General features: G+C 42.2%; 2 protein-coding genes across 9 annotated transcripts; both read right to left on the bottom strand.

Annotated features, from left to right (window-relative positions):
- Positions 1-24831: 24831 nt before the first annotated feature.
- Positions 24832-60179, bottom strand: AGBL2 (AGBL carboxypeptidase 2). Of its 7 annotated transcripts, none has more exons than XM_087422939.1 (18): positions 60127-60179; positions 59369-59501; positions 59050-59113; positions 57633-57767; positions 54911-54964; positions 53706-53891; positions 50478-50585; positions 44810-44960; positions 42781-43563; positions 40619-40775; positions 38002-38128; positions 37304-37404; positions 35846-35976; positions 32142-32208; positions 31058-31180; positions 30457-30564; positions 27188-27277; positions 24832-25545 (listed from the first exon to the last, which is right to left on the bottom strand). In XM_087422939.1, exons 2-18 carry the CDS (start codon positions 59399-59401, stop codon positions 25372-25374), a joined length of 2592 nt encoding a protein of 863 aa, XP_087279065.1. In that variant the 5' UTR covers positions 59402-59501; positions 60127-60179; the 3' UTR covers positions 24832-25371. The 7 variants fall into 7 exon arrangements, with proteins under 7 accessions (XP_087279065.1, XP_087279064.1, XP_087279069.1 ...); XM_087422938.1 differs by lacking the exon at positions 60127-60179 and adding an exon at positions 59673-60120; XM_087422943.1 differs by lacking the exons at positions 40619-40775; positions 60127-60179 and adding an exon at positions 59673-60120 and having other exon boundaries at positions 38002-38114.
- Positions 60180-61542: 1363 nt separating this feature from the next.
- On the bottom strand, positions 61543-96867 carry FNBP4 (formin binding protein 4). Of its 2 annotated transcripts, XM_004436963.3 has the most exons (17): positions 96581-96867; positions 95529-95621; positions 90437-90573; positions 89913-90099; positions 89028-89175; positions 88801-88921; positions 86920-87261; positions 85792-86002; positions 82220-82344; positions 81282-81386; positions 80144-80277; positions 78968-79155; positions 73036-73346; positions 72765-72909; positions 72012-72355; positions 65080-65237; positions 61543-62612 (listed from the first exon to the last, which is right to left on the bottom strand). In XM_004436963.3, exons 1-17 carry the CDS (start codon positions 96798-96800, stop codon positions 62522-62524), a joined length of 3060 nt encoding a protein of 1019 aa, XP_004437020.1. In that variant the 5' UTR covers positions 96801-96867; the 3' UTR covers positions 61543-62521. The 2 variants fall into 2 exon arrangements, 1 of the variants encoding a protein (XP_004437020.1); XR_015549733.1 differs by lacking the exons at positions 61543-62612; positions 65080-65237; positions 72012-72355; positions 72765-72909; positions 73036-73346 and adding an exon at positions 79719-79821 and having other exon boundaries at positions 79008-79155; positions 96581-96866.
- Positions 96868-104568: the final 7701 nt, after the last annotated feature.

Raw genomic sequence — 104568 nt, 5'->3', positions numbered from 1 at the left:
GAGAATGGGCGTGACAATGGGGGGGTGTGACCGTGACCGCAAAGGCAAGGTCAGAGGAAGAAAAAGAATTGAAAAAGGTTCTTCGTTACGCTTTGCCTCTGCACTTGCCCTTTGGGCATCAGCAATAAAAGGTGCAAAGGGTATTCAGCGTCAGAACCATAAGCAATCTAATGGCTAATAAAAACTAGGGAAGTCTGATATCAAATAGTGCATCAGCGGCTTACTATTCATGCATTCATTCATTGAATTAATGTTACCTTCTCAGAAATGCCTTCTCTGACCTCTGTCTAAATTTACCTCCCCCTATTTCCTACCACGTCGTCCTGTAACACTTAGTGTTGTCTGAAATTTATTTATCTTTTTATCTCCTCCGCTAGAATGTGATCCCCGTGAGTTCAGGAACCAGGACAGCCTTTGTTCGCTGTATATTCAGTGCCTGGCACATACTAGATGCTCAATAATATTTATTGCATGAATGAACAATTACAGCAGTGCCCACCACGCTGCAGGCTATTAGAGGCAAAAAGACAAAGGCATCGTCCTTGCCCCTCAGCCCCCAGCTTACATGTTCTATATCAAACAACACTTAGTGTGGCAGAATGTGGCGCAGAGACTGAAGTACAGAGAGAAGACTTGCATTTGGATCGTGGCTCTCCAAATGATTCAGAAGTCATTTTATTTTCTATTTTCAGCTTTTGTGTCTAAATCTAAGTGTAACACTACTACCTACCTCTCAGGGTTATTATTGTGCATAGAATAAGATTTTTTTTTAACTGTATATTGAAATACAAATGTTCATTTTAATTAATATTGTCCTGCACTCAGTGCTAGGTGATATTGGGAGGCAGTTTACAGAGCTGGAAGGAGTGTGGACTTTGAAGTCCAGTGGACCTGGTCCAAATTCCAGCTCTATCAGTTATTAACTGGGTGACTTTGGGCTGATCCCAGGACTGCTTTGAACCTTAGACAAATGAGTATAGTCGTGTCTACTTCACACGGTTGTTGTGAAGATTGAATGAAATGGGCCGGCCCCGTGGCTTAGCGGTTAAGTGCGTGCGCTTCGCTGCTGGCGGCCTGGGTTCAGATCCCGGGCGCGCACCGACGCACCGCTTGTCTGGCCATGCTGAGGCCGCATCCCACATACAGCATCTAGAAGGATGTGCAGCTATGACATACAGCTATCTACTGGGGCTTTGGGGGGAAAAAAAAAAAAGATTGAATGAAATAATATGCCTACCCAGCTTGGCACACAAAAATATAATATCGAATTGTAGCTTTTAGAGTTGTAAGAAACTTACAAGTTGATTCTGTTTTTTTTGGTGAGGAGGATCGGCCCTGAGCTAACATCTGCCAATCCTCCTCTTTTTGCTGAGGAAGACCGGCCCTGGGCTAACATCCATGCCCATCTTCCTCCACTTTATATGGGACGCCGCCACAGCATGGCTTGCCAAGCAGTGCGTCGGTGCGCGCCTGGGATCCGAACCAGCGAACCCTGGGACGTTGCAGCGGAGCGCGCGCACTTAAAGGCTTGTGCCACCAGGCCAGCCCCTACAAGTTGATTCTAACTAAAGCCAGAAATATTTTAGACATCAATACAATTGAAGTCTAACAGCAGTGTCTAACCAGACAATGTCTGGTGTCTAACCATAGAGACCATTTAGCAAGAGGACTCTTTACTCATGGATTTGTGCATTGGTGGTGCCAACAATATCCACTGCCTCTGCCCCACTGATGCCTATGGGCGCTGAGAGGTACAGAGCCTCTTGCAGGGGTGGGTGGTTGGGGGATGAGGGTTGCTCCACTGTATCCTCCAATGGTGCAGGGTAAAAGCTGCTCATGAAGTTTTGGAGAATAATCCACAGAGAGGGAACTGAAGTCAGTAGCAGAGATAAGAGAAGTGCAAAAGGTCTAGGGCTGCTATATACAGCTGCCCAAGGTGTATACTGCACAACTCCAAAGGGTGCCGTTTACAAAGACTATGATCTGAATGAATGGTGTTCCCTGATATACTTTAATGTGGTGACCATAAGATGGGTTGTATTTGGTGACCCATATTCAAGTGGTGAGAGGAATAAGAAATATCAAAAGGGGCAGAACTAATTGGGAAGGGAAACAACTAGAACAGCACAGTGTCGCTGAAGTCAAGAGAAAGGTTTGGAAAAGGAAGGATAGTAATGTCAAAAGCTGCCAAGAGGCCAATAATAATAATGAAGCCCAGAGGAAGATGAGTGGATTTGCCAGTTACAAGACTCCTGGGCTGGGAGGCAGTCTGACCCGTGAGAGAGATCAAAGGTCCTGTAACTTTTTTCCCATTTTCCAATTCTAATTCTACCACTTGCTAGTTGACAATGACCTTGGGCAAATCGTTTAACCTCTTTGTGCTGAAGTTGGGGTGAATAAACCTTCCTTCACTGGCTCATTTTGATAAATTTCAAAAGCCACGTGGCATTCCCTCTCCCCCCTCCTCACTTTGTTTTTCTCCCTAGCCTTTATCGCCTTCCAAAGTATCATACAATTAATTTTTTTAAATTTCTCTCCACTCCCCCAACATACTAGAATGTGAGGTCCAAGACGACAGAGACTTTGTGTCTTTTTGTTCACTGCTGTATTCTCAGTGCCTAGAACGGTGCCAGGCACATAGTAGGTACTCAATAAGTATTTTTTGAAATAATGATTCCAGTGGAAACCTGGAATTTACTAGGGAGTGGATGAGTGTCACTTTTCCTTCCAGGTCTAGGCTGCTCATTGTTCCTCTGAGTTCCTTCATATTCCTCAGTTAACTATAGATGAGATTATATCTCTCACAGTACTCCCTCATATATGTTCTTTTTTAAACTGCCTTGGTCTCAACTGAAATACTCATCTGTTGTCTTAATTAGGACTTTCTGTGTGCAAGTGACATAAAATCCCACCCAAACTGGTTTGGGGTGGGGGTTAGGGGAGGAAGGGAATTTATTGACTCATGTAAGTGGATGGGCTTCAGGCATGGCTGCATCCAGGATTTTAAAGGACATTACTTAGACTGGGCCTCTCTTTGTCTCTCAGTTCTGCTTTCTTCTTTATTGATTTTATTCTCAGATACGATCACTCCTCAGGGATGACTCCTGCACCTCCCACCTTATATTGTCACAGTCCCAAGACCAGACAAAGGAGCTACTCTCAACCCAAAAGGCCCAACAAACATCCTGGGGTCTGGATTGGTTTGCATACATGCTCCTGAACTACTCACTGTGATTAGAGTGATGGGATATGCAGCTTGGCTGAGGCAGAGGCCACATGCCCTCCCTTGGAGCTCGATGGAGCTTAGTGGGGGGCCCACCAAAGTACATGATTGAAAGTGGCACAATTTCCCCCAAAGGAAAGTTGGGGTGCTGATATCAAAAGAAAGGCAAATGACCACTGGGCAGGCAAAAATAGTATTGTATTTCTTACTACGATGGTGCTATGAGAGTTAACTTAGGCCTGGACATTGGTAGGTTTTCAACAAATGTTGCTCTTTGCTCCTGTAATCAGTCAACACAGTTATTGAACCTACTTTAATACCACCACGTCATATCTTTAGAACAGGTTATGAGCCAACCCTGATGGCCTATGAGTTAAAGTTCTGTGTGCTCTGCTTCAGTGGCCTGGGTTCAGTTCCTGGTCGCGGAACCACACCATCTGTCTGTCAGTAGCCATGCCGTGGTGGTGGCTCACACTGAAGAACTAGAAGGACTTACAACTAGGATATACAACCATGTACTGGGGCTTTGGGGAGAAAAAAGAAAAAGAAAAAGAGGAAGATTGGCAACAGATGTTAGCTCAGGGCGAATCCTTCCCTGCAAAAAAAAAAACAAAGAACAAGTTACAATTTCCAGTGCTGCTTCACATACGTGATTATCTCATTTGATTGTCTTCACAACCTTTTGAAGAGAGCTGGCAAGGGATCATCTCTGTTTTCAAAGATGGGAAGACAACTTCAGAGAGGTTAGCCACTCTACCAAGTCACACGGCTAGTAGGTTGTGGTCTTACAACTAGAAATACAACTCCCAACACAGTGTTGGGAACTGAATTTCATATCACATGAGTCCTGAAGAAGGTACAATCCAGTTAGAGACAGAGAGCTAAGATCGATGAAACTGTTGAGGACTGACTTTATCATAAATGCATAAGGAAAGCAAAGAACGGAGAAATCTGTGAGAGCAGATTTAGATCTGAGCAGGCTTCTTAAAGGAAATAGAAACTGAACTAAGGTTTGAAGCAGAGCAAATTCATTCATTCATTCCTTCACTCTCTCATTAAACGAATAGTTTTTGAGAGCCTTCATCTGTTGCTGAATCCTGGCTGGGGAAAACGGGAGGGGCAGTGCTTGAGGAGGCCAGGAGCATGATTTCAAGGGAAGGAAATCTGTGTAGCAGGGAGGGTTGGAATCGAGGTAGGATAGGTGAGGGAGGAAGGTCCTGGAAATTTTGATTGTGAGGCCATAGGAAGCCCTATAGCTTTTTATTTTTTTTATTTTTATTATTTTTTTTGTGTGTGAGGAAGATCGGCCCTGAGCTAACATCTGCCAATCCTCCTCTTTTTGCTGAGGAAGACCGGCCCTGGGCTAACATCTATGCCCATCCTCCTCCACTTTATATGGGACGCCGCCACTGCATGGTTTGACAAGCAGTGCGTCGGTGCACGCCCGGGATCCGAACCAGCGAACCCGGGGCCGCCACAGCGGAGCGCGCGCACTTAACCACTTGCACCACCAGGCCGGCCCCCCTATAGCTTTTTAAACAGGGAACAGACAGTAGAAATGGGAAGGCCACTTGGCTGTGAGTCAGAAACCCAGAAGTGCTGCTCTTATTTGCTTTATGACCTTGGGTTCATGCCCCTCTCCAGGTTTGAGTTTCCCCATCTGATAGACGAGGGAGGCTAAGGAGCTCAAGTGTGCCATGCAGGTGAAGATCCCTGTGTCTCCGTGGCTTCAGCAGAAGACAAGTCCTGGGCTTGTGACAGGGATGAACTGGACAGCCAAGATGCCATCTTGCTTCCTTCCTGCCACCACCCTCATCTACGTGCCTGCTTTCCAGCCCTCCTCCTCCCTCCCCAGACAGGAGCCATCCTCTACCTCAGCTTTGATCTTGCGCTCTCTCCTTCTCTCTGTCCCTTACTCTCTTTTCTTTGGGCTTCAGGACTCTCCAGGCCTTGACATTGTACTTTCTGCCTCAGGTAACACAAATCCTGATTCGGACTGGCCTAAGTAATACAGCACATCTTTATTTTGCATTACAGGAAGACCTGAGTTCATACAGTCTTCTGAATTGGATGAATCTGTAACTCAAGGGTGTTATCAAAGACTTGGATTTTCCCATCTCTCTGCCCTTCATCTTTAGGCTGGTAACAAGATGGCTGTTGCAGCTCTGGGCTTCACATCCAACAATAACACAGTCAGAGAAAGAAGAGAGAGGGGCTCTTTTTCTATCGCTCTCTTTTTGGAGAAAGAAAACTTTTCCCAGATGCCTCCCCCAGCAGACTTCTCATGAATCATTGGATGGAAGTGGGCCACCTGCCACCCCTTGACCCAATGGTTGGCCTAGACCTGTGGTTCTCAACAGGGGATGATTTTGCCCCCCGGGGGACATTTGGCATAGCAGGGAGACATTTGGCCCCCTGGAGACATTCATAGTGCAGCTGATGAGAAATCCTGGCCTAGTCTAAGGTGTGTTATTCTTTTAAATTCTCTTAGATTTGATTTGATAATATTTTATTTGGGATTTTTGAATTGATACTCGCAAGTGAAACTGGTCTATAATTTTCTTTTCACGTGCTGGCCCTGTCATTTGGTATCAATGTTATACAATATTGATTTTTTTTAAAAAAAGAAGCTATTATTCCTTTTTTAATCCTCTAGAACAACTTGAATAGCATTGCAATGATCTCTCAAAGTTTTGGTAGAATAACTCTGTGAAACTGTCTGGGTTTGGTGCTCTTTTGGCTTTTTTGACACTATTCCCTATTTCTTTTAAAGCAATTTGTTTCAATTGTCCATCTCTTTTGATCACTTATGTCGTCTAGAAAATTATTTATTTCATCCAGATTTTCAAATTCAATTACACAGAGCTAAGCAAACTAGCCTCTTATGATTCTTTTCTATTTATGCTGAATCTGTGGTTATTTGCCATTAATCATAGCTTATTTCGTGCATTTGTTTCTTCTTTTTTCCCCTTGATTAGATCAGCCAACATTTTAATTCTTTCATTGCTTTTTTTTTTCCAAATGATCAGTATACTGTTGGACAATTTCAGTGAGAGCAAATGAAAGCTCTTGAAGTTGGCAGATAACAAAAGTTTTAATGTGAAAGATACAAAAACTAGAAAGAAGAGAGTTAGGCAGATCAACCTGACAAGATGGGAGCCCATACTCCCAGCTCAGAAAGACAGAGACCACATAGCAGCAGAGAGTAAGTGGCACTTAGAAATCCTCTCGCAGCAAAGAGAGAAAATGCTTCTGCAGCCCATCTACTACTTGGGCTTATTATACTTTAGAGATTACAAAGGTGGCCAAGCTTGCCTGTTATATAAAAGATTTTCTTTTCTTTTTTTTTTTTGTGAGGAAGACCAGCTCTGAGCTAACATCTATTGCCAATCCTCCTCCTTTTTTTTTCCCCCAAAACCCCAGTAGATAGTTGTATGTCATAGGTGCACATCCTTCTAGTTGCTGTATGTAGGACGCAGCCTCAGCATGGCCGGAGAAGTGGTGTGTTGGTGCGCGCCCGGGATCCGAACCCGGGCCGCCAGTAGCGGAGTGTGCGCACTTAACCACTAAGCCACAGGGCTGGCCCCAGATATTCTTGTTTAAGAATATGCATTTTGTAGAGGAAGATGGAACACTTCCTAAATCATTCTACGAGGCCAACATCACTCTGATACCAAAGCCAGACAAAGACAATACAAAGACAGAAAATGACAGGCCAATGTCGCTGATGAACATAGATGCAAAAATCCTCAACAAAATATTGGCAAACCGAATATAGCAATACATTAAAAAGATCATACACCATGATCAAGTGGGATTTATACCAGGGACGCAGGGATGGTTCAACATCCGCAAATCAATCAACGTGATACATCACATCAACAAAACAAAGAATAAAAACCACATGGTCATCTCAATAGACACAGAGAAGGCATTTGACAAGATACAACATCCATTTATGATAAAAATTCTCAACAAAATGGGAATAGAAGGAAAGTACCTCAACATAATAAGGGCTATTTATGACAAACCCACAGCCAACATCATACTCAATGCAGAAAGACTGAAAGCCATTCCTCTGAGAACAGGAATGAGACAGGGCTGCCCACTCTCACCACTCTTGTTCAACATAGTACTGGAGGTTTTGGCCAGAGCAATTAGGCAAGAAAAAGGAATAAAAGGAATCCAAATAGGTAACGAAGAAGTGAAACTCTCACTATTTGCAGATGACATGATTGTATATATAGAAAACCCTAAAGAATCTGTTGGAAAACTATTAGAAATAATCAACAACTACAGCAAAGTTGCAGGGTACAAAATCAATCTACAATAATTAGTTGCATTTCTGTATGCTAATAATGAACTAACAGAAAGAGAGCTCAAAAAGATAATACCATTTACAATTGCATCAAAAAGAATAAAATACCTAGGAATAAATCTTACCAAGGAGGTGAATGACCTATACAGTGAGAACTACGAGACATTATTGAAAGAAATCGATGATGACATAAAGAAATGGAAAGATATCCAATGCACGTGGATTGGAAGAATAAACATAGTTAAAATGTCTATATTACCTAAAGCAATCTACAGATTCAATGCAATCTCAATCAGAATCCCAATGACATTCTTCACAGAAATAGAAAAAAGAATACTAAAATTCATATGGGGCAACAAAAGACCCTGAATAGCTAAAGCAATCCTGAAAAAAAAGAACAAAGCAGGAGGCATCACAATCCCTGACTTCAAAACATACTACAAAGCAATAGTAATCAAAACAGCATGGTACTGGTATAAAAACAGACACACAGATCAATGGAACAGAATTGAAAGCCCAGAAATAAAACCACACGCATATGGACAGCTAATTTTCAACAAAGGTGCTAAGAACATACAATGGAGAAAGGAAAGTCTCTTCAATAAATGGTGTTGGGAAAACTGGACAGCCACATGCAAAAGAATGAAAGTGGACCATCTGCTATCGCCATTCACAAAAATTAACTCAAAATGGATCAAAGACCTGAAGGTGAGACCTGAAACTATAAAACTCATAGAAGAAATATAGGCGACACACTATTTGACATTGGTCATAAAGGAATCTTTTCGGATGACATGCCTACCCAGACTAGGGAAACTAAAGAAAAAATAAACAAGTGGGACTTTATCAGATTAAAGAGCTTTTATAAGACAAATGAAACCAGAATCAAGATGAACAGACAACCCACCAGCTGGGAGAGAATATTTGCAAAACATACATCTGACAAGGGGTTGATCTCCATAATATATAAAGAACTCACACAACTGAACAACAAAAAAACAAACAACCCGATCAAAAAATGGGCAGAGGAAATGAACAGACACTTCTCCAAAGAAGATATACAGATGGCCAATAGACACATGAAAAGATGTTCAACATCACTAATCATCAGGGAAATGCAAATCAAAACAACACCAAGATATCACCTCACGCCTGTTAGAATGGCTATAATCACCAAGACAAAAAACAACAAGTGTTGGAGAGGATGTGGAGAAACAGGAACCCTCATACACAGCTGGTGGGAATGCAAACTGGTGCAGCATCTATGGAAAACCATATGGAGATTCCTCAAAAAATTAAAAATAGAGATACCCTATGACCCAGCCATCCCACTACTGGGAATCTATCCAACGAACCAGAAATCAACAATCCAAAGAGGCTTATGCACCCCTATGTTCATTGCAGCATTATTCACCATAGCCAAGAAGTGGAAGCAACCTAAGTGTCCCTCGACTGATGATTGGATTAAGAAAATGTGGTGTATATATATACAATGGAGTACTACTCAGCCATAAAAAAAGACAAAATCGTCCCATTTGCAACAACGTGGATGGGCCTGGAGTATATTATGTTAAGTGAAATAAGCCAGAAAGAAAAAGACAAACACTGTATGATCTCACTCATATGTGGAATATAAACCAACACATGGACAGAGAAAACTGTATTGTGGTTACCAGGGGCAATGGGGGTGGGTGGTGGGCACAAGGGGTGAAGGGAGACATATATATGGTGATGGACAAACAAAAATGTACAACCCAAAATTTCACAATGTTAAAAACTATTAAAACATCAATAAAAAAAAAAAGAATATGGATTTTGGGGCCAGCCTGGTGGCATATTGGTTAAGTGTGCACGCTCTGCTGCGGCGGCCCGGGGTTTGCAGGTTCAGATCCCGGGTGTGCACTGAGGTACCAGTTGTCAAGCCATGCTGTGGTGGCGTCCCATATAAAGTAGAGGAAGATGGGCACAATGTTAGCCCAGGGCCAATCTTCCTCAGCAAAAAGAGGAGGATTGGTGACAGATGGTACCTCAGGGCTAATCTTCCTCACACACACAAAAATATATGCGTTTTGTCCTTTACTCCCTTGCCCATCCTTGGCCACTGGCCCAGTAGAGGCTCATGAAATTGAAGAAATGCCTTGGACTCCCTGCCAGGTTATGAAGAACTCATTACAGTTCAACTAGCTCTCAGATGTATTGACTCCTTTCTGTTTCTCTCCTACTTAATCATTTTCTATTTCTATCTCTATTTCTAACTCCGTCTGCTTTCCTTGACCTTATTTGGTTGTGTTGTTTCTAACTTCTTAAGTTAGATGCTATATTCATTTTCTGTTGCTGCCCTAACAAATCGCCATGAACCTAGTGGCTTTAAACAACACAAACTTATTATCTCACAGTTCTGCAGGTCAGAAGTCCAGTAGGCTTGGGGCTGGTCTGGTGGCGCGAGTGGTTAAGTGCACGCGCTCTGCTGCGGCGGCCCGGGGTTCACAGGTCCCGATCCCGGGCGCACACTGACGCACTGCTTGTCGAGCCATGCTGTGGCGGCGTCCCATATAAAGTGGAGGAAGATCAGCACAGATAGTAGCCCAGGGCCAGTCTTCTTCAGAAAAAAGAGGAGGATTGGCATCAGATATTAGCTCAGGGCTGATCTTCCTCACAAAAAAAAAAAAAAAAAGTCCAGTAGGCTTGGCTGATTTCTCAGCTCTGGGTTCCACAAGGCTGACATCAAGGTGTTGGCCCACTGGGGTTCTTATCTGGAGGCTCTGGGGGAGAGTCTGCTTCCAGCCTCATTGAGGTTGTTGGCAGAATTCAGGTTCAGCCCCATATGGTTATAGGACTGAGGTTCCTGTTTCCTTGCTGGCGGTTGGCCAGGGGTTCTCAGCTTCTAGAGGCTGCTAACATTCCCTGACTCAGGGCCCCTTCCTCCATCTTCAAAGCCAGCAATGATGGGTCAAGTCTTTCTCACGCTTCAAATATCTCTTCCTCCTCTTCTCCTAATCTCTTTTGCTTCTTCTTCTATCTCATCTCTCTGATGAACTCACCTTCCTCTTCTGCTTTTAAGATTTTATGTGATGACACCGGGCCTACCTGGATAATCCAGAATAATCTGCCTACTTTAAAGTCAGCTGAATGGGCCAGCCCTGTGGCTTGGTGGTTAAGTGCGCGCGCTGCGATGCTGGCGGCCCGGGTTCGGATCCCGGGTGCGCATCGAGGCACCACTTCTCCGTTCATCCTGAGGCCGAGTCCCACATACAGCAACTAGAAGGATGTGCAGCTACGACACACAACTATCCACTGGGGCTTTGGGGGGAAAAAATAAAATAAATAAAATCTTTAAAAAAAAAATAAATAAAGTCAGCTGATTAGTAACCTTAATTCCATCTGCAAAATCCTCTCATAGCAGTACCTAGATTAGTGTTTGATTGAATAACTAGAAGACAGAAGACGGGAATTTTGGGGAGACCTTTAGAATTCTGCCTACTACAGATGCTTACTTCATCCATTGTTACCCGTTCTTGTTCATTACTCTAAGTATTTAAGTAGGAATTTCCATCTGAGCACTGCTTTAACTCATAGATTCTCATGTGTTCTTCAATAGTTAGCAATTTGGGTTTTGATTTCCTCTTTGACCAAAGATATGTTTGAGAGAGTTTTTTGATTTCTCAGTGGCAGTTTTCATTTTTACTTCCCAGATAATATTATTCCTTACTAGTTTTATGTTCAGAGAAGGTTGTCTTTTCTCTTTTGACTTTTTTGGAATTTTACTTATAAATTTATTTACTTGCTTTGTGGCTTAATATATGAGTGATTTTTGTGAGTGTTCCATGATCATTTGCAAAGGACGTGCATTTTCTATTTCAGGTTTTAGTGGTGTGTGTGTGTGTGTGTGTGTTTTTTTTTTTAAGATTTTATTTATTCATTTTTTTCCCCCCAAAGCCCCAGCAGATAGTTGTATGTCATAGGTTCACATCCTTCTAGTTGCTGTACGTGGGACTCGGCCTCGCGCTGGACGGAGAAGTGGTGCCTTGGGGCGCGCCCGGGATCCGAACCCGGGCCGCCAGCATCAGAGCGCGCGCACTTAACCGCTAAGCCACAGAGCCGGTCCTGTGTGTGTGTTTTAAGTTAGCTTTTATTCACTTGATCAAAGAAAGGTGAAATAAAATCGTCAATGTTAGTGTATATCTGTCTAATTCTCCTTGTATTTCTAGTAATTTCCTCTTTATGACTGTTGATACAATGTTACTTGGTTTACAGACTTTGTAACTATTAGAGCTTCATTGTATATTACACCCTTTCAGATAGTTTGTCTTGCTAAATGCTTTTGGCTTGAATTCTCTCTTATCTGATACTTAGATTATGGCCCCTCATTTCTCTCTGTTTGCATTTGCTTGGTGCTCCGCTGCCCTTTCTTTCATTTTAAGTCTTTCTTAGTTACTTTGTTTTAGATGTGTCTCTTGTTTATGCCATATAAGCGGTATGTTTTGTTTTGTGATTCCATCTGAAACTCTATTTTCTTTTAATAGATGAATTTAGCCAATTTATATTTCTTTCTTTTTTTTTTTTTTTTCTGTGAGGAAGATCAGCCCTGAGCTAACATCCATGCCAATCCTCCTCTTTTTGCTGAGGAAGACCAGCCCTGAGCTAACATCTATTGCCAATCTTCATCCTTTTTTTTTTTTTCCCTTTTTCTCCCCAAAGTCCTGGTAGATAGTTGTATGTCATAGTTGCACATCCTTCTAGTTGCTGTATGTGGGATGCCACCTCAGCACAGCCCGACAAGCGGTGAGTCGGTTCGCTCCGGGGATCCGAACCCAGGTCACCAGTAACGGAGCACGTGCACTTAACCACTAAGCCATGGGGCTGGCCCCCTATATTTCTTGATATGAAAAATATGTTTGGTCATGGTTCTGTTACTATACTTTACAAAATTTTTTAATAATATTTTTAAGTGCTTAAAATTTTTAAAATAACTTTTTGTTGATAGCTTAAAAACAAAATTTTACTATATGATCTATTTGCTTTGTGAGTGTGTGTGGGTAGATTTGAAAGGTTTCTATTTTATTTTATTTATTTATTTATTTTTATAATTTTATTTATTTATTTATTTATTTATTTTTTATCCCCCAAAGCCCCAGTAGATAGTTGTATGTCATAGCTGCACATCCTTCTAGTTGCTGTATGTGGGACGTGGCCTCAGCATGGCTGGAGAAGCGGTGCGTCGGTGCGTGCCCGGGATCCGAATCCGGGCCGCCAGCAGCGGAGCGCATGCACTTAACTGCTAAGCCACGGGCTGGCCCGAAATGTTTCTATTTTAAATACAGTGGTTCTTTTTGTAAACACAACTTTATATACTATACCTTCTTCTGTCTTTATTAGACATTATCTATTGATTCTCTACTCTGAGCAGTGTTGAAATAAATTTACATTCACTTCTTTTTTTTTTTTTTTTAATAATTTTATTTATTTATTTATTTTCCCCCCGAAGCCCCGGTAGATAGTTGTATGTCATAGCTGCACATCCTTCTAGTTGCTGTATGTGGGACACGGCCTCAGCATGGCTGGAGAAGCGGTGTGTCGGTACGCGCCGGGGATCCGAACCCGGGCCGCCAGCAGCGGAGCGCACGCACTTAACCGCTAAGCCACGGGGCCGGCCCTACATTCACTTCTTTCCCGCTCCCATCTCCATTATCTTCCCACCTTCCAGGTTTGACATAATTGTATTATTGTATTCCATAGTGTTTACACGTAGTGTCCGTAGTGTTGTATTCCATAGTTTTACATTTATATCTTTAAATATATTTATACTTCTATTACTTGATTTATCAACTTTTCATTTCTTTTTATGAAATCAGCATGGTCATACTGCTTTTCACTTTTACTCCTTCTCTCTCAACTATTATAATAAGTATAATTTATGTGTTGCTAGGTTTATAATATTTTCCTTCCATTATACAATAATAAGTAAAATAAAATAATAAACTTTAAAAAGTCCCAGGCCTTGAATAAAATAAAATGGCTTTAATACTCTCTATGAGTCCTTTCAGTGTGGTTGTCTCTATTCATCTCTTGGTTGACTAAAGCTCATCTTCTAGTAGCTTTTTCAAAAAGGATCATGGAAAATATATTCCTTCAATGTATGCATATTAAAATTTTTTATCTTTTTGCTAGAAGACTTAATTTAGCCTTGAATTTCAATAACTTTACTAAGGCATGACTTAGTGCAGTTTTAGTTTTGTTTTTGTTGTTAACTTTTCTGAGACAAGGTGTGATCTTTCAATATGCAAATGTAAGAATATTTTTCTTTTTTTTTTAAAGATTTTATTTATTTATTTTCCCCCCAAAGCCCCAGTAGATAGTTGTATGTCATAACTGCACAACCTTCTAGTTGCTGTATGTGGGACTCGGCCTCAGCATGGCCAGAGAAGCAGTGCCTCCGTGCACGCCCAGGATCCGAACCCGGGCCGCCAGCAGCAGAGCTCACCCACTTAACTGCTAAGCCACGGGGCCGGCCCAAGATTATTTTTCTTATGTCGGGAAGATTGATTGAGTTATCTCTTCTCTTTAAAATTTAATATTACATTTTTAATAGATATTATATTTACATAATTCAAAAATAAAAACAAACACGAAAGATGAAGACCGAAAGATGAAGAAAGCAGGTTATAAAACAGTATATACATTATGATCTCATTTTAGCAAAAAAAATATTTTTTTAAAGAGAAAAAGATCTGGAAAGATTAAAAACTGAAATGTTAACTATGATCGTCTCTGCGTGATGCGAATATTGTGTTTTTATTTCTTTATTTTTGCTTAACTAGTTCTCTAATTGTCTGTAATAGACCTATATTGTTTTTACAATAATAAAAGCTAAAAAATATCAAACGATTTTATTAGTTTCTTATTTATTCTCTCAGTGTTTCTTTGCATAAACACAAGCAAATGCAAACATATTCATATTCCATTCTTTCTTACACAAAATGTAGCATTTTATCATATGCACTGTTTTTCATCTTAATTTTTTATTTGAAAACATATTCTGTAGAATATGCTAGGCCATAAAATGAGTCTCAATAAATTTAAAAGGATTGAAATCATACAATGTGTAGTTTCCAAAATGGAATTAAATTAAAAATAAGAAACAAGAAGATATTTAGAAAATACCCAAATATTTGGAAATTAAATAATACACTTCTAAATAACCCATGGGTCAAAGAAGAAATGACAAAGGAAATTAGAAAATACCTTCAGCTGAATGAAAACAAAAACACAGTATATCAAAATTTATGGGATGCAGCTAATGCAGTATGTAAAGGGAAATTTATAGCTTCAAATATTTATATTAGAGAGGAAGAAAGAATTAAAATCAATAAGCTTTCGCCTCAGGAATCTAGAAAAAGAAGAGTAAATCAAATCCAAAGAAAGTAGGAGGAAGGAAATAAAGATCAGAGTGAAAACTGATCAAACAGTAAACGGAAACAAGAGAGAAAAATCAATGGAAACAAAAGTTGGTTCTTTGAAAAAGACCAACACAAATCTTTAGCTATCCAGACCATCAAAAAAAGAAAGAAGGGACAAATTACCAAAATTAGGAACGTAATAGGAGACATTAGCACAGACCCTGCAGAAATAAAAAAAGGTTATGAGGGAATATTATGAACAATTTTATGCCAACAAGTTAGATAATTTAGATGAAATGGACAGATTCCTATAAAGACACACATTATCAAAACTGATTCCAGTAGAAATAGAAAAACTGATTAGATGATAACAAGTAAGTAAACTGAATTAGTAATTAAAAATCTTTCCACAAAGAAAAACCCTGGCCCAAATAGTTTTACTTACAAGTTCTATCAAATATTTAGGAAAAAAATAATACCTATCCTTCAAAATTCTTTCCGAAATTAGTGGAAAGGAATACTTCTTAACTCGTTCTATGAAGCTTATATTACCTTGATATCAAAGCCAATGGATTCTGGCCAATGAGGCATGAGGGGAACTCCTCTCCAGGGCATGTGGGAAGGCTTTCCTGGCGTTGAAACAGACACGGAATCACCAGTGACGTCATGTGGACAGCAAGCACTCCTGGTATAATGTGATGAGAAGGGCACTTCACCTCTGTGTATTCTTTCCAAACACCTATAACCCCAGTCAAACCATGAGGAAAAACATCAGACAAACTCAATTTGAGGAACTACCTAATCGGTACTCCTCAAAACTGTCAAGGTCATGAAAAATAATGAAAGACTGAGAAACGGTCACAGACCAGAGGAAACTAAAGGGACATGACAAGGAAATGCACGTTCTGGATTGGATCCTGGGAGAGAAAAAGGACATTAAAGGAAAAACTGGTGAAATCCAAATGAAGTCTGGAGTTGAGTTCATAGCAATGTAGCAATATTTTCTTAGTTTTGACGAATGTACCACATATCATGTAAGAAGATAACGTTACGGGGAAACGGAAACTTGAGTGAGGGATATGAGGGAACTCTATCTTTGCAACTTTTCTGTAAATCAAAAATTATTCAAAATATTTAAAATATACTATTCAAAACCAAAATTAAAAGATTATTTAAAAAAAGAGAGAGAGAGACACAGGGACAGCTGTTCTCTTTCACCGGGCATTGTCAGATCTGGTGGTTTGCCTGGATCGGCTACAGCCATGCAGCCAAGTTGGACCAAGTTGGCACCGAAGGTGGCAGAGCCAGAGGACAGCGAGGCCTGGATCTCGGATGCTGCCAATGAGCTGCTGAATAAATTAACCAGACCTGGAGCTGTTCTTCCTCTGGACTTCCTGTTTATGTCAAGCAATAATTGCATTTTGTTTGAGTTTCTTTTTTCCCTCCTGTAGATTGTAGTTGAAATCATTCTAGTTAGGAAAGGCAGACAAGTAAAGGGATTGGGGCACTCAAGTGTGTCAAGTGCTGAGGTAGAAAGCTGTAGGAGGCGAAGGAAGGATGGGGGAGTTCTGCCTGGGAAACAGCATCAAGACCAGTTTGCCTAATAGGCTACTATTTGAGCTGAGTCTTTTTTTTCAATTGAGATATAATTGACGCATAACTGAGCTGAGTCTTGAAAGATGGCAGGTGTTTGCAAAGCAATGGGAGGGGCACGGAGGGAGCAGGGAGAGGCAGTTAATGTTCCAGATTCATAGGGAACAGGGGGAATTCAGAGTTGGAGGCTCAGGAGGCAGCAGGGCCATATCAGAGATGGGCTGTCCTGCAGAAGAGAGGCGCCCTGCAAGAGGACCAGCATGAGCAGATTTGCCTTGTAATGAGCTCACCTCGGCCGCTCTATCAAAGAAAGATCAGGATCCACAAGACTGGAGGCTGGGAGACCAGATTTAACAGTTTAGGAGAACAACAATAACCTGAATTAAGGGGGTGGAGAGTAGTTTGTGGATTTACTTAAGAGGCAAAGTCAATAGGATGTGTGCTCTGGATGTGGAGGTGCAGGGCAGGGGGACTCTAGCGATGCTGGGGTTATAAGCATGGTAGTGATGATGGAGGTACTGTTTATTGAGAGAGAGACTACAGAGAGAGGCTTTGGTTTAAGGAAAAGATAACAGAATAATTCCATTTGGGCACGTTGCCTTTGAGGAACAGAAGGGAACTGAGTGGAGATGGAGGGGAGACAGTTGGATCCATAGTCTGGGATGTAGGAGAGGCCTGACGCAGTGTCATCATGGCGTACAGGCGCCAAGGGTGGGCACAGCTCATGCAGGTAGGGTGCGTAGCGGGAGAAGCTCCAGATCCCGGGGACACATTCAGGGAGCTAAGTGGTGTCTCAGAAGACGAGAGGCCACATTGCATTGTGAGATGAATATTCTAGAACAGTGCTGTCCAATAGAAATATAATGCCAGGGCCGGCCCCGTGGCTTAGCGGTTAAGTGTACGCGCTCTGCTACTGGCAGCCTGGGTTCGGATCCCGGGCGCGCACCGACGCACCGCTTGTCCGGCCATGCTGAGGCCGCGTCCCACTTACAGCAACTAGAAGGATGTGCAGCTATGACATACAACTATCTACTGGGGCTTTGGGAAGGAAGAAAAAAAAGAAATATAATGCCAGCCACGTATATAATTTCAAAATTTTTAGTAGCTATATTAAAAGGTAAAAAGAAACAGGCAAAATTAATAAAATATTTTATTTCACCTGAAACATCCAAAATACTATTTCAACATATAATCAATGTAAAAATATTAATGAGATCTTTTACAGTCTTTTTTTGTACTGTCTTTGAAAGCTGGCGTGTATCTACACCTATAGCACATCTCAATTTGGACCAACTCCATTTCAAGTGCTCCATGGGCACCTGTGGTTTGTGGCTGCTGAATTGGAATGTTCTAGATTGAGGCAGACCGAAATTCAAATCCTCTCAGAGCCCCAGTTTTCTCATCTGTGAAATAGGGGCATAATAGCTATCTCCCATGTAAGGTAAAGCTCTTGACACATAGTGGGGCTACAGTAAATGGTGGCTATTATTAAGGGAGGGGAGAACTTATAGAAGGGAGCAAATGGAGACAGTAAAGAATGGAAGCTTTACGGGGACATGGACGAAGGTTCTGTGTTTTCTTGAAAGATGGGAGAGGCTTGGCCTGTTTTTAAGCTACAGAGAAGTTGCTGGTAGAGAGGGAGAATTACAGAAGAGGGAATAAAACAACGCAGAAAGTTTGAGAAGAAGTGGGGAGATGGAATTGAAGCATAGGTGAAGAGATCAGCCTTAAACTCAAAGCTGGGCATTTTTTTCTCTAAGAACGAAGGAAAGGAAGTCAGAGTGGGCAAGAGTCACGCCCACTGACCATTCCTGAGTGCTTTCTGTGTGTAGGCCACTCGACCAGGTGCCTTATGTGTGTTCTCTCATCCAATCCTCCCAACAACCCTGAAAGGTGGGTCCTGCTAGTGTTCCCATTTTACAGATGAGGAAACTAAGTCTTTGGGAGGGTAACTTGCCTAAGGTCACAAAACTAGTAGAACCAGCATTCAAACCCATTCTGTTGCCAGAGTCTAGGTTCTTCTTTTCGGTAGAATGTTCCTTATTTGGGCTTTGTCTGACGTTTCTTCGTGATTAGATTCAGGGTATGCATTTCCAACCAGAATCCCACATAAGCGGTGTGTCCTCAGGCAGCACATCAGAAGGCACATGATGTCTTTCTGCCCCTACTGGTCACTCAGTCAAGGTGTTGCCCAATTTCTCCATCATCTAGTTTCTATTTTTTCCCTTTCAACTAATAAGCAATCTGAGTGGACACACTTTAAAACCATGCAAATATCCTGCTCCTCATCGTATTTCCTCCTAAATTTAGCCTCATTGTTGATTCTTGCCTGATCCATTTTACTATGACGGTCACAAAATAATGACCCCCACTCCAGCGCTCCCTCCACATTCACCATCTGATTCTCATTCTACTTCAGCAAAAGCCCTCCTTTCTCTCCTCTCTTTCTCATCAAAACAAACTCACTGATTCCTAACTTTTCAATGGGTTATAATTTATTAATGTCCTGAATCATTTTGGTGCCTAATATCCCAGATTTGGCTGGTGGCAGCCCCTTCAAGCTGGCTCCTTTGTCCTGTGACATGCCTCCTACTTTTGTGTGTGTGTGTGTGAGGAAGATCAGCCCTGAGCTAACATCTGCCAATCCTCCTCTTTTTTGCTGAGGAAGACTGGCCCTGAGCTAACATCCGTGCCCATCTTCCTCCACTTTATATGGGACGCCGCCACAGCATGGCTTGACTAGTCGTATTTCAGTGCGTGCCCGGGATCTGAACCTGTGAACCCAGGGCCGCAGCAGAGCGCGAGCACTTAACCGCTGTGCCACCGGGCTGGCCCCACCCTGATTACATTTGATGGAGAATAGTATTAGAAAACAAGATCTCAGTGTAAAATGTGCTTATTGCTAATGGCGTGTATTTGATTTTAGGCCCTTTTAGTAGATAGAGCTGAATATACATACATATTTTTATATACACATATGAATATACACACTTACACATATTTTAGAAGTCATGAGTTCATACTAATATTTCTAATTCCAATCCATTTCCATAGGGTTTTTCCCTATTTCTCTCCATTAAATATTTGTATGCTTCTTCTTCCAGAGTGAGAACCCTGGCTCTTAACATCAACACATTTATTCATTTGCCCGATCATATAATACATTTCAAATAGTTTCAGAATCACTTTGCCAATATCGGTACATAAACAAACCTACCAAAGAGAGCCCAGAATTCATCTGCAGTTTCCTCCCTACTCCCACCCCACCAGAGCCTACTTCTTAACCATGACCTCCTACCAAAGTTGTTTGCTGGGAGGAAGATGATAGCAGGGAGGGAGCAGGGGACTTGAGGAAATGGAGAAGGTGTGAATAGCCACAGAGGGGGAAAGGTGAGGGAATTCGGTTTCAGAAGCAGAGGATAAGTGTCCCAGACTGGAGGAGATACACGAGCAGCGGCCCCGGTCCACTTAATGGCATGTTTTCCTGTAGCCATCTTGGTAGCGTGGGTGTAGGAGGAGAGAAGACAGATGGTTAGGGTGGCTGGACGGATCCAAAGTCGGGGAACTACCAGGTGGATGTGGCAGAAGGACAGAGGGTGAGGACTCTGGGGCGTTGGCAAGAAAGCGGTTGACGTAATGCACCCTGGAGTCTGGACTGAATGGAGGAGGAAGTGAAGGCAAGAAGGAGAAAGGGGAGTGATTGGAGCTTTGAGCTGGGCTGAGAAAGGGTTGTGAAGTGATTTCTGGTCACTGAATCCAACAGTCTAGGACCAGCCAGTTCGGGGGGTAGGGGGACAGATGGCTTGTACCAAACTGGGTTGGGGGAAAGACGGGAGGGGCTGTACTTTGAGCAATCAGAATCTTTATTTCCCTTAGGACCAGAGACAGAGCGAGAGAAGACCTAGCTGGCCTAGGCTGAAGAGGGAAGCTACTTCAGACACATTATTGCAACGTATGATCAATAGCTGCGAAAGTGTTCAGATAAATGTAATTTCGTAAAAATCAAGTGACCTTAGAAATCACTTCACCTGGACAGGCACTTCACTTCTAAGATCAGGAAATGAAGGTCCAGAGCCGTTAAGCAATTGTACCCCTGGCCCCCAGCCCGGGTGGGATTCAAAGGCGCTTTTTTTTTTGTGAGGAAGATCAGCCCTGAGCTAACATCCATGCCAATCCTCCTCTTTTTGCTGAGGAAGACTGGCCCTGAGCTAACATCCATGCTCATCTTCCTCCACTTTATGTGGGACGCCTGCCACAGCATGGCCTGACAAGCGGTGCGTCAGTGCGCGCCCGGGATCCGAACCCGGGCCACCAGCAGCAGAGTGCGCGCACTTAACCGCTATGCCACGGGGCCGGTCCCCAAAGGCATTTTAAATTTAAGTTGGTGGCTCTCTTTAACCTCCTAGAACGTTCTAAAGCTAGCGGAATGTCTTACTGACTGGTTTGTTTGGGTGCACTAGGCTTGGTTCTCCGCCTGGGTTTTTTTTTTTTTTTTTTTTTTTTTTAAAGATTTTATTTATTTTATTTTTCCCCCCAAAGCCCCAGTGGATAGTTGTGTGTCGTAGCTGCACATCCTTCTAGTTGCTGTATGTGGGACTCGGCCTCAGGATGAACGGAGAAGTGGTGCCTCGATGCGCACCCGGGATCCGAACCCGGGCCACCAGCATCGCAGCGCGCGCACTTAACCACCAAGCCACAGGGCCGGCCCCCCGCCTGGGTTTTAAGCACAGAGGTGGGAATGGAATCTCACATCATTGCGTTCTCCATAGTTCCCCAGTCAGTCACTGCTGAATGATGAATTTGTGGGAATAGCCAGATCTTAGGGTAGGAGTGTCAGCAGGGAGTCAGAATTTTCAAGAAGCATTACTTCTTTCTATATTCTTAGGGCTCTTCCTTTCTTTTGACCCTTATTAAGCAAGCATTGCTCTGGACATTTGGCGAATACTTCGTCACTAGAGCTTTGTCTGTAAACATACTAATTAAAACAATTCCTTGGGGCCAGCCCAGTGGCGTAGTGGTTAAGTTCACATGCTCCACTTTGGTGGTCTGGGGTTTGTGGGTTCGGATCCTGGGCACTGACCTACACACCACTCATCAAGCCATGTTGTGGCGGCATCCCACATACAAAATAGAGGAAGACTGGCACAGATGTTAGCTCAGGGCCAATCTTCCTCAAGAAAAACAAAACAAAAATACACCTTTCTGAAGCAAATTTCAGCTTGTTTCTCATAGACCACATGACTCAGTCGCACAGAGTCAAGGTGGAACCCACTTAAAGGAGAAAATAAATTCCGAGCTTCTTTTTAGTTGATCAGGCAGCATCAAGGTGAGGCAAAGGGGATAAAGATGTTGGACCTCAGCAAGCATGAACAGAGATGAGACTATCCTCCCCAGGAATATTCCACTAAGAAATGGACAGAAATGTCCCTGGTGGAATGTAGTTCAACGAAACCTAGCCATGCCGTACTGTGGTCTCTGTAGTTTAAAGGACAGAGGAGGCTTTGTAGCTTCAAAGGCATCCTGTGCAGAAGATGCCAGGTCTCTGTGCTCTGGACACATCTCTGCTATTCTAGGTAATTAAACCAGAACTAGTCTGAGAACAGCCTGGAAAATCAGAAGTTAGCAGTTCTATTTCTGCAGAGCGGAGCCTTTTGTGTGGCATTTTTGCCAATAGCTGGGATCAAATTAGGTGACAACGTAACTAAACCAGTGATCAATGGTAGTTTCAGAGTGGCCAGGTACCAACAGACCTCCAAAATTCTTGCACTATTTTAATGACAAATGGAAAAAACACTTAGAATTTCTGTTTTCAAGGAGCCTCTATGTCTATAGTATAGAGTTCCTATATTTAATGTTCCATCAAAAACTTCTGAGTCATGCGTGCTGTCATCACCTTACCTGTTTAGACTTGTTTCTACCACTTTCAAGAGGTGTTGTCACCTCTCCAAAAACAGAAAGGGGTATGCTGCCACCAGAGGGTAATAGGACCTTAGTTATGACCACGTGGTCCAAAAAGTAAGGCTTCTTAAGAAAATGTGTTCACCTCAAATCCATTTTGAATCTCAAAAACTTACTTCTATTAGTGACTATAAATTAAGTTTATAAAGAAAACAAAGTATAATGTACATTCATTATTTTTTCCCCTATATCTTAACCCTTGTTGACAACGGTTGAATATAAAGTTGATCTTGTCCTCTGACCCAATTAAAATGCTATTTCTTTCTTTTTTTTTTTTCTTGTGAGGAAGATCAGCCCTGAGCTAACATCCATGCCAATCCTCCTCTTTTTGCTGAGGAAGACCGGCCCTGAACTAACATCTATTGCCAATCCTCCTCCTTTTTCTCCCCAAAGCCCCAATAGATTGTTGTATGTCATAGTTGCACATGCTTCTAGTTGCTGTATGTGGGACGCGGCCTCAGCATGGCCGGACAAGCAGTGAGTCGGTGCGCACCCGGGATCCCAACCCAGGCCGCCAGCAGCGGAGCCCGCGCACTTAACCACTAAGCCACAGGGCTGGCTCCTAAAATGCTATTTCTTGACTTTTCCTTGATTCCATTCTCACAGTTCACTCTTAGTGATCAAGATGCTTCGGGCTGTTTCTCCTGCGGCCTGAGATTTACCATGTTCATACAGTCAGAATTAATCACCTTAGCTTGTCATTTGAAAGTTTCTAGCCAGAGTCACCACTCAGCCTCCTTCCAAAAGCAGAATGAGAAATGACAGGCACATTGGCTTCTAGATGCTGCAGCATGGAATTCCCTGTGGGGCCTTCTTCCTAATCCGAGCAGGAAAACTTGCCTCTCTTTTCTAAAGACAACAAATAGCTACTCCTTTACAGGACTGACTCTGAGCTGGGCAGGGCTCGGCACTCATTGGTCACGGCCTCTTGGAGGCTGTGCCTCGATCGCATGGGATTCTCTCCTTTTTGCCCCTTTAGTATCTTAGCATCCAAACCACATCTCTCAGGAAGCTTTCTGCTCTCAAAAAGCACTTTAAAAAAATCTGATCATGGGGGCCAGCCCGGTGGTGTAGTGGTTAAGTGCACATGCTCTGCTTCGGCGGCCCAGGGTTCGCAGGTTCAGATCCCGGGGGTGCACCGATGCACCGTTTATCAAGCCATGCTGCGGCGGTGTCCCATATAAAGTAGAGGAAGATGGTCACGGATGTTAGCCCAGGGCCAGTCTTCCTCAGCAAAAAGAGGAGGATTGGCAACAGATGTTAGCTCAGGGCCGATCTTCCTCACACACACACACACAAAAACTCATCATGTATTCTGATTTTTGATCTCCAAAATATCATCATACTGGGGTGCTTTTTATGAATTTCTTGAAAGTTATTTGGAGCAAAAACAAGTTATTTCTGAACAAACTTTCAAACAAGGTTTGCCCTCAGCAGTCTGTAACTGTTTTCGACTTGTCCTTTAAAGAGATCCTTTTAGGGACAAAAAGTGGGTTTGGGCTAGGTACTTTCTAGGTACTTAAAAGGCTGACTAATAGCTTTAGGGTGTGAGTAGGGTGTGGAGTAGGAGAAGGCCATTTGCAAGCTCCTAGGTAAAGAGCACGGGCAGATATCGTTCCTTTTATTTTTATTTTTTTATTTTATTTATTTTTTTGTGAGGAAGATCAGCCCTGAACTAACATCTGTTGCCAATCTTCCTCTTTTTGCTGAGGAAGATTGGCCCTGGGCTAACATCCGTGCCCATCTTCCTCTACTTTATATGTGGGATGCCGCCACAGCATGGGTTGATGAGCAGTACATAGGTCTGTGCCTGGGATCCGAACCTGCGAACCCTGGGCCGCCAAAGCGGAGAGCGTGAACTTAACCACTGTGCCACGGGGCTGGCCCCAACATCATTCCTTTTAAAAAGACTCACCCACTGTGTGTGTGGGGGAGGGCAGTATACGGGAACTTTGTACTATCTCCTCAATTGCTCTGTAAATCTAAAACTGTTCTCAAAATAATGTCTGTTAATTACAAAAACCACAGACACTGGGATTGTAATAAAATTTGTGTTGTCATGTGGTTCTCATCACTAGACACCCAGGTAGTGGTGGTAGCTGAAAGAGTTTAAAAGTGATAATAAAAACATACTAGGAAACTTTCAACCCAGTGTGACAAGAAGAGGGTAAAGTCAAAACAGGAGGCCTGGCATGAACTGGAGTCACCCTTCTTTAACACGACTCTAGCATGTCGACACGACAGGCGGTAGCTGGCAGATCATGCTTGGGGCTTGTGAGGGATATAAAACAAAACGTATTCACATAAGATTATGCAGTTAGCCAATCAGAGGAAACAACTGGTTAGAGAGGAAAAATTTTAATCAATGGGTTAAAAACCTTACATAACTGTGTTGAACATATGCCCCATCAAATGCCGGGTAATACATGAATTGTTTCTCTATGTGGGAACACTCTGAGCTAACCTGACAGACCACAGTCTGACTGACCGCTCATCGCTACAAAGCTTTGACACAAGACTTTCTTAACGGAGCACACTCCCAGAATGTTTTAAAACAGAGTTTGATCTCTTAAAATTGATTTGCATATAATTTTAGAGAGAATATCTATTGGTTAAAATGAGGTATATCTGTGTTGTAGTTTCACGAGCACATCAATTTCTGATGAAGTTTTTCTCTACATCATAATAAAATTTTATTCTATGAAAAAATAATTGAATTCATGAGGTACGCCTCTAGAGGGCATGCACACGGTGTAAGCACACAGTGTCAGGACACAACAGAGTATACCACAAAGGAACACAGTTCCCAATCACACAACTCCCCTCGGTACAAACATGTCAAAACACACCAGGAAGCGCCTGTGTGGCGCGGCCCATGCGCCTTAGGGGTATGTATACACGTGCAAAGACGGGTATGCCGCCATGGTGGCGCGGCCTCTCTTTGCAGCAGGATATCTGTTCCTGGACCAGGTGGGCTTCATATCCAGAGCTGGCTCTTGGCTGGGGTCTGTGCTTCTCTTCGGAGAGCACGATACTGTAAATCCGGGCTTCTCTCTCTGGGCAAACAAGACAGAAAAACTGAATCACTTTACGCTGCAATTTCTCAAGTTATAGTTAGGGTTGGGGCTGGTTTTACAAGGAGCTAATGAGAAGTAGTTGCGTTTCCCGCCAGACGTGAAGTAGCTGACGTTGTTAGAGGCGGATGTGAAACACGCATTAGCCCTGGTCCCTCAGATAGTTGAAGAAAGTTCCAGGGGCAATTTTTTTTCTTTTTTTATTGATGTCATAATAGTTTATAACATTGTGAACTTTTGGTTGTACATTATGGTTTGACAGTCACCACATAAATGCGTCTCTTCACCCCTTGTGCCCACCCACGGGAAATATTTTAATCGCCCTGAGAAGTTCAGGGACTGCATTTTACAAGCTGTCTAGAAACATTACACAACGGAAGAGAAGACCATCATCTATCAAGGTGGGAGACTGCCCTATGTCTTTCAGCTCTACTTATCTGACATGTCATGGAAATTAAATACCTACATCTCTGTTGGAGAACTAGTACACCAGAAATTTTAAGAAAATTAAGTAAAGGAAAAGGTGTGGATGGCATTCGCCCACTGTGCTGGGTTTACCTGACTCCCTGGTTACATGTTACAGCCTAACTAGCCTGCTTCAGCTGTGGGATGTGGTTTTAGCCACCCACCGCCTTGCAATGAATGCTGAAGGAGGAAAGAGGACAGCTGGCCACTTAGTCTGTCAGGACAGAGTCCTTTTTGATCCGGCTTGTTTCACTCCTCTCTCCATCGCTCTTCTGTTTCTGCTACACCAAGGCGGCTGGACTACGTGTCTTGTCACCCCTCCTCGAGGATCATCACCTTACAGGACGGGCCATGTCTGACAGTCCTCAAAGGGCCTGCACACACTAGGTTCTCCCTAAGCCACTGACGGATAAATGTGAGCATCAACCAGAGAATTCCCAAGAAGCAGACTTAGGAAGACGCACGGGCTTCAGCTTGGGAGAACTCTCCACTCTACCTAAATTAACCCAGCGGTTCTCAATCTTTGTTCCACCCGGACACACATGAGCAGCACACTCTCACAGACACAGCCAGGGCTTTTGAAATGACAGCTTACGAGCTATTTCTCCACTTCTTTGTCCCCCTCTCAGGAAAGATTATGCAAGTGCAAATGAGCAAGAGAGATGTTATTACAGGGATAAATATGAAGGCATACTAACTTATTCTTTTAAAAAAGCAAATCATTCCCAGAGCTCGGTATTGAGCCTGGATGTGAAGCACGCCCCACGACTGATGGCGGCACCCCCGTTTGTTCACATCCCCCGGGGTGGAGACTCGATACATCATTCACGGTCACTGTCCTACCTGAAATGGTGCCACAGAGCTACAAAATAATAGCTGCCTAACAAGTGTTGGTTGAAATAAAACTAAACTCTCCATGGCAAGCTTCTGGCTCTGGGTGGGTTTCCTCAGGTCCTGTGGGACCCGGCAGGCTGAGCCCCACGTGGTCAGGTGGCTTGTAGCCTGAGGGTGCAAACTACCCGAGATGTTCACTGGAGCAGAACAAATCCGAGAAGGTGACACTGGGGACTGGGGATCGCCACCCCTCCAGATCACATAACACATTTGAAAATCATATAAAATTAACTGCTGGCATATGTGTACAAAGTCGGTGAAATACCTGTGTTCTCTCTTTATTTGTAGTCAGAATCAAGGCAGTCATTTTTGATGGGTTCAGGGAGGTGCCTTTGTTTCTTCCACTTAACTGTGACTAAAATAAATGAACACATTCTCACTAAATTTCCACTTGGTCAAGTGTGATTATATAGAATACACATTATTTGAGTGATTTTATTCATGCATGTTGATTCATTATGATACTCTAACACGAAAGGAGAGGCAGGATACAAATGAATAAGAATTCGAAGAAAAGAAGGAAACTAACATTTACTGAGTGCCTACCATACGCTGGGCACTTTACACAGTTTCTCATCTAATTCCCACAACACCCTTATGATGTAGATTTTATTACCCCACATTTCAGATGAAGAAACTGAGTCCCAGGGTGGTTAAGTAACTCACGGGACATTACATAGTGGCGCTGGAATCTGAACTCAAGACAGACTTGAAAACTTGTGCCCTTGTTACTGTTACACCAGACACCAAACAGCCCTCGATGCCGAACAGGGCTGGCTGTGCTCTGTGGGGGCTCCTCAGTGTAATGCAGTGGTGCCTCATCATACCACTGTTCACCACAGGGTAGCATTTTACACGAGGAGAGCCCATTTTGCACCCTATCCACTAAGAATCAGCTACTAATGTACCAAAATCTATTTTTATACATAAAAGAATCAAGGATTTTACAGCCACAAAATTCCAGAGCACCAAAAGTTGGTTGGGTGCCTCTCCTCTGTGTTCTCACTGCATCCTACTCTGTGATGTAATTTCCTCCTTACTTGTTAAAATCCCCACCATACTTTAAGGTCCCTGGGCAGGGATAGTGTTTTGTTCAATGCTGCCTCCCCAGCATCCAACAGAGGGCCTGGCATGTAGTAGTTACATACATAACGCATTGTGTTGGATGGATGGATGGATGGATGGATGGATGGATGGATGGATGGATGGATAGATGGATAAAGCAGCTGGTTCTTATATTCTGGATATAAAACCACAAATCACCAATATTTGACATCAGACTTCAGTGGTGTTTAATCCAAAGCAGTGTCAGCGTCCCTACCAATTTTAACGTTCCCCTGCTCCCACTGGCACTGACAGGTAAAGGTGACATAGATGACTACTGCTCTCATCACCCTGTGGGAGAGATGTGCTGTTTGGAAAAATCAGAGAATCCGTGTGATAAAGAGAGAAGCATGGAACAGAATACAGAGCCCAGAAATAAACCCATGTATATATGGTCAATTAATTTTCAACAAAGGAGCCAAAAATATACAATGGGGAAAAGACAGTCTCTTCAATAAATGCTGTTGGGGGCCGGCCCCGTGGCTTAGCGGTTAAGTGCGTGCGCTCCGATGCAGGCGGCCTGGGTTCAGATCCCGGGCGCGCACAGGCGCACTGCTTCTCCGGCCATGCTGAGGCCGCGTCCCACATACAGCAACTAGAAGAATGTGCAACTATCTACTGGGGCTTTGGGGGAAAAATAAATAAATAAATAAAATTATAAAAAAATAAAAAAATAAATGGTGCTGGGAAAACTGGATATCCACATGCAAAAGAATGAAACTGGATCCCTATCTTACACCACTCACAAAAATTAACTCAAAATAGATTAAAGACTTAAATGTAAGACCTGAAACCATAAAATTCCTAGAAGAAAACACAGAGGGTAAGCAACCTGACATCAGTCTTGGCAATGATTTTTTGGATTTGACAACAAAAGTAATGACAACAAAAGCAAAAATAAACCAGTGAGACTACACCAAAGTAAAAAGCTTCTGTACAGCAAAGAAACCATCAACAAAATGAACAGGCAACCTATGGAATGGGAGAAAATATTTGCAAACCACATATCTGATAAGGGGTTAATATCCAGATTATACAAGGAACTCAGACAACTCAATAGCAACAAACCCCCAAATAACCCAACTAATAAATGGACAGAGGACCTGAATAGACATTTTTCCAAAGACAACATACAGATGGCCAACAAGTACATGAAAAGCTGCTCAATGTCACTAATCATCAGGGAAATGCAAATCAAAACCACAATAAGATATCACCTCACGCCTGTTAGGATGTCTGTTATTAAAAAGACAAGAGGTAACAAATGCTGGCAAGGATGTGGAGAAAAGGGAACCCTTGTGCACTGCTGGTAGGAATGTAAACTGGTACAGCCACTATGGGAAACTGTATGGAGAATCCTCAAAAAATACAAAATAGAACTACCATGTGATCCAGCAATCCCACTTCTGGGTACATATCCAAAGGAAACAAAATCACTATCTTGAAGAGCTACCTGTAATATGTTCACTGCAGCCTTACTCACAATAGCCAAGGTATGGACACACGATATCCTAAGTGTCTGTCGATGGATGAATGGATAAAGAAGATGTAATGTATATACAATGGAATATCATTCAGCCTTAAAATATAAGGAAATCCTGCCACTTGTGACAACATGGATGAAGCCGGAGGGCATCATGCTAAGTGAAATAAGCCAGACAGAGAAAGACAAACACTGCATGCTATCACCTACATGTGGAATCTAGGGGAAAAAAAAAGGTCAAACTCATAAAAACAGAGAGTCGAGGGGCCAGCCCCGTGGCTTAGCGGTTAAGTGCGCGCGCTCCGCTACTGGAGGCTCAGGTTCGGATCCCGGGCGCGCACCGACGCACCACTTCTGCTAAAGACTGAGGCCACGTCCCACATACAGCAACTAGAAGGATGTGCAACTATGACATACAACTATCTACTGGGGCTTTGGGGGGGAAAAAAAAAGGAGAAGGATTAGCAATAGATGTTAGCTTAGAGCCAGTCTTCCTCAGCAAAAAGAGGAGGATTAGCACGGATGTTAGCTCAGGGCTGATCTTCCTCACAAAAAAAAAAAAAAAAGCAACAGAGTAGAAAAGTGGCTGTCAGGGCCTGGAGGGTGGGGGACCCAGGTAAAGGATGGTAAAGGGTACAAACTTTCAGCTATAAGATGAATAAGGTCTGAGGATCTAATGTAAAACATGATGACTATAGTTGAACCATGCTGTATAATTGAAATTTGCCAAGATAGTAGAACTTGAATGTTCTCACCAAAAAAAAAAGTAAATATGTGAAGTGATGGATGTGTTAATTAACTCAATGGTGGGAATCCTTTCACTATATATATATACAAAAATATATACATCAAATCATCACATTGTACACTTTACATATATTACAAAAAACAGTTTTAATCAATTTTCCATGAGTTAAAAAAAAAAAAAAGTCAAGCAAAATAACTACCTCATTCAACCTTGGTTTTTCATTTTTCATTGTTGAAGAACTGGTATTTTCTGAATTTTTGAAAAAGGTAGGCTGTTTTGGCAGAGTAGAAGCAAACCCTGCCCTTTCCTAAAAGGATTTAATGCAAAGAGAATATTTTTCAATTGCTCCATTGCAACTGATCCACCCATAATTGACCCAATTTGCCCAGCAGTAAAACTCCCATCTTGGAAAGCATTTTCATTTTTAGAAAGCAGGGGCTGTACTGTGGGTGTGGCAGCCAGGAGAAAGAAGGGGAAGGCACTATCCAGGTGCCCCTAGCCCAGACCACACCTGATTCCTCAGCCACCACTTTTCCAGAACCACTTCTTTCCCCTGGAAATCCAGACTCGGTCAAGACCCAGACTGCTGGGCCAGACCATAGCACAGGATTGTGGGCCAACGCTGAAATCTGCTGAGATGTCCAGAGGACCCATGGAAGGCTCTGAATTCAAAACAGAGAGCTTCCCCCGTCCCATTCCCCGCTCCCTTTCTGGTTTAGGGGAAAGCTTAACCCCCGTCCTGCGCCCTCCATGGAACACTCTCTAACCAGACAGTAGAAGTAGGAGCAGAGTTTTCTTACTGGAGCATCTTCTGTTAACTTCAACTCCCGCATCAAATTATTTTTCTGATACTGCTCATTTCGCTGTTTCCTAGTCTGAAGTGGCTTCTTTTTTTTCTTCTTATGCATCTTCTTCTGATTCAACTATTCCAGAAAGTACAGAGAAACTGGTCATTGAAGATTCCAGAGCTACATCACCCATACGTGGCACTCTTTTCACACAACACTCAAGACACCATGGCTAGCCCAGTATGCACCCTTCACGGTGTTGAATTGTTGTTGGTTTAGAGAAGGAACAAACAGTTCAGTTACCTCCTTACCAGAGGCTGCTCCCCATTTAACACGCCAAATCCCACTATCACAGATACACAGCCAGAGGGGCGCTTATACCAATTACCAAATATCTATGATTTACAATATGAAACAGATTACTATGGCAATAATGTCAGGTACAGATAATGCTGATTATTAGATGTGTGGTTAAAAGATTTAGTTTGGTTGTTACCACAAGGTGGCTTTAATAATTAAGTGAGTGAAGCTCAGGACTAATTTTCCAGGTACCCATGAAGTGGTGAAACTTATACTGATGTTGCTGTAAATCCAGCTGAAGAAATTGTAGGGTCCAGTCTGATCCGCCTGGCTCCGCCTAACACAGCCTTAATCTCGCCCTCTGATGGAGATATATCTTAACGCAACTAGGAAATCATGTGCATAATGAACCACAACAAATATTTTGTTGTTTCTAAAGCTCTTATAGCATCTATGCAAGAAAAAGTCTGAGAACAGATGAGGTAAAAAAATTACTTAATACATGGGTCATTTTTAACAACCTCTCTCTTTTAACATAGTTTTCACTTTTGGTTAAACTTTTTTTTTCACTTTTAGTTAACTTTGGAATAAATATGGAGTCCTCAGATTTTTTCCCTTAGATTTTAAAAAGTAATAAAGGACAAAATGAAAGTCCCCCAGGGCAGGGGAACCAGTTAGGATGCTACTGTTATATTTTCTGCAGATCACAGGACAGTTGGAAAATTCCACCAAATTATGCAGGAGTGCTTCTTTCAAAGCTGCTACTTCCTGGGTAAGAGTCTACATACATTCTCACCTCATGTGCTATGTTCAGCAGGTGAGCAGGGAGACCCTCTGAGAAGGAGCTGTCAGAACCACTGGTGCTGTTTCCAAAAGGAAAGAAGAAAGGGAAAGACCTACTGTTAACCTCTAGGAAGGATAACATTTACCAGACCGGCCGCCCGGGAGCAGGATATCCAGTCCACTGTTTGCCTCCATTGTGTATATTTCAGTTACTAAGAATTCCTGACAGGCATATTCATTCATTCATTCTGAACATCCACTGCATGCCAGACAGTGCATCAGGCACAGGAGACAGAGAGATGACTGTGGCAGAGCTCCGGCCCCAAGGAGTTCACAATCCATGTGGCAAAGGAAATACTCGCCAGATGGGCAAAGCTGCCTTCGGCAGCGACTGTGAGAGGCTGCAGATTCTTAATGTGCAGCCCTAGAGGACACCAGGGCACTGTGATCTGCTTGAGAGCAGGGGCTTTGTCTCATTCATTGCTGTTTGGCCAGTACCAGTTCAGAGAGCCAGGATCCTACCAGGTACTCTGTACAAAAGGTGTTAAATATATAAATAAATAAGTTTAAGAAGAAGCTGTAGGTCAGAGACCAGGAGCGTGACTCCTATCACCCAGCTGTCCCTGCACAAGTTCTGGAAGCCCATCTAGACTGGTCTGAAGTCTCCCCCCACAAACCGTCCCCTCCCCTTTCTTCAAGGGCTGGGATGAACGAGACTCAGATAATCAATCCCGTCTTCCTTTATCATGTCCTCTGCTGAAATGCCACGTTATATTCTCCCCTTTCCTGGGCTCTCAGTGACTAGAACTGAGAGCCGTGCTCTATGACAAGGCCTCCATATATAAAAATGTCTTAGGCACAAAGCTCAAACCTCCTGGGAAAAGACAGCATTTCAAAGCATTCTTTTGCCCAGCCCTTCCATTCTGCTCATGCCCCCTCCCTCCCTCAGTGACAACAAGGAGTCCCACAGCAAGACAGCAGGAAGAAAGGCCTCTCTTCTCTCATCTAATTCCCAACTCCCTGTTCTCACAAGGCTCTTCCTGTCTGAGGAGTAGCCTTTGAGGCCACTTGATAACAGTCTCTGAAGCTCCTTTCGGAGATAACAGAAATCTTTAACAAATGAGATAAAAGCATTAGATGCAGCATGCCCCAGAAAATGTCGAAAATCACGTGTGCACACAGGCTGAGCAAACTGGAACTGGGCTTGCCCATTCACAGTCTGCTTTTCTGGGTAATGGCGAAAACAGACAGGTGGAGCCCCACGGAGGCTGTGATGGCCACTTCCTGATGAAGAGGCTGGAAAACTGGTTTCAATAATTCTTTTTTTCTTTTATTTTTGAGGCAGATTGGCCCTGCGCTAACATTTGTTGCCAATCTTCCTCTTTTTTCTTTTTTTCTCCCCAAAGCTCCAGTACATAGTTGTGTATCATAGTTGTAGAGGTGTAGCTCTTCTATGCGGGACACCACCTCAACATGGCTTGATGAGCGGTGAGTAGGTCCGCGCCCAGGATCTGAACCGGCGAACCCCGGGCCACTGAAGCGGAATGCGCAAACTTAACTGCTATGCCACCGGGCTGGCCCCTCAGTGATTCTTAACTACATGTATCCAGGTGTCCCTGCTGAGCCAACTAGAATGCAGTCTGAGTTGATTCTCCCTGGCTCTATATGTATGAGTTGATATGTGGGGGGCATTTTGTTTTTGAGGCTGAAAGGAGAGGGGTTGGTGCAGCGGTCCTGGAGAATTAGGCAAAGGATTCTGGGAGAGTGGAAAGGGCGACATGGTGAAGGGGGCACCCTACCTGGCCTGAAGGTCTGGTTTAAGGTTCTCAAAGAATCATTTGGGAGACTCAGCCAGTAGAACTTCTTTAGGGCCCAGGTGTCAAATGTGCCACACAGTGCTTAGGAGAGCCATCCCCTTCCCTCTGTCCAGCACAGCCCACAGTGCAGCCTCTGGCAGAAGACCCACACCCAGCCCAGAAACCTTCCAACTGAGAGCAACTGGGGCAGGCTTGTGGCACTTTGGCCAGTAAGCTGGAGTAGGTGTTTTCGCACACTCTTGCGATACCCACCCAGCTGTGGAGACTATGAGGGTAGGACTGAGATCCTACACGCTAAATTAATTCGACAAATATTTACTGAGCTCTCCCTATGTGCCAGGTACTGTTCCAGGCGCATGAGATACAGAGGTGAACAAAATAAAGATCTCTGACCTTGTGGCACCTACATCCTAGCAGGGGGAGACAGACAATATACAACAGACACAATAAAGATGTAAATGATATAGAAGGTAATAAAATAGTATAGAAAAAAGTAGAGCGCCTAAGGGGGATAGGTTACGGCAGGAGGGGGAAGGCGGGGGAGCCAGCTGCAGAATTAGAGAAATGAGAGTAGACCACATTGAAAAAGGTGACATTTCAGCACAGACTTGAAGGAGGTGAAGGAATTAGCCCTGTGAACGTCTGGGGGGAGAGCATTTCAGGGAGCTGGAATTGCTAGCGAAAGGCCCTGAGGCAGGAGAGGGCCTGGCAAATCTGAGGCAGAGTGAGGAGGCCAGTGGAGCCGCAGCAGTGTATGAGAGGGTGAGGGTGGAGGTCACAGAGGCATCAGGCAGCTAGATCCTCTAGCTTTGTAGGTCATTGTAGGGCCCTTGACCCCATATCTGAGTGAAGCGGGGGTGCCACTGAAGTGTTTTGAACAGAGGAATGACACGATCTAATTCGCGTTTTGAAAGGAATCACTCTCCTGGTTTTCTTTTGGCCTCGCTGGTCCCTTCTTAGTCTCATTTGCTGGTTCCTCCTTATCTCTTTGACCTCTTAAAGCTGTAGCACCCAGCTCAGACTTGGACGCCTTCTTTACTCTATCTGCACCAACTCCCTTGGGATCTCATCCAGTCTTAAGGTTTAAATATCATCTCTCCAATGATGGCTCTCTCTGAGACTTCTCCACTGAACTCCAGACTCAGATATCCAACTGCCTATCCAATCTCTCCACTTAGTTGTCTAACAGACATCTCAAACTGAATACGCCCAACCCTAGAGTCCTGATCTTCACCCTACCACCTTCTCCACCCCCTTGATCTTCCCCATCTCAGTTAAAGGCAACTCCATCCAACCAATTATGCAGTCATTCTCTCTTTCTCTCATGCCCCGTATCCAATCCATAAGCAAATGCTAATGTTTGTAACTTCAAAATATACCTAGAATCCAACTGATTTACACACCCCCAACCACTGCTACTACTCTGGTCTAAGCCACCATTACCTTTCACCTGTATTATGGTAAGAGCCTTTTAATGAGTCTCCCTGCTTAAACTTTTACCTTCTATTTTCCACATAGCAGCCAGAGTGTTCCTATTAAAACTAAAACCTAAGTCAGATCATGACACTTCTCTACTTAAAAGCTTCCAAAGGCTTTCCATCATCCTTCGTGTTCAAGACAAAGGCTTTACAATTGCCTAAAGGCCCTACACGAACTGCCCGCCCAACTCCCTAACTCCCTCTAGTGCCTGGAAAAGAGGCTGTCAAGGAACAGGCACTCAGTACACAGTTGCTGAAGGAATGAAGTGTATTTAAGTGTGCCATGATTTACTCAATGTTTGCACCTGAGGTTCAAAACCAACCAAACAAAACCAAAGCCAAAATCAAAACAGAGTGAACAAAATAACAAATAACAAAAAAAAAGAACTTCTCTGATTTTTCTTTGAAATGAAGTTTGTTACCTGGATTCAATGTCAGACAAGGAGATGTCACTCCAATTTCCTTCTAAATCCATATCTTGTCCAAGTTCATTGAATTTCTTATGGATTTCCTGTTGTAAGAGCTCTTTAAGCTCTGCCAGACACTGTGTGAACTGCGGAAGTGAAAAAAACAACTATTTTTGATAATTCATTTATTTATTCATCAAGTATTTACTAAGCATATGCTGAAAGGCATTTTATTGCTGGGGACATAAGCTGTAACCTCTGCTATAAGGATATGTTGACAGATAAATTACATGAGCTTTAGGAACAGACAGAAGTGTTTTTTAGGGCAGAACGTCAATGAACACTAGTTTAGCCACTTTTGCCTGGCTATAGCCAATAATAAACTTCTTAAACAAGGCAGTGGTCTGATTTATTTTATTTTTTTGAGTATCAAGAAAGGAAAAGTTAGAATGAGGTTACTCAGATTTTGGCCGATGGCAAGTATGATTTAAGAGGCCGTGTTGTGGTCAAATTCTCCTTTAGATATTTTTTATTAAACAGTTGCATCTAGAGTGGCGCGTATCACATGTTCCCAGGGCCCACATTTCCGAGGCGGTATGAGAAAGGTGTTAGAGACCATGAGCACAGACTCCTTTTTAAGAAATGGAGTGATAAAAGGAAATAGACATAAACTGCTGGAGAAACAAGACCAAAGGAAACCTCTGTCTGTGATTCAGCACAGGGGCAACTTGAGAACATCTGCGCTTGAGGGGAAGAAGTAAGAAGAGGGAAAAACTGAGGCCACAGAAAAGAGAGGAGGTAATAAATGAGGCAAGACTTCAGGGAGGCCGTGGGGAAGCTGGCAAGTGCACGAAGGGAGGATCAGTTTTGGAGAAGAGAAAGGACACCTGATTTTCTGAAATAGGAGAATGGAAGGTAAGGACTGGTGCTGCCATGGGTAAGCCTAGAAGGGAGGCGCAGCACTGAAGGAAAGCCAGCATGATGGCCTCCATCTTCTTGGTGAATTACAAGGTCTTCCTATTTGCTGGGAGTGTGCAGGCTGGGGATTTTCTTTGATTATAAAAACTTCAGAAAAATATTAAAAGGAGAATAAAGATTATGCATAATACCACTGGGCTGACTTCGGACCCATGTGAAACTGATCACAGTGGCATGACCACATTTCTTTTTTGTTTATTTTGTATTTCATTTTTTTGAGGAAGACTGGCCCTGAGCTAACATCTATTGCCAATCTTCCTCCTTTTTTCCTTTTTCCTCCCCAAAACCCCAGTAGATAGTTGTATGTTATAGCTGTACATCCTTCTAGTTGCTCTATGTGGGACGCCGCCTCAGCATGGCTTGATGAGTGGCGCATAGGTCCGCGCCCAGGATCTAAACCTCAAACCCCATGCTGCTGAAGCAGAGCATGCGAACTTAACTGCTACGCCAGCGGGCTGGCCCCCATGACCACATTTCTTGAGACCCCGTTTTTACCTTGGCTCGGTCAGGATCACAGAAGTCCAGAAGGGTGTCACAGACATGATAACCTAGAGACTTCAGGTCCTCAGTGGTAAAGTGAGTGTCTCTTTTAGTGCCTGGAAAAAAATCCATAAACATTTCTTATTAAATCTTAATGAGCAAATGCAAATATAACTTATGACTATCTCATTAAAAACACTACCTCTGACTCTAGAATACCATGCCCCTGGACAGGGTTTCTCTCCTTCTAGTGCTAGTTTGGTTCAGAAGAATCCTTGACAAGGAACAAGCTGACAGTCACGATGGCTATAATTACTGAGGTCTTCTTTGTGGTAGGCACTTGCCAAGTGATTTACATGCATTATCTCATTAAGTAGTACCTATCAAGCAGGTACTATTATTACTGCCAGCTAAAGGAAAATGAGGTTCAAAGAGGTTAAGAAACCTGCCCAGGATCATACAACTTTTAAATGGAGTTGAAATTCAAACCCAGATCTGCCTGGTTCCGGATCCTGAGCTACCACCAGGCTACGCTGCCCCATCAAGCACTACACTTCACACTCCTATTTTGGGTACTCAATTTCAGCATGAGGCACAGACAAGAAAACCCTCTAGGTCAATTACCTCCCCAACATTCAAAGGGATTTCATCTCCCCAATGCTTTGCTTGGCTTCCCCTGCCATGTTGCCTACAATATATGAAAGAGCGCTTACCCAGGGTGGAGCCGCCAAAGGTCGACTCCATGGTGTAGCTGTTGAGGATTCCCATCCGCCACATCACCACTCGTCCTGTTCCTTCTTTGCACTTTTGGACCTTAAAATTACAACTATGGAAAGAGAACTAAAGGAAATCCAAATCCTCTGTTAATCGTAAAGTGGCAAGTGTCAGATGTCTGAGATTCATTAATGTGATGCAAGAATGGTCCCTTTGGGGTCTATATATCATTTCCTAAAGTATGTTCCATAACATACTAATTCTGAGGGATGTAAAGAGGAAAAAAGGAGTTATGTGGGCGTGTTAGTCAGGGAGATGAAAGGTTAACAAAACTAAACAAGCTTCCTCTGCAGGACTTCTCAGAGCATTTAATATGCTACTGTAGACAGTGATCTTCCAAAGGTGAGGGAGCATATTCTGTTTTTCAAACCTATTTGCCCACGAACCCTTCCTTCCCGCACTCCCACCACCCCCCACCTCGTTCCCCGAGGGACATTTTGCAGGTCTAGTGTTCCCAGAACACTTGTTTAGGAATGCTGGCTTAACTTTGGCATTCAAGGCATTAGCCAACCTTTCTAAGACTCGTTTTCTACCTCTCCTGAACGTGAACCCTTGGATCTAGCGGGGTTTATCCTCTATATATGATTTGTGTGCCTCACCCCTATAATCTCCGCCAGAATTCTCTCGCTCCCGTACCCTAATCTTCGCTGCTTAGAGTTCAATATCCTCCATTGTCTTTCAGGACCACCTGAACCCTCTTTCCTCACTTGGAGTTTGTGACACACTTGGCACCTATCCCAACTATCCCATCTTGATGGAAATGTCTTACAGCTGGAAGGTATCTCACTATCTAGTGATTCCTAAACTGTGCTCTGCGGAACCCAGGGCTTCTGCTGAGGAGCCTCAGGGCATTCCTGCCCAGAACCAGAGGAGGAGGCAGAACGGGCAGGGGTCCACGCCCTCCACCCCTCTTCAATCAGGGTAGCTCTGCTTTTTTTTTTTTTTCTTTTGTGAGGAAGATCAGCCCTGAGCTAACATCCATGCTAATCCTCCTCTTTTTGCTGAGGAAGACCGGCTCTGAGCTAACATCTATTGCCAATCCTCCTCCTTTTTTTTTTCCCCCAAAGCCCCAGTAGATAGTTGTCTGTCATAGTTGCACATCCTTCTAGTTGCTGTATGTGGGACGCGGCCTCAGCGTGGCCGGACAAGCCGTGCGTCGGTGCACACCTGGGATCCGAACCCGGGCCGCCAGTAGCGGAGCGCCAGCACTTAACCGCTAAGCCACAGGGCTGGCCCCAGGGTAGCTCTGCTTTTAATTCATTCAGATACTGGGTTCTAGATGGGATCCCATTTGAAGAAAGAGATCCCTCCCGCTTTTCCTGCACTATCATTTAAATACTTCTCTAATCCAACCTCATTTCTTCTATCTAAGGACAGTTACATTTTGTGGATCTATTTACGATGACGAAAACCAGCTTCTAATCCAACGTAGACACTCTGTATATGCCAGACTGTCACAGACCTGTTATTCAACTATTCAAGACTTCTCGGTGGTTTTCATTAGCCCTTTAATATCTCACGGTTATCACTGACCTTGTATGACACAAAGCTTTCTGGGAAGCTCATATAACATTAGCATTTTGTTTGTCCTTTAATCCCTTCTTCCACTGCCAACCACAAGATTTAAAGATGATAGAAAACTCTACCTACCAAGAGTCTGAACTTGTGCCTAGGCCAAGCAGCCAGAGCAATTTTTAAAAATCATCTTTATTGAGATATAATTCATATACCATAAAATTCATCCATTTCAAGTACACAATTCACTGGTTTTATATTCACAGAATTGTGCAAGCATCACTACCACCTAAGTTTAGAACACTTTCATCACCCCAAAAAGAAACCCAGTATCCATTAGTGGTCACTCCCCACTCTACCCTCCCCCCTACCAGCCCTAGGCAATGAAGAAACTACTTTCCGTCTCTATACATTTGCTGCTTCTGAACATTTCACATAATGGAATCCTACAATATGTGGCCTTTTGTGTCTGGCTTCTTTCACTCAGCATAATATTTTCTTTATTTTTTTTTTTGTGAGGAAGATCCGCCCTGAGCTAACATCCAATGCCAATCCTCCTCCTTTTTTGCTGAGGAAGACTGGCCCCGAGCTAACATTGGTGCCCATCTTCCTCTACTTTATATGGCACGCCGCCACAGCACGGCTTGACAAGCAGTGCGTCAGTGTGCGCCCGGGATCTGAACCCGCGAACCCCGGGCCACTGAAGCGGAGCGCAGGCACTTAACCACTTGCGCCACTGGGCCGGCCGCTAGCACAATATTTTCATAGTTCATCCATGTCATAGTGTTTCAGTAGTTAATTCTTTTTATTGCCGAATAACATTCCATTGTGTGGATATACCACATTTTATTTGCTTTCATCAGTCAATGAACACAGAGTAATTCTTAATCACATCTTTCTAAATTCTTGAAGTCCAGGTTGCTGGGATTTACCCAAGACAATGAAAAGAGCTACAAAGTGGCAAATCAAACACTACATACAGGAAGCAGTGAATTCCCTCCTCCCTTAGTCAATGGACAGAGAATTACCTTGCGTGCTTACCTTATCTGGTGCATTTTTGCTTAACATTAAAGGAAAGACTCGCTCATGAAGCCAGTACTTGCGATTGTTGTTATTACAGCCATACAGGAAGATGTTATTCTTCCGGCTGTGGCCATGGAAATCACAATACAAGAGAACCTCCCTTTCTTCAAGAAGTCTAGTGAGGAGGGCAAACAAAGGGCTCAGTGTACATCCAAATGCATGCCAATAATCAAGGATCTTTTGGAGTCCCTTCCTTACGCATATCCATTGATACTTTCTCTCCTAAGAAAAATTTAACCTCAGGGCCGGCCCGTGGCTTAGCGGTTAAGTGCGCGCGCTCAGCTGCTGGCGGCCCGGGTTCGCATCCCGGGCGTGCACCGACGCACCGCTTCTCCGGCCATGCTGAGGCCACGTCCCACATACAGCAACTAGAAGGATGTGCAGCTATGACACACAACTATCTACAGGGGCTTTGGAGGGAAATAAATAAATAAAATTTAAAAAAAAAAAAAAAAAGAAAAATTTAACCTCTAACGGCATTCAAAGGACTCTATCCCCATCCTCAGCCACTGCTGTAAACATGTGACACTCCTTGCCCCTGCCAGTCAGAGGGACTTGAAATGGAAAAGTCCTGATGTGGAAAGGGGTGGTGGGTAGGCCTTGAGAAAGTTGACAAGGAAGTGGAGAAAATCTATGGAAAGAAAGCCAACCCTGATGCAGACCTGTGGAAAGAGGGGGAGAGGCAGAGAGGCTGTAATTGCAGGGATGAAAAAGACAGAACCAAAGAAAGGCTAGCTCCTGTATGGCTCAGCTCTTCTTTGTCTCCTGATCACCCAGGGCACCTATTCAACCTTCCAAACACGCTCACCTTCTCCATGGTGATGAGGATAGGATGACGAGGATAATAACGATAACGCACACATTTACAACGTGCTGGGTACTATGCTAAATAGATTACATGGATTATCTCATTTAACCCTCACAGTAACCACTCAAGGCAGATATTATTATCCCCGTTCTGCAGATGAGAAGGCTGAAGTGCAGAGAGGTCGAATCACTTCCAAGGTCACAGAACCAGCCAGTAGTCAAAGCAGGTCTCAAACCCAGGCCGGTCTGACTCCCTAACATATGCTCTTAGCCACTTTGCCTACCAGCCCAACACTACCCCCACCCTTTTACACAGATACGTTAGAAAGTGTGCATTCACATCTTCTTACATGCGGTAGTTTCATTTCCAATGAAATGGAAGCTCCTTTAAGGTGGATGCTGTTACATCAGAGCCTTCAACTGCTTTTACACAGGCTTGGAAAATGCTAACTGATTTATTACTCCTTTTTCACGAGAGGCAATGTATGACAGTAATTAGGAACTCAGACTCCGGAACCAGAGGGCCTGTGTTCAAATATCTACTCTGTCACCTTCTAGGCTGTATGACCTTGGGCAAGTTACTTAACCTTTCTGGGCCTTAATTTCCTCATCATCTACAAAATGGGGACACTGATTGATTACTGAAGGGTTAATGTGAAGATTAAATGGGTCCTAGGTGTAAAACACTGAGAATACTGGCTGTCACCTCATATATAAGCACTGACTAATTGTTAGATGCTATTATTATTATTATTACACAAGTCTGATCAGGAAGACCTATGATCTCCTCTGACTTCCGACCTTTTCCATTCAATCATTTCACTTATAAGTGACATGCCTCTAGCTGAAATGTTGCATGTTCAGTTTCAACCCAAAGATAAGTCATGATTTAAAAGTTTGAAAATGGGGGCTGGCCCAGTGGCGTAGTGGTTAAGTTCACATGCTCCACTTTGGCGACCCAGGGTTCGTGGGTTTGGATCCCAGGCATGGACCTACAGATTGCTCATCAAGCCATGCTGTGGCAGTGTCCTACATACAAAATAGAGGAAGACTGGCATAGATGTTAGCTCAGGGCCAATATTCCTCAAGCAAAAAGAGGAAGATTGGTGACAAGTGTTAGCTTAGGGCCAATCTTCCTCACCAAAAAAAAAAAAAAAAAGTTTGAAAATGAACAAACCCATGTGACTGCAAAGAGAATGGTAAAGACTGTCTCCAAAGCTATACCCAATTCCTACAACATCAGAAGAGTCCTCACACCCCATCAGATAGTGCTCACAGCATTCAGAGAAAGACCAACAGATAAAGGGTCTCACCTCTTGATCATGTTTCTGGTGTACCAGATGCAAGGGAAAGACTCCTTAAGAATGGTTTTATAATGCCTGTTCAAGTCCCTTCCAGCCAACGAACACCGATAATTCCCCACAATTACTCCGTCTGGATTTAACATGGGAACCACTTTGAAGACAAAGATATCTCTGAGGAGCTGGGCATCTGGGGAGTCGCTAAGGATGAAGTCCAAGAAGCCTTTCATGATCCAGGAGCCGTTACTTTCCCCGGGGTGGACTCGGGCGCTCAAGACCACGGCTTTCTTTGCAGCTGCCTCTTGGGGGGTCCGGGATGGGTTGGTGATGGTGAGCAGGTAGACGGTGTTTCCTGCCAGGCTCCTGCATAAAGTTCGGAGCTTGCAGAACTGAGACTGGACAGGGTTGTTTGCCACGGACAGGAGGTAGCACTGCAAATCCGTGTACGTGTATGGGTAGAAGTGTGCAAAGAAACAGGTGTCCTGGTCGTACGGAAACCGAGTGGTCCACGTGAGACAGTAAAAGGCCTGCTGCCCATCATCCGTGTTGTTCCTGTAGTACTTGATTTCATTTCCTTCTCTCCTCCAGCCAACGTTGCGGGTGTTGGCATCCAGTTGGGAGTACATGAGGGGCTTCATCCCTAGAGTATAAAGGCTCTTGGGTTTTAGCAAGTTGACGATGGTGAAGCGATAGGTGGCATCTTTTCTGGTGTTCTGAACTCGAAAATAAAACCACTGAGTGTGTTTGGTCGTGTAGAGGTCAGTTCGCAAGGTGAGTTCATACTCATAGGTGTCTCTGTATCGGAGAAAACAGAAGAATATCTCTGTAACCCCTCACCCCCCTCAAAAAACAAATCTGGGAAAATATTGTTTTTCCCTGGTAAAAACAGATCTTATTACAACAGAGAAGCCTGATACATCAAACATGTATTTCCTAATCTACCTAGTTCTCCAACTCACATATTCGGCTAACAGGAACTTGGGGAAATACATTTCTCTGAAACACACTGAACAGTAGTGAAGCCAGAGCCCTCTGTTGGCAGCTCGCTACATCTGGACATCACCAGTGGGAGGAGACCCTTAAGCCTCCTGTGCTATTTTATCTCTGATCATCAATTATTCGAAGACGAAGGGGCATCTCTGGAATGCATCCACCTTGTAGAACAGAAGCAGAACTAACTTGCAGAAGAGGAACTACAAATGCGGAAACATGAAAAGATATTCACCTACATACATAATTAAAGAAATATAAATTATAATAGGATGTGATTTTTCCCTCCATCTCATCAACATTCTAATGTTGGGAAACAGTTACTCTCACACGCTGTTGACGGGAACTGAAATCACGCTGGAGGGCAATTTGGCAAAAACTAGCAGTACTTTATTCAAATCTTTTGACCCAACAATCTTATTTCTAGAATTTATCCCATAAAACACAAACAGTTAAAAATATAAACGCATAGTTAATTCTGTTAACTTGTTAAACAAAAAATGATAAACATCTTAATTTCCCATCAGTTGAGGACGGGATAAATAAAGTATGTAATATTCATACAATAGAATAACATGAATATTAAAAATAAGGAGACACATGTGTGATACTGCCATAGAAAAACAGCTAAAATGTATTAAGTGGAAAATAGCAATTTGCAAAACAGTATGTATACCATTATCCTATTTTCAAAAAGATATAATTTGTGTATATTACACATACACAGAGATAGGGAGAAAAAAATTAATGCATATACACTAAACTCTTAACAGGTGCTGCATCTGGGAGGTATGATTACAGGACAACTTTTTACGTTATGTATTTTTATTAAGACAAATTTTAAATGAGCACTAATTTCTTTTATAAGCAGAAAAAACAATTTAGATAAATTTTCATTCTGGGGAAAAATATGAGTCATAAATGTTCCATTCTTTATCATCCTCATAACCATTTCCCATCACCTCTCTCTTTTTCGAAAACTCCTGATGCCTGAAGACACTTCTCAGTCACTTCAATCACCTTCCCTCTGAGAAATTCCTCTGTTACTCACACTCTGACAGCTTTTTGCAGATTGCCACTCTCAAACCTTGATTCAAACAGTAGAGTATTATCTTCTGGTCCTTGCAACATGACGGCGAGTTCCTTGATAATTCGTTTGCCTCCCACTCTGGAACTGGTGAAGTAGGAGCCTTCAGCGGGCACTGCAGATGAGACAGACACATTTAGGTCAGGTTCCACTCAGAATCTATCCACCACCAAATATTATTATTATTGAGCCCCTTTATGGGTTCAGCACTATTCTAGGTTAACAACAATGAATATTCAAATTTGCAATTGTCCTTGAGAATTTTAATTTTAAACAATGTACTTCTTTGAAGACCTTTAAGTGGTTTGGAGCACCTCCTTTTGCTGCATAGCTACCCTTGGCATCTGAAATACTGCTTGTACCCACTAAAACCCTAATTTAAAGGATGTTGGCAAAAAATGATATCCTAAACAGAGGATCTGAAAACATTTGCACTTTTATTCTACTAAAAAAATGCAAATAGCACCTATTTATTAATTTGAAAAAGATAAAGGGGAAAACAAAAAAGAGAAAATAAACTCCATATCATTTTTTGTTATATCCTTCTAGATTTAAATATAACAAAAATAGAAGTTTGAGAAGAATTGGCATGGGTGAATCTGCCTAAGAGGGGAATCAAAATATCATAGTCATTAGTGAAAAGAAAAGGTTATGATTGAAATTTTATCTTTAAAATGAAGCTAAAACAAAAAATTATGAAAATTATTTTATCTTATTTAACAAAATTTAGATTATAATCACAATCTCTTTCTAATCCTTGGAGTAATAAAAAATCAATTGTTGATTTTGTTTTGGTGTGGCTGCAATTTTTCAGACAAATGCAGTGAGAGGGCCATATGACATCGCTGATTTTTGCAGTTACTTTTGCAAAACAATTTTAGGGCTTCATAGTTTTCCCAAGGACTTCTCTTTGTACCACAAAATTCTTATCATTATGTCCAGAAGAATCTATTTTGTCATCTTTTGTTGATTTTCTCTTTAATGTTAACTGATAAAAAATTTCTAGATTTTCATTTGTCAGTGGCTTTGCAAGTGATTCAAGCGATTCTTTAACATTCGTCAACTTCATAAAATCCTGCATCTCTTGTAAGGATCATCATTTCACTTTGCAATTAAGTTTTACTTTATTTGCATTATATTGTCAGATGTTAACAATATCCATCAATCAGCAAGTGACTGATATCAACAAAGATGCTGACCCTGGGACAGGATAGATGCTAGCATTAAACAGACAGTAAGGGCCGGCCCCGTGGCTTAGTGGTTAAGTGCGTGCACTCCGCTACTGGCGGTCCGGGTTCGGATCCCGGGCACGCACCGATGCACGGCTTCTCCGGCCATGCTGAGGCTGCGTCCCACATACAGCAATTAGAAGGATGTGCAACTATGACGTACAACTATCTACTGGGGCTTTGGGGGGAAAAAAATTTAATAAACACACAGTAATGTTTCTGCAGGGCCTGATTACAAAAGTAGTCAGTTCATAAGTAAACGTATTCATATTACGATGACTTTTGCTTCTATACACAACCTTGTGGAACTGTGGAGACTTAGATAATAAACATTTGGATAATAAATGAGAGCAAAGGAGAAAGCATGCATGCAGAGGTGAGTGAAAGAAGAAAACAAGCACAGAGGAGGAAGGAGCAGAAGCAGCCCCAAGAGTACACGTAATTCAATTAAGAGCTGGGGCCCCGAGTGGTTCAATCTCTTCATGGACCCGCAATCAAAGCACAGACCAGCAGCCAGATGTATAGGAACTGCATAGTTTGAGTCTCTCAGGTAACATTAAAGACAATCCAGTTCACAGCCCACAGTTATATTTCTCAAAAAATAAAACCTCTTTCCTTTTTCCCCAATCTTCTCATAGCATGTATTTGCTCTGGGGCCCCTAAACTGACAAACTCCCAAATTCTCTCTGGAGTCCCATCTTCTCAGATTTCTGTGTCGTCATCCCTCCAATAGGGTGGGCTCAATTCTCCTTGATGTACCCAAATGACAAGAAGATCAGGGCAGCTGCCACAACTGTGTGTTGACAGGACAATTACGACAATCACAAAAGCTGCCAAGGAGACTGGGCTCTCAGCCCCAGGGTTTCCTTCTATGCAGAAACATCTCTGAATAGAACAGATGAAGCAACGTGGATTCATGGTCATGTGGTTTATTGAAAATGACTACAGGGCCTGCCCCATGGTTTAGCAGTTAAGTGCGCGCGCTCCGCTACTGGCAGCCCAGGTTCGGATCCCGGGCGCGCACCGATGCACCGCTTCTCCGGCCATGCTGAGGCCGCGTCCCACATACAGCAACTAGAAGGATGTGCAACTATGGCACACAACTATCTACTGGGGCCTTGGGGGGAAAAAAAAAGGAGGATTGGCAATAGGTGTTAGCTCAGAGCTGGTCTTCCTCAGCAAAAAGAGGAGGATTAGCACGGATGTTAGCTCAGGGCTGATCTCCCTCACAAAAAAAAAAAGAAAATGAGTACGGCCAAGTAGGTAAGAGGTAAAACAGGTTTATAATCCCAAGAATTTCTTGAGGTTGTAGGAGCAGTACATTCCCTATTATTCATAACCCATTTACCCACTTATGATCTCATACTTGAATGTCTCCCAAACTCCTCAGACATCCCATAAGGTGGAAGTAGGTAGATTGTGAGTTGCTTCACTTTATTTACTTCACTGCATATAGCTTTTTCCACCATAATATTATTAACATGAGGAGAGCTCATAATCAAGGCAACTGGGAGTAGAGCAGGTGCAATAACATCTCAGCTGGGCCCTCTGGTAAAACTGGCTCATTTTATTCTTCTAGTTGTAGGAATTTAAACACACTGCAGTCCATCCCTCCGATTCCAGCTGTTTCTCCAAAAACTTCCCTTGATTTCACTGACTCAACACATTCTATTTTTACTAACTAAACTTGGTACATATCCCTCCTCCAATAAAATAGATTTCCTTTCTGATAATTACTATCTAGCAGTGATTGATTTTCAAACTATGAGAATATTTTTCTTGCTCTCTATTTCTTGAATACAGCATTTCCCAACTGCAGAGAACTCTTTTTTTGTTTTTCTTTTTTGTGAGGACGATCAGCCCTGAGCTAACATCCATGCTAATCCTCCTCTTTTTGCTGAGGAAGACCGGCTCTGAGCTAACATCTATTGCCAATCCTCCTTTTTTTTTCCCCAAAGGCCCAGTAGATAGTTGTATGTCATAGTTGCACATCCCTCTAGTCGCTGTATGTGGGACGCGGCCTCAGCATGGCCGGAGAAGTGGTGCGTCGGTGCACCCCCAGGATCCAAACCCGGGCCGCCAGTAGCGGAGCTCACGCACTTAACAGCTAAGCCATGGGGCTGGCCCCTAGAGAACTCTTTTTAAAAAGTTCTGATTAGCTCTGGTACCTGTGTGTGCAATGAGCATCAGATGATTTTTGGTGATGATAAAGGATGCCCTTGTTGGCAGCTTCTCTACCTCCCCATGTCTCTCCTTTATTAACTCAAAATTTACTTCCCTTTCCTTGGGAAGGTTCATATTACATTTCTTGGCTCATTGCTCTTTAACGTTACCTTTCCTTTCTATCTTAAATGTTAGTATTACCACCTGCTCCACATGCTCCCCAGCACTTGTTATTGTCTGTATTTTTATTATAGCTATTTTAGTGGATGTAAAGTTGATCCATCTTTTCCATAAATACCCTTTATCAAGCTAAGGAAATTCTCTTCTATTGCTAGTTTTCGGAATGTTCTTATGAAACGCTGGATTTTGTCAAATGCTTTTTGTGCATTGAGGTGATTGGATGATTGTATGTTTTTGCCCCTTTCTTCCATTAACATGGGGTGTTGCATTGGTTTTCCTATGTTGAACCACCCTTGCACCCCTGGGACAAATCCCTCTTGGTCAGGGTGTATAATCCTTTCACTATGCTGTTGGATATGGTTTGCTGGTATTTTGTTGAGGATTTTTGCATTTATATTCATAAGGAATATTGATCTATACTTTTTTGGGGGTCTTTGTCTGGCTTTGGTATCAGGGCAACACTGGCTTCATAAAAAGAGTTGGGAAAGGTTTCCTCCTCCTCTGTTTTTGGAGTTTATGAAGAATTAGTACTATTTCATGTTTAAATGTTTGATATCATTCAAAAAAAACCCTGTCAAGCTATCGGGGCCAGGGATTTCTTTGCAGGAAGATTTTAAATTACTAATTCAATTTCTTTATTATAATCTATTCAGACTTTTTATTTCTTCCTGAGTCAGTTTTGGTAATTTGTGTCTTTCTACCTGTTCATCTATGTTGTCTAATTTGTTGGCATAAAGTTGCTAATAGCACTACCTTATAATTCTTTTGATTTCCATAGAGTTGATGTTGATGTCTCCTTTCATTCCTGATTTTGCTAATTTGTGTCTCCTCTCCTCTTTTCTTGGTTGGTCTAGCTAAAGTTTTGTCAACTATGTTGATGTTTCCAAAGAACCAACTTTTAGTTTGATTTTCTCTATTATTTTTCTGATTTCTATTCTTTGTTATTTCCTTACTTCTGCTTCCACTGGATTTAGTTTGCTCTTACTTTTCTAATTTATTAAGGTAGAAACTTAGGTAACTGATTTGAGATCTTTCTTGCTTTCAAATATAGGCCTTTAACACCACAAATTTACCTTGCCGTGCTTTAGCTGCATTCCATAAATTTTGACATGTTGTTTTATTTTCACTAAGTTCAAGATATTTTTGAACTCTCCTCACGATTTCTTTAACTCAGGGTTACTTAGAAATGTGTTATTCAGGGGCCGGCCCCGTGGCTTAGCCGTTAAGTGCGCGCGCTCCGCTGCTGGCAGCCTGGGTTCATATTCTGGGCGCGCACTGACGCGCCGCTTCTCCGGCCATGCTGGGGCCGCGTCTCACATACAGCAACTAGAAGGATGTGCAGCTATGACATACAACTACCTACTGGGGCTTTGGGGGAAAAAAAATAAATTAAAAAAAAAATTAAAAAAAAAAAAAAGAAATGTGTTATTCAATTTCCAAATATTTGTAGATTTCCCAGATTTCATTCTGCTGTTGATTTCTAATTTATTTTGTTGCGGCCAGAGAATATATTTTGTATGATTTCAACCCTTTTAAACGTATTAAGACTTGCTTTACACCCAGTATACCGCGTATCCACGTGCCCTTGAAAAAGAATGTGTATTTTGTTGTTGTTGGGTACGGTGTTTTGCACATTTTTAGAAAAGACATGGCTTCTACCCCTAGGAAGCCTGCAACTTAATGCAGGAAACCACACAGTAAATGACAGTCAAGTGCACATGCCACAAAGTAGTCACTGAAGTCCATTCAGGAGGTGGAGAAAAGAAGAGCAAGTTCCCCAAAGAGCCAACATCTGATTTTCAGGAAGGGGAATAACAAGGGAGATGCTATAAAATGGACTTAAAACTATTAAGAAAAAGGTACTGTCATTTTAAAAAACAACTGAAATTTCAAAGCTGATTGGTCATGAATATCAGGGCTCCCATTCAGGTTGTTCTGGAAAAGATAGTTTATTTATCACTAAACTATGGATTTTTTTAAAAATCACATTTATTATAGAAAATGTGCTTATTATAACTTTGTCATGATTAATTACCCACTGTCCAGTGTAATGACAATACCTGAATCTAATTGATAGACAACTGTGCCTTTTTCCTCTCCTACAATTTCTGGTAGCTTTTCATTTCCTGTAGGTTGATAGAAATATTCCGGTTGAGGTGGAACCCACTCTGAAAGAACACATTATAGAAGTACAAAATAAGAAATAATAGAAAAGGCGCTTTATCAGAACTGATATAAAATAATAATTATTATTCAAATGGCTAGTTGGTTGAATCAAATCAAATTCCCACCATAAGTTTCCAGTGTGTTATAAATTAATTATGTCTTGCTTCTTTCTATAAAGGCTATGAGGAGACTTTTTTTTTTTTTGGTGAGGAAGATTGTTGCTGAGCTAACATCTGTGCCAATCTTCCTCTACTTTACATGAGACGCCACCACAGCATGGCTTGACAAGCAGTGCGTAGGTCCGCGCCCGGGATCCGAACCCATGAACCCCAGGCCACCAAAGCAGAGAGCACAAACTTAATCACTATGCCACTGGGCCGGCCCTATGAGGAGACTTTTTTTTTTTTATTGATGTCTTAATAGTTTATAACATTGTGAAACTTTGGTTGTAAATTTTTGTTTGTCAATTACCATATACATGTCTCCCTTCACCCCTTGTGCCCACCCCCCACCCCCACTGCCCCTGGTAACCACAATACACTTTTCTCTGTCCATGTGTTGGTTTATATTCCACCCTATGAGGAGACTTTTAAAAAAAAGGATTTACAACAAAAGTATAAACTTTAAATAGAAGACTTTAAGCCAGAAATGTCAATATAGTTGCTGTAACAACTCTTTAAAATTTGACCCTGAGCTTCCTTTTAAAGTCAGGAAAATACGATCAGCTACAGACTGTTTATTACTATAGAAAAACAAGTATATCAATTGTTTCAGAGGAAACAAGGCTTTTTCATTAACACTCAATTCTAAAAGATTTCTCACATGGGACTTGGGCAACTTCTCAATATCAGTTTAAGTACAGGAGCCACTGATGAAAGCCAAGGGCACATAAAGACACAACACAGTGAAAGACAATGCTACCGTCTGTTCTTTTCTTTAAGGCGATGGGGAGTCATGAGGCTTTGACAATTCGGTTTAAATAATAAGGTGCTTGGTGTTAAATTTCTTTGAAATTTTTAAAAAATTGCTTTTTTAAAGACCTAGTGGTTTAGGAGATCACCACTGCAATAACTTGGAAATTAACTTCCAGTTTCCCATTTTTTCCCCCCCTCTTGGAAGTGAGTCTGAAATCCTCACAGGAATTCTCTTCGTCTATTTTATACAGGGAATAGCAAAATCCTATTGTCTGGCCAGATCAACTTGGACTTTTATCTAAAAATTACACAGTGTAGGGATAATTGACCTCAGGACTTCTCAGCTATTGTGCCAACTCAAAATGCACCCCTCCCACCCATTTCCCAACACCCTAAGAGCAGTCCCACCCCCAGTTAAGAACACTAACCCCATCCTTGTAGCTCCAGCTTCACCTCTGGTCTTTCACACTCAATGCTCCATGGCTGCCCTAACACGCCAGGCTCTTTTTCTGCTTCCTCTAACTGGAATACTTTTCTTTGACCCTCTCAACTGGCTCCTTTTTTTTTTTTTTTTTTGTGAGGAAGATCAGCCCTGAGCTAACATCCATGCCAATCCTCCTCCTTTTTTGTCCCCAAAGCCCCAGCAGATAGTTGTATGTCACAGTTGCACATCCTTCTAGTTGCTGTATGTGGGACGTGGCCTCAGCATGGCCCGAGAAGCGGTGCGTCAGTGCGCGCCCTGGATCCGAACCCGGGCCGCCAGTAGCAGAGCTCGGGCACTTAACCGCTAAGCCACGGGGCCGGCCCTCAACTGGCTCACTTCTAACCCATCCTCCAGATTTCACCTTACATGTCAACTCCTCCTGGAAATCCTCACTGATCTTCCAAGCTGGTGAGGTTAAGTGTTCCCAGAGGAACCAAGCTCTACGCAACTGCCTGGTTATATCTTTAACTTCCCCACTAGTGTGTGAGCTCTGTCTCCATCTTACTCCACTGTATTTCTAACACAAAGCACTGTACTTAGCATACGGTAGATACTTAATAAATATTTACTGAATGAACATTATACAAGGGAAGTGAGAAGATAAGAAACATCTAGTTGTTTACCTAGCAGTCTAAGGCAGAGACACGTTTAGTAGACATTAAGTGTTCCAGCAATTAGAAAAGTCCCCACTTTTCAGTGCAACCTACTTCTGAAAACGCTTCATAAAATGAATGCTAAAGATTGCACTTGCACTTCGGGCTGGCCCGGTGGCATAGCGGTTAAGTGCGCGTGCTCTGCTATGGTGGCCCGGGGTTCAGATCCCGGGTGCACACTGACGCACCGCTTGTCAAGCCATGCTGTGGCGGCGTCCCATATAAAGTAGAGGAAGATGGGCATGGACATTAGCCCAGGGCCGGTGTTCCTCAGCAAAAAGAAGAGGATTGGCGACAGATGTTAGCTCAGAGCTGATCTTCCTCACTAAAAAAATAAATAAATAAAAAGAAAGGTCATCTTTAAAAAAAAAAAAAAAAGATTGTACTTGCACTAACAGCTCAAAGATATGACCAGCAATGTCATTAAAAAAACCTCAATTTGGCCAGCCCCATGGCTTAGCGGTTAAGCGCGTGCGCTCCGCTGCTGGCGGCCCGGGTTCAGATCCCGGGCGCGCACCGACGCACCGCTTCTCCGGCCACGCTGAGGCCGCGTCTCACATACAGCAACTAGAAGGATGTGCAGCTATGACATACAACTATCTACTGGGGCTTTGGGGGTAATAATAATAATAAAAAAAAAAACCTCCACTATTCCCATAAAAAACTCCAATAAACTCAAAATATAATTAAAAACAGTAAAAACTATGTTCTGACATATATGGTGGTCACCAATTATACCAAGGCTGGTAAAAACTTTTATAAAACTCAACCAAGCATATTAATACCAAGATGGGAATAATCTAGAAAAGAGATTTAAGTATTAATATATTTTGGCCTCTAGAAAGGTATCCTCCCATCCCAATAAACTCAGAAGCCTTCTGGTTTCCACATTAGTGTAACTTTTGACTTCGGTGAGTGTCTATCAGATTCCCAGAGCTTAATCATTTCAGGGTAAGCTAACAGATTTTGAATCTGTACGGCCTTGTACTTCAACACGCAGGACTTGAAACTGTAAGGTCTTGTAACAAAGTCTGTCAGGAGAGTAAGACCAGGATACGTAAGTCACATTACCAATATGATGAATGTTTTCCTTGATGACCTCACATTCCACTGGCCATCTTGGAGCCTGCAATGCCCCGCTGCTAGACAAAAAGGCAAAGAGATCTCGGGGCTCTCGACGTTGTGGGTTTACTTTGCCAAACTCATCATGAAGAAGCCGTCTGCTCTGGAGAAGTGGTGACTTCAGCATAAGGGAATCTGTCAAAAGGAAAGGGAGTAAGTGAATAGCATCCTTCTCCTCCTGGGGAACTTTACTGCTCAACATAACAACCAAGTAACTTTTTTTTTTTTAAATAATTATTTATTTATTTATTTATTCATTCATTCATTCATTCTTTCCCCACAAAGCCCCAGTAGATAGTTGTATGTCATAGCTGCACATCCTTCTAGTTGCTGTATGTGGGATGCAGCCTCAGCGTGGCCAGAGAAGCGGTGCATTGGTGCGCGCCCGGGATCCGAACCCGGGCCGCCAGCAGTGGAGCGCGCGCACTTAACGGCTAAGCCACGGGGCCTGCCCACAACCAAGTAACTTTAAGCACTGTATTAAAATATGAGCACAGATGTGCAATCCTATGACATGTTTCTCCTTCAAGAAGATTTAGTCCAGGATGATGGCATCGAAATTATAAAATGTTAAGGTAAAATTCTGCATAGTCTACTAAATATTTAAATGTAAAGCTTTAGAGTAAGTTAGAAGAAACTTTATTTTTTAAGTCAAATGTCTTAGTGGGTCTAAGACATTTCAGTAGGTTACAAATGAATAAAAAGTTACTTCATGTATTTTATTATTTTTGATTAAAGAGAGGCAACAGAAGGAACTTTCAATTCACCCATTAGCATTTTAGAAAAAAGCACGGAAAACTTTATTAACTACAGTGAAACAATCCACAAATCACATTTCAAGTTCAGAATATAACCATTCAAAGGGCAGAGAGACTAATAAGACAGAGGATGGAAAGGGGAGGGGCAGAGAAGGAGGGACAAGGGGCAGAAGAGAGAGGAGCTCTTGGGAAATAGAGAATGAGAAAAAAGGGAGGGAAAGAAAGACTCTGGGGAGCAAGATAAAGAAGGGAAACGAGAGGAAGAACATTAAGGAAGGGAGTGAGTGGGGAGGACAGGACGCAGGCTGCTGTGGTAATTGCCGGCTCTGGTGGGCAGAGGAGGTGAAGACACTTCCACAAAGGAGTTGTTTTCTGGTCCGGAAGGACATGAGATACCTCTGCTCACAGCTTCTATCTGTCTGTGCACAGTTGAGTATCGACAGGTGGGCCCTAGAGAGAGGAAGAAGGCATGGTTTGTCCTGAGGACTTTTGTCTTTCTTCTTCCTGCCCTCTTCCCCCATCCCTTTCCATCCCCACCCCAGCAATGCACCCCTGCTTTTCTATCTCTAAATCTTTCCCCTAATATTTTTTTTTCATAAATTTACCATTTTAACCATTTTATTTTTTTTTATAATTTTATTTGTTTATTTATTTATTTTCCCCCAAAGCCCCAGTATATAGTTGTATGTCGTAGCTGCACATCCTTCTAGTTGCTGCATGTGGGACGTGGCCTCAGCATGGCCGGAGAAGCGGCACATCGGTGCGCGCCCGGGATCCGAACCCGGGCCGCCAGTAGCAGAGCGCACGCACTTAACCGCTAAGCCACGGGGCCGGCCCCTCCCCTAATATTTAAGGGGGAAAAAAAGCAATAAGCATTTGATAAGATGGTAAAGCTGCTCAATCTCACCCACAATTAAAGAAATGTGAGGGCCGGCCCCGTGGCTTAGCGGTTAAGTGCTCACGCTCCGCTGCTGGTGGCCCAGGTTCGGATCCCGGGCGCGCACCGACGCGCCGCTTCTCTGGCCATGCTGAGGCCGCGTCCCACATACAGCAACTAGAAGGATGTGCAGCTATGACACACAACTATCTACTGGGGCTTTGGGGGAATAAATAAATAAATAAATAAAAAATAAAGAAATGTGAATCAAAATGATACGGAGATACCAGTTTTTCACCAATTAGACAGGAAAAACATTTCCATTTTTTCACACACATCCTGGTAAAGATGTAAGTAAACAGCTTCTCTCAGAACCTGCTGGCAAGAAGGCAAATTGGTGCAACCTTTCCGGAAAGCAGTTTGGCAGCATCTCGTAGATTTATAATACATATACCCTTGATGCAGTAATCCCACTGCTAAGAGTTTATTCTTATAGATTTTCTCACAAAAGTTCATCAAGATACATATACAAAGCTGCTCACTGCAGCAATGTTCAAATAACAAAAATGTGGAAACAACCAAAGCGTCCATCGAAAGGGAAGTTGAAATAATTATGACATATTAATGAGATGGAATACTGTAGGTGCCCTTAAAAAGAATAAAGTAGATTTTCTTTTGTGCTCATATGAAAAAGCTCTCTAAGATATATTCTTAAACAAAAAAAGTAAAGATTGTGTATAGGATCCCCTGTGAGCAATTAAAAGAAAAAATATAGACACACGAGGATATACCTTGTTTTCCTAAAAAGAATGATAATAGTGGCTGTATCAGGGGTGGGGCAGGGAGGGCTTTTAGTTTTCCTTTTGTGCTTTCTTCTAACGTGAATTTTCTAACATTATACGTATATTCCGTCTTTCTTTTTTTAAAACAAGCAGATTGTAACTCACTCTTTTCTACCTTTGTACTTTTCTGATCAAAACAAAAAACTCAACAGTTCACAGGTTTGGATCCCGGGCGCAGACTGATGCACCACTCATCAAGCCATGCTGTGGCGGCATCCCATATAAAGTAGAGGAAGATGGGCACAGATGTTAGCCCAGGGCCAATCTTCCTCCCACACAAAAAAATACCAACATAATAAATGCTTTGCTACAAAGACAAAGAAAAAATATGTTTCTCATGCCAATGATCAAAACAGGAGGGGCCGGCCCCATGGCTTAGCGGTTAAGTGCACGCGCTCCGCTGCTGGTGGCCCGGGTTCGGATCCCGAGCACGCACCGACGCACCACTTCTCCGGCCATGCTGAGGCCGCATCCCACATACAGCAACTAGAAGGATGTACAGCTATGACATACAACTATCTACTGGGACTTTGGGGGGAAATAAAATAAATAAATAAAATCTTAAAAAAAAAAAAAGAAAGAACACTGTTGTGTGAAAAATGCAGGAGAAGAGGGCATCATGGAACAAGAGAAGAAGCCAGGAGACCAATCACTAGGCTATTTCAATAGTGAGAAATGGTGGTAGCCTGGACTGGGGCGGGAAGGATGTGGAGTAAAGAGAAGTGGATTGATGTTTGGTTGGATATGTATTGAAGGAGAAATTCAACTGCATTCCGCCCTTGGATTCCAGAAGAAACCTGTGGAATCCCCATGAAAAATTATTTTTGCTTAAGCTAGCTGGAATTGGTGTCCACTACTCTTATGCAAAGAGCCTAAAAAAATATATCCATCAAAATCGCGTGAAAAATCAATGTTAGCCTTGACCAGAGAGTCTTACCAAATTTTCCAGCAATTTGGAGGAAGATAATCCAGAATGCACAGTATCTGAATTTAAACCTACAATCCAAAGGAGATCTAGAAAGAACATTTTTGAGAGATGTCAGAAACAGTGGCCAGGGCCTGGCCCCGTGGCTTAGCGGTTAAGTGCGCGCGTTCCGCTGCTGGCGGCCCAGGTTCGGATCCCGCCGCGCACCGACGCACCACTTCTCTGGCCATGCTGAGGCCGCATCCCACATACAGCAACTAGAAGGATGTGCAGCTATGACGTACAACTATCTACTGGGGCTTTGGGGGAAAAAATAAATAAATAAAATTATAAAAAAAAAAAAAAAAAAAGAAACAGTGGCCAAGGCTGCTCCCCTGGCTTCTCCCACGTTAGGCCGTGTTCTCCTGAATACCTGGAGCAGTTGCTCAAGGCAGTGAGGGTTCCGGGGGGTCATACACACTGATTATTACTTACATAGAAGCTTCTCCTTTTGCAGAGGGTCTGGTATCAAATCATCTCTTTCTCTAAAAGAGCCACTCAACAGGTATCGAGGATTATTCTTCCAAACACGCTGGGGCGTCGCAGAGCTTGGCAAACTGCCTCTCTGAGCTAAGAATAGGCAGTTTAATTAAAGGTGCTGGAAGGCTAGTTCATCACCTCTAGCATGTAGGTCAATACCAAAACCACACCACCAAACTGCCACGACTTCTGTCACCGCCCACCACCACAGGCCTTTCCAATGAATATATTCCATTTTCCAAAGAGCCTTCACATTTCAATTTACATGCGCTGAGCATCATTTTCTCCATTTTAGAGTGAGAAGACTGGAGAACTAGTACGGTACAGTGGAAAGAGAAAGGGCTTAGGAGGCAGAAAGACCCAGTAGCTACAGCAGCAGCCAAGAGAGCCACAGCCAAGCGGAGGCAGGTACTCAGAGTGGGAGGGGAGCCCTGACGCCCCAGGCTGCTTTGTCCTGAGGGCTCTGCTGAATCTGGCAAACCAGAAATTCAGTTTTCAACAAATTAGTAATCACTTAAAAAGTGAAATGTTAAGAAAGTTTAACAAGGTTGGTAGAAATAAAGTCAATATGAAAACTTAATTTTATCTCTATCAGGAACAAAGCTAGAAAATCAAAATTTAAAAAGCTACCATTTATAGTAGCATAAAAATATTAAGTTCTATGAAAAAGTTACAAATCTTTATTGGGAGACATTAAGGAAGACCTAAGTAAATGGAAAATTGGACTACGTTCATAGATTGGAGTATTTAGTATTAGAAAGTTCTCATTTGTTGTGAAATTCAATCTCTAGATTCAATGCAATCTCAACAATTTTTTTTTCTTTTTTGTGAGGAAGCGTGTCCCTGAGCTAACATCCGTGCCATTCTTCCTCTATTTTGTGTATGGGACGCCGCCACAGCATGGCTTGACAAGTGGTGTATAGGTCCCTGCCTAGGATCCAAACCCATGAACCCCGGGCTGCCAAAGCGGAGCATGTGAACTTAACCACTATACCACCAGGCCAGCCCCTGCAAATAATTTTTTTAAACATCACAAGCCAATTCTAAAATTACATAAAAAGACAAGAATAGCCAAGACACTTTTGAAGAACAAGATGGGAGGATATATCTTTCCAGATATCAAGACTATTTTAATGCCATATAGTATAATCAAGAAAGGGTAGTACAGCTGCAAGGATGGACAAACAGATCCTTGTATCCATGGACACTCAACAGAGGTGACACAGCAGATCAATGGGGAAAGGATGTACTTTTCACTAACAGTGCTGGAAAAATTCGTCATTAGTTTATCCAAGCGTAACTTTCCCAGTTAATCAAACGATTTATTTCATGAACCCAGGAAAGGTGATGCTAGATAAGAACAAGGCATTACCTTTAAAGTAGCCATAGTACCGGAGGTGACGGTACATAAAGTCTTCATAGGGATCAGGAAGAGTCTGTAAAAGGAAAGGTTATCGCAATGAGGAAAGTCCTTCCAAATAATACTCAACTCTTACCAAATCGTACAGAAGCATTGTTGCAGAGGACAATATACCTGAGGGCTTCTGTAAACAAACCAAGTGAAGGGCAGTCACGCAAATCATTCTACCTTGGAGATCAAGATCTCCAGCAAGAGAAAGGTGCCAGCAGCATACAGCTTCTGATCTAGTGTTGGATTTCTGGGCAGATCCTGGAGAGGGGTGTGTACGGACCTGCTTTAGCTCCTTTTCCAATGCTGGGAACATGTTACTTCTGCATGATACGCTGAAGACCCGTCAGTGACACTGGCATCCAGCCACGATACCCGCGCAATTTCCAAAAGGGCAACTGGTTACACAGGAGGAGCTAAAAGGCCAGAACAGTACAACTGAAAACACTGCCGATATTTACCAACACCCCCCCACACACACACACACACACGCGATTTTAGGAAAACCTGCCGCATCGCTCCCCTTCCTGCCAACCCAGCCTCTCAGACAAACAAGGACCGGGCTGGTGGTTCCCACTAGGAGGCACCTGAGGAATTAGGGAGGCAGCCATGTCTTCCGGCCTCCTCCTCCTGAGGCTCCAGGACCCTTGCTGGCCCCATGCTTCCCTCTGCCCGAGGAGGGAGATGCCCACCACCAGGACGCCGCAGGAAGGTGAGAGAAATGGGGACGGAGGGATCAGGCGGAATTGTCTCGGGGTAGATGAAAAAGAAAGGTCAGGGGCCCGGAGAGTGGGCTCTGAAAACGGAATTCAGGGGTTCAGAGCTTCCTGGTCTGGGGCAAGGCGGTGAGGGGCGGTTTCCCGAAGGGTCGGGGCAAGGGGCGTAGAGATTTCCTAGGAGGGCAGAGGGAAGGGCGCGGCCGCCCCGCGCCCCGGCTCGTCGCGGGCAGCAGGCGTGGGCGCGGCCTCCGTGGCGGCAGAAGAGCCGCCGGCGCGGCAGGTACAGAGGCCCGGACCCGCACGGAGCAAAGGACGCGCTCACCACGTTCACCCGCCACCGCCTTCTGCAAGGACCTCGGTGGCCTAGCAACCGCGAGGCGGAAGCGGGAGGGCGTGGCGGCCAGGCGCTTCCGGGGAGCGAGGCCCCGCCCCCAAAGAGGGGGTGGGTAACCTGGGAAGGGCCTAGGAGCCGCGTTGCTGCGGCAGCTTCCTGCGTGCATCCAGCAAGCAGTACAGCCCCGCTTTGGGGGACTCGAAATCGGATTGATGAATACAATGCCAGTAGTCCTTAACATATTCAGAACTTCTTTGTTGTTCCTTGGCTTCTGGTAACTGCTAAGTATTGCTCAAAGGGAGCTGCTTCCCCTCTCCTTTCACCTTCTCTCCGCCCCATAACTAGAATTGAAAAATTACCTTCTACGTTGAAAAAACACAAGAAACAAAGTTAGTAAATTGAAACCACACATTTTGACTATCAAATTGTCAGGTTTTTAAGAACGCTCCATTCGTGTAGGATAGTGACAAGGGCACTGGTGCTCTGCAGCAGTTCCTACAAGTCTGGAAGACTGTTAAAGCAAAAGCTTTAATGGCTAGTTGATAGCCTTTATTTCCAGAAATTTACTCTATGCAAAATGGTCACCCCAATATTTGTATAATGGTAAATAAAACCCAAGGCACTAGCGTATACTCATTAGGTAAAAATTTAAAATTATATACATATATGGGCCTCCCCAGTGGCGTAGCAGTTAAGTTCGCCCTGCTCCGCTTTTGTGGTCCAGGGTTTGAGGGCCCACATGGCGAGCATGGACCTATGCAGTGCTCATTAAGCCATGCTGAGGTGGTGTCCCACATAGAGCAACTAGAAGGATGTACAACTATGACATACAACTAGTTGTACAACTAGAAGGATGTACAACTATGACATATTTACTGGGGCTTTGGGGAGAGAAAAGGAAAAAAGGAGGAAGATTGACAAGAGATGTTAGCTCAGGGCCAATCTTCCTCAAAAAAAAAAATTATATGCATATAAACATACTGGAATAAAATTCAAACTATTAATTGTCTGGTTAACTTTATATGAATATAAACATAAGTATATATTACTTTCATAATCAGAGGGAAAAAAGCTATAAAACACTTTTTTTCAAAATATTAGCCACATTACAGAACTACCAGGATTTAAGTAGGTCAAACAGTAGCTAATATTATAGAGTGCAAGCTCCAAAATGTAAGTCTCACAGCATCCTCTGGTCCTGGAAGCCCGTCTAGCCGTACCCCACCTACCCTCCACCCCTCCCCGCACCCACCTCAAGATCTGGCTGCTCGTTTTCCTGAGAGCTGTTCGTCAGTGTTGGCACATGCCTTATACCATATGTGAAACAATGAAGAATTGACTTAAGATAAGTGTTGGTTACAGAATCATGGAGGAAAAGGCTTAGAAGAGCAAAAGGATAACCAATCAGAAGTATAAAAAAAGCTTTATTAGTGCATATATACAAATTTACAAGGTCAGAAACTGGAGAAATACAAACAGAGCTTTAAAACACAATTTGTCTTTTCTTCAGTTTAAAGTGACTTTTACCTGATTGTGATACAACAGAAGTACAGAACAGTAAACTGCTTTTTAAATACTGGAATTTTATGGAGAATACATTCACATATAAGGGAGGTGAACTTTCGAACAAGGTAAGACAACGGAGACGTATCAATACATACAGTGGCTCTTATGACATTTACTGCCACATACGTGAGGGGAAGTTCTCAAAGTCAAAGACATGAACACCTTCTGCTGCCTGTACTGAAATTTAAATACGCCACACCACCTAGCGTGTGAAATGACGGAGCTACCAGTTCTACAATTTGTGAGGAAGAAGACTCTTAGAGTGTGGCCATCTGTCAGCACAAGGTAAACAACTTGATATTCCTCAGCACTTCCGGGGTGGCAGACTAGAGGAAGAGGTCAGAGATTCCAAGATCCCGGTTAAGCCAGGTAGAACACAGAGCTGCCTTCTTAATTGCACTTGTTCTGGAGGAGTTAATGAGAGAGCCACACTAGGAACTAAATGAGCCTCTATTAGGCAGGAAAACCCGTCACTTGTCAGTGAGTCCTCTACAGAGGTGTCATACTTAGGAGCCGCATGTTCCAGACTGATAAGGTTAATGTACCTAACAGGCTGAGTTTGCCAGTGTGAGCAAGAATAAAGGCAGCCAGGTCAAAGCATTCAGTCACCTCACCCTTCAGCAAAACAGAAAAATTACATTTCACAAATGTGAAAACTTTGTACGTGGATGCTCTTGCCCAGGAAATTCATATGCTCTCCCTCATAGCACTTACAGTTTATTGACAATAGTAAAACTAGTTAAGACTCTGAACTAAATACAAAAAAAAAAAAAAAATCAATAACAGAAATTTTAAAAAATTATTTTTTTAAAAAAAACTATGTGTTTGGAGCCATTTTCCTTCTTTTCAGTCTTGCTCGCCAATCCTCAGGAAGGGCTTCAAAATTTGCATTCCTCTCTGCCATGCCACTGTGAAAACAACACACAGATTACTTCACCGGAAAGAAAAAACGAGGGCAATTGTTCATTTCCTAGCAAATAAAAACCTCTAACTGAAAGTCTTTTTTTTTTTTTGTGAGGATGATCGGCCCTGAGCTAACATCTGCCAATCCTCCTCTTTTTGCTGAGGGAGATTGGCCTTGAGCTAACACCCGTGCCCATCTTCCTCCACTTTATATGGGATGCTGCCACAGCATGGCCTGACAAGCGGTGCGTCGGTGCGCGCCCGGGATCCGAACCGGCGAACCCCGGGCCGCCGCAGCAGGGCACGTGCACTTAACCGCTTGCGCCACCGGACCGGCCCCTAACTGAGTCTTATCCATCACATCTATGTTCATGAAAATGCTTCAAGTTTCTCAGCTATCAGCATATTCTTCAAATTTCTTAATTATGGGTCAACCAGACATACACTCTTCTCTATAGCTTTATATATACATTTAAGTACTTATTTATTTTTATATATCTCCAGTAATCATTAAAGCCACATCGAAGGACCAAAACACATTCTTGTAGAACTTTTTCTTGGTCCCTACGAGTTATGATTCTTTAAGGAAGATATATTTAACCTTCAATATACTATCAGGAACCTCTGGACCTAATGTTTTTGAGATTCTCTTTTGATCAATTCTAACTATTTGTAAGGACTGATATCTCATGGCTTATTCAATCATTTTAAAAAGACTGATTAAAACTCAGATTCTATCTTGCAATTACCAGAATGGGTGCACTGATTCCTTTTATAAATCTGAAATCATCTAAGATAAATTACATGATCTTTGTGATTCCCCCCCATCATCCTGAAATAGTTTGCTCTTTCATCATTGTAGGAATTAATCATTACTCAATTCTCAGCAAAACTAAATAAGACTAAAATAATAAGAAAACTGAAGAATAATGGAATCACCTAAAAGGATGATGCAAAAGTGAAAAAATGGGTCACTAATACCATCCCTCAGTTTATTATTTTGCCCTAAACAGTGCACCACCTTTCAAGGAAATAAAAAAGTAGTCTGGGGACACCTTCACAGTCTCTTTTCCCCCACAAATATTAAAGAAACCAGAAGATCAACACAAAGAGACAGACAGCGACACTATAGACTCTAATGATGATGGTAAAATTGACTGGATTAAAATCTCAGACTATGAATGTTAAGAGGACCAGAACCTAGATGAATTTTGCTTAAATTCAAGATTGACAAGTGAACAATATGTTTCTAAGGACAAAAAGGAAATAAAGTATTCTCATCCAAAAGGAATGAGAATCACTCAATATTTTCTAACAAGAACCTGGACCATCTCATTTTTCTGAAAAGACGTGTGAGAGGAATCTTTCAGGTTTTATGATGCTTTCTGCTAAAATTTATTTGATCAAGTTCATAAGTGGACAAATGTTGAAAGCAGGTATATAGTAACTGGAGACAAATAGATATTTTTAAGAACAAAAAAATTCACTGGAATGATATTCTAATTATATCTAAAAATGAAAATGTTTTGAATTATGAAGCAAATATGGATATCCTCCCAAATGTTTTCATAAATACTGTATTTATGGATGTTGCAAGTGCAAGAACTGGAAGTAATGATAAGCTGGAACCCATCAGAGATGAATTTGAAATCTGGCATCACTATATATGAGATGAGTATATTCCAGGTTATACATGACAACTGAACAATTAGCTGCATTCAAAGAATGCTGCTCATTTCAGTATGTATATATTCAAAACCAGCAAAATAAAGAATAAAAATTTGGGTTAGCTATGTTTAAATTCTTGTTAAAATTCTAATGAAGCTTTCTCCCCTTCCCTTTATCTTTACTACTGTAAATTATTTGTAAAATAAGTTAAAAAAAATATATATAAAAGGGTCTATTGGATCTAGATGGTAAATGGAGATGACTATTTCCTGGTATGCTGAGGGTTAAGATACTCCTTTGCCTAAGATGAACACTCAGTGGGAGAAGGTATTATAGCTCTGATATTTCTGATTTTGAAAAAGGCTAGACTTGGGCCAGGCCCGTGGCGAAGTGGTTAAGTGCGCGCTCTGCTGCTGGCAGCTTGGGTTCGGATCCTGGGTGCGCACCGAAGCACCACTTGTCAGGCCATGCTGTGGTGGCGTCCCACATAAAGTGGAGGAAGATGGGCACGGATGTTAGCTCAGGGCCGGTCTTCCTCAGCAAAAAGAGGAGGATTGGCATGGATGTTAGCTCAGGGCTGATCTTCCTCACAAAAAAAAGAAAGAAAAAAGAAAAAGGCTAGACCATAATTTTTATAGGGAAATATATATGAATATAGGGAAATAATTCTATGAATTAAATGGTTTTAGATAAGTTTATAAAGAATACCAAAAATTAAGGGCTGTGTTTTGAAGAATAGGACTGTTCTAAAAACAACAACTACAACCACCACAACCCACCCTATCTGGCGTCTCTTTTCTTTACCTGACCAGCTGCTGCTGTTTCCACTCTTCAATTCGCTTCTGTGCAGTTGATTCCCGGTCCTCTTCACTGGAACTAGAGTTCTCCTCTTCATCTAACTCACGCTGGATACTCTGCCACTTCTTTACCAGGGATGGCATTTTGGTTTTACTCTTCTTTGCCTATAACAAAGGTTAAAGGTCAGAAGGAACATAATACATAAAATAAGGAAATGAGTCCCTCCACATGAGATCAAGATCTTTCCCTAGTTCTAAGGAATAAGCAGACTTTAAAATCAAAAGAAGTGAAATACAGAAAATAAATGCCATTCTAAGTTCTTGCCAGAAATTTCTGCCAACTATAAACCTAACTCTTGGTTAAAAATCTAAAAACTGTAAATATGGTTATGTTATGAAATCAGGTCAGAAAAATTTCCTTTAGCCTCTTTATTCTACGGAATTCAAAACTGTTGCAGTTATCTCATCTCCTCAGAATTACAGTGTTCCCATTACAAATTTTAAATAGATGCAGTGTTCAAATCAAGTGAAAAAACAGAGCTGAGAACCAAATGACCAGCTTTTCTGGAGAAAGCCAGAAAGTGAATGGCAACTATTGAATATGAAACAGGCAAGGAGATGCAGCAAAATATTAATGATGAGATTAGTTCTAAGAAAACATATAAAAAATTTTATTTTTCTTCTTTTAGCTTACCTTCATTTTCTAAATTGTCTAAAAACATGTACTTTTGTAATAAATACTTGTGGTGCTTGCAAAAGTAGCACTATATACCCAACATGGCTTGCTCTATCACTGTTTTCAGGTTTCTTTTTTTTTTAAGGAGATTGGCCCTGTGCTAACATCTGTTGTCAATCCTCCTCTTTCTTCTCCCCAAAGCCCCAGTACATAGATGTGTGTCATAGTTGTAGAGTTATAGTTCTATTATATGGGACACCACCTCGGCATGGCTTGATGAGCGACAAGCAGGTCCGCGCCCAGGATCTGAACCAGCGAACCCCGGGCCGCCGAAGCAGAACATGTGAACTTAACCATTACAGCACCGGGCTGGCCCCTATTTTCACGTTTGTGATCAATGGCACTCTAGCAAAGAGCACGACCTCCCAAAGACCACTTTCTGTCCTCTTACACTGCTTATTTTTTTTCACTGCATTTTAAAACACTGAATATATATTTATTTGCTTATTTTTTTCACTGCATTTTAAAACACCGAACATATATTTATTTGCTTATCTGTCCCCCCAACCCTGTCCCCCTCTCCCGGAGCCCGCCAGAAGGGAAGTTCTACAAAAGCAGAGATTTGGTTTGTTTGATTTACTCCTAAATCCCAACCTCCTAGGGATAATGCCTGACAAACAGTAGGCGTTCAAAATACGCCTGCTGACATCTGTGCTTAGTTATGTGAAATCAGAGAGCTGCTGTATTAGACGCTGATAAAATCAATTTTTATCCCTATGTTTTTGAAGAGGAGCAGAGCTGTGAGCTCAAAGACGTGACCAGGTTTCACTGTAAGCACGACAAGCAGGCAGGCACTCCAGTGGCTGCTGTGACTGAGTGCTGTGCTTGAGTGAGGACTGCGTGTGGGGCCCACGCTCTTTCTCCTGCCAGCACTTCAGACAAACACGATTCTTGATTAAGTTCCCAAAGACATGAGAAAATCAGCTTGATATTTCCAGTCTTTTTTTTATTACTTGGCTTCCTGCTTGATAACCTATTTTGACTGTCATTGACAGTCCTTAACTTTCCAAGGAAGTCAACGCCCATCTACTGTGCTTAGACCTTCAGCTCCACACACTTCCCACATTCCCTTCTGTCATTTTACCTGCAGTACAACCTGACCCACTGCATACACACCCTTCCACCAAGCTCCAGCATAGCCCATTTTGGGTTAGCATGGAACCAATTGAGTAACAACACGGATTAATAATGATCTCGTGTGCATAGAGGGCTCACTGGGGTATAACCTCTCACTGAACATCTGTGAACATGATTAAAAACCACAAGATTGGGCCAGCCCCGTGGCTTAGTGGTTAAGTGCATGCGCTCCGCTACTGGCGGCCTGGGGTTCAGATCCCGGGCGTGCACCGACGCACCGCTTCTCTGGCCATGCTGAGGTCGTATCCCACATACAGCAACTAGAAGGATGTGCAGCTATGACATACAACTATCTACTGGGGCTTTGGGGGAAAAAAATAAATAAATAAAAAACCACAAGATCTAGGTAGCATCACTACTGTTTCACTTTAACTTCTATAGGGTTTCGTGAATTTTTAGCATATTTGATTCCTATTTGTCATGGGAAAATAAGCTATGTTTTAGAAGTTATATATTGTCTATCACATTGGAAACCATGGATATAGAGTTGCACTGGACATTTGAGCACATTTTAGGGGAACAAAGGAATAGTGATTAAATGGCTAAAACACCTTTTTTCTAGTTTATTTTCTAGTAAGCTGCACACAAAACTTTCAGCACAAAGATTGAAAATATATATTGGTCTCCAAAATATTCTTGAACATTAGAGGAATTAAGTATGTATTTTATATTCTTTAAACATGGCCTAGGGCCGGCCCTGTGGCTTAGCGGTTAAGTGCGCAGGCACTTAACCTGGTGGCCCGGGTTCAGATCCCGGGCACGCACTCACGCACCGCTTCTCCGGCCATGCTGAGGCCGCGTCCCACATACAGCAACTAGAAGGATGTGCAACTATGACACAGAACTATCTAGTGGGGCTTTGGGGAAAAAACAAAAAAAGGAGGAGGAATAAATAAAACTGTAAAAAAAAAAAAAAAAAAAAAAAAAAGGCCTGTTAACAACAAAGAGATCGGTCACTGTCTGTTTTCAGATATCAGTTATATAAAAATGATTATTAACTTAGAATTCTTCATTTTTAAAACTATTACTTCTAAGACCTTAAAAGCATGATTGGCTAAAAAGTTACTTGTTGAATGAACAGAGGAGGAAGTAATTACCTCTCTTGGAGGACTGGAGGAAGAGTGCCAAGGATGTCTTTATAAAAGAAATGATTCCTGAGCATTGGCTGCTCTAACGTTTGTAAAGAATGAACAGTAGGGGGACTGGTGGATAAAGTAAAGACATGGAGGTTGTAAAGAGGAGGCTGGCTCAGGAGAACTGTACATGCTATGGTAAGCAGACTCACAACAGTCCATTCAAAACATTGTCCTAATTGTCATTCTTGATTTTTATAACATTTACTTCTTTTTCAGATAATTTATGGAACCATGATACCAACTTGGACAAGTGGTCTAATCCAGAAATATCTTGTCTATTTTGTGTGAAGTCAAAACTCATTCAGGAAGGTTCCTTGGACCATTCTAAGGCAAATGAATTTGCCCTGCTGACCTCTGGGGCCAAAGATTCTAGTTAAGGTAGAATGCCAACAGTGGGAGGAAAAGCTGATGAAAAAGTTTCTTTGGGTAATTAGGGTATTCAAAAGTGCCTATGAGGGTAATGTCAGAAAGATGGCGGACTGTGAAGCTCCAAGCCCTTGTTCCTCCAAGGAAACGTTGTGTAAACAAACACAAACTGACTAAAATGGCTTTGCGGGAACTCTGGAAGCCAGTCAAAGATCTGCAGTGTGGGGGATCAGAATTGGCCATCCCAAAATGTGTCTCTTTGGCTTGATTATTTTTAAGAACAAAAGACTCTGAAAGAAACTTTGACCTCCCCCGCAACTGCCTAAAAGAATTTAAAATAGAAGGGCCTATTCTAGGAAACAGCTAATAACATAATGTAATGTAATGTAAAACATGTCTCTCACATCACATTGTCTGTAGTTGGCCTATTTACATTTCCATCTCCATGTAAACTGCTTTCCTTTTTTCTCCCCCTTGAAGTCGGAAACCACTACCCCCAACATCCTCCTTTGTCTTTGGCTGAAGATGATATTTAAGCTGGCAGCTTGACCATTTTGGTGAGTTACTCTGCTTTCCTGGGTTTCTCCCATGTATACATGTTATAAAGCTATGTTTGATTTTCTCCTGTAGATATTCTGTCTCGTGTCAATTTAATTCATAGCCCAGCCAGAAGGACCTAGAGTGGGGAGAGGAATTCTCTTCCTCCCTTACAGCAACTACCCAGAGAACTCCCAATCGAGAAAAAGCCACACTCAAAACAGCAAGAAATTTCGCGGCTGTCTGCTTGCTCTTGTACCACACCCCTCCCCGGTGTGGTTGGGATGAAGTGGCCCAATTCTCAGTCCCCTCCCTCAGAATGGAAGGAAAAGAGTGGAATGTACAAAATGTTCTAGCCTGTCTGTGGCTGCCTGAGGGACTGGTTTCTGTATTGCTTGACTTTGAGCTCAGGTGGGAATGGCAATGTATTTTGGATCTCAGGTTGGAAGCCATGAAAGGCAGTGGCAGGTGTGGACGCATGTGACAACCACAGGGGGACTGCAGTCATGTGGACACGGGGGGGGGGGCACAGAGGAATACAAAAGAACATCTAAGGCTCCTAGAAGAAGCAGGTGTGAGACTCTTAGGGAAATTAAAATTAAATGTATACAGGAGAATGGGAAAAAATAACAAGCACAAGTACAGGGAACACAAATGCCCAGAAAAAGCCTGAAAAGATCTTGAGCCTTCATGCTGGGCTTATTAGTGAAGATCTTCCTCCATAGAGAGCCAATGTGCAAAGACTAGAAGAGGTGGCTGTTTTGTCAAATGCCTGAATTTCAACGAAAGATCACAAAACATACAAAGAAACTGGGAAATATGCCCATTCAAAGGATCAAAATAAATCTTCAGAAACCAACCATAAAGACACACGTTTCAGACTTACTAGACAAAGACTTTAAAACAATTGCCTTAAATGTGCTCAAAGAGCTAAAGGAAAACACAAGTAAAGAACTAAATAAGGAAAATGATATATAAACAAAATGAGACTATGAGACTGTCAACAGAGATAGATATTATAAAAAAGAACCAAACAGAAATTCTGGAGCTGAGCGGCTGGCCCCGTGGCTTAGCGGTTAAGTGCATGTGCTCCGCTACTGGCGGCCCGGGTTCGGATCCCAGGCGCACACCGAAGCACTGCTTCTCCAGCCATGCTGAGGCCGCGTCCCACATACAGCAACTAGAAGGATGTGCAACCACGACATACAACTATCTACTGGGGCTTTGGGGAAAAAAAGGAGGAGGATTGGCAATAGGTGTTAGCTCAGGGCCAGTCTTCCTCAGCAAAAAGAGGAGGATTAGCACGGATGTTAGCTCAGGTCTGATCTTCCTCACAAAAAAAAAATTAAATAAAGATCCATATCTAGGGCCGGCCCCGTGGCTTAGCGGTTAAGTGCGCGTGCTCTGCTGCTGGCGGCCTGGGGTTCAGATCCCAGGCGTGCACCGACGCACCACTTCTCCAGCCATGCTGAGGCCACGTCCCACATACAGCAACCAGAAGGATGTGCAGCTATGACATACAACTATGTACTGGGGCTTTGGGGGAAAAAATAAATAAATAAATAAAATTATTAAAAAAAAAAAAAAAAGATCCATATCTATAAACCATTACACCCTCATTAAAAAAAGAAAGAAATTCCGGAGTTGAAAGACACATCAACTGAATTGAAAAATTCATTAGTTCAACAGCAGACTCCAATAGGCAGAAGAAAGGATCAGCAAATTGATGATAGGTCATTTGAAATTATTGAGTCTGAGGAGCAAAAAGAAAAAGCAGCAAAGTAAACAGAGTCTAAGTGACTTATAGGACACACTCAAGTGGACCAATACATGTTTTACGGGAATCCCAGGAGGAGAGAGAGAAAGGAGCAGAGACCTTATTTGAAGAAATAAATGCCAAAAACTTCCCAAATTTTAGGAAAGACATGGATATACATATTCAAGGAGCCTAATAAACTCCAAGCAGGATAAAACCAAATAAGACCACACTAAGACACACAATCAAACAGTCAAAAACCAAAGAGAGATTCTTGAAACCAGGAAAAGACAAGTGACTTGTCATATACAAGGGATCCTCAATAAGATTATCAGGATTTCTGGCAGAAACCTTGCAGGCCATAAGGCAGTGGGATGATATTTAAAGTGGTCAAAGAAAGGGGCCGGCCCCGTGGCATGGCAGGTAAGTGTGTGCGCTCCGCTGCTGGTGGCCTGGGTGTGGATCCCGGGCACGCACCAACGCACCGCTTGTTGGGCTGTGCTGTGGCGGCATCCCATGTGAAGTAGAGGAAGATAAGCACAGATGTTGGCCCAGGGCCAGTCTTCCTCAGCAAAAAGAGCAGGATTGGCAGATGTCAGCTCAGGGCAGATCTTCCTCATACATACATACATACATACATACATACATAAATAAATAAAATGGTTCAGCCGCTATGGAAAAAGCCTGGCAGTTCCTCAAAAAGTTAAACAAAGAATTACCCTATGACCCAGCAATTCCACTCCTAAATATATACCCAAAAGAAATGAAAACAAGTACTCAATACGCATATGAGCAGTTGTGCTATTCATAATAGCCAAAAAGTATAAAAGGATCCAAATGTCCATCAATGGATGAACAGATAAACAAATTGTTGCAGTATATACACACAATGGAATATTATTCAGCAATAAAAAGGAATGAAGTACTGATACATGCTACAACATGGATGAACCTCAAAATCATTGTGCTAAGTGAAGGAAGCCAGACACCAAAGTTCATGTACACATGATTCCAGAATAGGTAAAGCAGATGGGTGGTTCTCAGAGGTTAGGGGAAGAGGGTGATGGGGAGTGATTGCCCAATGGGTACAGGGTTTTCTTTTGGGGTCATGAAAATGTTATATAACTAGAGAGAGGTGGTGGTTGCACAACACTGTGAATGTACTAAATGCTAATGAACTGTATACTTTAAAATGATTAATTTTATATGAATATCACCTTGATAATAAAAATTTTTTTCAATAAAAATTTAAAGAGAGAGATTTACTGTACCTTATCTTTCTTTCCTTTTTTCGACTTCTCAGGGGGTGGCACTTTGGGAGCTGGTGGTGGTGGAGGTGGAGGAGGAGGAGGAGGAGGTGGTGGTGGTTCTATAATGGCACTGGTAGGCACAGCACCTCGGGCCTGGACCGGCTGCAGTGTGGGAGCAGTCACTGCCATTGGGACAGAACATTCAGCATAACTCATAATTGCAGGAGCTGAAGCCAGTCCGAGGTAATTTGACTGTAGGTTCATTCCTCTGGCCTGATGACCCATTCCTGTTGCTGGATGGCTAACTGATATTGCCTGGTGTCCAATCCCTGCAGACTGATGTCCAATCCCTGTCGCCTGGTGACCTAACACAGAAGACACAAAATGAAACTATAAAAAGGACATTGTGACAAAGCCAAAAACAAGGAAAAGAAGGAAAAGGAAACTGAGACTTAGATCACCTACAAAATGATTCCAATACACCTTTTCCTAAAAAGAATACAGCCAAATTTTCTGTTAGCAAAATATTAATTTCTGAATACTTTAGCATTAAGGTACTGAAATATCAAAATCACTGATGTTATATAAATGCACAGAAAACAACCTGGAAGGACACATGCCGAACTGTTAACAGTGGTTTTTAGAGACTGAAAGAAACGCAAATAAATACTCTTTGCAATGAAAAGCCTTAACATTTCTTCAATTTATGACACCTAATTCTGGAAACAAAGATATAATACCTTGAGGAAAACACATTTTAATCACAATGCTTACCTGCAGCTATAGCTGACTGGCTGTAGAGGACTGGAGAACTACCAATGGTAGCTGATCTCTGAACTACTGCAGTACTAATTTCTGTAGCTTTTCTCTTTATTGCTTTAGTGGAAGGAGAAGTAGAGACAGGAGCATCACCTGAACTCTGAAACACAGAGATTCTAGTCAGTGGCTAAAGGCCCTGGTTAAACATCCTCTTCTACAATAAAACAGGGTGTCAATCATACCCCAGTCCCCAAAACTCTTCAGAATGCCAAATGGCATTTCTCACCTGGCTAGTTACAACCGTGGCTTGTGTGGAAGGTTTCAATGGAGTATCCTCCTCTGTTCCTGGGGCAGGTGGCTCCTCACTTCCCTCATCCTCCATCTCTACCTCCTGAATCTCACCATCTTCTACAGGAGGAGGGGGAGGGGGAGGAGGAGGAGGAGATTCTGGGGGTGGAGGTGGGGGGGGTGGCATTTCCAAAGGTAACGGAGGTTGAAGCACAGGCACATTTGACTGAAGGAGGGTCCAGAATGGAGTAAGTGGCATGAGTGATGAAGAAGAAACTTGGCCAGAAAAGGACTCTTTACAAAGAGAACCTACGAAAACAAATAGGAGTCAGGGAAAAAGCAAGACAAAAACTCCATGGCGTATATTCACAGAAACGTTCAATTGATAGGTGAGACAAAATCTGACCCACAGGCATTGATTCACACTGATGTCACTAAAATAGGAAGCTCAGTTCAAAAATGACGTCCATGGAGAGACACGTTTATGAACCTCACAGCCAGCACTGGCCCCAGCCATGCTACACTAGTCTTGTTCTTTGGGTCCAGATTGACAGCTGAGTAAATGAAGCACATCACATCAACTCAATAAAACATTTGGTCATCTGAACCTGAAGTTTTTTATTTCAAACATTCACGGTTTCAACATACACAACTAGAAGGCAATACCCTGGGGTCTTTTTTATTTCAAAAGTGAAGAGGTGAGTGAATAATGTGCACTTGTGATACTGATTCCACGTATTTTATTTTTTAGTGAGGTAGGTAAATAACTGAGGATGACCAGAGAAGCACCCACTGAAAACACTCACACAAATCCTGTTTTAATTAATTTGGGTTACTAAGTTTAAATAATCCATTTGCAAGGTGCTTTGTGAACCCTGTCATTCCTTCACACCTTTGTGTGAATTATATTCATTTGCTAAATCACAGCAACACATATCAGGGAGAGTAATTTATTATTTGTGATGAGAAAATGGAAATTTAGGAGAATAAGTCTTCAACGTAAATGATAACTCAGGTACATATAAAAGAGATGTTTGAAAATACAGAGGATTTGAAATTGCGGTTGAAGTCTGAGCTAAGAAACTATAGCTGAAAAGCTGCAGGATCAGCCTTCCTCAAATTTAAGCCACAGTTAATTACCATCCTTTCTCTCCTAAGAAAAGCTTTAAAGATTAGATAAAATAGGAGAATATACTTACTTGTAGCCTTCCCCATCCCTCTTTATCGTCAATAGGGAAGTTTCACAATATATGGGACTATTAGATATATATCCCAGGAATGTTGAAGGGGATTTTCTCCCTAAAAATCATAGAATTTAGGAGTAGAAGAGACATGAGAAATCATCTAGTTCAACCCTCTCATCTTAAAGGTAATGAAACCCAGGAGGGAAATGACTTGCCCAAGATCATACAGCACTTAGTGGCCAGGTCTGACTCCTATCTAGTGCTATTTTACCAAGATGTCCAGTGAAATATCAGGAGTTCAAGAGCTTTAGAAATCTCAGTCAAATAAATCTCACTTCTCATGGAGTAGAGATCCAGATGCAGTCACCTGTTAAAATTCATGGTCCAAAGCAGTGGATTAAATAAGGGCTCTATTACAAAAGGCTCTAGAACAAGGATGAGGCCTTTCTTTGAACTTACTTTGCTCAAATTACACCACACCGGCACTCAAAAAGGTAGAACCAAAGCGACCACGAACCATCTGGCTTTTAGAATAGCTTTAATTTTTTATGGAATAAATAAATAATACATTATGTAAAAGATGTGAAGAACATGATTCACCTGGCTACTGTAATTATTCTGAGAAGGGCACTGAGAAAAACTTCCCCAGAAAACAGGAAGTCAGTTTTCCAGCCAAAAGACTTCAAATATCTAATAACTTTTGTATTTGGTCACATCTAATATGAAATTTTTTTTTATAATTTTATTTATTTATTTTATTTTATTTTTTCCCCCAAAGCCCCAGTAGATAGTTGTATGGCATAGCTGCACATCTTTCTAGTTGCTGTATGTGGGACGCGGCCTCAGCATGGCCAGAGAAGCGGTGCGTTGGTGCGCGCCTGGGATCCGAACCCGGGCCGCCAGCAGCGGAGCGCGCACACTTAACCGCTAAGCCACAGGGCCAGCCCTAATATGAACTTATACACTAACTTTTAGACAAAGTCTTGGTATGGCCAGGCAGTCTGTTACGTTACATAATATTACACTCAACATGACTTCAGGACTAAGGCAATAAACAACGAAGATGAATAACTTACTGAAATTCCTTCTACTAAACCAACCACAACATATGGTAGGTAAATAAATATGTCAGATTTTGTATTTTGGTATATTTCTCCCCTAGTAGCATAACGCAATACCGATACATTATGACGGTTTTACGCAGCTATGTGGAGCAACTCAAGGAAACACAGCAGGTTCAAGGTTAATAACGTGGTTTATAACACCTCCAGCAAAGCTAATCAGAATTAAACTTTGTGTAATAGAAGATAAACTAGACTCGATAAATTTAGCAACTAACAAGGAGCACTTTTAAAGATTTTATTTATTTATTTTTTCCCTCCAAAGCCCCAGTAGATAGTTGTATGTCATAGCTGCACATCCTTCTAGTTGCTGTATGTGGGACTCGGCCTCAGGATGGACGGAGAAGTGGTGCCTCGGTGCGCACCTGGGATCCAAACCTGGGCCACCAGCATCGGAGCGCGCGCACTTAACCACCAAGCCACGGGGCCGGCCCTACAAGGAGCACTTTTAGAGTTAACATTTGAATCCATAACTAAGCTTACTCAAAACACGAAAGCCATGTCTCAAGATTGATAATTATCTCCTTTGGCTTAAATACAAAGAATTTCAAGAAATTCTAGTTTGAATATCCATGGATGTCATCTCACATGACGCTTCTCTTTGTTTCCAAATTTAACCCAGTTGGTATATTTTACCATTTAAGAGAATATTTGTCTGAAGTCCAAGGAGAGATTAAAATGGTATACGTAGCTTTTTTTATGAGCTAATAGATTAAAAAACCACAAGCTTAAAGACAGAATAGTGTGGAGATAAAAATTTTGAATTCTTGAAGAACATATTTTTTTTTTCTATGAATCTTTATTTCAACTTATAGGCAGGCTTCCTTTTTTTGTTTTCCTATACTCCCCCAAGAGAAAAGTTTTGCTTAGTATTTTAAGCCAAGTGGCCAGTTTAGCAATTTAAAGCAAGAAGTTATTATATAAATAATAGTTCCATAGAGACTTTATTGAAAAGCAGCCAAATTGAACCTAAGTGAGAAAAGCCCAGAAAGACAGACATATTGGATATATCCTGAAACATCACTTGTCTTTAGAGACATGACGTTAAATTCAAACAATGAACAAGGATTGAAAATGAACAGAACTTTGAAACTTCCTTGCTCCTTACAGTACAGTAGTTTTTCTTCTTTAAAAAATGCTTTTGGGCCAGCCCCGTGGCTTAGCGGTTAAGTGCACGCACTCCGCTGCTGGCGGCCCAGGTTCGGATCCTGGGCACGCACCGATGCACCGCTTCTCCAGCCATGCTGAGGCCGCATACCACATACAGCAACTAGAAAGATGTGCAGCTATGACATACAACTATCTACTGGGGCTTTGGGGGGAAAAAATAAATAAATAAAATCTTTAAAAAAAAAAAAAAAAAAAGCTTTTGGGACCGGCCCAGTGGCATAGTAGTTAAGTGTGCGTGCTCCGCTGCTGGCGGCCCGGGGTTCACATGCTAGACATGCACTGACGCACAGCTTGTGAAGCCAAGCTGTGGCAGCATTCCCCTACAGCATCTCCCTATAAAGTGGAGGAAGATGGGCACGGATGTTAGCCCAGGGCCAGTCTTCCTCAGCAAAAACAGGAGGATTGGCATGGATGTTAGCTCAGGGCTGATCTTCCTCACACAAAATTAACCACTGCTGGGCTGATGAAGAGCATATATTATATAAACTTTATAGGCTTCAAATAGTGATCAGTATTGCTCTTGAATCCCAAAGACCTTAGTATAAGATTTGGATTTTATTTAGATCAAGTTTATTGTGTGGCTTTAATGGCTCTTGATAAAGAGGCTTAAGACTATATGCTGAGGGCCGGCCCCGTGGCTTGGTGGTTAAGTGCTCGTGCTCTGATGCTGGTGGCCTGGGTTCGGATCCCGGGCACGCACCGAGGCACCACTTCTCCGTCCATCCTGAGGCCGAGTCCCACATACAGCAACTAGAAGGATGTGCAGCTATGACATACAACTATCTACTGGGGCTTTGGGGGGAAAAAAATAAATAAATAAAATCTTTAAAAAAAAAAAAAAAAAAAAAGACTATATGCTGATTTATCAGTGGCTTTTTCCTACAGCATAACTAGTTTTATTTAAGCAGACAGGAATGTCTTCAGGTCTTCCCTTTACCTGACAGTACCAACTGTGTGTGTACTCAACAAAGAGGGAAAATAACTTAATACTTAACTCTAAGGTGTTCACAGAACACTCAGAGTTGGCAATTCTAGAATATTCAGCTTTGGAATATACAAGAAAGGGACATTAGACAGAGGTCAGGAGTGGAATCACCTACCCAGAACCATCAAGCCTCTTCAGTTCACTAACTACTAAAAAGCAAACAAACAATAAAACCAACTTATTACACATCTCCATCATTGCTACCAATAGAACGGGGAAAGGAATCAAAAGAGAATCTCTTCTTGAAAATGTTAAGTATCCTATAACTTGAGAAAATATATCTCTGAAGTATGAAGTAGAATTAAACCACCCTTTTGCTAGTTCTAAAACTATCACTGCAGTCACCATGTGGCTTTTTATTTAGAGTGATCTGACAGTGATTCCTAGGCTGTTTAAGAAGTTAACAAAATCACTTGGTACATGACCAGTTTCATTTGGTACCTTATCAGAACTCTTCTACTGGGATCAGGGAACCAGTAGAATACAAAGCATCATTTTTCATAAGCAGAGGACAAAAGGGTTCAGCTCTTCACTCCCTATCTTACCAAGAAATTCTATGTCTTTTTATCTTCAAAGGTTTATTACTTTAGAAACCACTCCATAAACTCTTGGCTTCATATGCCATCATTTTAACAAACAGCCACCAATTCTTTAGATCAAAAGGTTGTTAAATCATAGTCTTGAGTATGCTTCAATATTTACTTATTTTTGTCAATCCAAGAAAGATGGACTTAGAGGGAAAAATATGTATCTTCTTCCATAATGTGGAAATCAAGCCATGGCTCTTCGGAAGAGCTATCAGATTCTCAAGAGTAACTGAAAAGCTATGAAAACCTTCATAACTAAAGACCTCTAAGAGTACCTTAAATGGGTTGAGCCATCTTCTTTGTTGTATACTAGAATATTGTTGGCAATTTGCAATGATCAAACTCTGAAACAAATATGGTCCTAGTTTCATAGTATTTGTTCAAATCATTTTGATTTGTAACAACCATACTTCTTATAAGACTAGTGGAGTTGAAAAATGAGGTTGCAATGTCAAAGATTAAGTGTTCTACAGAAAGGTGGAACAAATTTCACATTATCATTCCACACAGATATTGACAATTCAACTATCTAGCTCCTTAGCACTAATTAGCATTCCTGTTACATACTGGAAATTCACAGCTTTGTCTGTGGTAGGACAGAGTAGTTATAGGACAATCTTTTTAAACAAAATATATTGGCTCATCATTTCATTTTTTAGCAGAGTCTGATATCAATAGTATGCTGATTTCTAACCAGTCACTGCCTTAGTTTTCTTCAGTATTAACCCCTGCATTCTTTTTTTTTTAGGTCAAGCCACTATTTTTTAATTAGAAATTTGTTAATATGATTTAGATTATTTTCTTATTTTATGAAATCAATCAATACAAGTCTTTTTCCTCTAAAATCATTTCTCTCCAACTGGTACAGAGTAAACTGTCCCACCTGCGGAATTCTCGGAGGACTCTGTAGAATTTGAATCAGTGCCAGCTTTGTCTTTCAAGGTCTGTTTAGGAAGAGTCTCATCTCTATTTTCTTGTGCTTGGCTTTCTTCCTCCTCCTCTTCACCATCTGGGAACTCCCATTGAGACTCGCCCGACTGTTCGTTTACATAGAAATATCGTCTATGATCCCTAAATTACAAGAAAGAAAACACAGGTTTTAAGACCCATTCTCCTACAAAGACACTTCCATTTGGTCCTGTCCCAGGACAGCAGTCTGCTCTCACAGGGACGAACCTCTTCTTAATGGACTGCTATTCACAAAGGCAACAAAGAGCTTTGACAATTGAGAATAGAGAACCAAGGATAATTCAAAGCTATTTGCACTGCCAGCAGCTCTGTGAATACAGCCCTGAGCCCTCTCACTTCAACAGATGACTTAGAAAACACCTCTCACATCTTTTTTTTTTTTTTTGCCAATGCTTAACAGGTTTTCAAGTTTCATTAATGGAGGGACTCAATCTCCTAGAACACTAATTTCCCTTCCAAAGAAGAGAACAACGAAGTTTGCGAAAGGTGACTCTTCCCCTCTTGGACCGTGGAATTCACATTTCATACTCTTGATATCAAACACAGTGAAAGCTAAAGAGAGGGAGAGGATCTGGGAGCTGAAAAATAAAAGAGCAAAGATTTCAAATAACGAAAAAAAAAAAATCAAGAAAAGCCAAATATAAAAAGAAATGTTTTCATCTGACCTGCTGGCAGAAGATAGTAATCTTGTTCTTCATTCACATCTTCAGCCACGAAGCTTTCCTTAACTTCACCGAGGTTAATCAGGAGTAGTTGCTTCCAGAGGTCCTGTAAAGCGCACAGAGCTCTCGCATGCGCTTAACCCCCAAGCCCGCCCTACTCCGTGCAACACTCTGGAGAGTAAAAACCAGCTTTGTCCAATCTTGGGAAAAAATCCGTTACATGGAACACTTTAAACATTGCTTTTTGTTTCTCCAACGTGTGGCTGGCCCAAGCTCTGTAAGTGCGTGCGGTGCCTGGCCTGCCCAGCACCGCTAACTGCAGCTGCTCTCAGTCTCCAGACAGGCTGTCATGTCGTCAGGTGGTGGCGATCACAAATCATGTCTGAGATGTCAAAGGTGAAAGGTGAAAAGGGGAGAAGAGTGCGTACCTGTCCCAGTGGCAGGACCAGCCTTTAGGAGTGGCGTTTATTTCATACTGTTTTAGTTGTTCTGCTGCATCCTGAAGTTTACGTTTAAGGTAGTTTCCATTAAGAGCCCCTTCCCGCCAGTCTGCAATCCGAGTCTAGAATCAACAAACAGCAATACGTTAAAGACCTATTTTTTATGTCAGAAGGCAGTGGTAAAAGGGACATAAGTCTTCTGGTCCATGACTATATTGCTATACTCTGGCAGGCGAGTAGACCAAAGAGGAAAAGAAATCCCATCTTAATTTCACAAAAAACCTTGTCTGATCTGCAGAGTTCTGAAAAGTGAGACTAGACCCTGTATATTTTTCCACTGCCAACTCTGCAATATCTGTGAGAATGAGTAGAAGTAGTTTTGTTTTCCCCTTTGGCCTATATTAAGATTGGTTCCCCAGTAATTTTAGTTTTTTTGGGTAGACAGTTAATTCAGTTCAGTAATGTTACTAATCAAAATTAAAGATTCAGTTCTTAGGGAAATCAGTCAAGTTCCTAGGAGTTCCCTCCCTAATCCTACCCTGCCATTTTGTAAAGTATGCAGGTTACAAACAGGACTCTGAACTTCCCTTTTTAAATAGATTATAATGCTTTAATACCTATAAAGTACTTTCAATATTATATGGCCTCATCTGATTCTGAATAGAATTTTAATTTGTTGCAAAAAATTTATATTAAAATATATCCCTATTGAAGATGGTATCATCATTATACACACTTTTTTTTTTTATTCATTTATTTTTCCCCCAAAGCCCCAGTAGATAGTTGTGTGTCATAGCTGCACATCCTTCTAGTTGCTGTATGTGGGACATGGCCTCAGCATGGCTGGAGAAGCAGTGTGTCGGTGCGAGCCCGGGATCCGAACCCGGGCCGCCAGCATCAGAGCTCGCGCACTTAACCGCTAAGCCACGGGGCCGGCCCTCACTATTTATCTTCATGATTACATTTTGCTTTGGCTAATACAGTTTTCTTTCCTGGGTTGGTGGTTCAAATATGCATCAAAGTTAAAAATTTAAACTTAGGATTAAAACATAAACAACACATATTCCTCACACACATAGCATGTCATTCAAACATTGACTGTTTATACCAAAAACGGCTAAATTACCTCAGTCTGTAAGAGCAGCACATGAAAGTTGGAGATGGACTGTCTATTAATGCCTAGGAATTCAAATTTACTTGTCAGGGTATTTGCCAGTTCTCCAATCTGGAACTGTAATGCAGGAAAGAAAAAAAGGAAAAATAAAAACAGAATTAGCAATATTTTCTGTATTATGTGAAATCTTTCATTTATTGTTATAGATACTAGGAAAATAGGTCTGCCTATAAACAGCCTTCCTCAAACCGCTGCATCTAGCTATATAGAAGATAAAATGCTAATTTATAGTGAAATAATTCATATAAGAGAGTGACAAATAATGACAGATGGTCTAGAGAAATTAAACGCAGCTGTACTCTAACACAACACGTAATTCAACAGCTGAAAACAGATGCTAAATGATGAAACTCCTAATATTGTCCAAACTATCACTCATCCATTCTCCTGGTCCCTTCCACATGGTTGTACACCAGCTAGTGATTGGATAACCCAGTCAAAAGAATATGCTAAGTGGTTTTTCCAACAGAGTGCCCTTAAATAGCCACATACTTATATGGTCTGATTCTCCTCACGCTATTAGGTTAGAAACGAAATTGGAACCAAATTTGCCTTTGTGTAAGGACAAGTAGTTCACGCAGGAATTAAATTTGTAACTTTTAGTCTCTTTAATACTTCCAGAGAAGCTTGTATTTGACAAGCTACTGCTTCCCAATGGATGTTCACTTGTAAGAAAGTAAGCATTTAGAATTTATTTTTAGATAATTTCTCTACATCAAGTCAGACTTATAATTCCTTACTTCAGCCTTAAATATGACCTTTTCACCTAAGTAAATGATATAAATTTGGAGACAGTTAACAGTACTTTTACTATTTGCTAGTAGAAAAAGTAGTTTACTGGTTGGCCAATTTAAAAATACTTGTCAAGTTGCATTACGTAATATACACACTTTCAAATCCTGTTCCTCTTCCACTTTAGGTGCTGTTTGTACTTTTATCTTCTCTGGGGATTCTTCCACTTCCATCTCTTTGTCTGAACTCTCATCTATTTTTTCTGAATTTTCAGCACCAATTGCTGCAAAAGAAAAGACGTGAAATTAAATCAAAAGGACCAACACTGATAGAGCCCCATATACACCTTCCTACCCGTGCAGTACAGATATCTGACAAAGGTTACTAGTTCTGTTTCCTTTGCCTGTGTTTTCCTTACTTGTTAAAGAAGCCCTAATGACTTATCAACCTGTCTTTATGAAGCCAAAAAACTTTATCCTTTGTAATCACCTGCCTATAAATAAAATTTGTTTTACCACATTACCCTGTAGTTTCTGCTTTCCCTTTCTCCTTTATCTGCTAATCTTTCCTAATCTTTTCTTCCAGAATACCTTTGTTTCAATTACTTACAAACGCTAGATATCAAACTTGGGATATATAGTGTTCTTGTATCAAGTGGATTTTGAAAAAAAGGCTTTCAAAATCAGAGCAGCATTAATTTTAATCTACCTGATTACTTCCGTGCTGAACTGGTGAAGACCTGTAGACAGTCTATACTGGACCCACCTACTCTTCTGGTTGGTGCTGATGTCTGTTGGTAAGGGACTCTCCAAAAGAGAATAGGTTTACCACCAACTTCAATGGAGTAAAAGATAAGAACTGTTATGTTTGCTTCTTACCCTACTTACCCAACTAATCCACATATACAATGTAAATCATCTGTCATGAGGAAATCAGATTCAAAAAACAAAACAAAAGGAATTCAAGTACCTTTTCTTAACTCTGGTTAATCCCTGACCTAAAGCAGAAATGGGACTTTAACATCACTTTCAATAGAGCCGGCCCCGTGGCTTAGCGGTTAAGTGTGTGCGCTCCGCTACTGGCAGCCCCAGTTCAGATCCCGGGCGCGCACTGTTGCACCACTTGTCCGGCCATGCTGAGGCGGCGTCCCACATACAGCAACTAGAAGGATGTGCAACTATGACATACAACTATCTACTGGGGCTTTGGGGAGAAAAAGGAGGAGGACTGGCAATAGATGTTAGCTCAGGGCCGGTCTTCCTCAGCAAAAAGAGGAGGATGGGCATGGATAGCTCAGGAAGATAGCTCAGGGCTGATCTTCCTCACAAAAAAGAAAAAATCACTTTCAACAGCTTTTATCAGCCTTAAACTTTGTATCAAGTACTTAACTTTACCATATAATGCCTTGCTCTCTTTTTACTTGATCACTAATATTCCTTCTGCATTTTCAAATTTTCTGAAACCAAATCTTTCTACTATCTCACTTATTAGTTTATAATTCATTGGTATATTAGACATCTTACATTTGCTGGCAGGTACAAGAACTCAACAATTTTAAGCACCTCTAGAGCTCTAAGACTTGAATATTTTGGAGGGCAATTAAATTAAAATGCACATACCCCTTAATCTAGCAATATACTACTAGGAATCTATTCTATAGTGATACTAAAACCTGCATAAAGATATATGTACTAGAATATTTATTACAGTATTGTTTTTATTGTCAAGTATCATAAGAAATGTGTATAATAAGTATAGTTTAAAAAATAAAATGGGCACTCAAGTAACTACAACCCAGCTTAAAAGAAGACTATTACTGGCACCTCTGAAGCTCCCTGTGCCTCTGCCATCACGCCCACACCAGACATAACCTTTACCCTGATGGTGTTAGTAACTATCTTCCTTTAGTTTCATCATGGAAAGATCTTTAAGCACAGTATTCTTGCCTATTTTACAACTTATATACATAGAATATTAACATACGCATTCCTCTGTGGCTTTTTAAATTCAAAGTTATTGTTTCTGAGACTAATCCACGTTGATGCATATAACTATGGATCACTCATTTTTCACTGTTATTTAGTATCTGACTGTAAGAATATACCACAATCGGGCCGGCTCCGTGGCTTAGCGGTTAAGTGCGTGCGCTCTGATGCTGGCGGCCCGGGTTCGGATCCCGGGCACGCCCCAAGGCACCACTTCTCCGTCCACCCTGAGGCCGAGTCCCACGTACAGCAACTAGAAGGATGTGAACCTATGACATACAACTATCTACTGGGGCTTTGGGGGGAAAAAAATGAATAAATAAAATCTTTAAAAAAAAAAAAAAAAAAGAATATACCACAATTTATCCATTCTACCTTTGACAGACATTTGAATGGCTTGCAGGTTTCTTTTGATAATACAAATGCAGTATTATTTTTTTTTTTCCTGAGGAAGATTTGCACTGAGCTAACATCTGTTGCCAATCTTCCTTTTTTTCTTTGTGAGCCACCAGCCACAGCATGGCCACTAACAGACGAGTGGTGTGGTTCCATGCGTGGGAACTGAACCCAGGCTGCCGAAGCTGAGTGCACCGAACTCTAACCACTAGGCCATGGAGGCTGGCCTAAATGTAGTATTATTTTTAAGAGTGAAATTTGGACACAACTTAAATGTCTAGCGATGTAGGAAGAGTTAAATGAAGTCATCTATACCACTCAGTGGTTGAAAGCAATAATTTTCAAAACATGTTATTAAGTGAAAAGTGTTAAGTGAAAATTGGCCTAACAACCCATACCATTAATCTCATCTATGGTAAAATTTACATATGCACATGTACACACACCACACACAACTACAAATGTATATAAAGATAGAGGAAAAGGTCTAGAAGAATATAAGTAGATAAAGGATACAGAAAATGCATCTCAGGGGTAGGGAATGAGAACAGGGAAAAGATGAAGAGGGACTTTTAGAATTTTACTTCATATTCTTTTATATTATTGATTGAAAAGAAAAAATTCCAACAAAGATGTTTGCATTTACTTATTACCTAGTTTTTGTTTATTTGTTGTTTTTTAACCATAACCTATAAGATGTCCACTGCTAGGTTTACTCAACTAAGGTTTGGTGTTCAAATTTTACTGCTAACTTTCCACTACAGAATTAGGGCCAAAGAGAGATTAGAATATTATTTCCGATAACAGATTGGAAAAATGCAGCAGGGTCTCCTCTACATTACTCTGAATGGGGATAACTTGGGTCCTCATGACAGGACCAAACTATCTACACACTCAACCAGAGGCTGGGCAACTTGTACACAGAAGGAACAGAGATGAGGCTGGGCTTGCCAGAGGTGGTCCTTGCCTGCCTTGCTTACCGTCTGGAAACAGTACGCTAAGGAGAGCCCATGGTCTTTATACAGATCAAGACAATTATAGTGGCAAGTGATAAAAAATAAGAGTCAATCTTGTTCTGCTGTTAAGGGAGAAGTAATCCCTAATCAGTAGCAAATACACAACCCAATGGATGCCAGCCTCTCAGACTCTTACTCCCCAACTGGAGGTGGAGAGAAGTGAAGGCAAGCTTCCCTCCCAGGACTTCCCTAAAAGGGTAAAAGTGCGCTCTCTCTCTCTCTCTCTCTCTCTCTCTCTCTCTCTCTCGGCTGAAGAGGGAACAAAAAAAAGGGAAAGATGGATTTCCCCTCTACATTTTTCAACTCTAAAGTTTAATGTAAAGCATGAATTACCAGTTTCTCCATTTTCTGGAGTCTCTCGTCCAGTTTTGCTAGAACTGCGGCTGGTAGATTCTGGACTGGTAGCTCGAACAAACATCTTCCATTTCCCTCTTTTAGACATAAGTCTACGCATTCCATCTTGAGATGCTGGCTGGCTGATATCAGAACATGGACTAGACCCTGACACACTACCATCTCCTTCCTCCAAGGCTCGCAACTCTGCCTACAATGAACATGACAATAAAGTTAAGAGTGTCATTAAGTATCAACATTTGAGCATTTGTGAGTAGCAAGAATGATACCCATGTGTTCCTCGAATTTAAATTCTTTGAGGACAGAAGTATTTCTTAACACGTTTTTTTCCATCAGAGCTGAGCATTATGCTCCATATTCTAGTGTTACTCAATAAATGTTTATTCATGATTATAGTTAACAAATATTGATTTGAAGGAGATAGATTCTAGAGATCTAATAGACAAATTTTCCAATACATGTACACAACAGATAAAGCTTAACTTAGCTAGTCCCTCTCCACAGCTTCAAATTTTTCAAAAGTGGGAAAGATTCAAGGAGATATTACTATTATAACACCTATTAAGATTTTGCTTCATATTGAAGGTAACAATAGACAAAAAACTGTTCCAAGAAAAATCAGTGTAGAAATCACCTTCTCAATCAGGAAAGTTTCCTGTGGACCACCTTTTTAAAAAGGAAGGCACATGCAATTATGGGTTCCTCTTAATTCTTATCTTACAAGGCCCATTTAACTATCCAAACAATGCCATAGCTGATCACTGGAAGTCAACTTGTACTTTAATTGTTGGGCTGAAAACTAAGTTATCACATGAATTTGCAATGCTCATTTGTTAAGAAGCTAACTCAAAGATACATTACTCATTGTAGCTCTCTTTAAATGAGAACCATGTCAGTCCTTACTGGTTGTCAACTACCAAAAGCATCATCAGGGACCAAAAGAACTACAACTCCATAGTTCAAGACTTTACTGCATAAGCTTAAACACTCTTAAGTGAAAGGATAAGAAAAACAAAATCCCAATAATGGCTGTACACTGAGCACAATGATCCCAGGGTATGACAGTACTGAGGGAAGAAAATGTACTTTAACACTTCAAAAACTTACTTTTTTCCTTTCCAAAACTAGCTCCAGCTCAAGGGTATCTTGTTCCTCTTCTTCTTCACTTTCTCCAGATTGAACAACACTGCACAGATCCTCCTGGGAAGGGTCTTCCATACTGTCCAATATAATTTCCTGTGGCTTTACTACTGTTGCTGCTTCTTCTACTGTCGTACTTGTTTCTTTCACTTCTGAAACTGGCTCTACTTCTTTACAAATTACTTTTCTTCTCCATCTCTCTTCTTCCTCTTTTACTCCCTCAGGCAGTAAAGGAGCAAGCAATGATGCTGCCACCCCTTTCTTCTCCTCCTCACTATTTGAGAGAGCCTGAATTCCTTCATTTAGTTCCTATAAAGAATAAAATCATCTCACTTAATTTTCAAAGAAATCTTACCTGAATATATATTGAATTGTTCATGTTAAAAATGACTATTTTTCAGTCACTGGACATTCTTAAAAACCACCAGTTCCCAACAGATTAGTATATGTAATTATTAAGACACACGAAATAACAAATTACATGTGTATTATAATGGAAACACTGTTACTTTAGGAAGGCAGGGTTTGAACTAGAACCTAGTTCTGGGTGGAACTCACACTATATATCCTCCCCACTCTTCTCCATATATGAATAGGCAGACTAGTAAGAAGTAGAGGCAGATTTAAGTAAGATTTAAATAAGAGTTTTGTCAGCTAAACACATGACTGGATAAATCTTCACCTTCCTCTTCTGTATGCGATACTTCACAGGTATGCTGTGAAGGTGATTTAGAAGAAAATGAAATGTTTCTAAAACGAAATGTATGATTATACTTATCTATAAGTGTCTATTTCCTCCGTTGGGATAATATTTATTCTACATCCCTCCTGGAGTTGTAAAGAGTAAATTATTGGGCCGGCCCCGTGGCTGAGCGGTTAAGTGCGTGCGCTCTGCTGCTGGCGGCCCGGGTTCGGATCCCGGGCGCGCACCGACACACCGCTTCTCTGGCCATGCTGAGGCCGCGTCCCACATACAGCAACTAGAAGAATGTGCAGCTATGACATAGAACTATCTACTGGGTCTTTGGGGGGAAAAAATAAATAAATAAAATCTTTAAAAAAAAAAAAAAAAAGTAAATTATTCTAAAAGTACTTTCTGATATTAAAAAACTCCCCATTTGGGGCTGGTACGGTGGCACAGTGGTTTAGTTTGTTTTGGCGACCTGGGGTTCACTGGCTCGAAGCCCAGGCGTGGACCTACACAGCGCTCATCAAGCCATGCTGTGGGGGCATCCCACATACAAAAAATAGAGGAAGACTGGCACGGATGTTAGCTCAGGGACAATGTTCGTCAAGCAAAAAGAGGAAGATTGGCAACAGATGTTAGCTCAGGGTCAACCTCCCTCACCAAAAAAACTGAAAAAACAAAAAAAAAGCCTCCTCGTTTGAACCCATCATTTAAAAATTCAACACACTCTCTCTCTGTAGACTACAACTTACTTTTCTTACTGATGAGGCTACAGAAATGTTCGTTTCACTAGTAGTTTTTAACTTTTAAGATAGCTGACCTTTTTATTAAAAAAATTATGTGGCATCCCCAAATACAACTATTCTGAAGTAGAGAAGGGGACCTGAAGCCCTGCTTGCTTGGCTGCTCCCATGTCCTTCCCAACGACCCAAGAAGCCTCTGTGGCACCCTAAAACTCCAAAAGAACCACTGAACTGGATAACTGCTATAAAGGCAACATAATATATAGGAACAGATCAAGTAAAATTTTAAGAAACAGAATTTATCCTATTTCACACCTGGTTGTAAAATATTAACAGAAAGCTTCTATACTTGAGTCAGAGTAACATTCGAGTTCTTTAGATTTGAAAATAAGCAAATGAGGTAGTTGTAACACTGACCTTTTTAACTTCTCGCTTGGCTATGACTGGTCCACTTTTACCACCAGAAACAGAAATATTTTTCTCCTTAGTATAAATGTCTGTATTTACCACAAAACTAGTTTCAGCACCTGTTACAGAACTAAAAAAATATATACTTAGCAAGAGAAGCAGAAAGCAAATATTATCAGCAAAGGTTAAGACTCCAATCTCCTTCTAGGTAATTTCTTTTTCAAGTCTATTCTTACCTGGCTTGGTAATGTTGTAATCCCTGTACCTGGGTGGCAAGATACTGGGGCAACTCCCAAGTCACTTCATTTGTTTGTGTGTTCCAATAATAATAGCATCCTGTGTTCTCATCCCAGACTTCTTGCCAATCTCCCATCTCAATTCCAACTAGAAGAAAATAAAACAAATTTTAACAGGCACAAATTCCTCCACAATTCTGACCTTGTATCTCAAGTCAGCTCTAAAGCCCTTAACAGCCCAACACAAGGTTTCTCAACATCAGCAGTGCTAACATCTGGGCAGGATAGTTCTTGGCTGGGGGGAGACAGTCCTACGTAGTGTTTAGCAGCATCCTGGCCTTTACCCACTAGATGCAGTAACACTCGCCTGTCCCCTGTTGTGACAACCAAAAATGTCTCCAGACATTGTCAAACATCCCCTGGGGGGCAAGTCCTCTCTCCCAAATCATCTTTGCACATATGGTTACAAAAAGCAGTTTGACAGTCCAAAAATGTATTTTAAACCTCAAAAGGCTTTTTAAAATAACAGCTTTGGGCCGGCCCCGTGGCTTAGCGGTTGGGTGCGCGCGCTCCGCTGCTGGCGGCCCGGGTTCGGATCCCGGGCGCGCACCGACGCACCGCTTCTCTGGCCATGCTGAGGCCGTGTCCCACATACAGCAACTGGAAGGACGTGCAGCTATGACATGCAGCTATCTGCTGGGGCTTTGGGGAGAAAAGGGGGAAAAAAAGGAGGAGGATTGGCAACAGATGTTAGCTCAGGGCTGGTCTTCCTCAGCAAGAAGAGGAGGATTGGCATGGACGTTAGCTCAGGGCTGATCTTCTTCACACACACACAAAAAAAGATTGTACTCTAGATTTCTTTAAAAATCAAAGAATCAAGCTTACCTCCAGCAAGTGAACACTGAGTATCATACTGCCACCCTGATGCTTGGGTTGAGTCTGTTCCATTTGAAGTAGTGGAAGAAAGGGCAGATGTCACTGATTCCTTTGGCTCTGGTCGGGGTGGAGTTGGAGGTGGAGCAGAAGCTCCTACAGGAGCTGCAGGCTGAGGAGCTGTTATAGCATCAATCTCCTTTAGAATGAAAATAGTAACAAATGCATTAATCATACCAAAACCAGAAAAGCGAAGAAATGAAAATCACTTAAAAAAAAATCCTACACACTCAGTTCTCAGCTTCTCAAATCAAAATCTTCATCTTCCAATTACACAAGATCCCCAAACCCTTCTATTTTCCATTTTTCTCCTTACAACCTTTACAAAAAGAGAAGAGGGAGAGCGATGGGGAAGGACCAAGGGGCAGAAGAACAGAGGGAGGGAGACACTGAGATTGACAAGTAGGCTAACCACTTGAGATCCAGGTCCCAAAGTGTCTTCAATAACTAAAAACCCAAACGAAAGCAACACTAACCGCCAGGAAGTTGGCCAATGTACTATCAATATCAGTTGACTGGTTTCCATTTGCCTCTTTAGATTGTGCTGATCTTTCTGAAACATCACTCTCGTCATCATCACTGTCAGCATACGCTCCAAGTAAGCACAGACCTCCTAGAAACAAAAAGGTAAACAACATCAGTACAATGCCAATATGACCAAGAAAAAATATAACGTGACTCTTCAGCCAGGGTTTACATTTAGTTTACAGATTAGAACATAACCTCAGAGGCTGGCCCAGTGGCGCAAGCAGTTAAGTGCGCACGCTCTGCTGCAGCAGCCTGGAGTTCTCGGGTTCGGATCCCGGGTGCGCACCGACGCACTGCTTGGCAAGCCACGCTGTGGCGGTATCCCATATAAAGCGGAGAAGATGGGCAAGGATGTTAGTTAGCCCAGGGCCAGTCTTCCTCAGCAAAAAAAAAGAGGAGGTTTGGCAGATGTTAGCATAGGGCTGATCTCACAAAAAAAAAAAAGAACATAACCTCAAAATAACTCATCACTGAAGCACCACAGAGAGATATAAATTACATTACGCACTTAGAGTTAATAAAATCAATCTGCATAGCTACCTGACATCCTTCTCAAAATACATGCTCAATTATTCAACCTCATACTCCCTTGGGCAAAATAACACACGCTATACCCTGATTTTAGAATTCGAAAATTTATGCATCCATCTCAAACAAGTAAAAGCCAATTCAGGGTTAGTAGATGAAACAAAGAGATTTTCAAAGTTAAAAGCAAAGCTTTTTTCCAATGATTTTTCACCAAACGAGAAGTGATGAATAAAAATGAAACTCAAAATGCCAGAACAAAAACAAGAAACAAACAACAACAAAACACCTAGAACCAATTATCAATGTCTTCCTCAAACTCAGATATCAGGTATGACCTCTGTATGCTGCTATGCTATTTCCTTTTGTATCACCTGTGGCTACTCTAATGTTACAATTAATTATTATCTTTGCATATAATTTTATTATAATAGGTATATGAAACGTTCACGTCTAGCTAGACTTTTCAGCTATGAATAAGACTAAATTTCCCAGTGCCTGGCACATTCTATGTTCTCAATAAATATTTGATAAATGAACAGATTTATCAGGAAGTAAAATCTAGGTTTCTTTGCCATAATTCCATAAATGAATTTATGGGTTCATCTAAAAAGTAAACATTAGGGCCGGCTCCGTGGCTTAGCGGTTAAGTGCTCGCGCTCCGCTGCTGGCAGCCCCGGTTTGGATCCCGGGCGCGCACCGACGCACTGCTTCTCCGGCCATGCTGAGGCCGCGTCCCACATACAGCAACTAGAAGGCTGTGCAACTACGACATACAACTATCTACTGGGGCTTTGGGGGAAAAATAAATAAATAAATCTTAAAAAAAAAAATAAAAAGTAAACATTAGCTTCATTTATCCTACAAGACTTCACATTCAATGCTTTAGCCATATAAATCTTGCCTTAGTTATTTTTTAGTATATAGGTAAGTTCTTACACTAAATATCAATTTCCAAAATATTATTTTAAACTGATTAGATTTTAAGTGGACATTTGACAGTGTTTCCATTTTCCAGTTACCAAATATTTTCTCTCATTGTCTTGGGGCATGTCAATTTTCCTGATTTTCTGAACAAGAAGTAATAGCCTTCTAAGTGTAGAGTAGGACTACAAAAGGACACATTTCCGTATGGAAAAATCTGCACTTCAGTATTCAGCGCTGACGGTTTTTTGAGGGAGGAGGAGAATGGGAAATTTATATTTTTACATAAAAACTCTTCTTAGTTTAGAGATAATCATAGATATAATCACCCAGGTCATCAGCCTTAATTCTGTAACCTTTGGTAAAAGGTTCCAATCAGGTGAGCTGCATGGAATGTTGACAAAATTCCCCAAGCAGGGGTAATTCCCCAGGCTCAGAGTGAGTCTCACAGGCACCAGGTTTAGCCAAAGCTCCACCTGTTTCCTTTTTTCTTCCCCTCAGAGCTTTTCATAGTACACACATCAAACTTCTTCCAAGCTCCTAATAACATAATGACTATTAAATAGCAAAGTAAATGAAAATGATTAAATATTTGGGGGAAACAGTCATACTTAATATTGTTAGAGACACTATAGATTCAGTATTTCTTAACAAAACTCTTCAAGTTTCTCTTAGCTAGGTAATCCCATCTTTAGGAATATAACCCCAAGAATAATTCAAAAGAATTTTTTTTGCACAAAACTTCTAGTAGCCTTATTTAAATAACTGAAAGCTGTAAACAACTCAAATGCTCTCAAATAACGGACAAAGCAAATTACAGCACAGTACGTGATGCAGTATTATTTTATGATTACTCAGACCATTATAGGATTATAGGAAATAAGCTAAGGAGACAAAAAAGTAATCTTAAAGATTAAAAGCAAGTCATGAAACGCATATAAATTCTAATTACACCTCTGCAAATTTAGTCCATACATTGATAAGGGACAGGCATGAATTCAGAATAACACTGAACATAAATGTTCACAATATTATGTAAAATTGCTTAATCTTAGAAAAATAAACAAAAGCCTCACAGGACCATACCCTAGACTACTACTGAGATGATGCTGCTTCTTGAAACCAGAGGAAGCAAGACCACTCTTCAGAGCCACAGTCCTTAGCAGTCTTTTTTTGAGGGGTGCCAACTCCTCAAACCTCAGTTTGCTTACCTTAAAAGATGGTGCCATACAATTTGCAAATCAACTAATTATATTAGGCAGTAAATTATTTCTTAGGTATGTACCTTACTTTCCTAATCAGCTTCCAACAGTAACTTTCGGTTACTTGATCATAGAAACAATTAACATTCAATAAGATAAAAGCTATGGACCCTCTCCCAGGAAAACATACTTTAGTGTGCCATTGCAGGGATTCAGAGACCTCTGACACCCATCTGTGGAAAGCTAAGTACCCTTTTCTAGAAGATGCTTAAATACTGTTGACTATCATAGTCGTCTATTGACCTAATTTAATAGCTTACTCTGAATTTTTCCTTAAATAATTTCACATGCATACACCATAATATTTTTCACCATAATAATATGCTTGCTCTACCATATTTATAAAAGCATACTTAACAACTTAAGACCTTTATTTCATTTTTGTGGAAAGAAATCTGGCATGTTTCTAGTGATGAAGATAAAATCCTTTAACTAAAATCATCTTAAAAAAATAAGGGCCAGGGCCGGCCCCGTGGCTTGGCGGTTGAGTGCGTGCGCTCCGATGCTGGCGGCCCGGGTTCGGATCCTGGGCGCGCACCGACGCACTGCTTCTCCGGCCATGCTGGGGCCGCCTCCCACATGCAGCAACTGGAAGGATGTGCAACTGTAACATACAACTATCTACTGGGGCTTTAGGGGAAAAATAAATAAAAAAAAAAAAAAAAATAAGGGCCAGCCTAGTGGTGTAATGGTTAAGTTCACGCCCTCTGCTTTGGCGGCCCAGGGTTTGCGGGTTCAGATCCCAGGTGTGGATCTATGCCCCGCTCGTCAAGCCATGTTGTGGCGGCATCTCACATACAAAAAATAGAAGACGACTGGCACAAATGTTAGCTCAGGGACAATCTTTCTCAAGCAAAAAGAGGAAGACTGGCAACAGATGTTAACTCAGGGCCAATCTTCCTCACCAAAAAAGAAAGAAGAAAAGAAAAAAACAGTCAATTCTAGAGTATCTACTCTAACAGTTACCCACTATGCAAATAATGGAAATTGTTTCCCTTTGATTTTTATTTGACAAGCTTTCTTATCTATTATACCAACTGGCAGGTAAGAACTGAATAAAGCCAATACATTGTTCTGTTGCAGGATGAAGTTGAACAGAATGAAAACATTCTGTTCACAAGGCATATAAGGGCCTGAAGCACTCAACGACATGGCAATCATGGAAATTTCTCCAAGGAACATTTAAATTCTACCCATCTTACAGGATTCTTAGAAGAGTTTAATGAAATAATATATGTCGTTTACAAATAGAAAATGGTATTTTCTCATTCTGAAATTTCTCTCACAACCAAGTTTTAGCTTTTCTAACCCACACTGGTGTTTTTGTTCTGTTTTGTTTTTTCAAGCGGCAAATTGAAGGAGGGGAGAACAAGCATTTACTATTTCAGGTGTCATGTAGTATAAAAGTACTCCAAACTAAATAGAATAAAATCACTACCAATTACAGAATATTTGTATCAAAACATATTTTAATCTTTCAAGATCTTTAAAGAGTAGAGAAAACTAACATTCTTGGACTCGCTGTGTCAGAACGTTGCACACACTATTCAATTTAATCTTCAAAATAACGTAGGGCTGTAAAATCCATTTTACAGATGAATGAAGTCCGGAGGTCTTAAGAGTGAATGCTAGAGTGGTGATTTGAAGCCAGCTTTGTCTATAACACCACTACTGACAATATTCCTCCATGCTTAAAAAAATATTTAATAAGAGCAATATTCTGCTCCACAAACATGTGCCAAGTAATAATCAAAGCAGTGTGTTAGAAAAGAAATGGAATGAGAAGACATCGCTCGTGTCCCTAAAGAAAGCCAAGCTAGCTGGGGAGCCAGAAAACTAGTTATAAAATAGCATTACAAGAAAAGACAGTACAAAGTGCACTGGGTACAGAGAAAAAGCAACCACAAATTTTACACTGGTCAAAGTGTGTGTACTAACAAGCCCTCACAAACAGAAAGATTTTAAATTTCCATTTAAAATATAACAAACGGGCCGGCCCCGTGGCTTAGCGGTTAAGTGTGCGCGCTCCGCTGCTGGCAGCCCGGGGTTCGGATCCCGGGCGCACACCGACGCACCGCTTCTCCGGCCATGCTGAGGCCGCGTCCCACATACAGCAACTAGAAGGATGTGCAGCTATGACATACAACTATCTACTGGGGCTTTGGGGGAAAAAGTAAATAAATAAAATTATTAAAAAATAAATAAATAAAATATAACGAAATTTATTTATATTCCAAATATAAATCAGCAACACTGAAGCATTCGACAAAAACACTATATACAAACCTAAATATTGGAGAAAAGATGCAAAAAACAAAACAAGCTATACCTGTTGCTTTGACGGCTGTGGGTCTGGTGGTCATGGCTGGTTTTGGAGGATTCTGAACAACTCTGGGAATCTCCACCACCACCTCCTGTTCATCTGGATTTAAAAAACGAACAGAAGAAAACTACCGTCAGACGATGGACCCGAGACAACACTACAGGTGACAAAACAATCCTTGATTTGACCTTTCAAGTTTAGATGCCATCGATTGAAAAACAAGGTGTATAATCCATCAGTGACCCAAATAATTGGGAAATGATAAACAAGTAGCTGGAATCTTCCACTTCGTTAGGGACTTCAAGCATCTGAACAGCGCATATAAAAATTCCATCTGAAATAATTCAAAAAAAAAAAAAAAAATACACACACACGAAAGCTCCAGGCTGCCATCGGGCCTTGACAACAGGCAGGGCTGGAGCATTTTTCCCCGCAAGAGCTACCCAACGTGGTTTGTTTTTTTTATCAGAAATGGTCACAGCGATGAATAGTTACTCTTAACGCAAGGACCATTCCGCAGAGAAACACACAAGGACTCGGGACCCCAGGAGCTCCACTTCTCCAGGAATCTCGGGGACAGCTGTCCATTTGGGGCTCCTTATGCTCTGGCTGGCATAATCAAGAGTCCGCTCACTTCTAAAGGGTCTCTCTCAGTTTCGACAAAAACGAAAGGAAGAGCAGGTGACGTGTAGAAAGGGCCAGGGTCCTCTGTCACCAAGCCTCGGACGCGGAAGCTCAGCCCGTCACACGCACCCCGTAAGTTACCCCAAGGCGCGCGCGGACGCAGAGGAGACCAGGAGACTCGGGCAACCCCTGCAGCAGAGATGGCGGCGCCTCAGGGTCGCTCGCGGCGGCGCACACGGCTCCGCGGCCCCTTCCGCCGCCCTGGGGCCCACAGCCGTCGTCCCGCAGGCCCCGCGCAGCAGGCCGCGGGCGCGGACGCCACCCCGCCCGGGCTTCTCTTCCTCCCAGGGCCGACCCGCGAGGCCTAGGCCGCAAGCCCCGAGTTCGAGTTTCGGCCGCCCCACTAGCGGCCGGGGCCTCTGGCGCACCCTCACCTTCTGAAGGCGAGTCGTCTGGGGCCGCGGCGGCAGTCACCGCGGTCGTCGTGGTCGCCGGCGCCGCCGGGGCTGGCTGGCTGGACGCCGCCGCCGTCGAGTCCGGCTCGGTGTCGGGTTCCGGCTCCGGGTCCCGGCCCGGCGTGCTGCTCCGGGGACCCGGCGGAGAGAGCTGCAGGATGGGCCTGCGGCCGGGTACCGCCCGGGACTTCTTCCCCATCGCGAGCCCGAGCGCGAGCCGCGAGCGTCGGGCAGCCGAGAGGGGCGGGCGCTCGGCACGGCGCTGCGTAATCAATATTCATGCGCCGCAACACCGCCTCCAGCGACCATCCGCTTTTAACCGGCCGAGCGCGCGTCCGCGCAAGCGCCTTGAGCCCCCCCATGCTCTTCTGGCTCCTCCCCCCGAAGGAGAAGGGCGGGCTTTACCTACGGCGCTAGGCGATTGGCTATTTTGACCCATGGAATGAGGCAGTAGCCAATGGAATAGGAAAAAGAATGAGAAGCAAGCCAGTAGTGCGGAAGGGCCTGAGTATACAATGGCTGCCTCGTTACCTCGGGCTCCACCCATGCGTTTTTTGCGGAGTCTTCTCTTTATCTCCTTGTCGTCCATCTTGTGTCTGTTCTCGGCTAACTCTTCATTGTCGTTTGGCGTCTTGGTTGCTGTGCTGCTTCCCCGGCCCTTCCGCAAGCTTCGCCCTGGTTATCGTGCCTTACTTTGTGTATAACACTGTATATTAGATAGAATAGTGGGTCTTTTATGCGTTTGCAGATTTTTTCTTAGAGCACAAAGATGATGTCTCGTATTATGCTGCTTATCAGCTGGAAAAAAATCACTAGACATTATACTGCATCTGAGGAAAAAGCCTAAGTTGTTGCGAGGGGATGCAAGAGCCTTCCCAATCTGGCCCTCTGGTATCCCCAGCCTGCTTTATTAGATTTATCTTCTTTTAGCACTCTCCCCGGCCCTGCTCCCCTCATCTCCCCTCTGGAGCCGGCCACGTGGAGCATCATCTCCCGTCTTCAGTCCTTCACACTAGCTGAAATAACTACTGCATCACGTGGCGAAATAATTCTCATTCCTCAAGACCCGGTGCGGTCATTACTTTCTGAACCTAATATCTCAATGCCAAGCCCCACCCCAGCCCTTGAGCTTAAGAAGAAATCCAGTGGGAGTCAACAATATTGTAATAACTTGTTGTGATGACGGATGGTTATTAGTCTTATCAGGGTGATCATTTTATAATGTAAATAAATGTGAAATCACTATATTGTACACTTGAAACTAATATGATGCTGTATGTCAACTATACTTGAAAAAAAAATAGGAAGAGGAAGAAATTCAGTGGTATTTATTTTTATATCCCCAGTGTCTAATACAGTTCTTACTAGAGCATACTAATAATATCTAACATTTATTGAGCACTTACTGTGTGTCAGGCACTGTCTTAACGCTTTACATGTAAAATTGCATTTGATTCTTACAACAACCTTGTAAGATAGATATTATCCCTAATTTATAGATGAGCCCTCAAATTGGTTGTTGGATACAAAAGCCGTGAAAGCAGAGACTTGTCTGCTTTGTTCTCTGTATATCAAATGCATTTTCTGAAACATAAGCACTTGAAGCTGGGTACCTGAGGGTCACGGTAGATACTCAACAAGAAGATGATTGCCAGGGCCAGCCCGGTGGCGCAAGCGGTTAAGTGTGCGCGCTCCGCTGTGGCGGCCTGGCGTTCGCAGGTTCTGATCTCAGGCGCATACCCACGCACTGCTTGGTAAGCCACGCTGTGGTGGCGTCCCATATAAAATAGAGGAAGAGGGGCACGGATGTTGGCTGAGGGCCACTCTTCCTCAAGAAAACAAGGGGAGGATTGGCATCGGTGTTAGCTCAGGACTAGTCCTCCTCACCAAAAAAAAAGAATTTGATTGCCTTTCGACCATCTTCCCAACATAGACGTAGATGAATTTTGTCAAATTGCTGTTTTCTTGTTTAACCTGAGGGGTGACTTAGGGGTCTGGAGGATTTGTGCACTTGTTTTGCAGAAGAAAAAGAATGCCTTTGGGGAGGTTGTGATCGCTGATCCCCAGATGACCAGCCCCCAGCTGCCTTTGATGGCCAGAAGTCAGATTGCCCAAGGGCTTCTCTGGAGTGAAAGGTTACCCCTTTGTTTCTCTGGAACTCCTCGTGCCAAGCCCCTTAGCTCTACAAACCACCCCCCTGCTTTCTTCTCTTGTTAAGGTGGATTTGAGAGACCCCATCCTCCCGCCTTCCTGTTTTGGCCAGTTCCAATAAAGCCTTTTTCCATCTCCAACCACCAATGGCTCAGTGATTGGTCTACTGCACATTGGGCACACGAACTTGAGAATAAGTGGTTCAGTATCACCCAGAGTTTTTAAATGAATATAGTGTATGAATATAGTGTATGAATATATACAAACTTGAAATAAGTAGCAAGAGTTCTTTCCTATGGGAAGAATACCTGGATTATGTCCTGAGATTAGACTCCTAAGATTTCTGAAAAATTAACAGCTCAAAGGGGAGGGACAATTTGCTATTTTGAAGCCATTAGCAATTTTCAGATTTATTTCTTGAAGGGAGCGGCATTGAAATATGGTAGCTGTGCTTAGGATACAGCTGTGCATCAAACATCTGGATTCAAAACCCAGCTCCAACACCTTCCAGATATGATTGCTTGGAGAAGTTTCTTAGCATCCCTAAAATTGTTTCTGCAACTGTAAAATGTGTTAGTAACAGTATTCACAGGGTTGTTGTGAAGTTGAAATTAGATCAAGTTTTAAGCTCTTTACATTGCACCAGGAACAAAATGAGCAATCATTATATGGTAGCTATTATTACTTTTTTTTTTTTTATAATTTTATTTATTTATTTTTCCCCCAAAGCCCCAGTAGATAGTTGTACGTCATAGCTGTACATCCTTCTAGTTGCTGTATGTGGGATGTGGCCACAGCACGGCCAGAGAAGGGGTGCGTCGGTGCCGCCCGGGATCCGAACCCGGGCTGCCAGCAGCGGAGCGCGCGCACTTAACCACTAAGCCACGGGGCTGGCCCAACTATTATTACTATTAATGAACCTTTTGTTTACACAAAAGTCCAGATGCTGTTATAAAGCTGACCGGAACCAATTTGACATTATGAGCTAAACCACAATGCCTAGAAATGTGAAAGACTGTTTTCCTTGGGGGAAACTTAAATTTCTGGAGGTGACTGTTATGTTTATATCCAGGGTTCTCAACTCTGGCTGTTCATAGAACCACCTGGAGACCATTAAAGCAGTATAAGAATCTGAATCGGTTGGATTGAGGGTGGGAGTGCAAGGCCCATATCAAATTTTTTTTTTTTTTTGGTGAGGAAGATTGGCCCTGAGCTAACATCTGTTGCCAATCTTCCTCTTTTTGCTTGAGGAAGGTTGTCCCTGAGCTAACATCTGTGCCAACCTTCCTCTATTTTATATGTGGGACGCCACCACAGCATGGCTTGATGAACAGTGTGTAGGTCTGCCCTTGGGATCTGAACCTGCGAATCCCGGGCTGCCAAAGCGGAGTGCGTGAACTTAATCACTATGCCACTGGGGCAGCCCCCCAACATCAATTATTTTTTAAAAAGCTCTTTAGGTTATTCTAATGTTTAGCCAGGGTTGAGAACCACTGGCTTTAGAGGGAGACATATTTTGCTGTTGTTGGCCTCAGAGAAGGCGTTAGGGATCTGGACCAGGAGTGAGCAAATTATGGCTAAATTAGGCCTACCTTTTAAAGAGTTGTACAGGGCTGGCCTCGTGGCTTAGTGGTTAAGTGTGCGCGCTCCGCTGCTGGCGGCCCGTGTTCAGATTCCCGGGCGCGCACCAATGCACCACTTCTCCGGCCATGCTGAGGCTGCGTCCCACATACAGCAACTAGAAGGATGTGCAGCTATGACATACAACTATCTATTGGGGCTTTGGGGGAAGAAAAAGAAAAATTTATTAAAAAAAAAAATAAGGGGTTGTGGGCCGGCCCCGTGGCTTAGCGGTTAAGTGCGCGCGCTCCGCTACTGGTGGCCCAGGTTCGGATCCCGGGTGCACACCAACGCACTGTTTCTCTGGCCATGCTGAGGCCGCGTCCCAATACAGCAACTAGAAGGATGTGCAGCTATGACATACAACTATCTACTGGGACTTTGGGGGAAAAATAAATAAATAAAAATTAAAAAAAAAAATAAGGGGTTGTACAAAGAAACAAACAAACAAAAAAAACAAAGAGTATGTGGCAGAGACCATATGTAGACTACAAAGCCTAAACTATGTATTATCTGGCTCTTTATAGAAAAATTTGCCTATGTCTAGACTCAAAGTCACTCCCTTTAAAGAAAAATCAGGCCTGATCCGTGATTGCCAGGGGCTTGAGCACTTCTAGAATTGCTGAGGGTTTGTTGATTATGATGATAATGTTGTCTCAGTAAAACTAAATTATCACGGCTGATATTTGACAAGTCAAACCTGAGAAGAATAATTATTTGAATAAACATGTATTTTCAAATATATTTAGTTATAATCATATGGTGGGTGATGTCTTTACTCAGGATTTGATGTTAATTTCACAAGCTGACTTTCCTGGGGGCCAGCCTGGTGGCATAGTGGTTAAGTTCGCATGCTCTGCTTCGGCAGCCCGGGGTTCACCAGTTCGGATCCCGGTCTCGGACCTATGCACCACATATCAAGCCATGCTGTGGCAGGCCTCCCACATATAAAGTAGAGGAAGATGGGCATGGATGTTAGCCCAGGACCAATCTTCTTCACACACACACAAAAAAATAGCTGACTTGCCTGAATCCATTTTAAAGCTCTGGCTTTTGGAACTCCAAGTCACCTGCAGAGGTGATCTGTCCACATAAGTCTCAGCTTCAGTAGAGTAGAATGAAGTTTTATGTTTGTGTGTGTGTTGATTTATCTAAATTTTATCACTTATTTATTATCTTACCCTCAACTGGGCGTTCTTTGATCAATTCAATTCTGACAATAATCCCTGGAAGTTAGCATCAGACCCTACAGATTGAACAGCTTAGTCCCCTACAGGACTGAGATGAAAACAATAAGAATATAAAGAAGTTATCACATATTGAGGTATGCAGGGAAACCATTCTGGTTTAAATCTGAGTCAGCCTAAAACTTGTTTTTCCCAGAGCAGCCTGACTTATGGCCCACGAAACACGCATTGTACATCTGCTTCAAACATTTCCCCAAAGCAAAGAATGCACTCTTTAAAGAGGGATGACTGTCTCCCTTTCTCTGACACAGATACCAGTACTTCTTTGAAGATAGGCTTTTCTTCCCAGAGAACCAAGGTCAAGTTGACCTGCTGTGTATGTGCTAAACTGCAGCAAAACAGCTTGTGACTTTGGGAAAAAAATTGTATGCCTGACATGCTTTATGTATATTTGTTCTGAAATGGTATATAACCATGCTGTAAGCCATGCTTCCCCAAGTGCTTTCCTCCCTGGGGAAGAGAGCACTTCCGGGCTAGTCCTCACATTAGCTCATTAAATATCTTTCTTACCTACAGATTATTGATTATTTGTGTTGACAACTGCTGTTACTTCAGAAGCCAGCTCCAAGTGAGGTCCCCAGGCCACCCACACTTCTGACTGGCTATAAAATTGGGGGTTTGCGTGACCGCCTCAAGTTTGATAATTCTCTAGAACCATTCACAGAGCTCAGGAAAGCACTGCTCTATTCACAGTTTTATTATAAAGGGCAAGGTCTGGGAGGGAGCAGGGAGCTCTCATGCAGCCTCCCTGTGGAGTCAGTGCAGGTTGCCCCCCCAGCACATCAATGTGTTCTCCAACCAGGATGCTCTATCCAGCCTTGGGGCCCAGTTTTTACTGGGACTTCATACATAGGCATGGTTGGTTAAATCATTGACCACTGGGGGCTGGCCCCGTGGCTTAGCAGTTAAGTGCGCGTGCTCCACTACTGGCAGGCTGGGGGATCCCGGCCGCGCACCGATGCACCGCTTGTCCAGCCATGCTGTGGTGGCGTCCCACATACAGCAACTAGAAGGATGTGCAGCTATGACATACAACTATCTACTGGGGCCTTGGGGAGAAAAAGGTAAAAAATGGAGGAGGATTGGCAATAGATGTTAGCTCAGGGCCAGTCTTCCTCAGCAAAAAGAGGAGGATTGGCATGGATGTTAGCTCAGGGCTGATCTTCCTCACCAAAAAAAAAAAAAAAATCATTGACCATTGTGCCTGTGATTGAACTCAATCTCCAGCTGCCCTCCCCCCACCACACTGTCCTCCCAGGAGGTTTGGCTGACCCAAGGTTCCAACCCTATAATCACCATCACAGGGTTGGTCTTCCTGGTGACTGGCCCCATTCTGAAGCTATCTGAGGGCCCCGCCCAGAGTCACCTCATTAGCATAACAAAGATCTCTATCTCTCAGGAAATTCCACAGGTTTTTGAAGCTCTGTGCCAGAAATCAGGGACGAAGGCCAGATATATTCTTTATTATACCACATTATTTGACCTTGTATGTTTATGGAAGTTCATTTAAACCATGAAGCCTCATTTACTGGAAGAAATACCATAGGGACCATCGTAGGTCATTTCAACAATAAACTGGCCTTTTGACGATAGTTCTGTGCAGACGCAGAAAGCTATATTCTTATGGCTTGGGGTTAATGAGTTACTTATGATATTAAGGACTCTCTTAATTTGAGAAAAAACAATAATATAGGCCTGTCCTTGTTTTTAAGTACAGACAAAATTGGAAACAACTGTGAAACTTAAAGGAAACTTTAGAAGTTTCTATAATATATACTGTTGTAGTAGAAAAAATGTATCAGGTTGAGATAAATTAGGTTAATTCTGTTACTTAGACTGTGTTCACTGATAGACCTTTCACTTGTTGACTAATTAAATATAAATCCCACTTATATTTACATTCCCCTTAGTGAGAGGAATGTCAGTATCTGCCACACCAGAGCAGGCTGGGAACTAAGTGGTGGCCAATAGCAGAATCTGTGGGGATAGGCAGTCCCTGGTTTCTATAAGCTTCCATTATCTTGTATCCAGTTTTTAAGCTTTTGTTTTTCTTTACCCCTAAGTGTTCAGTGAAGTTTTAGGAAACAACACAGCCTGGACTTCAGGAGGGAATCAGAATGGGGAGAGAAGAGCCAGTAGTGAATTGGTGAGAGCTGATCCCTAGGGCTCTGGAGTTTTACTGATGAGGGCTGGCAGAAGTGACTAGACACTGATATGATAGCTTTGCAGAGCAAATTAACTTTCTGGGAAGGTCACAAAAATCATAGTGATGAACTTAAGTGAGAATGGTCAGTCTGAGACTCAGTGTGTCATAAATTCTATTAACAGAAATGACACCAACTTTTATTGTAGGAACCTTATCAGTTACATTTTATCAAATTATTTAATTATTATGAAATTAAGTTTTCCTCTAAGAGTCATACCTTTATTTAATGGTAGTTAAATACTAAAAAAGGGGGGAGCCCTTTTAGTAACATTTTGTAACCAGAAAATTGCCAGAGTTGGAAAAAACAAGGAATAATGATTCTATTGTGGACTATTAAAATATCACATGGTCCAGAGAATAAAAACGCAGACCCACAGTGGTGAGAACAGTGAAGTGAAAGAATGTGGGCACCTTCTCCTCCGGCTGGGAATCAAAGTGAGGGAGGGGGAAGGAAAAGCACAGAAGAGCTGGGCTGGCTCCAGCATGGGTTCTGGGCCTGGAACCAAAATAGCGAGGACTGGAGAAGCTGGTCGGTGTCTCAGGAACTGCCCCCATGGAAACCACTGCTTTGACCAGCAACACAAATGGACAGGTTCCTGCAGCAGGGCCAGTCTCACGCTACTGGTCCTCCAGAAATGGCCACAGCCGAGTTTGATACTTTTCAGAGCCACATTCCTATGATGGAGAAAAATGAAATGTGGTCCCATTAGTCACTCATGAAAACATCAGCGTACATAGTAAGT

Source organism: Ceratotherium simum, chromosome 34, assembly GCF_057802395.1.
Source record: "Ceratotherium simum simum isolate JZ-2026a chromosome 34, ASM5780239v1, whole genome shotgun sequence".
NCBI lineage: Eukaryota > Metazoa > Chordata > Mammalia > Perissodactyla > Rhinocerotidae > Ceratotherium > Ceratotherium simum.
Note: the sequence above shows the minus strand (reverse complement) of the source record. Positions and strands in the feature narration are given on the sequence as shown.

Bases quoted from the DNA above. Each gene is read 5' to 3' on its own strand.
- FNBP4 (XM_004436963.3), bottom strand. From the start codon at position 96,800: ATGGGGAAGAAGTCCCGGGCGGTACCCGGCCGCAGGCCCATCCTGCAG. The intron at 82,345-85,791 runs GTAATTCATGCT...TTTCTTTTGCAG, and splicing joins TCCAGAAAATGGAGAAACTG to CAATTGGTGCTGAAAATTCA. The intron at 65,238-72,011 runs GTACAGTAAATC...CCTTTGTTATAG, and splicing joins AAAAAGGAAAGAAAGATAAG to GCAAAGAAGAGTAAAACCAA.
- AGBL2 (XM_087422939.1), bottom strand. From the start codon at position 59,401: ATGTTCCCAGCATTGGAAAAGGAGCTAAAGCAG. The intron at 59,114-59,368 runs GTCCGTACACAC...TTCCTTTTACAG, and splicing joins TGGAAAAGGAGCTAAAGCAG to ACTCTTCCTGATCCCTATGA. The intron at 40,776-42,780 runs GTGAGACCCTTT...CCTCCTCACTAG, and splicing joins ACCAGAAACATGATCAAGAG to ACTTCTTGAAGAAAGGGAGG.